Raw genomic sequence first — 144179 nt, 5'->3', positions numbered from 1 at the left:
GAATCTGAAATTACCTCCGAGCTGTGATACTGCTCAGTTCTTTGCTTCAACTCACAAATAGTCCCATGCTGGAGTTAAATGTCTTACAAATGCATGACACCTTCGGTAGGAATTCTTTCAACCAGCACTACGTATGATATATTTTGAATGGCAAATTCTAGGAGATTCTATGAAATATAAGACTAGGTGTAGTAACAAATAGTAACATTTCCTTTTATACCCACAGTCAAGGTCTTCTCTTACTCCTTGCAAACCTTGTTCTAGAGCATTTCTTCCAGTAAATTTTGATCACAACCTACTGAAATCGGTGAGATTTTTTTTTCATTGACACACAAAGGGTGTAGTACAGTTGTCTTTGGAGGGAGTACTCTGGTTTTATGTCTCCTCATTGTTGTGCTTAACCTTCTCAGTGTCACCTCTGAAGGCTTAGCCAGAGTTTTCTGCTGGCAATAAAAGTACTGTTTTCTGCTAGGCTTCCCAGGGATGAATTTGGCCCATAACCTCAGAGTGCTCTCTGAAGCATGTGACTTCTTTCTGAAGTCACTTTGATTGTCATAAAAATCTCATACAAATATCTAAAAGCCTACTTGCCAGACTCTTAAAAGGCAAGAAGTAACATAGATGACCAGAGTTCATCCACTGGTTGCTGCCAGAGTTCAACACTCAAATATCCTGATTAACTGTGCCTAATTGATGTTTGTAGATAGAACTAGTGAACTTTTATAGTGCCTGTACATAAAAAAATCACACTGCATCTTTTTCTCTTCCTCACAAGTACAAATAGCTTAGAATTGTAAACCATATTTTAAAAGTCATTAAGGATACAGAGAATTAACCAACCTAGTTTTTAATTTAAAAAATAATGTTCTTTTAAAAAAGTCCTCTTTGCAAATCTGTTGGACCAAATCCATTAGTCTCATGCTTCTGCACTGCAACATTTCACCTTAGTGTCTTATCACTTTCCACATCAATTGCAACCACCAAGTGTGTAATCCTTAATGGTTATGAGGATTTTCTCCCCTTCTGAGTCCGAACTTTACTTGCGAGGAGCTGGAATGAAATTCTCATCCACTAAGTGTTCTGTCTTTTAAAATAACTAAGTTTTCATTTAGCCTAAGATTAACTTCTCAAGCGTATCACCTTCAGGACAGATAAGGTTTTGATGTCAAAGCAGTAAGTCATGAATCTGTCTTGCAAAGACAGTGTGCATTTCCAGAACTCTGGGTTTTCCTTAATTTCTATCAATTAATGTGTGCATTCTACATTTAATGTGTTCTCTTTCTTTCTCTTCCCTAAAACTTTGTACAGCTTTTGTCTGCTGATGGTAATTTCTTTGTCTTTTCTTCACTTTTTGCTTCCTTGAGGAAATCAGTTCTCAAGTTTTTAATTAATTCTTCTAGCACTGTCATTATAATTGTCATGACCTTTGAGATTTTACAGTTTTGGCTGATCTAATTGGCCAAGTGACACCCTCCTCATGTTTACTGAATTCCTCTTCTGACTGTAAAACCCCATTTGTTTTGTCTCTGTGACAGAATTCTCCCAGCTGCAATCCTTGAAATGGTTTCAGAAGAACTTTTTCTTTCTTATCACTCTCTTCTTTCTTTCAAATTGAATTGTATTAATTAGTTTTTAAATCAGAAGTTTAAGGGTCTCTGTATAGTCTCATTCTTATCTCTCAGTTCTTTACACTGAGTCTGTCCTCAATTAGGTTGTGATGGTTATTTATATCACTCCTGAATGTTCATCTCCAACTATAAAACTGTACAAAAGGCCAAGTCTGAATTTACATGGAACATACTTCAGCAGTTCTCATAATGTAAATGACTGAAATATGATTAAAGAAACTAAGAGAGACTTGTGAAGGCAATTTAAGGTTCTGTTGAAGTTATTTAAGTTACTGAAGCTCTGTTAAAGTGATGAAATCAGAATTTGATGCCAGAATGGGGATTTTACATTAAATTTGAAATCTTAGCTGTCAGGTTGTGGATTTCTTTTCTAGAATATGGAAAAAAAAAAAAAAAAGAACAGATCTCTTAACATCATTGCACCTAGTTTACAAAAATGTTTTTCTTCATATGTGCATACGTGTAAACATAAACTTTAAGATTTGGATTGGGAATGGATTTTCTCCAGCTACCTAAGCTGAAAAAAACCCCCACTTGTCTCTTTTCTCCCAGTTGAGTACCCATTAACCTCAGGTGACCTTCATATGGTTAGTGCTTTTGTCATAAAGCATTTATTTTCAATTGAAAAGCTTGTTTTTAAATACAGTATAAATGAATGGCATGATATATTTAATGTAGTAATCCTCTAGATAAAGGTAGATGCAATCAATAGATTGAACACTGATCCTTGGATTTCATTCTTGTTTTGTATAAAGTATAGGTATCTATTATTTGGATCCTATAGTAACACTCATTTACATGTTGGTATTACTCCCCAAAAAGGCTCTACACAGCAGTATTTTCTCTCTTCCATAAACAATCTGAAGATTGTCCATAGGTGTTCAAACCTTATCATTCAACTATATGATTAACCCATAACTGCTTTTTGCTTGCTGCTTTAATGGTATGGAATATATATGTATTCTTCAGTCAGATTCTGTTGTGGAGGCTGATTTTAGGATTTCTATAGCAATCTAGAAATACCTACTGCACTGAGGTCTGCAGTAGTAAATACTTCTTTAGACAGAAAATTGCTTATTTCTGGACCCTGATTTTGCTTGGGCACTGTCTAGAGCTGTTTTGCTCAGCTATGTCAAGACTGGGAGAACAGTGAAATATCTACGGACAAAATGTGCCTTCAGCATTAGTACCTAACTGCAAATTCAGGGCTCTAATTTTGGGTGTAGGCATCTAAATGACACCTCACTCTTCACTCAACTTTATCTGATTTTTTTTCCACTTTGAGATCCGGGTCTGTGTGCTTCCTTGATTAGGTTGAGGGTGAGGAAATTAGTCTGACTGAAGTTGTAGTAACTGGATAGCCCCAACCAATGGTTGCATTCTCATGCGTAATGTCACTGGGATTACACCAGTGATTAATTCAATGCAGGTTTAACAAACATAGCCCAACTATAAAAATGTCTTGTACAAAGCTGAAAATCCCTTCACCCAGTTCATTAAACAACCTCCATATTGAACAGTAGTTCAGTCACACTATTTTTGCATTTGTAAACATTTGCTTCTTGCTTTAAAAATTCCCATTTATAATGTATCCAATTGTAGATCTAATCTACAGTCTAGGGTGCAGCATACAATAACACCACTTAAACACTGCAGTGTCTTCCCTCTAAGCACTACTGCTCTGGATTGGTTTTCTTGCGTGAGCTTCTGCAAGGGCTGGACTGTTTTCTCTGATACTTTTCACTAGGTCACAGAATCTCTCTCCTGCTTTCCTGCTAAACAGGACCATTCCTGGGGTAGCATTGGTACCGAAGAGAATTGTTGCCTGCTAATGAGGTGCCACAAATTCTCATTTTACTTTCTGGGGAGTTACAGTTATGATTTATATATTATATATATATTTGTATCAGGATAGCTTTATAGTTATCCTGAAAGGAAGGACTTCATGTGTACAATATTGTCCTATGAATGACAGAAAAAAACAGCAGCTGCACTAATAGCCCTCTCTTTCTTATACTCCAAGTCAATGTGTCTCAGATCAGTGTGTTGTGATCACTGGTGAACAAAGAGGAGGAGTCTGGGATCTTTACAATTGAGTCTAACATCCACCTTGGTGTGACTGATGTCCTGCCAGCAGTTAAAAGTAGCTTTTCTCCTGGCTTGTGTAAACACTTAGAAAGGAAGGCAGCACAAAGGAGATGTATCTGCAGAAGGTTTAAGGAATACTGCTTTAGAGTTTGTATAGAAAATTACACTCAGTTTCCTGAAAACTGGTGAAGAGTTCACAGTCTAAACTTGAAGTTTCAGTATATCCACATACAGATGAAGAATCTGATGTTAACTGTGAATTTATTGATGGAGGCTAAAAAATAAAGAGTCTGGATCTATCTGAAATATCCTGATTGTAAATGTCTATTTTGAAGGCACTACGTCTATATTCTCCCTTTCTCTGTGAGATCTGTGCTTGTTTTGATTTAGTACAGTTGACTAGACCAACACACTGAGTTCTCTTGCAAGCTTTTCATGACTTTTCACCCTTTCCTGAGTTTACAAATTAAGCAGAAAACTTTCATTAATAGTTGCCAGCTTTTTCCTTCTGATTCCCACATCCAAACTAATCAATCCTCTTTATCAGTCTACCCTCCACCCTTTGTTTTCCTGCTGTCAGATAGCACAACAGAGCTGAGGGAAAGAAATTCAGTGCAGGTGATTATTATGTCTGTCTTTCCATTATCCTTGTTTCTGTCCTTAGCATGAAAAAGAAAAAGGATTGTGAGACTGAGAGGAACTGAGAAAAAAATCTGTCCCTTTTTGCTTGGTGAAGGAAAGAGAAGCAGGTGGGAAGCAATGTGCATCTAGCCCACTGTTAGCAGTTCCCATTTAGCAGCACCCTTTAGCTTGGAAGCTGCTGTTTTCATTTTGTAACACCTGCAATTGATGCACAACTCCTATAGAGCACTGTCTTGAGAAAATAAATCCTTTTCTATTCATCTAATGGGGCATTCAATTTCCTTTCCTTTATTAGGGCTCAGTGTATTTAAAGATTTCTGAGCACTGAATCTCTAGTATGTGAATAACCTCAGGCAGTCCAATCTATTGGGAAGAACACCTCCAGTTATTTATTGTGCTTCTAAAATGGCATATATGCAAAAGCAGGCTGTGAAAAATATCACTGCATAATAACATTATATAATTGTGTTTATCATAAAGAGGGCAATGTGCTATCTACTCTTAGTTGCGACTTCCACTTTAGTATCTTGGGGCACAGATCTCTTTCTTTCAGCAATACTACTTCTTTGTTAAAACAGTAACTCCCAGCCAGATAAATGGTGCTGTCACCATTATTACAACCTCATAGTCATTTTGTATGTGCAGTATTGGGGAAGGATTTCAAACTACTTCATTTAGTCACGTGTCTTTCCCTTGTTGTGAATAGCTGTGTTTCTGGGAATGGCTAATACATAGCGATCAGCTGTATTTTGTTGGTAGTTGTTTTTTTGCATTAACCTCTCCTCGGTTTTGTGGGAGTCTGCCTATAGGTGACTCACTGCAAAGCAAAAGGTCAGACTTTGCAAAGTACATTGCAGATAAAAGCTGTGTGTAGGTGTTAAGTATTACTTATTCTGTGTTTTCTGTAGTATCTGCATAGTGTGATCACTCCTCTGGCTCTAGTCATCTGTCTGGATGTCTGGAGCAGGCAAAAAAAAAGGAATTCCAAGGAAAAGTAAGCTGAGAGCAAACCATGCCACGTGGGAGGCCATTCAAACCATTTTACTTTAAAAACAAACACAGCAAAATTCCTCTCTTTGAATTTGCCTGTAACAGGAGGTGAGCCTGCAGAGTGCTGAGCTTCCTGCTCTTTCACATCCAACTTGTTATTGGCAAATGTAGTCTAAGTGCTTGGTGCAGTGAGCTAAGCTCTATCAATGCCTCTTAATAAAGCCAAGTTGCACTATCCCAAAGGATTCAACCACATCTAGAGCTTCAGGGAGTTCCAGGGAGTGCTGATCCTGCGTTGTCTTCCCTCCATAGGCATTGTCTTTGCAGGGAAGTTTGGCTCTCTCTACATACATAATTCCTTTGGCGCATCTAGTGCAATGCATTGGGAGGCCCAAACAAGACCCCAGAAACAAAACATTTTGTTAGTTGATCTCCCTACGTCTGTTGAGGAGGTAAAGATGCTTTGAGTGAAGTTTTCCTATATGAGACTAGTCAGAAGCAGACAGATGTTCCCACCAAATTAGTGGGGGCTGCCCCTGCTGTGTCCTTGTGCACAAGAGTGGTGATGTCCTTCCTCTCTCAGTTGTCCCCATGGCTAAGACCAGCAAAAACCTCAGGAATCCCTCAAAACTCCTCTAAATGGAATACAAGTCAGACAAAACTAAGATGTAACTGTTCAGGGCTACAGCTGCCCATTCTGCAGATCCTATCTGCATTGCTTTCTTTGGGATGTATTGGTTGAGATAGTACCATGGGGTAGGTAGATCCTGCAGAGTGTCCTGGAGTCTGAACTCGGGACTTTATGGGACATGCTGTGACTCGCCCCTGCAAGGGACTTGGGTTTCCTCTGATAAGAAGGACTCCTTCAGCCTCATTCTTGGACCAGATCCTGCTCATGCTCGGAAAGGGATGACTGAAGACAAGTGGCCTTTATAAGTGAAGACCTTCCTAATGGCTTTGAATCTATAGCTGAATCAACAAGGACCATTGTTCTCTGTTATAACTTAATAAATTAAGCTATTAAACCTTAAGGTTTGTTTAATGAGTGATCAAAAATGTGGCTACATGACTGCTGCTGCAGCCATTGTGCTTATTCAGTTGACTCTCTCTCCTACAACTTCCTTGAGATTTATTCTCTTGTTGGCACCATTGAATGGGAAAGCATGAGATTGTTGTTTTTTTAACTTGATAATAGGTAGAAAAGGAATATTTTAACACTTGGACATTTAAACCCATTTCTTAAATTTCTAACTTTCAAGAAAGAAAAAAAAAATCCATTACATCCACTCTTAGTGTCATAAAATCATAGAATAGTTTGGGTTGGAAGGGACCTTTAAAGGCCATCAGGTCCAACCCCCGTGTAATGAGCAGAGACATCTTCCACTAGATCAGGTTGCTCAGAGCACCATCCAACCTGGCCTTGAATGTTTCCAGTGATTGGGCACCTATCACCTCTCTGAACAACCTGTTTCAGTGTTTCATCACCCTCATCATAAAAAATTTCTTCCTTATATCTAGTCTGAATCTACCATCTTTTAGTTTAAAATCATTACCCCTTGTCCTATTGCAACAGGCCCTGCTAAAAAGTTTGTCCCCATCTTTCTCATGAACCCACTTTAAGTACTGGCAGGACAGTACTTCTCCAGGCTGAACAACCCCAACTCTCTCAGCCTTTCTTCACCTGCAGTGCTCCATCCCCCTGATCATTTTTGTGGCCCTGCTCTGGACCAGCTCCAACAAGTTCATGTCTTTCCTATGCTGAGGAAAGATTAAAAAAAAGATATAAAGCTGGACAAAGCACTGCAGGTGGTGTCTTATGAGAGCAGAGTAGAGGGGAAGAATCCCCTCCCTTGACCTGCTGGCCATGCTTCTTTTGATGCAGCCCAGGATATGGTTAGCTTTCTGGGCTGTGAGTGCACATTGCTGACTCACGTCCTTCTCAGCAGGGCTGCTCTCAACCCCTTCATGCCCCAGCCTGTATTGGTACCAGGGGTTGCCCCGACCCAGGTGCAGGGTGTTGCACTTGGCCTTGTTGAACCGCATGAGGTTCACACAGGCCCACTTCTCGAGCTTGTCCAGGTCCCTCTGTATGGCATCCGGTACCTCAGGCATATCAACTGCACCCTCAGTGTGGTGTCATGAATCTTAATTTAATCTCTTGAATCTTAATTTATTCAGGTGGGACTAGATCTTATTAAAGTACCCCAAAGATATCGACTGTGCTTTTATACATATAGAACAGTTCCCTTTCTCTTAAAATATGGTAGTATAGTGCATATTTGCAAAAGGAAATTAAGCTGCATTCTAAACTATTCTTTTGGACAGAGAGATTTCTGCAAATGGAAATAAAACTGTACCTGAAAATATAGTTAAGTGCAAGAACACAAGCTCAGTTAGAAAACTATTGTTTTTTACAACTAGCAGGAATTAAACTTTAATTAAATAAAACAGAGAAAGAATTGCTAAGTATAATACAAAATGTTAAATTAGCAACACATCTGACAAGGATACATAACATTCTGGACTATCTTTGCAATTTACAACTATCCAAATTGTCGTTTCATTATTAAGAGGGCTCAGCAAGGTAAAGAGAAGTGGCATAGGAGCAGAAAGCTGAAGGAAAAAAGAATAAAGGTGAAAGGAGAGAGGAAAGTGAGCTAGGCAGCAGCAAAATGAGGGAAGGAGGCCTCCACCAATTCTATACAGCAGCTTGAAAAAAATATGTTCAAGCTGTGAAAGGCAGCCTGCTATTGGCATCATCAGTGGCCTTTAAAGACACAAGGGAGAAAGCAGAAAAGCTGTCGTGCATCATCGCTTGCTGTACCGATTCATACCTGCTGCTGGGGACAGCCCAGCTGGCAGTGGCAGCTGCCTCAGTGGCAAAGAGGTGTTGCTGTGTCTCCTGCCTCTGCCCCTCGAGGCTGGCAAAAGGAGCTGTGCAACAGTGACTGTGCAACCCTGGGTGTGCCGGACTGAGGGACTTCCCTTTCATTGAGTGCAAAGTTACTTTCTCCTAAGTTTCACCAGGCTCATGCAGGTGGTGATTGTTTTTAGGGTTTGTTGCTTTTTTTTTTTGAAGCTTACAGTGAAAATAGGTCATTGCAGGAAACAACTATTATGTCAACTCCTGAGACATTGTTTTTGGATACCAAAACTGTCAGAGTTTTCAAAAAGCAGCTGGAAGAAGAGCTGCTGCTGCAGTATGTGATCAACTTTGTCATCATCAGAGCTTTCTTCTTATCAACGTCTTTGATAACCTTATTTACAAAGTAGTAGCAAAAGTTAATGTTCAGCGTATGGTTTGAATTTCAGCACTGTCAAAACATTACTTTTTTTAGCAGACTTGCAGCTACTTTTCAAGTGTTAGCATCAAAGATTCAAGACAAGTGCCAGAAAGCAGATAATCAAAACACACATCAGGGTCTTTTGTGGGCTCTGCAAAAGCAGGCATAGCAGTGTCAGACACTGGTGGATACAGAGGTGACTAGAGCAGCTCTTGCTGCCCAGCTCTGGGGCCTTCCTCGAGCAGGTCAGCTCCTCCTCCCACCCACCCTGTTCTGCCTGCTTTGGGGCAGTGGCTGTTCCTTATCATGTGCTTCTGGTGTCCTGCACCATGGGACTGTCAGAGACGTAACTGTGCTAGGTCTGGAGTTTTGGAGGCAGTCAGGACAGGTATGCAAACTTCAGCTACAGCACTTTCATTTAGGTGCTTTATCACCTCTTATCTCTAAGCCACACTAAATCTAAGGGCCTCTCTGCCTTATCTGCTGCCAAATAAAAAGGGAGTCCAGATATTCTGGCAAGGTTTATAGGCAGGCTGTAGGATAAAATCTAAAGAAATACAGGCAAAAAAGGCTAGAGACAGCATATTACTAGCCCCTCTTTGATTAAGTTGCTTTACTGGAGAAAATGGTTTATTATACGTCATTCCATCTTTCTCTCTTGGACAGCAGAGTTGCAGGCAGACAGTTGCAGGCGTGGTAGTTGTAAATGCCATCCTCCTCCTTCCACTGAATTAGCAGAAAGGCAGCATGTCTGTCAGGTGAGTACAATAGAAGAAATTGCTAAGATGGTTTTGAGACATTCAGCGAGATTGCAGAACCTGGAATGTCAATGCTTCCACAAGTCCCTTGGTGCTACTTTCCTGCTTCACTCAAATAAATTTTGTACATTTTAGTCTGCTCCTGCATATTGCGCCCGGTGACTGTACCAGAAAGTCTTTGCTACCTGTCTACATCCATTTTTAGCAGCTGAGCAGTATCTTTCTGTTTTGAGTTGGGTTTTCAAGTGGCAATCTCATGAGAAGCTTCAGCAATCTGAAAGAGCAGTAAATTAGTTAGTAGTCATGAGATGCTGCTGTGAAGAAATGTAATCCCCACAGTTTAAATATTCAAAACACGGCCCTGCAGTTTTGATCAGAAAACAATCTTTCAATTTAGATTGTGCTTCCGTCCAAACAGTGGCACAATTTTGGTCACAAGGGAGAGCCATGGTTTTGTGTTAGCAGAGATGCAAGCAAGGCAGAAAGAAACAAAGCCAAATATCCAAATATTTTACCACATTATTTCCCATTGCTTTTTTAATAAGTCTCCATAGATCTGATATAGTACGGGTGCTGGAATCACCCATGCATTTAGCCAGTCCTATAAACCTGTGCAAGGAAACAGTAGACCAGATGTAACTCTTCATAACTTTTGCACTTAGTTGTCTGATAGTAAATAGAATTTGCCATCTATTGTTATCTGATTATATAAAACAAGCTTGGTAGTACTGCTAGGCACTGATTTAAAGCTGAGATATTCAAGGTCACAAATCCACCATTTACTTATGTGATCTGTCAAGTGTTGAGGCATATTTATGGGAAAGTGTGGGAGGAAGTTTGTGCATTTCCAGTGACTGTCTCAGACTGTGGGTCAAGGAGCTTGGAACATAACATTAATTTGATTTTATATTTAATTCCAGTCATTTCTGCCACTGCAGAAGTGTTTGTTTCTCAGATAAGCTTTTGGAACAAGCAGTTGTACAGAGGGGAAGACATGAGAGGTTTGCATTTGTTTGAGGCCACTGACCTCCCAGGCTCCCTGTCATTCACACCGATAGAAGTGTGCGAGGAGTTAACCCTGGTTCAAATTTTCATCATACTTTGCAGGCTTTTTTTTCCAGGAAACCTGGAAGTTGCTTAGCCACAAATATCTTTATGCCCTGGAAAAAGCAAATGCACCTTCTTACTGATTGTGGATAAAATGTTAAGATAAGCATCTCTGGAGGGCTTTTTTTAAGAAGAATAAGATTGATAGTCAACTTTTAAGTGGAAAGAGCTTGCTGAGTCAGACCAGCTTTGATGCCAAGTTCTGTAATGGAAGTAGGAGATACTATAATTTCCAAAGTATTACTACTTCATTCCTTAATTGACAGTACCATGCACATGGGCAAAATCCACCTTCCCACTGGGACTATACAATAACAGTCAGGACGTGGTTTTGTCAGGACAGTGGAGCAGGAGTTATGGCAGCAAAAGGGCTCTTTGCATACTTGAAGCAAGATGTAAATATCGAACTCACCTAAAGCAAAGAAGGTACTTGCTCATAGTGTGGAGCATGTTCACTCTGGGAAAAGAAAGTGCCATTGATTTAATTTCAACTAAAAATATTTAACTAACCAATAGTTAATAGTTAATTACATTCCACTTAAAACACTGTAGGAGACACTGGAATGAAACAGCATTTAGCTCTATCTAGTATACAGTGATCTAATATAATATCCTTCACCTATATACAGTATCCAATTGTATATTGGAATTTTTTTAATTTCAGAGTGCAATTTTGGAGGAGAAATGTGGACATCAATTCCAGCAATGTAATTTCCCTCTCATTACTTGCTCTTTTAATATATTTTTTTCTCTAGTTAGTACCTATTCTGTCTTAAACACTCAAGCAAATATTGGGATCAGCTCAAAAATGCCTATCTGTAATTAGCAGCAACATCGAGTTCCAGCCACCACTTATTTGAGTTCACCCAAGGCTAATCAGTACTAGCACTCTCAGGGACAGCTATGGGCACTGTCCTGCAAGAGCAGCTAATTCAGTTCCAGCCCCAGTTATGATTGTCAACTTCAGCTGTCTACTTTAACTGTGAAAAAAACATTTTTGAGTACAAATTGGAGCAGAATATCTACCCTGGGATATTCACTTTACATTTTTCTCTGAAAATGGGAATGGAGCTGGGCCAACAACAGCAAAAATCAGCTTTTTGTTTACGAAGTTGCTGTAAATGGAGGTGTAAAATGCTGGGCATATAGATTTCTAAATAGCTAATGAATTGTGCTTGCAAGATGCTATCTCAAGAGCAGGTAAGAAGCGGTCTCCCTTGGCACGCTGCTCTTGGCATGACACAGACAGGGATCCATGACAGCTTCCTTGCTCCACTAGAATGTTAGGACAAGTCCTTGGTAGATCCAAACTGTTATTCTCCCTGTGTCTAGATGGCTCCAAAGACAAATTCAGTTTGCTGTTACATTCAGGCTTCTGCCCAGAACACAGTCTTCTCTCCCTACCCACGAGATGGAGTGCTGTCAGCATTATGTTGTATAACTGGCACCACATTTTTCCCATACAGTTAATGCCAAGGCAAAATTGCTACTTATCCATAGACTAAAACTGTAACTGGTCTTCATGCCCCTTAGACTGCTTAAACTGCTTGCTGAAAATGAAATACATAATCTGTATGGACACATGCATTTATGACTGACTGGTTATGCCAGGTCTTCAGAGAGGAACATTACGCAAGCAGATGGTAGCTGCTTTTTCCGTTGCCTTTAACCAGGAGATGAAGGGACCAGCTGGAGTCTTACTAGTGCTCAAAAAGCAAAGGCAACCACTCATTGACATTTCTCTGAGCCACCCAGTTTCCAGCAAAATGATTTTTAATATCTGTTCTGGAGTGTAGAGTTCCAGCTAGGCACTACAGCCCAGTGTGCAGAAAGGCAAGAAGAGGTTTTATTGGCAGGGACTGACACTGATGTAGTCACTGGCCATGAGCAGAGAATTTGATTGTCATATAGTCATATGAGAGAGAGCCATCTAATTCAGGAATTAATTCTTAATCACTGACAACTCTAAAGTGCTGATGGGGCTTCTACACTGAAATGTGCAGTAGCTCAAACATAGCCAGCACGAACCTCATGCAATCCAAATTCCTCTACTGTAGGGTGGCTTGCTGTTTTTTTCAGACTGAAAACTGAATGGCAGCCTAATTTTTTTTCTATGTTACTCAGGAGTCTCAAAATTTCTCCGATAGCTCAGCGTTGTTTGCAAATTGTTATGCTGCTTATGAATAGCTGATTGCAATAGGGAAAAAATCGCATGAAAAGTGGGATTACTTGAATTCAAGTACACAGGTTATTTCAGTTATACTCTTTAAAAAAATTAGGTTTTCTCCTTTTAATTTGGACAGCCCCCTCTTTTCACTAAGCATCATGTGTGTCACGGCCAGCCTAGGAGCAAATCCCAGTCCCTTCCCTTTCTGCTCACAGTCCTAATGACTGAAGGCAGTATTTTGGCCTCCGTTGAAGTCAGATTTTTAAAGTAATAGAATGGATAATTTTGGAAAATGCCTGGCAGAAGTTCACATGTATGCACGCAAGGGCAATGAGCAGATATTGTCAGTTCAGAAATACTACCAGCATCCACTTGACTGCTGTCTGGAGCATAGACTTTTGCTTCACTCTTTTGAAATCTGTGAAGCAGGGGCTGGAGGAGCTCTGCTGCAGTGCTGTGCTCTTCAGTAAAGCCTCTCTGTATTGTGTGCACATCATCAATTGCATAACCAGTGCCCAGTTGACCACCAGATGGCCTTCGCAGAAGCAAGCAGATAAGGTCAAGATTTTTATTTCCGATTCATGGGTAGACACTGTTTCCAGTCCTGCATAATCAGATTCTCTGTACACCAGCTGATTTCCTAAGGCATAATGTAATTGATGAGTAGAAAATTGCTTACGCTATTATCCTGAAAGCTCTACAAAGGTAAGCAACAATCCTCAGCATCCTTCTTGCATAGAGGCAGGATAGAGACATGAATTGTTAATCACAGAGGTTCTCCATTCACTCCCAACAGGCACTGCAGGGTAGTGGCATCTCCAGCTGGCTCAGGAGGGCTTAGTTTGTCACAGAGCAGATAACATCTGTGTGTTGTACCCACAACATCATGGAGTGCAGAATGTGCTGCAAAATGGGTTGGAGAAGCTGAATGAGTATCAGAGTGGTTACTTTAACACTGAGTTTTATGCTGCAGTGGTAAAACTGCTGTAGCAGTAGCTAACCTAAATTGTTTCTAACTTCGGTATGTCTGCATTATTTTGTCGTTGCTGCAGTGGTGCCTGCCCAAGTGGCAGGGACAGAAATAAAACCCAGCTCATCTAAATCACTGTCAGGAAGCTAATAACTGCACTGTGCAACTTTCAGCATTGGTAATGAAAATGATGCTACTCCTCAACCTTTACCTCTGCTGTATGTGGAAAATAGGAGTGTACACAGGACTGCACTGGAAGGAGCTGTGTCTGGTTTCAGGGAACAGGAAGCTGAAAAGCGTTTTCAGGTAGTTCCAGCCCTGGCTAGAAGTTGCCCTTCCTGTGCCAGACTGGCACAAGGCTCCCACTCTTCCTCCCACTGGTCCCCTCAGGTCTAGAGAATACCAAATCCTTCTCTGCTCCCATCTCACTTTTTCCTCTGCTGCATCTCAAGGTCATCAGTGTCTGTGTGCATGTGTGTATGTGAGCATGTAATACTGCCTCCCACAGCAGCTCCAGGTACCCTGGATGAATAGGTGTGCTATTTCATTATTCAGTTTGCTCAAGGGCTATTTCTTTCTTCCTCATTCCAGGTGAGGAAGGCTGCTTGTGACCCTCTGTTGTGTTGCATGGTGTGCTGCTGGGAGAGAGACACGGCATTTCCAGTTGTGTTCATTCAGCACATGCTTGGGGTACCTCGAAATGTCTTTGTCTTTTTCCTTAATGTCGATGGGTTAGCAGTTACCTTAAAGCCTTCAGAGATTCACAGCAAAGGGCAGACTTGAAAATTCAAATCTAACAAATTCAATCCAATTGTTGGCTTCAAATTAGATGACAGGAATAGTCTTTGGCTCCTCTTCCAGGTTCAAGGAAAAGTCAGACCAAAATACTGATGGATTTTGCCTTTCACCATCAATAGAGACTTGTGAAATGCTCTTGTATGTCCCATAGCTGTCAGTCATATCTTTCACTGAAGTAATTCACCACCCATTTCTTGCCTCTGCCAGAAATATACCACTTTACAGAAAGTGCAAATGAGTAGCACTGCTTCTGAACGTATACATACACACATATTCGCATCAATGCATGTTGCTTTCTGTATTGTTATACACTTCTGTGCCTTTTCAGTCCTCCATTTCCAATCTCTATAGACTATAATAATGCTGTTTTCTATATTAAACACTGCTTTACTCATTTCCTTAATACATTTTAGAAAAAGAATAACAAAAGGAGTAAATGGTTTGTTCAGAGTTAGTTGGCATTTGTGATAGCTGTGGAAACTATTCAAGATTCAGAAAAATCAAAGTATCAAGCTGTAGGGACCAAGCTGAAGCACAGCTGTTTCCCAAAACATCCTGGCTGGGGGAGTTTTGCCATTCCATGGGATGGAGGAGTTTCGATTTTGCAGGTGCAGGAATAAGTTAAAGCATTATACCTTTGTCACAGAAATTCAGAGCTGTAGATCCACTGAGCAGTGGAGTTTACATGCATGCAGAAAGCTACAGGTCAGGCTCTAGCAAGGCAGTCATGGGTGATGGTCTCATTGAATATACCCCCAAAGAAAGTGGGGGCAGAGAGCTATGGAGGAGCTGCCAGTGGTCTCCTACAGAACCAGAAAGAGAGTAAGAAATCTGTGCATCCTGCTCCCAGAATACCAGCATCATAGCAAAGGAGAGGGTTGTGGTATATTTCATGAGAAAAGGTGTTTTTACAGTATTCCTTACCACACAGGTTGAGATGACAAACCCAAATCATGACTATTAAATGAATAAAAGAGGGAGTCCTGAGCAGGAGCTATTGCAGTGGCTGGATTCACAGGTCAAATCTGATTAATTCTGTGCCATCAGTAATTCTTGCCTCATAGGTTGCAACTAAGCTTTTGGTGAATAAAGCCAAGAACAGCATCTTCACTGGTATAAACCAATCATGTGCTTTTTGCTAGGTGACAGATCAAAACCATGGTAGGTTTTGTTTTTTTTTTTTCCAGCTCAACTTAGAGTCCTGTTTTGGCACAAAATCAGAACATACCTCATGCAGACCTTTGGCCAGCCAGGAAATTTCACCTTTGGTTTCTGACCCAGCCACAGTTCTCATAATTTATTTTCCTTCCCCAAGCCAAGTTTCAGTTAGTGCATCATAGGCAGAGACTTGGGCCCCACATGACAGCATTTAACTCGGTGTGGAAACCATGGGGGATTGCTGGGTGACCAGGACTGCTAAATAGTCCTTGGGAACTAGTGCAGAAAGAAGAATTGAGGAGCAAACAAGGAGTTTGTGGCTCACGTTCATACACAAGCCTGTTCTCAGTTGCAGTAGCTGCAGTTGTTCTTGCTAACAAGTCTCAGTTGAAACCATCTGGTTTTACACTTGACAAAGGCTGTTTGTACTATGTCAAATAGTTGAAACGTAACATGTGTGGGTAATTTTTTTCCTCATTTTTAGTGTACTATATGTTTTGTGAAAGCAATCCCTTATAAATCTCCATTATGTGAGGCTGTTTTAAAACACTCTTAAGCTCCATGAAAACAATCTCTTTTAATTACATGATCAATTTCTTCCTTTAGTGTGCCTTTTTTTTGCATGCTACAGACCTTTCTTTCTACTACATTATCTTCATGGGAGAGTAAAGAATAGCACTATTTACGGTTCTAAGATTACAGTTCCATAAATAAAACATATAGTGAGAATTACCACATCTAATAGGATTAGCATTACTTTTCTACTTATTTTTTAGATGGATAATTTTTATATAACTTATTGTCACCCACCCTTTCTGTAGCAGCAAAACAGCTTTAAGCTCCTCACCCTCTTCTCCCCTTCCCCTGCCTGCTGAACATTTTCTTAACACAGAAGTCACTGAATAAAGGCAGAGGCCAGGTCATGTATGAAACAGGATCTTAACCTTTTATATTTTTTTATCTGGAGCCATAAACTTAAAAGTCTATATCTCTCCTGCATCCTTTGCTTGTGCTTCCCACCAGGAAACATGCACTAAATGGGGCAGTTCAGGTGGGGAAATGTGCCCTCCCCGAGGCTGAATTCTCAGGAGGGGATTTATGGACTGTGCCTGGAGCATGTTGATGGCAGAGCTGTGTGCATCCTTGGCCACACTGAGAGCTGGGCTGTAAACTGCAGGAAGGGGGTCCTTGCTAGGTCTTGGCTCCAGCTGTGGGGACGGATGCTTTAGGGAGCGCAGCTTCAAGTCTTCACCTCATTTTAATTCCAGGCTGGTGGGAATCCATCTGGGACACTCCAAGCAGGAACATTGCCCAGAGATAAGGACCACAACTAGCTCCTGTCTCATCAAATCAAACCGAAAAGCCCCGAGGAGTGGGTGCCTTTGCCTTTCACACCACAGGTCACCTCCCTGGAAAGGGCATTTGGGAGGCTGAGACCCCCCACTGAGCTTTGTGCAAAGCCCAGACTAAGGGGCCTATTGGGAGATGCCTGCGTGCTCGTTCAGAGGACACCTGCAAGAGCTCGTTTTGCAAGTATGATATATGAGCAAAAGTACCAGTCTGATTGTTCAGAGGAGATTAGTCCCAGGAAGAGAAATACATATGGAGTGGGGATACTACTGCTTCCAGGGGTAGGTGGCACCAAGAGAAATCTTGAGGGCACCTACCCGAAACATGGAGCCAACACTGATAGTTTTGTTAGTCTCACTGTGTTCCCAGACAAGTCTGAGACATCTTAGACAAAAACTTGGTTAAAAATGTCCATTAAAATGAAACAAAGAAACCATTTTGCTTTCTCAATACCCAGAGGTTTTAAATGAGCTGGTTGAGGGCCTTGGTATTTCTAGGATGAATTTTAAATAACTCTTTAGACAAAGAGGAATCTTTAGTGCTATGCTAATGTTTACAATCAGAAGATGGTATGACCCAGATGCTTTCAGCTGCTATTTGTCATTCTGACATTCATTCTGGGTAAAATATTTCAAATGGGATACAATAAGAAAATAGAGGGGAGAATTAATGGGTGTGTAATTATTACTTATTACTATTTATTAAAGAACTTAAATGGATACTTTCATATTTGAAATAGCTTGCTAGATAAAGGTAGAATAAATGTGGATAGCATTTGGAATATTTGGAATACTTAGACATCTGGTAAGAATTTGACTAGATCTTACATAATATCTTGAATAATAAATAAAATGCCACAAAATTACCATAGCACATCTTAAAATTAAGAGGGATGAAAGGTCTTCAGTCATGGCTCATGTCAGGTAACCATGAGCAAGCATATGTGCTTCTAGAATGGTCAGCTAGTAACTGCTTCTTGACCTTTGACTAACTGCCAGTAACCAATCAGATTTACAACGACAGCAATGTTGGGCTTAAAAGCCATACAGAACAACATGGTTCTCTGGATAAACTGAGAATAAGCTAAACAATGTAGGTCTTAACCTGAAGTTTATTACACAAATACATGATCTGGCTGCAATGTAGGATAAAAATGAGGAGAGAAAAGCTTCCTGCGTCCCGGAAAGCAGCATCTCTGTAAAGGACTGAAAGGGTAATTTGAGCTGCTTGGGTAATAAGCTTCTTCTTGACAGGGTAGTGTCTAATGCAGTCCTTGGATGTATAAACAGAGGTAGCTCAAATAGCAGTGGAGTGACGATATTTGTGTTTGGCACTGGAGAGAGCACTAATGGAATATTCTGTACAGTTCTGTCATCCCCAATTCAAGAAGGATATTGGCAAACTGAAATAAGTTCAGAGAAGAGTTATGAGAACAATTACGAAGCTGGAAAATATTTATTATGGACAGAAAATCCTTGATCTAGGAACTAGCATCTATTTTAGCAAAAAAGAAAGTTAAAGGGTGACTTATTTGCAGTTCGTAAGAGTTTACAAGTAAGGAAAGCTTTGGCGATTGCTCTCTGCAGTCCCGAAGCCAGAAAAATGGGACTAGAAATAAGACACAGGTTTTAACAGTGAGACTCCCATTAAAATTTATGGTAGTAATTTGTAAAATTTTGTTTTGTTTTGTTTTCTTACAGCTACACTTAAATGAGAGTTAACATGGGGGAGTGCTGCTCAAGAGTCATCCCTGTTGGCTTTGGGAGCTCTAAATCTGAGAAAGCTACTGAGAGCATCTCAAACAATACGTGAGTTAAAATTGCATGATCATTCACATACTCATAAATACAAGCATGGGGTCAGGGTCTTAACTAAAATCAATTCTTTACACTGCTTTGAATGTTGAGAAAACTGTTCTAGACTGCTCACCTGTACATAGAAAACAGGCACCTTGAAGCACACCGGCTGTCATGAGATATATAAGAAGGTTCCAGTGTTTGAGGCTAAAACGAAAAAGGAATCCAGTATTGGAAGCAAAAAGGGTTAGTTAGGCAAATAACACAGGTAAGGCATGGAGCAATGAGAGTAGCAGAGAAGCCAAGTAACTTCCTGCTATGCAAGGAGGTCTGAGAAGAGTGGCATTTCACACAAACACATGAGGGTGAAATGAATCCTAAAAGGAAAATGGATGAGGTAGGGATTTGTGTTGGGCTCGCTTTTTATGCAGGTGTCCTCATTAGTGTGAGACTAAAGGAAACTGCAGGTGATGTGAAAGTATAAGTAACTGCCCTGGAGGAAATAGAAAAGAAGACAAAACAAGATGTAGAGGATAACACCACAGGCATAGAATAACAGTGTGAGATTTGGGGTGAAAATATGTAAATTAACTCATTGAGGCAGAGGGAAAAATGGAAATAATCCAAAGGAAGGAAAAATTGTACAGAGCAGCTATGCTGAAAGATAAGAAATTTGCGAAGATGGGAGCCAGTGAAATGAGTCTGCAGTGTGATATGGTGGCATAAAAGATTGAATTAGTTCTGGATTTCAGATGTAAAAACACAAGCTAGGAGTCTAGGCTCTACCTGTAGCAAGATCTGCTGTCAGTTCCTAGGAACAGCATTAGGTCAAGTTGCCCTGTTAATGTTCTGCTTTCCTGAGAACAGAAATTCCCCTCGGTGAGTTGAAATATCAATAATATAAGGCAGTTTTGGAGTCATTGAAATGAGTTTGAGCAGGACCCAGGTGTGTGTTGAAGTACATTTGGGTCAGGATTTAGCTGGGGTATTTTGATATTTGACTAGCTTTAGCCAAACTCCCCTTTGCACATTGAAAATGTGCAGATTGGATTAAGGTATGTTACTGGAAGTTATGGGCTGAAACTGGGGGAAAATGAGGCAGAAACTGATCTGGAAATCTGTGTCTTCCTTGATTGTCAGACAGGGGATTTCCCTAGAAAACTTCCAATGACAGTTTTGACAGCTTAGGTACAGCACTAGCAAAACCATGCAGTAAAGAAAAACGTTTCAGAGGCAGGGAGCTGGATTAGATGACCCACTATGCTTTTTCCATCTTTAACTTGCGATGACTTTATGAAAGCACTTTGTCAGCTCTTCACTAACTACTGTGTACTTAGCTTTGATCAGTCCTGTCAGACTCTGGTTTGGGAAGTTAGATTTAGCTATAAATTCCTGTCTGAGTCTCTCTGAAATCTAAAAATAGAATAGTTGAGAATGTATGGGCTGAATTATGGATCAAATGTGTTACTGCAGGAACCAAGGACAAAATGTGTGACATTAAACTGATGTCAAAGAAAAATTCTCTACTTGACTATTTCTCTACTCACAGAGTTCATTTTTCATGCACAGAACTCTGTCAAGACATTAACTAATTAATCCTCACAGGACGTCAGTGGATCATTACTCACACCTCCATTTTTCAGACAGAAAAGAAAGTTTAGAGAATCTTTCCATGTTACAACTGGAATCAGGAATACGATTATCTTGCCCATTGCCCCATGCTGAAGCCTCCAGTTCATACTGCCACCTAATGCCTGTCTTAGTATATGTGAGAAAATGCAGCAGATGCTTTGAAAAACAAATGAAGTAGATATTTTCAAACTATCCACAATGTTTAATAGTTAAAAAAAAATATGATACATAAATTGATTTCAGGGAGGTGAAAGTGGGAGAACGTGTGATATGAGGTTGATGGTAATTGCACGGAGAAGCATTGTTTCCTCCTATAAGAGGCTGCAGACAGCCTTCCTGTCCTGGTTTGGTATGAATGTGACCCCTAGCAGCTGAGTGCAGAGTCCAGGCTGTTGCTTACCTTTATGAACGTTGCTAATGTATCACCCTGATGCCTCCTGGTTGGGGCGAGCAGTGATTGGGAGGAGTTTCCTCATCACTTAGGGGCTGCAGGATTGATATTCCTCACCATTGCTGAGGGAAGCATTGGTATATGAGCTCCTCCTTTCTGGTAGAGGGAGAAACTAGGCCAGCCTGTGAATTGTAAGTCTTCTCGGAGACCTCAGGAGCCCAGGAACCCCAAGCCACCATTTGCGATTACAGCAGCTGCTTTGCCCTACATACTGATGAGGCCACAAACTTGTCATGGGACCACAATGCCAAATTGCTGCTCCCTCCATAGCAGTAACTTCTACCGCATCATCAGTCACAATTTCATCAGTTTTCAGATCTGCCACAAGCAGTTATTCACAGATTCAGCCATAGCATGATAATATTCATAGCTACACAGGCCTCTGTGCTGCCCCTAGATTGTATGCAGCTGCTGAAGCAGACGGATGCATCTGCACTGGTGCTGGACGGGAAGCAGGCAGTTTACACAGCCCTCAACTGAACACCTGCAAGATGCAAGTGTCCTTGAAATAAAAATATGTGGCATACCTGCTGCACTAACATTACCGTTCACTCTCATTATATACCTACCCTCTAGACTAGCTAAGGAAGCATGTTTAAAACTACAGCGTGCAATTAGCAGTTGCCCAGAGGCAGTATAAAGCAATTGTACCTCTTTTTTCTCAAATTCTGTAGCAGCTAGAATATTCCATTAACAGTAATACTTACATGGTCTTGCTACTCATTCAGCAGTTTTCCTGTAACTATTAGGTTTTGTTAGCATTAGTTTAATAAATCCTGGTATTTTTGGTCCAGGCAGTGCTTACAGCTTTGCCACTGGAAGAAAATAACAAGGGGAAATAGAATGGCTTTGTCCTCTTGTTGCCGTTGTTATGGAGGTGAAATTCTGTTTTGCTGTGGTTGATTAACCTTTAAATGAGGAAAAAAATCAGGTCTATACAAGCACTCTATGTTTTTTAATACAATGTGCTGAATATAGGGGTTTGCTGACAAGTAGGGGAGCCTGTCACAGTGAAAGCCAAGCTTTTACCATTAAAGAATATTTCTAATTGTCTTTCTGACCATCATTCAGAAATCTCTTATTAACGTAATTAACCACTTGTCCAAAACTAGAAATCTATGCAGAGAAATGTAATTCTATGCCTTTGAGAGTTTGGAGATTTCAGAGTTTGCTTTTGTCCTAATTCGAGTGGAAAACCAAAACATTTTGAGTCCCCCATGTCAGTGCTGAAAGCATCCTTACCCATTACTAACATTGTCTGCACAGCAGACTCTGCTAAAGCCTTCAGTCCTGGAAGTCCCCAAAATTTTTGCCTGCCAGGGATCTGTATGCCAGGCAGACTAGGTTCCCTGGCATCTTTTCCCCAGGGAAGAGAGCTGCCAAGTGACTGGGAAGTGGGACAGGCAAGAAACCTGCTGAAGAGATCTTGCTTCCTTTCTTTCTAAATTTCACTCGCATGGGCACACATTTGCAAGCTTTTCAGGTTCAGTTAATTCAGCAACTTGTAGTGAAAAGAGTTTTCTCTGTTCTGCCCTCCCCCCAGCGGTTCTAATCTTACCAGAAGATGGCTAAAATTACTGATTATGAACTTTCATTAGAAAATGTCAAAGAGAAAAATTCATAGCCTAATTTTTAAAAGTTAATGACTGCAAACTTTCCCACTGGAATGCTCATACCCCAAGAAATTAGGTTATTTTCCTGTTTCAGTATCTTCCAAAATAGGCCAGATTCAGCTCTGGAGGAAATAACTGTATTAATGGCAGGAGAACTCAGGTTCATGGGAGTTCGGTGTTTTTTTCCAAGATAGCCTTGTGTCATTATTATTATTATTATTATTATTATTATTATTATTTCTGTGGGGCAGTCTCACTATGCTAGGTAATATAAGAGCATCTAAGAAAAAATACCTCCTATCTCAAAGAAGGTAGATCCCAAGCAGACAAGAGCAGAGGAAGGAGGGGAAGGGAAAGGAGAGGAAGGGAAATTTAAGTTCTTGCATAGGATCAAGTGTATAGGCCTTATTGATTCTTATTGGTTGTCTTCCAACTTTCCCCACTGCCACTCAAGTTTAAAAAGCAAATGTTTTGATGGTATCCACCTGTGCCCCAGTGCACCACAGTGAAGGAGATGGCATGTCAGTGCTGCCGGGTTTCCAAGTGCATTCTGAAGCAGCCAATTAAAGCAGACAAGGAAAAAATAAATAATCGTCAGCCTCCACCTCATTACAGAATCCAAGCGCCTGTCTCCTGTCAGAATCACTGAAAGGTTTTTGCAAATGCATAAGTGCATAAATTGTGTCTGCGCGATTACAGCTACCATTGCTCCTGGGGAAGCACCATGTGTCTTGCTAGCTTGCTTTTTGTGTGTAATAATTAAAAGCGTAAGTGCTGCCGTCCTCCACGTTTCTTGGTGGATATCTTTCTTGGCCAATCATTTCCGTTCAACTGTTTACTAGACCTGAGACAGACTGAATTCAGGAAGAAGCAAAATCCTGGTTTTGCCTAAGAGCACAGGCCCAATTTCTTGCTCGCAGTCAGGTAGATGCAGTAGTCACTAAAATGTTGAGACTTAGGTATGTTAAAAAATGCAACATTCTCCCTCAGAAGGATAATATCCTATACCTATGAGGCAGCAGACTTCAACTTAGATTATTTATCAGGGATCAGCTCTAGTTAACATAAGCGGTACATGCCAGGCTTGATCATTTTATTGCTGAAGTTACGTGTGTACTGTATTTGTATAACAGGAATACTATGCTTTTTGTTTTGTTGCCATTGCTAATACCAGTACGTAATAGTGTGATTTGTACTGAAATAGTAACTGTGTTGTGTAGACCTCCCTTCTCCTCATTGGGCAGAAGGTGGAACAGAGGACATTTTGGACAGCGATTTCCACCAAGGCCTTTAATTGCTACTATTTTGTGCTTAGGGGTAAGTTAGAAAGAATACGTATTTCCGAGCCTGATAAAAGAACTTAGATCAAATGGTTGATCTTTTTCTTCTTAGTGACATTGCTGTAACTAACTATATTACCTGGGAATGCAAAGATACAGTAAATGGATTGCAAATGTTCCCAGAATACCTTAATGAAATTACAAACAAAATAAGCATTTCAGCAACACACTGATTGTCCCTTACAAAGTCACACACATCAGTTAGTGTACAGCGCAAAGTATAGGAGGAGGGAGGGCTTACGACAGTGACCAGCTTCCATTAAGGAATAAAAAACTAACGGCTAAGGGTGTTTGCCTCAACTTCACCATTGATGAGCCTGGATAACATCAGTGAAGTTTCTCATGAAACTTCAGGTCTCTCAGATCATTTTAGGGGACAGCAGAAGGGAAAATCTTTCCATTATAGGTTGTTGGTTTAAATATAATCCCAGTCACTAGTGACCAGAACGCATCATTGTTTGACAACTGCCTGTTGGCACACACGGTCAATGCCAGCAGCCCAGCTCTGACGAGATGAACGTCCAGATCCCGGAGGTCACCATGACTGGCTTTACTTGCTCTTTCAAGGAAGGGTTGTAGCTGGAAACTGGTCTGCCTTTCCACTTCTGGAGGCCACTATGATCATGCATGCTGCTTTTGACATTTATCTTCTGGAGACAGATGATTGGCCTTTGGTCCTGAAGTATGAGTCTCTCAAGGGCACCTTTCTGCCTTTCTGAAGGGGAATTGCTGGTGCAATAGGAGGGAGAGGAAGGAGTACAAGCAAGAAATCTGGCTATAAAAAATAATATCCGCAGACCTTTGCAGAATGAGTGAAAACGCACTTTGTGTGTCAGAATTCAAGTGCCAGCTAGCATTTTGTCTTAAATGTTGAAATTCAGGAAATACTGACCATTTCCAACAGGGTCCAACCATTATTAAATTAAATGAAAAGAAAAATGTGTTTGCTTCGCTCAGCACTTAAGAGGAATTTAGGTGCCATTAAAGGTATTGTTTGATTCAGCTCCTACATTCAGTGGAGAAAAACATGGGTTTTCCCCCCTGACCTTTTAACTCTGTATCTTCTTATAACCATAACCCTCACAGACTGCGTACCCCGTAATAATGCAGTAGGAATATAACAATACCTCAACTCTGCCAGTTCCCAAGTGCTTTCATGTAGCTCTTAAAAGCCTGGCACCTTTGGCAGCAAAACCTTGCTTTGTAAAATCTGGGTTGCTGTTTTTCCGGCAGAGCTGAGAAAATTGTTGGCGGCTGAGCTGCACAGGAGAGCACCTTATTGTTCTGCTTGTCAAATACGATGCCAGGATCATTGCCTGCACACTTCAGTGCACACCTCACAAATTATAACTGTACCTGCACACGGGTTTAATTAGGTACATTCGCGTACAGGGGAGCTGAAACATTTCAGTGCTGGCTCTGGCAGTACCTATTCCCAGCACTCTGACGTGGAAAGAAAGAGTAAAAGGACTCCTTTTCACAAGAGAGATCAGAAGAGCCAGAAAGAAAACCTATGGCTAAAGCTGGTCGGTGCTTCTCATTATAATATCTACAATGCAGGCTGGAAGATCCAGGGTAGTAGCAGGGGCCTGAGATATGCACAGGTGATGGGGAAGGCAGGAGCGGAGTTCCAGTGGCACCACAGGGAACACAGGGCAGGCGTTCAGGGCCAGAGAGAGGTTGGGAACAGAAGCAATGAGCTTGAAGCTGGTCTATAATGGTCGTTTTCTTTTTTATTTTTCTTTTTTTTTTTTTTCCAAATAAAAGAATGGAACCGCAAATTAGAATTTATCTGGTTTTCTGGTAACTGAAGCCTTTATTTTTACTCTTGAGATGAAAAGCAAAAAATAAAAAACTTTTAAGAATAAAAATTTGAACTTTTATGTTTCAAAGGTGTTGAGATTAAATTTTGGATTATCCTAAAATATGTTATTGGGGGCAGAGGGGAGCACAGGATCCAACCTGAATTCACGTGTGATCACCTGAAACTGAATTCTCTATTGCATTTAGCTGTGTTTGCTAACAAAATTTCATACAGCCTTGCTCTTTTCTTTTTTTAATAATTAAAGTTTATGGTACAACTGTGCTCATGCTGCAGTTTAGATAGATCCTACATGTCTATGCCTGACTCTGATGTTACTTCTCATAAATTTGCACTCCTTTTTATTTTTTATTTCTTTCTATTTAAATGAAAATTATTTCTGATCTGAAAAAGTTTTAGATGTTGAAGAAAAGGGTGAAGAAAAGATAAAAATTACATATTGCATGTTTAAAGATTTGATTTTGGTAAAGACAGATGGGTTTAAAAAGTGTTAGCAGTTGCTTTGCTCAAATTAGACAAATCTTAACAGAAGATCCATGAAATATTTCTACCTAGGGTGTGAGGGATGCTTTTAATCTATAGAACAGGGTTTGCCCTTGAAGTGTCTTCTGCAGTTAGGGTCCTTATGCCACTTCTATTTATGAATTATTTGGATAAATGAGATATCAACCAACAGGTGATGGCTTCAGTTCCTTAACAACTGACTGAGGTTACCATTTGTCAGCCAGACTCTGAAAATATGAAGACAGTGAAGAAATAGATGCTGGAGCAAGGTGGAGATTGTTATAGGCAGCAGGAGGACAGGGGCTACAGATACACTACAAAAGTCCAAAAGCTGCATTTCCGTCATCATACTGCCCTTTGACCCAGTCTTTCCTGCAGCTTGAGCTACCACACAGCTTTTTGTAGAGAGGGTTTGTTCTGTTAGAAAAAGAGGGTGGTGACCTTCCAGGCTGAAATTGCAGATGAATGCTTTTCGAAAGGTAGTAGGAAAACTGTCCTTAGTTTCAGCTGTCAAATATAAAAGGTGTCTATATCAGTCATGATATATGTAGGTATGTACAGCACTGAATCAATCTCTGGTTCTACTTCATTTCAGTGTTACAAACAGGTTACAATATACAAAATACTAGTTTATTGCATGGTACATTGTATTTTACAAAATACCTAGGAGATATTTTACATTAAAGGTAAATGTTTACCTTTAATAAGATGTATAGTAAAGCAAGGTGCATGGTTGTTTAAAACACAGGCATAGAAAAGAAAATTATTTTTTCATTAAGTATTTCTATATACAAAATCAGTGGTGACAAAGTTGAATGAATATAGTTGTTTAACAGTCTCCCAACAATAAGTGCCCTTTTCCTTTGGTTTCCTTTCTCCATGGATCCTCAGTAGTTTTTGCCTCTGCTCTTTGTCTTCTAGTTCAGAGCATAGGCTCCCCTGTGGAGAAAACATGGATGAGAAGAGTTTTGCCATTTATTTCAAAAGGGTCTTGATTTGACTACAGATCGTCTTCCTGGCCATCACAACACAAGAGTAACGGCCAAAAGACAATGTCTAGGAGCTTTTACAGAAATTCAGGGCTTTATTCTAAATGCACTCAGGTACAGTGTTTCACAGGAAGTTTCCAAGAGTCCCGCCAGGAGATAAAAATTAAAAGTACAGTCTCACAGCTAGTATGACCACTTTGCCTGAGACTGAAAATGATGAGGATTTCCTTAAAGCGCTGCGGATCCCAACAAGTTCATCAGGCCCTTGAGGTTAAATGTAGCCCTTGTGAAAGGCAGTCATTAATGTCACTGGAGCTATAGCAAGGATGTATTTAGACCAATGTGCTTAGAAAAATTTGTGGTGTAGAAATACAAAATGCCAAGCTTGGTTGAAAGGTTCTGGGGCATGTGTGTGCAGATGGGTAGAAAGATGTGATTTCTTTCTGCTCTGTTTGGTATTTGGGTTTTTTAAATTTTATTTTATTAACTTTTTAGAGTGATAATTTATTCTATACAGTGTGTAGTACTGTTTTTAATCTTCATTCCCTCAACTATTCCAAAATCAAGGCATACTAGTTTTGGGTGAATTGAGAGGTGACAAGTTTCAGGTCATGAAATCAGGAAATGAAATGAAACTGGAAAGTCTGTAGAAGAAAACCACCAGGAAAAAAATCCTAAAAGACTGCTATTATCAGAGGACTGAAGAACAAACATGGAAAAAATATGTCTATGCTTCCTATTTATCTGAGTGAAACAGTGACTGTGACCTACACGAGCTGTGGGCCTGATACACTACAAAGTCTGTTTATTTAGGCACCCACCACAGCATGGACACATATAGCACTGGCTTCAGGGCTCCTGAGGGGACACTTTAGACTGTCCACGGCAAGTCAGTCTGGAAGCTTTCCTTTATAGATACAGAATATTATTAATATGGGAGGATTTTCCAGTATCGCTCTGCAATTGGATCGAAATCTCTCCCATCACTATGCATAGACCATAGTAATTGTGTGTGTGCATTAATATTAGCTTTCACAGAGCACAGTTTCCCTACTGAGGAGTCTTCCCTTGAAAATGTTTAACTATTCTAAGGTAAATTCAAGGTGATCCCACACCCCTTCTTGTATGTGAGAGCAGAAACTATCCCCAAAATGCAGATCGTGTGCATCAATAAAAGCTTCTCAGAGAAAATAAGTCAGTAACATATTTTATTATTCATTTCAGTCTCTTGGAGGTCTTTGCAAAACCATTTAACAAAAACATGATTTGGGGTGTTTGCACTGGATGTGAAGGTGAAATAGAGTCCTTCCCTATATTGCTGTCAGCAGAGGAAAAAACTGTGATGGAATTCACAGCAGGCTTGGACCAGCTGATGTAAACTGCCCTACCTCCACTGACTTCCACACAGCTAAAGTGGCTGACCCTCAGTAAAAATCTGCCACAGTAATTCTGGCCCTTCCCCAAATCTGTCTCTTATTAGCAGATGAGTTTCATGAAGTACCTTCATCCATTTTGTGCCCCTCTTCCTACCTAACCATATTCCAGAGCAGGACATCCTTCAGGAGAATACATTTCACCAGGTTCATTCCCCTAAGGTTTATAAATAATAAGTGGCATAGGCAGAGCATCATATTTGCTGTTATCTGCTTCGTTTAACTCTGTATGAGCTGTATTTCCCTGCACAGAAGGAAATAGCTTGCGAGTACCTTACAATGCTCAGGACAGTACAAAAGACGGTACTGAGTAACGAACTCAGCACAGCTCAAACATCCAGTGAAGCCTTGACAAAAGCCTCCCACAGTCTGCATCTCACAGAGCCAAACACCAAATTACCTCTTGGTGCAACAGTCTTGATTCTCCCTGCCAAAACGAGGAGGAAGCAACGCTGTGAGCTAGCTCGGCAGCAGGACCCACTTATCGGGGTTTCCCATTCCTAAGAGTGGCACTTGTCTTCCCTCTATTCAGCGCAGGAGAGCGATGGAGTGGGCACCAGGCAAAAAGCGTGCTAGCAGGCTGGAAGTTGCTATACAGACTGCAGGAATTAATTACATGCCCACTGGAGCAGAGAGGGACCAACGGGGAGTGTTTCTCCACTCCGTGCCTAAAACTCACCAGGGAGCAGGTCGCTGGAGCTCGGGGTGCCTGCCCCTAGAGCTGCTGGGGGCGTTTATCCAGTGACTGTCCCACATCCAACAGTGACACCACTGCAACCAACAGGGACTTAAAACCCAGGTGGCAGAGCTGCTACCGGCCCCACCCCCGAAGCAGCAGCCTGGGGAAGCACAGCCCACCCGGCCCTCTGGGGCAGGTGCTTTGGGGAGGAGGTGGGAGGGCTGTGGGTGGCTTACTTGGCTTTTAGCACTGTCTGGCACCTATGCCCAAGCGTGGTTTGGGTCTGGTCCTTACCCAGCAGTGTCCGAAACACAGGCTCCACCAGAGGGCACAGCCACTCAGGAGAAGCGGGGAGCTGGGGCAGCGGCAGAGGCAGCAGCAGCAGCAGGAGGATGCTCCTGAGAGCAGAGATCCCCCAGCAGGTAGCAGGGCTGGCTCCTGCCGACTCCAGCTGCATCCTAAAAGGAGCTAGCGTTCTCCTTTAAAAACACACCGGTCCCTGCCACTTTCAAAAGGGGCGCAGCATCTGCTTTTGGCGCAGGAGCACATGATCACTTGGTCTGGGCAGGAAGCTATCACAGCCAGAACGTTGCTTTTTTTGCAGTGTTACATTTGATTTTATTTTGGATATGTGCATCAGGCAGCCTTCCTGAGGTAGCAACTGAGGGTTACCATTTCTACCGACTGATAAGGTACTAGATCCAGGGGTAACTGATACAAGGTCAGGATTTATGATTGGGATAAGAACTTGACCCTCATTCTTTATTTGCAAAAATCTTCCACTAATTTGGGGTTTACATGGTGACCAGTGTGCTTCAATTATTAATTTTCTTGCATTGCAAGAAACAGAAAAAACACCAGCTCTAACTTGTAAAATGATAATTTTTTTGTAGCTGTTGTGCCTAGTCCACTCTTGAGCTGTGGGGCTGAGAGGGGGGGCATGGAGACCTTTCCTTTCTGAGCTGGGATGGCTCTGCCCCCTTTCCCCTCCATTAGCCTGTGCAGCATTTCAAAGGGGCAAAAGCAGAGGAAGGGTATTGCTCCTTTTGAGCCAGCATGTGCAGAGAAACTGATACACACCCTTCAGGGAGGTACAAATCAGGGGATGCGTCCTCCTTGTGTGAGGTTTGTGCATGTCTGCTTCTGGTACCTGACTGAAGTCCAATATTCTGTTGATTCCCGTAATTAAGAATAGGCACTTTGACCTTTGGAGCCCAAGCCATGAGTTTCTGGTGACACAAGTTATACACATATGAAGCAAGTGATGAAATTTCCTGTCTTCTGAGTGTTGGTTTGAACACATGAGGTGCTCAGATAAGAAATGCATTGATTCACTGTCCTTCCTAAGGAAGCTAGTGAAGAGCCCTGGATGGAAATGCAAAGAATCTTCCTTTGGTCAGGTCCTCATGGTGATCAGTGGTCATATATGGCCTCTGTGTATTCAAACTGTCATTTGATAATCATATGAGCATGGCAGAATACTCATCTCTTCTTTGGATTGGCCTGGAAAAGGGAGAGGGAAATGACTGGGAAAAGGAGTATGAGATCAAAGACAGTGGTATATTTCTGTACCTTCCTATGGAGAGGCAATTCTTATCCCTGGAAAGATCTTTCCCAATATCTGCACTTTTAAAAATGCTGAAAGAAATCATAGTTCCAGATTTTATCACCCTTTTTTTTAATATTCAGTAATACTTAAACAGATATATACACATCCTATCTTATGTCCATGTGACAACTTACGGCTTAACCCCTAGTGCCAGAACTCTGAAACCCCTAATTTCCAAACTGGGATAACTTCAAACAGAGCTCTCTCCCCCATTGAGCGCAAGTCAACCAAGCCTGATTTTGCCTCTTTCCAGTCAGAATAGCTGGCCTAGGGCTAATCTGTTTCAAGCACTCTGCTCCTATTAGTGAGAAGTTGTTTCTGCTGTAAACTTGCACTGCTGCAGGCTTATCCTTGAGCAACACCTGGCTGAAGTAGTACCCATTTCCCAATTTACAGATTGGTAGATAGCTGACCACTGAAGCAGTAAAACAAGATAAAAACAAGCAGATAGCTGAAACTGAGAAACAACCTGTCTGCTCAGGAATATATAAAACCTGAAGAGAATTAACACTTAACATTTGAGCACCCCTGCCATACTTAGCAGGTGCTCTTTCTTCCCCTGCCCACCCTGCAGCCCCTGGGCCAAGCACACTGTTCCAAGAGTTGGCCACTGCAACCCCCTGTCTCATTTGGCCCCTTTGAGAGAGAGAGAGCAAGGAGCATCCCAACTCCAGCGAAACCACCAGCCACACTACTCACCCCCTCCATGAGCCAAACCTGACCCTTCAGGGAGCCAATGCAATTCACTACACAAGTTACTAACTTTTTTTTTTTAAGGTGACTTACCCACCCACTGTAGTGAGCTGAATCAGCTGACGGAGGGGTCAGGGGAGTGCCAGGGGTGGGGAAGCAGGGGGAGCATATGACCAACAGGAGAGCAGGGAGCAGAAACTCCCCTTCTGTGGCAACCAGGCTGGCTCAAACCTTCCACCCAGGCAGCCTCTGCCTGCTAGTGTGGCAATCGGTTGGAGCGCAGAGTGCAGGATGACCTGTTATTTTGGAACACTCCCCAAATAGCATTCATCCTCAGCAATCTCCAGAAGACTCATTCCTGTGACTCCTCTCTTGGAACGCAAACAGCTTGTGTCACACAGGCATGGTCATGTATTCAACTGCAGGTGCCTGCTTCTATAGGTAGGTGGGTAGGGTATCCAGCACATCCCTGTGCCAGCAGATGGAATATGGGATTTAGGGGAACAGCTGCTGGAGGGCAGGAAAAATACTGGAGGACATCTCAAATGGCAGTACCAGACACCCGTCTCTCTGAAAATGAGTTGAGACTGAAGTGACTAATGCTAGAGTTCACAGCAATGACACAACATAACTCCAGCTACACTGATAAAACTGCCTGGGAGGCAGGGTACTCCTGGGCTTGAGTAGCAGTGGCAGAGCCTGCCCACAGACTTCCCCATACCTCTGAAATAATAACAGCAGATTGAATATACAGCTGGGTACAAGAGCTTCCCCCTGGCTCTACTGACTTCCTACAAAAATCCTGGCAGTTTTGTTATCATCTTAATTTGTTCTTATTTCTTCATGTATTCAATCTAATGCTAACATAGACCACTTTTTATGCCAACAAAAAGCACTTCTGAGGCCAAAAAATACCTGTGCAGTCCAGAAGATATTCAAAGATGTGTTTAAAAATCAAAGGCAGCCCTTTAAAAACAGATTCTCTGTGCAACTACTTTTCTGTATGACTTTTCTTTCTTGTAGTCTGAAGTGCATGCAACTCTAAACTGCAAAGTAAAGTTCTTTTATAGACTATTTTTGCACAGATTCCAGATGGCACAGAGCAAGTGACTTTGCTATGTAAAGCTAAAGATTTTAGAGGAGGTGACTATAAAGATTTACTCAGCTTTTGTATCCCCTTCATCACTGACTGCAGGATTAGTCCAACTGCTGAAGTGAAAGAACAAGAGAAAAGCTCAGCAATCATTTCCCATTTTCAGTTTCAAAGAATCAGCCTAAGCATCGTTTTGGGTTTTTTTTTTGTAAATCCCTAAAATAGAATACAATCAATATTTGTACAATTAAATGTCACATTGTTACATGGAAGAGCGAGACATTCTTTTTTCCCTTTCTCATCAGCGAGCCTTTGTGCTTACCTGTGTGATCTCGTCAGTAGCAGGGAGATTATGAAGCATAACTGATGACTGAGTCCTGTCCTTCATTTTAATAACCTCTGCATGGGATTTGTGTAGCACATTCACATTTGATTTAACAACAGTGGTAAGTAATAATAATCTTAACTGTAATAGTTAAGCAATAATTAACAGGAATTAATCCTGTTATTGACTTCCAGCTGAAGAAGCCCAAGTGATGGCTTTCATCTTCGAATGGGCAGCAAGTAGACTGAACACTATTTCCAAATCCCCATCACTGACTCCATTGCCTCAGACAGCAAGCGTGTCACCATATCTCATCCCTGCTGAGGTCAGCAGGACTTCTGAGGACCACTGCAAGACACAGCACAAAACCCTGTAGCAGAATCACGATCTGTATGGACTGCAAGCTGTGACAGTTGGGATAGAGCCTATGAGCCACTTGGCAATACCACTGTTGCATTATCAGTTTTTTTTAAGGAAGGGAGTGAACTGATTTGTTCAGGAGAAGTAGCAATATCAGTTCTGTTGGCTCTGGAAGCAGCTAAACCTGCACCGAGCAGAAGCAGGTGAAGAGTCCAGGCCTGCTTGATGACACTTTCCTAATTGCAGTTGGCAGGCAAGCTCCATGTTAGAGGCTGAAACCGTGAGGAGAAAAACCTAACCACAAGATTTTCAGGGTGCCCAGTATTTTGCTCTGTGGCCACTTCGTCGAATTGCCTGTCAGCTTTTTGCTCACTTTCCAAGAATGTGAAATATTCAGAAACAGGCTTTCTAGAAATTCAATGTATAAAAAAGTACAGAAAGTTAAGGTTGAAGTACACACACTTCTTCTTTTTCTATCTCTCCACTCATCACCCAAAATATACACATACCCACCCATAAATAGACACTTGTAATAACAGCACTAATCACCTGAAGCAGTGCTTTCTGCTTCTGTGGCTCTTTTGTACTGCAATGTAAAATTAAATTAGTCTTTAGAACGTGATTGCACAGAGCCCATTATTTCAACTGCCTTTTCCATTTTTAACCTAACTCAATTAAAAAGTAATATGTAGGAATGCCAAGCAAATATATGGATTGACATCAAACGCCATAAAGTCAGTTCCTATTCCAACCTCTACCATGACCTCAGCATGCCAACTTAGTTGGTTCAGTTTAGGTATCCAGCTCCCAACTGACGTGCCCATGTTTGAACTTTTTGCCTTTCGCTTCTCCATCTCGCCGCCTTCCCTTAAGAAACAGATTAATTTTGTTGACCTATTAGCAATGAAAATCAATTTATTTTATCTCAGATTTACTGGTATCGTCCAACCCAAGGGTGTAGAGAAGGAAGTAAGCTCTTGGTGTTGTGCTCTCCCTGTCTTGTAGGGATGAAGCACTCCACAGGTCTGCAGATGTACTGGCAGATAATGTAGAAAAAACCTCGTGTCTTTTGCCTATGAATGAATACCATCTGGGATATGCTTAGAATTGCTACTAGTGTACGCAAAGATGGGAATTTCAAATTCTGTGATTTTTATGGAAATGCCTATAATGAGGGAGGTCTTCCTGTTGGTTTGCACAAGACTTCATGTGCTTTGAAACCACAGAGATTTTCCACTTCTTGCCACAAACCATGGCCTAGAGCTTCAGCACGAACTGAAAAATGACTCTGCTTCTTTTGGCTGTGAAGATGATACTGAGAGGGGCTGAGGAGGTGAACTGTGTGAAGGCAAAGATATAATTACCCCACTTACAACCACAGTGAGCTTTTACCGAGCCAACTTAAGTCATAGACCCAACAATAAGGAGAGGCATGTTTCTGTCCAAGCTACCCATGAGGGCTGCACCCTGGAGCTGCTGCCTGGCCCCTGTGGTGCACTCTGCAGCTTGCTCCTGCCCATCATCTTTTCTGTTGTAACTGGAATGATCTGCATTAAAAATATCGCAGAAGAGCTTAGATCTGGGTGGTTTCAGAGCCCGTGGGTGATTTTTAAGCCCGTCATCAAGCTGAAGTCCCTGGGTACTGTAGCACGATGAAACAAGAGTGCATTGAGACGTGTTATTTTATAGACCTGAAAGGTGACACAATAATTCTGCTTTAAATTCCTTTATAACATTTTAATTCTGATTAGTGCTTGCTATTGATTTACCGTGAGCTGACAGTTCCCAAGTACAGCAATTCATAGGGTTCATAAGGTTTGCTTAGGCTTACCACGACATTCATCCAAGCATCTTCCCAGCTGTCTGTGGTTGAGTCCAGGCGTAATGCAGTGGCACAGACTAACCCGATTTGCAGGCCTGAGTTGCCAAGTAGATGGGCTGCCCATAAACATCCCTTGGCCATATTTTGTTTATTCCCTGGCACTTGATGAAACCTTTCTTTTGTTAGGACCAGTCAGGGGCAGCTAGCAGTCCTAGGGAGGTCCCTTATTAATTCTTCATACCAACTCCCATTATCTTATCCAAGGGCACAACCTAATTGTTTCTAGGTTATGGGGTATACAGAAGAACCTGTTTTTCCATAGCTTCCATTATTTTTATGTTGCTTTACTTTCAAGTATGGCAAAATCATGGTCATAGAGATTAAATCCTTTAATTCATTAATTGATAAAGCTGGGAAAAAAGCTTTCAAATACACAGGCATCCTTCAAGTTTTTGTTTGTTTTAGTAATTGTTGTTATATTTAAATCACAATGTTAACTCTCATTGCCAGTTACTATATCTTATGTTGACTTGTCAGCAACGTAGCATCTCATTTCCCAGCAGCTGCTAAGAGTTTAGTTGAGACTTAGCTATACATCAGTAGGACAAACTATCAAATATTGCTCCTTACAGCAATAGAAGCCTAATGGTTTTTGCAATGAATTAACACTGTGACAGGGAGGAAAAAGTATTTGCTTAGTAACAGGAATGATAATGGTAAAGTGTCCAACCTGATTAGACAGTTCTTTGTAAATCCTGAATGAACCTGCTTGTATTATTCAACCAAAGGGTCTTGGGTAAAATGGAAATGGCATTATCATCTATCTGGTATAAAATGCAGCATTTACCTCCTATGCCTTCTGTACAGCCTTAGGAGACATGCTAAATAAGGGGAATAAAAAGTAATTCTCAATAACTACCCATTTACATAGGGATCCCGTAGAAAACAAAAAAGGTATGCATATATCACAGAATCGTCAAGGTTGGAAAAGACCTTGAAGATCATCCAGTCCAACCATTAACCTAACAATGACCGTTCCCAACTACATCATATCCCTCAGTGCTCTGTCAATCCGACTCTTAAACACCTCCAGGGATGGGGACTCCACCACCTCCCTGGGCAGCCCATTCCAATGCCTAACAACCCCTTCTGTAAAGAAATGCTTCCTAATATCTAGTGTAAACCCGCCCTGGCGCAACTTGAGGCCATTCCCTCTTGTCCTATCACTTGTTACTTGGTTAAAGAGACTCATCCCCAGCTCCCTGCAACCTCCTTTCAGGTAGTTGTAGAGGGCGATGAGGTCTCCCCTCAGCCTCCTCTTCTCCAGACTAAACAACCCCAGTTCCCTCAGCCGCTCCTCGTACGACATGTGCTCCAGACCCTTCACCAGCTTCGCTGCCCTTCTCTGGACACGCTCAAGTAATTCAATGTCCTTTTTGTAGTGAGGGGCCCAAAACTGAACACAGGAATCGAGGTGCGGCCTCACCAGTGCCGAGTACAGGGGTAAGATCACTTCCCTGTCCCTGCTGGCCACGCTATTTCTGATACAGGCCAGGACGCCATTGGCCTTCTTGGCCACCTGGGCACACTGCTGGCTCATGTCCAGCCAGCTGTCAATCAACACCCCCAGGTCCCTCTCTGACTGGCAGCTCTCCAGCCACTCGTCCCCAAGCCTGTAGTGCTGCTGGGGGTTGTTGTGGCTGAAGTGCAGCACCTGGCATTTGGCTTTATTGAAACTCTTACAGTTGGCCTTATCCCATCGCTCCAGCCTGTCCAGCTCTCTCTATTTGAGTGTGTGCAGAGGGACTAAGGGTGTATTCCCTGTCTCCTGAAGACTTGGTTTTGAAGCCTTATTATTCTCCCCACATCCTTTCCCCTGAAAGGTATTTACAACTTTCACTTCAAGTTCCTGCTTTTATGTGAGAATTAATTAAATTATTTCTGAAATGGTTACATAAAAGTTATTTCCCCCTAAAATAGACTATATATTTTTGTTTACTGTTCTTTGAATGCAATTGGTTTAAGCAACTAGAAGCAGGGTTTACAAACTGCTCAAGGCCAAGAAGATTTTATACATTCTTCCATTGTCCACGCAGATTTTGTAAGGGACCCTGAGCTCTGGTATTTCAGGTAGCCCCCATGGGACCAGAACAGGAAGGGAAGAAAGATTCATTGCAGATTGTTCACGCCATGTAGAAGTCCTGTGAGCTATAGAAAACCTGGAGAAATCCCTGGTGTGCTTTTGAGACTCATACAAATCCCAGTAGGGTTTAGTGTTTCAAGGCTGTTATTGTATTTCCTGAAGCTGTTATGGCTGATTTTCAAGCATTACTGGGACTTGAACTTCTACGTGATGCCTTGCACAGTCAGCAGTCCTGGGGGCAATAGCCAACCTCATCCAAAGCCCCATGGCCGCCCTAACCCTAGAGGAGACCTTGCCATAGCATTTTATAACCTTCAGCTTCATCCTGTGTACCTTGCCAGCTCTGGCACAGACTTTAGAAAGCCATCAGTGTAAGGGAGCAGGTCTCAGACCTCCTGGCTAGTCTGCCACTTCTGGGTTTCTTAGTCCATCCATGCACTCTGGAAACTTTTGCATCTGGGGCATACCTGTTATGAACAACTGTTTTCTGGGGGAAAGGAACCCCCAGACCATAAACTTCAACGCACCAGGTACTCATGAAATAATCAGATGGGATAAGCCATTAAGCCACCCAAGTTTCTAATCCAAAATAATTTCTAGTTGAGAAAAAGGGATATTGATTTTTTTTTTCACCCAAAATTAAAATTTCTGGTAACTTTCTCGCTGTAACAACTGCACTTTTAAGACAGAAAAAACATTTTGCCACTCATGGGAATAAAGGTACCAGACACCCAAATATTCTCTCAAAATTGGGGTCCAGATTTCCTTGTTTATTTCCTAGTCATTTTTGACCACAGCATTGACATACACCAGCATTTGTTGTATCACACATTAATTTCTCCACATCTCTGTAGTAAAGATATTGTTCAAATGGATGAGCGATATCACCTGAAGCCTTTAGTGAGCAAGTGTGGACTCACACTGCTGTGAGAGCACCACCAGGAGATACTTCAGCTGGAGGTGGCACATCTGTCCACTGGCAGTGGAGATTTGGAAGACTAACACACACCTTTGGGGACACATCTTTTGGAGCAGGAGTGCAAATGAAGTCAGCCTTGCCCAAACACCACTCCACCAGCCAGTTTAGTGACCTTGGAAAGCTGATGCAAAACAGTTTTGCAAATCCCTGCAGCTCTCCAAGCTTCTCCACCTGGAAGGCAAGACTAGGACTGTTTCTCTTCCCCTTCATCTTGTTGATACAGACAGTAGTCTCTCTGAGGACTATGGGACCCCAATCTGTTGAGGGCCTCTGGGTACAATAGTAATAAATAGTAGTTTAGCACCATCTTGCAGTTTCAGTGCGAGCCGCGTGATGTTTGGTGTTTTGCTTAAAACCCTCAGTCAGATGACAATGTGAGAAACTCAGCCCTCATTCGGAAAAACGGAAAGTTCTATCTGTCAGGGAAAAAGAAGAGAAGAGCTGAAAGACGTGACTCTAAGGAGCATGACAGTCAAAATGCAAGCAGGAGCATCAGACTGTTTAGCTGTTCATGTCCCACAACTTGAGAGCTGCCTTTTTTTTCCTCAGTGCTTGGGTTTAATGACATCAAACACTTCCATGTCAACGAGGACTGAAGTCCATGAGAGTCAAGAGCATGCTGACCTGTGCCGGATCTGCTTGCTTACGGCTGGCTTTCTTGACACGAAAGCTGTTCTCCTCTTGCCTTCAGACTGCAAGATCAGTGGGGGCTGGGACTGCTATTTTAGCCCAGCCTGTACTGTAAAGCACGTCCAAGGGTGCTGCCGGAGCCGGAGAACTCAGCTGGAGACATCAGCATGTGGCAGATGAGACGGGAAGGCAAAATTAAGGATACATAAACACCGTGTGCCCTAGCTGTGAGAGGAGCTGAGCATAGTCACGCTCGGGGTCTCTGCCCCATCCGTACCATAACATCCAAAACTGTGTCTGTGGGGGGCACAGGGGGAAGCCTGGGGCTGCCTGTCTGCAGGAGGGTCCCCCCCGCCTGAGGACACCCAGCTGCAGCAGGAGGGTCCCCCCCCGCCTGGGGACGCCCGGCTGCAGGAGGGTGCCCCCGGCATGAACCGGCCCCGGCGGTGGGGGCGGCGGGTCCACCCCCGCGGGGTGGCGGCAGTCACAGCAGGTGATATTGAATTTAAGTGCAAAAAGGACTGGGGGGAGGGGGGGCGTAGGGTTTTTTTCGGGGAGTGTCTGCTTTTGCTTTTCTGGCTAAACCTGCGCTTGTGCTTCCTAATTTCCCGGGTGGCCGGGGAGGGCGCGCAGGGCGCTGCGGTCGGGATTCAACCCAGGGGTGGGGGCTTCCTATTTTTGCAGTTATTTTTGTCGGCCTTCGGCGGGGGGGGGGGGGCGGGTGTGGGTGAGTGTCCTCCGTGCCAGGCCGGTGCACAGCCCCGGTGCGGAGCGGCGCCGTCCGCCGGGCAGCGGCGGGTGTTACGCGAGGCGCGGCGGCGGGGGGCGGGTGTCCCGGGCGGCGGCGGCGGCGGCGGCGGGCGGGCGGGCACTAAGACCGCGCCGCCCCCGGGCGCTGCGCGGCGGCCGCAGAAGAGGAGGAGACCGGCGGGCCCGGGAGGAGAGGCGCGGAGGGGAGCGGAGCTATGCTAAACCCGGGGTACCGCTGAGGCGGGGCGGGCCAGGCCAGAGGCGGGGGCTCTCCGGCGGCGGGCACGCAGGGGCCCGGCTCCCGAGGCGGCGGCAGGCAGGCAGGCAGCATTTCGGCGCGGGGAGCGGCTCCGCAGCCACCGGGCCAATGAACATGTCAGTGTTGACTTTGCAGGAATACGAATTCGAGAAACAGTTCAACGAGCATGCGGCCATCCAGTGGATGCAGGAGAACTGGTGAGTGCCGCCCCCGGGCCCCCCCGCGCGTCCTCCCGGAGCGGCGGGGAGGCGCTGAGCCCATCCGGGTGCGCGCAGTGCGCGGTGCGGTGCGGTGCGGTACGGCGCGGTACGGCGCGGTGCGGCTCTGCGCTGCCGCCCGCGCTACCTGCGCGCCCGGGCCGGGGCCGCCCCGCCGGGCTACGCAAGGCCGGGGCATCCCGCCTGCGGCGCGGTGCGGGGCCTGAGCCCCGCCGCCGCCCCCTCCCGCCGTGTCCCGGCCGGCCCGGCGGCGCAGAGCCGCACACGTGCCCCGGCTCAGCCCTCGGCCTCCCCTGCCTCCTCCCCTGCCTCCATCCCTGCCCGTCCCTCCTGTCCGTCCCTCCCGCTCCCCGCGCAGCACGCCCGTTAAAACAAGTTGCGCGTGTGCCTGCGCTCCCCGCGGAGCCCCTTCGCCTCCCCCCTCCCCTCCCCCAGCTCCTAATAAAACTTCATTTCCAGCCATGCGGCTATTAACTTTCCCGGCGTGTGCGTGCGGCCGGGGAGCCGGGGCCAGCCGAGCCGCGGCGGGACCCGCCGTGCCGGGGGGCTGCGCAGAGACCCGCCGGGGCTTCCCGGGCCGCGGCAAGACGGAGCCTCCCGGGCACGCACACGGCCTGGCCCGCCGAGAGGGAGTACTGTGCCGGGGGCCTGCTCGCTGCCCCGCACTGCCCCGGGGGCAGCCCCCGTCCCGGGCGCGGTTTATGCCGCTCCCCGGGGCTCGGCCGGCAGCGTGGAGGCAGGGGTGGAGGGAGCGCCCGAGCTGCTCCTGCCCCCTCCCGCGGGGTCCCCCGGGCTGCCCTCGGGGCTGGGATCCCCCTCTCCATCACGCCTGCTCACACCTTCCTCCCGGTCCTCCTCCAGCCTTCGTCCACCTGCACCAGCCTTGTGTTCACACCTTGCCCGTGCTCATCCATGCCTCGCTGCTGCACCGTCCCGGCTACCCTCGCCTGGTGCCCAGGCTTGCCCCTTCTGCTGTCCCTGCAGTCTTTCTCCCCAGCTTGTTCCCCAGTCTTCCCATTGCCCGCGTGCCCTCCCTCGGCGGTGCCACCTGCCCTCTCCGGCTCCCTTGGCCCCATATCTCCCGAGTGGGGACCTTCCCCCTGCCACCCTCATGTGACGATGGCAGGATAGGACTGTCTCTGGGTCCAGGCTTTGGTGCCTACATTTGCAAGGCAAAGTGGTCCCAGATCCTAGGTGGATCTCAGCCAAGGACTTGCTAGTATCCTCCAGTGCCTCATCTGGGGACTTGTAAGGGCAGTAGAATTAAATTGACCATTTAAGTGTGTGTATGTCTCCACTGACCATTTAAGTGTGTGTGTCTCCCTCCATTCTCCTGCAGGTGAGCTCATTAGCTCTTGAGGGGTGCCTAGTGTCACTCATGTTTCAGGAGAAGGGAGACCACGTAGATGTTTTTGGGCTGGGAGTGTTGGATGCTTCCTATTTTGTCCATGTTCCAAAAGAAAACTGGCATCAGAATAGGACAAACTGGTAAAAGAGGGTGGAGGGGGTGGTACCTGAGTGTATATAATAGCCAAATAACCCAGGAGAGATGCAGTTTAGATTAAAGAACATGACTAGGAAACAGGACTCCTGCATCTTCTTCTTGGCTCTCCTGTGCTTCATGACATGACCTTGGGAACATTACATAACCTCTCCTAGGCCTCAGTTTCCCCTGCAGGGAAAGGCCAGGGGGGTGGGGGGTAATAGTGCTGAAATACCCTCACGAGGCGCTTTGATGACTTAGGTAATGTTTGCTGAGTGCCTCGAAGATGTCAGGTACTATATAAATGCTAAGCAGTGTTATTAAAATCGCCCTGGCAGTCTCATGTGCTGCAGAGGTCGCCAGCTGGAAGTCCCGTAACGCCAGGCTCCCACTTCCCAGGTTCAAAGGAGGAGACTCAGTTTTACGCTGCTGCGGTACAGCTAAAGAGACACGATGATCTGTGCACACGTGCTTTTTGGTCTAGTTTCACCTTCTCTAACGGTACTGATGAATTAATACCTTTGATTCACATGAAAGTGGAGGAGGAGAGCGATCTGCTGTGGCCAGGGAACGTTTCTGAAAATGAAACGGAACTGTGCCCACTGAGGTCTCCGTCATGGCAGGCTTTTCCTGAAAAGGCTGCAGAAGACTCTTCTGAGTTTCAGGTTATGTTGTATGTTTTTTTATCTTCAGGAAATTCAGTCTCTTAATGAAACAGGTCCTGCTCCAGCACCTGAATTTTGTGGGGAAGCTTAACTGGTAAATTACTGCAGCTAGGGACCATACAGGAAGGCTTTTCTACTTCATATGAGGATGACATGATAAGTTTGCTTACGCAGACATCAATGGCAGTACGTGGCTTCCCAACTTTGTAGGCATACCCTTAGCGTACACATCGTTAACGTAACAGCGTCCTAAGATGAGGCTGTTAAGTAGTAGTTCGTAAGGGTAAACATGGCTGTGCTGTTCATTCTCTAGGCAGGAAGATGGACTGTGTGGACTTGCTTCAGGAAAGACTGTGGCAGGATTTTATACTGTAATCGCCATTTAAATTAGGATGTAATACTATTACAATGCCTAACGTGGAGGTAAACAAATTCTATAGGTGTGGCATTTGTTATTTTACTTCCGTCTCAGAAATATGTCTTGGTATCTTACAAGGCCAAAACCAAAAAAGGCTGTAAGGTGTTAGAGGTGATGAAGTGGCTCTAAGGAGTTGACCCCATCTTTTGGATTTTGGGAAGTGTCTTTGGAGTCTGACTAGGTCACATATGAAGACGTAGCCCAGTTTGAGGCAGGACATGAATCCTTTTATATACCCTCTGGGTTCTGAGCTGGTTAAAGCACTGACAAGCCCTTTTAATTACAAGTGCGTAAGCCTAAAGCTGGAAAAGCTTGAATGCAAAGCCTAGGGGTAGCGACATGCCCCTAGGTGCTGGTATGGTTGGTCAGGATGGATCACGGTTCAAGGAATGAAGTGGCTGGTTCTGTTCAGCTGGGGCTCACCCCTCCTTTGCCTCTGTCCTCCGAGCCTTCTCCAAGATCCATTGCTCCCTGGGGCAAGAGCTTGTTCTTTGCACTCACTGATCACTGACACCCAGGCTCTTCTTCAGCATACCCCCATCCTAGGGTCTGTTTCCTCACTGCCATCTGCCCCTGGAAATCATCCCTCTGAGGCTGGCGTGAATGGAGCCTGTCTGGTGACAAATTGGTCTCACAGCAGTGAATGAAGTTCTCCTTGCTTCGTTCCAGATGTTCCTGCTTCGCTTTAGGGAGGCCCTCATCCTGCAGTGTGCATTGTGCTGGGACCTCTTTAGAGCCTGGGCCTAGATTAGCAGTGCTGTAAAGAGGCTACTGTTTTGACACAGAGGAAAAATGAATAGTCTGTTCCCAGATACTTACAAGCTGATGGGTTTCGTGCCTCCCTGAATGCTTGGCTTTATGCGTGTGCACGCCTTTACGGTATAGCCCCCAGACTGCCTGGCTGTCCTGCAGGGAGGCACAAACGGCCGAGCAAGGTTGCAGGCTGCAAAGGCAGACCTGCAGCCTGCTGGTCTCTGAGGGTGAGAGCCACCAATTAGTTGTCTACCCTAAACAGGCCATGACAGGTTTTGAGAAGGTTAAAGAACTAACAGGTCCATTTACTCCCATGAAACTCCTTACGCTTTATGTTGTGGGAAAGCTGTTGTTGATGTACATTTACGTATAGTGCCATGAGGTAGGTAGCTTTTGACATAAGATACGGTATCGCTTTGATCTTGTCGTGCTCGGACCATGGGAGAGTTGATTTCAGTAAGATCAGGATTAAGTCAAATGTTTATTAAAACAATTGCTTAAAATGATTTCTCAAATCAAACTCTCCCAGAACCTCCTCCCAACTTCTTCAGAGGGGGAAGAGGGATGAAGTAAATAATCTGCAGAGGATATTTTTTTGTCCTTAAACTGCTGCATGAGAATTAATGCAGCTGTAGTCCTTTATTTCATGTGAATAAATACATTACTATTTTTGCAGAAAATTTGCAGTTCAGTCAGACATACAGCAAAAACAATTGCAGTGCTGAGATCCCTGTTCCCAGCTGCAGCCAGTGAGGTAGCAAAAACCATCCGGTGCTTAGGAAAGCAAAAGTGACAGAAATGCGTGGACGGAGCGGTGACCGCCGGGGTCCTTCTCCATCGTGCTGCAGAGCGGCAGGTTCGGGCATCAGCACGAAGTGACAGTTGTTCCTGTTATAATTGTCTGGCCAATAATAATTATCTTCAGATGTCTGCTGACGAGGGGCTCGCCAATGGGGAGGCAGGAGGCCTGTGCTGACTGCGCTGAGATTATCTGGGCGAGATGACGTCACGCGAGGGCTTGCCTAAAATCACAGAAACTTTTCCTCTGCTGCTCCGCCGACTGCTGCAGAGCTTGGGCAGGCTCCCCTTGCTCCCCTCTATTTTGGCTCTCCTGGCTTTTTGCTTTCCTGTTTTTCTCCCTGAAAAGCCAAGGTTTAACCCTCGGCAGCCGTCAGCGTGCTTGCAGGTAGTAGAGGGAGCCGAGTTGGAGTGGAGTAGGACAGACAAGCAGGGTGAAAGTGGAGCTGGTTATTCCCCAAAGATGCTCTGGGGCTCTGCTGCAGAAAGTGGCCGTTTTCATTAATGAGCTTCCAGGAAAGAGAGAAGCACTGCCTAGGGGCAGCTGGGCATTTTTTGGCTTTAAAGGGCACTGGCAACTCAAACTGGACTCTGAAATTAACTTTGTAAACCTCAGATGAGTATAAATTTTTGTGTATTTGAAAAAAAAGTCCTGGTGCAGGAAGTTATTTTTAACCTTTTGTTACCTGAAACTTTTTTGTGGCAAGAGGCAGAAAGTGCAGCCAGTGCTGAGATAAATTTATCCTTTGGTGTGATTCTCTTTCTGGTCAAAACTGGAGATAGATGTGAAAGAGCAGAGCGTCAGCTAATAAGTACCATCGTCTTAGGTTTGTTTCCTAAATGCAGAACAAGCTTCCCTCATCCACTTAAGCTACTCTTACCTCATGCAGAAATCAAGAGTGAGAGGTTGTGCGTGTATCTCTTCAGGCTTACGTGGGTGGCAGCCAAAACCTGATGTAAATTACTTCTTTCCTTTTTTTTTTTTTCCGATCTCTTGCTAAATGCCAGTGAAGGATGTGAAGGGGACACTGCAGTCACCCTGTCCTCTCTGTGCCATGGCAAGGACTCAAAGGGAAGATGTACAAGTTGCACTTTACCATAGAGGGACTGTTTTACTTGAGCAAAATTCATTCAGCCCAAGAATTTACCCTACCTCCATATTTCATCCCCCAGAGAGGCTTTTTGCTGCTCTCTTGTGCAAACTGGCCATAATGCTGACAGGGCCCCCAGTGCGTGGCAGCTTTGGTGCTCCAGAGATCAGAGGGTACTTTCCTGCAGGCCTTTCTGAGCAAAAGGCTGATGGATTGGGGTACGATGGAGCTTTGGCTCCTTGAAAGTACAAGGATGGAGTCTAGGGGAAGTAACAGAATGTGTCCTTTCAGAGTTCAAGTTTTCTGTCTGTGCGTGTGCTTGGGGAAAAAAAAAAGAAGATGGTGGCACAAAAATGTCATTGGTGTCTTCTGGATTCAGCCTACCACTAAAACACAGGCATTGGTCTCTTGCTCACCCTATCCCTAGAGCATGAACACATCTCTCATCGTGTTGCTTCAATAATTTTTAAGCCTCTTGAGTGTGAAGGCATCTCTTCTGCTTTCTGAAACACCGTGTGCTTGTGGGAATGATAAACTTTTAAGAATGGGACAAGAAGTAATTTAGGAGCTTGCCATCATTTTCCAAAGTGCCTTTTGGTTTGGGATGAGATGTAGGATGCTGAATTATTTTGGCACTTTTGAAAAAGTAGCTCATGTGCTCAACTAGGCATAAATCTTGAAAGCAGAGGGGTGTTTGTGCAGGCACAGGCTAAGTAGCAAGTGGTGGTATGAACCCCTGGAGTCAGAGTGGGTTTTGTGGGTGGGCACAGGAGTAATGGGAAGAAACCGATTTGCCCTGGGATTGGGGTGCAGAGTGCCCAGCTATCTCCTTTCACCTCTAAACTCCCTGGCCTTGTTGAATGGCAGAGCATTCCCCTGGAAGACAGTATTTTCACCTCTGTGGCTCTTTCTGCTAGTTTGTGGATGCAGGCACCCATGCAGAGACTAACAGTCAGACCTTTGTCCTTCGCTGGTTAAATCCACATGGAGTCAGTGGGAGGAGGTGCCCTGCACACTGTTCCAACTTTCCAGTCTGCCAAGCTGTAGCTTCACAAGGCTGTGGTGTTAGGGCTGTTGGGGCAGCACGAGGCAGATAGCCTTTCTTTTACTGTGGTAGCGTCTCTGCTTGATCAGTCCCAGCAAAAGTGCAACCTGAAATCAACTTCCACAAGCTCTTCTGCACCCTGGGCGAAGGCAGTCTGAGCGCAAAGCACATCTTTGGTCAAGGTCATTGCCCCATGTCGAGAAGACAGCAATTTGTACAATGGCAGGTGAGTTGCTGCTGGCTGTTTTGCTGTCAGGTTGCACATGCTTCTCAGCTCTTCCTAGGCACCACAGTGGCATTCTTTTCCTGACTGCCAATTTTTAATCATACCTTGATGATGAGTCACTGCTGTTTAGGTTGGTGTGTTTTTTCCTCCTGTTAGTTTTTCTGAGGCAGAGACTATGTGTGTGTGTGTCCCTTGCAACCCAGAAATCTTTAGAAAATGTCTTCTTTAAAAGCAGTAAAGAAAATTTATGTGGAGACAGCTTCCATATTCTCCTCCTCCCTCAAACGGGTGCAGTCTGTCCATAATCTGGTGAGAGAAGCACTGTAGACAGCCTACAGTAATTTGTTGTATCCTGGTCTTTTAATGAGCTCTGTGCTGGTAGATGGTGCCTTTTAATGGGGCTCAGGGTAGGCAGGAGATCGCTGTGTGTAACTCATGGCGTGATTAGGGGTCTCAATTACTCTATTTTCTGCAACGCCTAACATAACTGGCCTTTTCCCTGACCCCCCTGCTGAAAATGCAGTGAGCGTTCATGTCCAGTACATCTACTGCTCCTTAAAAAGTCAAATGTGGTTACGTTCCCATTGGTCTCAGCAGAGAAAGGTCTGGCTGAGTATTTAACTCTCAAATTTATGCGCCGCGTTTGCCGTTGGTCTCTTCTCCACAGCCATCTATAGTGGTACTGGGAATAAAAGGATGTTTTGTACTTTTTTTCTTCCTTTATGTCATTGCACAGTCTCTGCCTCTGGCTCAAGAGTCTATCCCAAGCCCGTTTCAGCTGACTTTGATCTGCTGACTCTTAGCAATAAAAATAGAGATAAAATGTGGAAAAATTTGTAAAGGAAAGGCTGTAGTATTTCTGTCTTCATGACTGTGTTAGCACTGGTAGGCTGGTACCCCCGGTGCTTTGGGGGTCCAGACTGATGGGAAATGCAGAGACCCTTCTCTGCAAGGGTGTTTTCAGTACAGAGCTGGAGACATTGGAGGGTATAGCACTGGGGTTTCTTTTTTTGCTTCGAGGGTAAACTTTTATTAGTGTTTATGGAGCTTTCCATAGCTTTGAAAATGATTTTGTAGTACAGGGTCCACTGGGACTACACAAGGCAAGATGATGTAAAACACTTTTTGGAAAGCTTAATCGAGAGAGTTTAGATGCTTTTTCATTTAATGGAAATGAGCAGAGGTTAAAACATATTATTATTTTTAAATGTAAATTCACATTGACTAAAATGTAAAATAAACTTTTCACTGACTCAGACTATATCAACATGTGAGGTATTTGTGTAACCACGTTACTCACGTACTGCTGCTACCCAATACTTTTCTTCTTGCCAACCGTTTTGCCAGCCCACTTGAGCCTTGTCCCAGGTTGGAGTAGAAGGGTTGCATTTACTCTGTGTCTACACAGCGCCTAGCACAGTGGTACCCCATCACTGACTGAAGCGTCCCAGACTGCTGCTACTACAAGCCACACTGTTCCTGTTCGTGTCACGGCATCACATCTCCTGGCGTTGGGTTTGCTGGGGGAGGCCGGTGCAGCCTGGTGGGGTGCTCTGCAGGGACATGCAGGTTAGTGTTACACAAGCCAGCAGCAGAGTGGGAAACAGCGGGACTGTGATTGCACCCAAGCTAATTCAAGGAGAAAATTGTATCACTTCATGTGCAGGGTTTGCCAATGTGGTTATTATTGCTTTCAGATCCAAAGTAGCAATGGTAACTGATACTGATACCTTTCACGGTGTGCCTTGTACTATATACTCCATTGCAAACCTTCAGTTGCAAGTCTTGTTGACTTTTGTGAGGACATCTTAGCCTTTGATTTCTGCAAGACTTACTTATGGACTGGGAGCAAGGTGGAAGGACTCCAAAAAATAACATGACCTCAGTTTGGGTAGAGAAGGGACCCAGATCCTGCAGAGCAGACATGCCATGAAATAATGACATGATGGGCAGATCTTGCATCTGTTGAGCAGTTCTTGACCTCCTGTGTGAAGAACTGGTATTCCGAGTGGGGAAGAAGAACGGGTGATGGAAGTCAATGTTTACCTCATGCCAGGGGACCTGGGGCTTTGCAGAGTACATGTAGTGGTTTATGTACTACATGGCATGCAGGGGAATTATGATCACAGAATCACAGAATTGTCTAGGTTGGAAAAGACCTTGAAGATCATCCAGTCCAATCAACCCAACATCAATACATCTCTTGAGGATGCAGGGAGCCTGGCGTCAAACTGAATGCAGCCATAGCCACCTTGTACAAGTCAGGCATCAGTCAGTCAGGAGCAATTCTTTGGAAAGTGCCTGAGTCCCACGATTCCAATGGATATCAGGGACCTGTGTCATCTCTGAAAATTGCTCTTTGTGCCTCAGTTCCTCAACTGTAAATGGGGAACAATTCTTTTCTGGATATATTCAGAGTTGGTTTTTACCATGTCACAAAGGTGACTCTGAGGTGGTAAGACCCGTATGAGTAACTTCATTAAAACAGTACAGAAAACAGAATGGTTTTACAGTATTACTATGCAGCTTTACACTTGTGTTAGCACTGAAGAATACTTTATTGTTGCCAAGGATGTGAGGCAAAGTTTGTCTCCTTGACTGTGGTAACCGAGGAGTAAGAAGAGCTGCTGTAATATCGGAGGCAAGGCAGTTTATTGTTGGTATCATGGGATTAAACTGCAAAAGTCCAGACCGTTCTTAATTGCAAATTTATGAAAGGAACTGTCCTTCAAATAGTCCAATAAAACTTCAGACTGTTCAACATCTTCTGATGATAACTTAAATAGAATTTTAAAAATTTGTTGGTAATTAGTTTCAGCGTATGAAGCCTGCAAACTGAGTGAAAAATGAATTGGACATCATCCATGATTATGGGCTCCTCAAATTGAATGTGTTAGTTTTGATATCTGATGGCCTCAGTTACCCCTGGACATTTAGTTTAAGATTGGCCAAGAGCATTATTAAGGAAAAATATCTGCTCTGTATGTCTTGAGCCATCAGTAGTATAAATACACCTGGAAAGAGCAATCCCAGGGAGTGCCAATTAACGTTTTAAGCGGAAGAAACAATGGGCCAAGTTCTTCTCAGTAAAAACACCAGAATTATATTATTGAAGAGTGTGATCTTCTGGCTAATAAAATTGTCTGGTTTTCTTTTTCTTTTCTTTTTTTCTTTTCTTTTTTGTTTAGAACCATTAAGAGGTACTTAAGATGATAGTAAAATCCCCTAAGTATAAACAAAAGCAGGATGCCAAAGTTGTTGCACTGTCCCATTCAGATAGTGGGTTTATTAACAAATGTTTACAAAGTCTGGCTTTTTCCTTATGTAATTTTCCTTTTAGCTTTAATTGGGAATTTTCTCTCTAGGTTTCCTGTTGTGCATCTGCTGAATGCAGGTCCTCTGTAAACATTAAGGGAATTTTGTGCTTTCCAACACAGAAATCTCCAGGCAGCTGAAAGTCCTGGGTTTTCTTCCTTTTTGTTCTCCCTGGAGGGCCTGGCTGTCCAGCTCCTCTTCCACATCTTTGCAGGTCACAACCAAAAGAGACGTTGGTTATTAGCAGGAAATTCTGTGGACACCTTACATTTCAATCCCTTACTTCTTGTTTCTTCATCCTCCTTGGCTTGACAGCCAAGCAGAAAACTCCGAGCTGTTTTGTACACCGTGATAATGTTTAGATCCTCTTGTCTTCATTAGCTACCTTCACTTTTGTGAAGACTTTTGCTCCATTGACATGGTACCTCTGGGGCTGACAGCTGCCCCAGCCCATGTTAGACATCAAGGTTTCATCATCAAGTGGACTTGCTGGGTCCCCTCTCCCAGATGTGGGCGGGGATCCAGCCCTTGTGAGCGGGCATCTCCATGCTCATGGGCAACTGACCCAGACCCAGCAAAACTTGCGGTGATTTTGCTGCGTTTCCTAGGTAAAAACTGAAGCTGTGAGGATGTGCTAAGTGAAACTGCTGATGAGAGTGCACAGCACTGATTGCAGACCCCTGATGAAACAGGTTGCTTAAGAGGTAGAAGTATTTTGAGATGTATAATGCTGTCTACATTATTTTGTGAGAGCATTTCCCTGTTACATTTTTTCATAAGATATTGCTGTTGGCCACTGTCTGAAACAAGATACTGACCTAATTCAGCCTTTGATGTGACCTGATTGCTCCTGTGTGCTTACATACCCTTTTCTGATCACATGCCTCATAAAGAAAATACTATTTTTGGTACCAGTCATGCCAGAACTGTCTGGAAGCGACATTCCCTCTTGCAATGGCTCTGTGAGCACAGACTATCAGTATATTTTGTTAAATCATTATTTGTTGTTTCAGAACTCTGTAAATACTGTGGAGTTAAATCTATTCTTTCTAAGTCTTACTTTGATTGGCAGTTCATGCTGAAAATGCCCAGCAGTCCTACAAACTGTGGCATTTCTGGGTGTCTGATGCTAGTCGAGATTCCCCCTGTGCAAGGCATTGCTTGTGGATGCTACGAAAAACCCTGTCTTGCCCCTAACAGCTTGTGGATTGAGTTTAAGACTAGTAGTACCCCAGGCAGACAAAACTCATTCTTATTTTTGAAAAGGTTTACATAAATTATTGTTTGGACTGTGAGAGCCAGATCTATGCAGCTACATTGCCACTGTCTCTGTGAACCAGTGGGGAGTTTTGCATCTGTCCCAGTGGAGGGAGGACAGCTCCAGACAGCCAAACCCCAGGGGTAAAAATAGTGTTATAGCACTGAAAGGAACCCTCAGTTAATGTGTTCTTGTTCACTGACCTCTAATATCACCTCTGAAATGTATTTTTTTCATTTTTAACAATTTCCCATAAGCTTTCCAGCATTTTCCAAGAGCTACATCAAGCTCCAGTAAGCTCATCCTACATCAGTGCTTACATCATGGACAAATTTCCAAATTTAGTTTGAAAGATGGGATCAACATCAGGTGTTCCTATTGCAACACTTAGAACCAGACTGTCAGGAGGCTGTTGTACCCAGGATGCTCACGCTTGTTAGGAAATGAAAGAAAACGTCTTACTCAAAGAAACATTTTGAAAACCTGACCCTAGATGTTCATGAGGTGGTCCTTGTGTAATGGTACCCGTGTATAAAGATGATAGTTACAGTGCGTGCCTTTCCCAGATTTCTCCACATATGTCTTTTGATCCTGCTCGGGAGTTTTGCGTGTCCAGTATTTGGTGGTTACAGACAGTTTATATTACTGTTCACTCATTCAGTCCTTTGAGCACCCTGCAGGCACTGGTGATGGGATTTGTCTGACCACACATAGATGCCTGCTACGTAAGGAGTTGAGTCATCTCATCCTGAAATAGGGAGCTGAGAGAGATCAGTTGCATCAGAAAATCACTCTTCTCTGCACCGAATGTAGAGAGACTCCAGGGAGCTAATTGGACCATAGTTATTTCCAACCATCCTTCTTCCTTTCTCCCCCACCATGAATTTTCTTCTTTTTCCAGATATGTATTTGATTTCTCCTTTTTATCACCCTTTCCCCCTCCCTCTTTCATTTTCAGTATATCTTTTTCCCATTTAGGAATAGTCAAGCTGGCAGTGTGGGGGGCTGGGGAAGCCCTGTGTGCTTGTGTAAAACAGCCTGTGGAGTGGGAAACAGCTGGTGTATGTGTTGGTGCTGGGCTGATGGAGCTGGGCAGCGCAGACCTGGCCCTGAGCTGTCTCCGGATGAACAGAAAAAGTACGGCGTTGGGGTAGTCCCACTGTCACCTTCTAATGAAGTCTCTTGGTCCTTGATTTCTGGAATAGGGCAATAACAAAAAAAGAAGAGTCCTTGCTTGTAGCTTTCCTCAGCTCCCATCATATCCAATCCTAAATAAAGTCTACAGTAAAACTTCTGTTGGCTTCAATGTAAGAGATTTAGTTCCTAAACTTGTATGTGCTAGCTAAATGTAATGTAGCATCTGGTATGTAAAATGATTATGACAATTCACATATTTTGAAATGGTCATTACTGTAAATTGAATAATTGGAAAAGATGCTGGAAGAATATGAAGAGAAAAGAGATTGTGTCTACATTTAGGAAAAAATACAGACCAGGCTGATAATATAGGCAATCCAGAGATTAGAGAGAAATAGTAATTATAAAAGCTACCACAGCTTTTTACTGTGTGGTGAACAAGTAGAGCTCCTCCCTGTGCTTTCTGTAGTAGCATGCCCTTGATCAAGAAAAAAAATGGACTAGGATAACAAAAAAGGATCTGTTAGCATCTATCGTGTATCAGCATTAAAGCTGGGAATGCAGATTTTGACCTCAGGTTTCCAACTGCTCTTCTTGCCTTAGCAGTCCCCATGACTTCAGCTGTTGTGGTGTCATGGAGCATCTTCCCTAATGAAATGCTGGTGGCTTCAGGGTAGGCATGCAAAGTATGTAAGATACTCAGGATGGTCCTTTGGTTTATCTTGATGAACTCTTGCGAGTACAGTGAGCAGTTTTGAATTGCATCAATTAAAATGGCTTATACAATTGAGTGAGACTTTTGACAGACCACAAGTATCTTGCCTACACTTTTCTTTTACGATTGTGTTCCAGCATTTTGTTTTCACAGGCTGTGTCTGATGACCTTAGTTACGATCCATATTTATTGCTGGCAGGGAGTTAGGCCCCTTTCCATTAAACTAGATCGTGTTGTATCTGTTTACAGGGGACCTGAATTTGTCTTCAGACAACTTTAACCCATTTGCCTCGTTTAAATTTTCAAGAATGAGCCTTGACCCAGTGGAATTACAAGGAGCTCTTGTGTTAAAATAGCTGTGTATCTTGAAAGAGGGACACTTGTGTTCAGTGTATTACCATGGAGAGTTATGGTATTTTAGTATGGTTTTGCCCTTTGTTCATGTCTAGAGTGAATCCTACAGTCATGTTTTTTGTGAGTTAGATGCTTTAATTACAGAAAGGTCTATAATGTAACATTTCTAACAACAAGAGGGATGCCTTGGAAGTGGTGAATCTGCACCGCTACCAGGGCTGCTCTGAGAGCTGCCTGAAGCCATTGCAACTGGAAGTCTTGCCAGATTAGAATGACCAGTTCTGCTGACTTTCAGCTGAGGTCTCTCTTCTTAGCTCCCAAGTCTTATATGACCTTAAAAAGCAAGACTTTGGTTCCTCACACTTTTGAGAGCCTCCCATTGCACATACAGTAAACCAGAGCACATCAGAGAGAAACTTCGTACCATTATGTATTTTCCCTGGCTGCTGGATGAAATTCTGCCCTTTGAATGTCAGCCGGCCTGGCAGGCAAGAGGGACAGCCTCCCTGTCACCCAGGTTGCATAAGGGGCTGATGTCAGGGTGGGTTGCCATGGGTTTGCTGGTACTGGAGTAGCTTCCCAGGGCTGAACTTTTGCCCCATGCCACTCAGATGCAACCACTGATACAGTTGGGTGAACTGGCTGCCTGTGCCAGGGCTGCCTGTCATGATTTCTCCCAGGGCCGTGACCTCCCGTGGTGGAGTGGAAGGGACCAACAGAGGCAGTAAATCTTCAAACTGCTCCAGGTGCTTTGCCCAGAGGCTGCCTGCATGGCCTTCCTGCAAGCAGTCCCAAGAGGCAGCGTGGCATGGAGATCGTGTGTCTTTTGGTATTTAGTACCCATGAGAGCATGTATGCTGAGGTACTCGTTGCTCGTATGCCCAAAATATTGCACCCATGCAGTCTGAGTGGTTTCCTTCTAGCTGCATGAGCGGGGACAAACAGTTGTGAATTAGACAAACATCCCTCTCTAACTGGATCTCACAGTCTGCTATGGTAATGCCCTGCGGTCTGGTCCCTAGACTGTCCTGCTCAACCTGTGTCATTCAAAGAGTGGGTAAGGCACCCATCTGGAGAACTATAGACTTTCAAGGACCTTCGCTATTAAAATTGGCGTCTGGGATTCATCCAAGTCAGTGGGAGACATGCCTGTGACTTGAATAGGAAGCGGATGTAAATTTTTGTGCATGAGTACATGAGATGGCTCTAGCGTTAGCCGTAGCTTTGATTCAGAGATATGAGTGCTGCCGTAGTTGGAATAAGCTGCCATCCCGTGGGTTTCCTGCAGGAATACTGATGAAGAGGATGTAAATGCAGGATGGGGCTGTGGAGTAGATGGTAATATGTGGGGGATCACTAGAAAGCATGAAGACTAAACTGAAAAGGGCTTGTTTCCCAGAGATTGGCAAGTGCAAGTGCTCCTGTGCAAGCACTTCTCTTCCAGAATGAAACTACCCATCTCCAGTGTTGAACCAGTTAATGAGAGCAGGGGCTTAGGCTGCCTTCTGCCATGCTCTGGGGTAGTGGCTGTACGCGGGAGAAAGCCTTCCAGAACAGAAAGGGGAAAGAAATGCCAGTTTGCGTCAGGGTGTGTTGACTCATAGGAGACATTTTGAAGGTTATGGATATACGTTAAGCAGGTATTAAATAGCTCTTGCTTTATAAATATCATTTACAAAAGCAAGTATCCTTTTCAGGGCATCAGAGTGTATAAGAATATGAGTTAATTAGAGTCTGCATTTTCAAAGTGGCAGAAAACCAGTATTTAAATCAAAAGAACTGCAAAGAAGTTTGCTGGTGACTTGAAATCCCGTGACTTTTGTAAAACTTTCTGGCCTTGTACCTTGCTTTTTCTTCCCACTCACAGCTTTCTGCAGCTGTGACCATTGAACTCAGTGTAGTTGTTTGTGATTTGTGTGACCTGAGAGAGGAGAGGTTCAGACCTGCATCTGATGGCTATTTGCAGAGTGTCAGGTCTGCCTGCTCGTGGGGGCATGTTGTGGTGGTACTCCGAAGCACTAAGTCACTTGTTTTGCAGAAAAATGCAGGCTGGCAAGAGGATGAGCCAGACCACAGGCTAATTTGTAAACAGGTTCAGTGGAGCGTTTCATGGCCTGCAAAGTGACCGGGCTAATCCTGGAAACCTGCAGCCTTTATCACGACACCTGACACAGCAGCGTAGCCAGCCTCCTCTGCTTTACCAGATTTCCACGCTCGTGTCGCCCATTTTTCTAAACATGGCACAGATTTTTTTCCTTTCCCAGACTTAAGGGGGGGAGTGATGGAAGAAATATGCATTAAAGCCTTCCCCAAAACAGTATGAAAATGCAGAGGCCCCCTTGCAAAAGGGAGGGGTCCCCCACACTAGGGTGGTGTGTCATCCAGGTTGTCGGTCACACTGGGGTGGGGTGTTGTCCAGGTTATTGGGGATATGACTTTGTCTGCAGTGTGAACGACCTCGCAGTGCATTCAGAAATGCTCGCCTGACTAACATACTGCTTACATTTGCTGACTCACTCTTGCACTGCCTTTTTCTTTCTTGTTCCCTGGATGTGTTGATTTTTATCTCTGTTACTAGGGCTGTGCCCCAGACACTGTGTAATCAGCATGTTTGTGTTTGGCTCCTGTGGTGGTGGGAGGTATCTACATTTGGATACAAACGTTAATATAATTCACCCGCAAGTGAATAATAGCAACAAAATACAGGGACCTGAAACCCTCCGGTGTGGGAGGGAGGGCTGTGAAACTCTGCTTTTGGGGCAGGGCCACCCTCAGCATCACTGCCTGGGACTCTGCACCACCAGCTGTGTTCAGTCTTACTGTCACTTCAGATCGTGCCCCCCTATGCTATTTTGACTGATTAATTTAAATTCAGCCTTGTGCTTTCACCTGTAGAAGACACCAACACAGGCAGCCTGTATCTCAAAGCCCTTCCAGGGTGGGAGCCATGCACGGGCATGGCTGAGAACCGCAGCGGAGCTGCTGGGTCCCTGCTGTCCTGCTTTTCCAGGAGGCATGTGGGTCATCAGAGGCCCTGCTTACCACCCACCCTGGTCGTAGGGTGCTCCTGGAAGAACTGCATCGGGCTCCTCCTCTCCCGGTGAGCTGCAGCAGCCCTGTGCCTTCACAGCCCTGCTTACTTTCCCACTTTGATCTTGCACCCGGAGCCATTAAGCGTCCCTTTCTCTTGCCACTTCAAAGGATGTCTATTCTTGATGTGCAGTGATCGGGTACTTCTGTAGGTGTGGCTCGTTTCCTGCACATCTTCTCAAATACCAGTGATCTTAAGCAGCACCTGTAAAATGTCTGAGGGTCCAGGTTAGTATGCAAGGACAATTATGTCTTCAGGTTTTTTCCCTTTACAGCCCAGGCTCCTAAATTTTGTCTAGGAGTATCCCAGATGGTTGCGACTATTCTGTCTTCTCAATCTCTCCTGAACAGGACACCATTTATGCTTGTCCAGCTTGGTTAGGGCTAATTTGAAGTCCATCTCATTAAGTTGCCACCACATAATGCTTTTTTCTCTTCTTTTAATCAGATGGTGTCCAGTGTTTTCCCAGGAATCCTCATGCAAGGAATGACATTGCATGGCCAATTACCAGGGAAGTAATTAGCAGACAACTTCTTCCCTTATGGTTCAGAGAGCATTATGTACACATTCCCAGGAGATCGTACAACACAGCATCACCCTACAGCAGCATTGCTGCGAATGAAATGTGCTTTTTCCCTCTGTGCCTTTTCGTGCTCATCAATTTTGTGTCAGTCTGGGAGCAGACAGTCGGCGCTCCCCAATGTCACCAAGCAGAATCCAGCACTGATGGTGCCTTTGAAACCCTCCCCGCGTTGAAACGATGGGATGGCCTCTGCGCGCTGGTTCTGCATGGTGGCAGCTGAACAGAGGCACCCTGCTGACTGCCTGGGCAGGATAGCTTTGCTTTAACGAACTTCAACCTGGAAAGGGATGCCTTTTTGGTTCTTTTTAGGCACGATTGCTTTTCTCAAGCTGAACAGTATTTGTGGCATTTCTTACTGCAGGTTCAGTGAGATCAGCGGTATTTAGCGTTTGCAAACAGAAATTGTAGGTTTGAAAATCTTGGCATTTTTGATAGTGACTTTTGTAAGTGCTGGAGGGCATTAAGCATGCAGCTTTTCTGAGGTCTTCTCCTGGTAGCTGTTTCTTCGTAGAGGAAATGCCTGTCAGCTTCTTGAACCAGCTCTGAAAGCCCTCCAGGCTTTTCAGTGGCAATGCTAAGGACTTGTGACCAGCTTTACTCACTTCTGGATTTACATTTTTGTCATTGATTCTGAATGCATATTGGACCAAATATAGATGCAAACAGTATCAGGAGGGTGTGTGCTTGTACTCTCCCCTCTTACTTTTACTGATTCTCAAAAGCAGTGCCTGGCACCTTGGACCCATGCAGTGAGGACAATGATGAGCAGAGCTGTTGTTTTACATCACATTATTCTGTCTTCTCTGTCCCAGCTTCCTCTGCATTTGTGTTATATTTACTGGCAAAGAGCATCTGGCATCACCTCTTTGTAAGTCATAAATTCAGATTTATTTTACCCAAGTAAACAGAAAGAAGTCCCAGAACATACAATAATATGAGAGCTTTAAAAAAGATGCCTTATCTTTATCAGTAAGTGGTAGTGTGTAGTCTGTTAAGATCTTCTCAACTAAAATATTTCTTCATTTCTGTTGCCTAAGGTGAGCAATAAGCTTTTTCTTCAGCATAGCACTCTGTCACAGGATGGGGCGAGCAGTAGTGCTGGAGCAGATGAACTCTCCTCCACTTCCAGACTGCAGCACCTGATCCCGGTAACATTTTTATGTCCCCTAGTGCAGCTGCATGATGAATTTCTGGGATGAATAGCTGCTTCAGTGCCGAGTTTAAAAATGGAAATTAGAACTTTGCCACCCAACTTGCAAATCATCTGTTAGAGAGTTGAGGAGGAGGCTTTGTTGCCTTACCAGAGTACCCTTGCAGGCTAGAAACCCTAAGGCTGCTCCCACCCTCGTTGGCCCCGACCTTCTGGCCCTACAACTTTGTGCCATATCCCCTCCCTGGCCCAAAGCTGACCACTTGACTTTTTGTTTAAGATAAGTGAAGAGATACCTCAAAGATGCTTTGGGCTGCAGGCAAAGTCAAGGAAATATCCATATATTAGTTATATGGATAGTTAGGCCAGATTTTCCAGCTGTTTTATTTTACAAGCATGTTGAGACAACTTAATGCAGTTAGAGGTTATTAAGTCTAAGCTGTTAATTTTAATGACTTTAATAGACCTTTAGCATTCATGTTTAATCCAGTACTACTTATTGGCCTACACAGTATGTTGATACTTTTTAAAGCTTCAGACTTGGCAGCTCTCTGAAAGAGTACTTGTATTTCCCAGATACTTGGATACTTCTTGCTGCTGTCGTTAACCAACGTAGACTGCAGTTCTGCATTTGGACTAAAATTTAAAACCATCTGCAGAAGGGAGCCTGATGCTGTAGTTGTAAGCAACATCACTGGCTGACTTTGAAAAGGGTGCCTCTGTGTCTGCCAGGTGAAGGCACTGAGTGGAAGGGTGATGGAGAGAGAGAAACAATGAGTCATAGAACATTGTACCAGCCGAGGAAGTCTGAGAAGCTGCCCAACAGACCATGCGACCTTGTTCACTGAAATGAAGCCTAGCTCAGGATGCTTCCAGCCCTCTTCAGATTCCTGGGGAGAAACATCCTGCTGGTTACAGCACAATAAGAATAAGTATCGGCCACCACTTTTTTCTGTGTTGTTTGAACATCTTTTCTTTTGGCATAAGAGTGCTCCTCCAGCAATTCATTTTAAGTTTCGAAGTTTCTGGACTATGTTAATGTTCAATCTGCCCTCTACTAGGTGGCAATTTCTATCCTGATCTGCAGTGATTAAAAATGAATCTAACTAGGTTTTAGAGGTACGCCACAATTCAGGCATTCTGATCTTCTAAGTCAGGTTTAAACTAAATGCACATTACATGTACATCTGCTTTATTTAAAAAATAGAATCAGTGTTTCATCTTTAAAGTAAAGATTATTCATGATTTCCTGGTTTATTCAGAATTGCAGATGTATCACTGCAGCTAAACAAGCAGAGAACATCTTCCAATTGACTGTTCATCTCTGTTCAGGAATACTTTTAGTGATTGGTATCAGAAACAGGTACAAAAGGAGCTTTTAAGTGTCTACCTGTGGCTGCTATGTTTTTGCTATTGTGTTTCAGGAAGCAAACCCAGCCCTGCCATGCTTTGCTGAGGCATAGCTTCCACTAATGCCATAGGACAAGTTTTCTTCTTTACTACGAGCAGCCGTAGAAGTATGCTAACATAAAAAGATAAGAGATTCAAAGGCATATGAAGACTTGATTCTCTTACAGAGATAATCTTTGTGCGATTTTCCTAAATATTTTGTCAAGTTTTTCTGTCTCTTTTTTTCTTAAGTGTATATTGGCAATAAATGCCTGCTGACCTTCCTTGGATCAGCTTTTATCCTCTAATAACTTGAGGTAATGTGTACAAATCCCGAGATTTACATATTTGACTGATTTATGAGTAAATACCTCTCAGTCTCTGTTTAAATCTGCTCGAGTCTAAAGAGGTGCTGATGTGGATACAGATGTATTGCAGGTACTTGCACATGACAGATTTTGTTCATTAACTCTTCCCCAACTATGACAAAATACTTTTGCACCAAGTGGAAGCACCGGTTCAGGTGTTTTCCATCAGATCTGTGCAGGTTTTGCGGAAGTTGTACTAAACCTGTTCTTCTGCAAATATTAACACAATTTTGTTTTTTTACAACTATACCATAATTAGTATGCCTCTAAATTCTTCCTGACAGTTTATTAGTTCATGAAGGGCTACAGCATTTTCACTGGTTGAATTCAGTTGTTAAGGCATAGATGATTAAACCCATCTAACCAAAGCTGGAGTCTTCAGTTCCTGGTGTTGATGCTCCCTCTGTATGACTTTCTTGGCTTGCTCCTCACCTTTTTTCAGGTTATGATCCATTTAGCTTAAAACATCTTTCGATCTTTGGCTTGTAAACAAAAGCAATAAACACTTCTGTAAAGTGTCCAGGGCTTGGTGGAGAGAGGTGTTCAGTTGTGCCATTAGGTAACTGTTTTGTGAAATAGCTTATCCCAGTAGACATTGAAATGTATTTAAATGGTAATCCTATTTCTAACCCAAATTAGGTAAATAACCGTGTTTGTGTTTAGACTTCTCACCAGAGGTTAGTGTGTTATCCAGTAGGCTGCAGTCAAACAAATGACAAGCATTGTTTTATCACTCTTGAGTAGAGAATAGTACCATCCTTGCATAGCACCATGCAATGTCTCAATTTTATGGCACTGCTCAAAACCGAATATAATGAGCATTGCTTTGTAGAGGCTTATGGCACCCACAGTCGCTGACACATGGGGATAAACCCTCCTTTCCACTTAACTGTGCATTGTGTGTACTCTGTTTTACAGCATCACATTTTATTCAATACCAGCCTGGACTGTGGTCCTGTGTGAGGTGGTATCCTTTCTCTGACTTCTGGGAGCTGCTTCCAGTTCACCTCAGGATGAAGATCCAGCAAATCTGCATGCACAAAGTGAAAGATTCAGGCCCAGGTTTCAACTGTATTAGAGTTTTTGAATATTGAAAATCTTTGATTTTGATTTTTATTCATCTCTTACAGTGAATGTTAACTAGATCTAAAATCCCAACATGCTGTACATTTTGAAGTTCAGATGAGTTCATTTCACTGAATTCAGAGAAGATTTCAAACCTTTCAGGTTTCCAAGTAAAATGTAGAACAACCACTGTTACTGTTATTTTCTGTGTAATTTTATTCTGTAACTTCTCCAGCAATACATTAGGACAGTACATTTTTGGTGTCACTTGGGTAACCATCCTAAGTCCAATAAGAGGTTAATTTGGGAGACCTAGAACAGTTCTTAAATTTGTGCCATTGTAACAATGCGGGCTGGAATATAGTAGCAAAGTTTTCAGCATTTCACTTTAATGCTTTTCTGCAGGTAGATTCATAAATCAAGATCAAGTTTTGAGTCAAATAAGTAGGAAGTGAAGCATAAAGTACAGACTTCCAGAAGCAAAAAGCACAAAACCATTTCAGGTTTTAATGAGATGTGAAATGTTCTCACCTTGCAGAAAAAGATCTCCAAAGAAAGATCACCGTTGTCTTTAGGTTATTCTGCGGGTAGAGTCGTACTTTCTCTACTAACAGCTAATCTTTAATACAATTACTGTTCAGTTATAATAATTTTACTTGAGACACCAAGGCTTTCTTCTTTAGTACTAATTACTTTCATGTTTAGTACTAATTCTTTTTGCTTTCCATGGATGGAACCATAATAGCTGTCCTAACCATACAGTAGATATATCAGATCAATTATAGGTCCAGCAGTCTTTTCCCAAAGCAAAGGTCTTCCTACAGATCAAATAAGGTAAAATCAGATAGCCAAGTCCCTGAGAGCACTGAAAATTCTACACATGATGTGTGGGAATCTGGATGCTCTGCATGGGACTTCACATGAGAGTTAAGTGTGGAGGCAGACTTAGCTCTGTATTTTAAACAGTAACGTTTTAGAAGGTGATAAAAATCATATCTTAGCTTTTACATAAGCTATTCCTCAGTAACAACAGGCAATGCAGTAATCTGCACAGGTTGATGTGACCAAACTGGAGTACCCAATACAGAACTACAATAATGCAGTTCTTTACTAGCTATAAGTAGAATGATGGACAACCCCAACTGCAAATTCATGTAGACACTGGGTGCTCTTTCCCCAGTCCCATGCTTGCAGAACTGCATAGAGATCCATCTGTTCTTCTCCGCACCTCAGTGTCTGTGTGGGGAGAGAAAAATCACAGGTTTGTGATGTTTTTAGGGTCAATCACAGTTTTCACAAAAGGCAAATTTTGAAGTAATTTTAGGAGATCATAATGAATTGGCTGGCTCTGTACTTTTTGTTATTAGGATGATAATTCTATATTAGATTTCGTTCAATTCAGTATAGTTTTGGCAGTTAAAATAGCTGGGAAATAAGAAGGAAGAGTGGAGAATCTGTCCGGAAAAAAAATACCGCCAAAACCTCCTGGTCAACATCTGAAAGGCTTGGAAAACTAGCTTCTTTGCAAGGGGGTTTAAGCTGCCATTTCCTGCAAGGCCAGGAGGAATTCACTGTATTCTGTCTAATCTTTCTGGATCACTCCTTATGGCTCCCAAGTGTAAAGATGACTAAACCTAAATGTGCTTAATGGTCAGTATGTTGAAACCTCTTCCTCTGAGTCCAGGACAGAGAGAATTTGAACAAGAAGAGGACAGTCTTTGAGGCATAGTCTGGATCTTTCTTTGCAGACCTGATTAACATGGGCAGCTCTTAGCAATTATGGTGTTTACCTCTATAGGGTCCCTTCAATGCTGGGTTTCATGTAAACAGGAAACAATTAGAGAAGAAATGTGGTGCTCTATTTCCATTGCATTTCCTGTGCAAAACTGTGGGCTGAGCCGCTTGGGAATTTTTCCCTTAATTGCACCCTTGGTTGTATGGGGTGTGTTGATTGACTTTGTGTGATGCCCCCCCAGACACCTGCTTGGGGCTGATTCAGGCAACCTGCCTAGTGTGATGAAAGGTATTTTAGCTCAGTTTGCTATCTAAAAATACTGAGGGCTGGATTCAGTCCTCAGTTAAGCAAGAGGAGTTGCAGAGAGATTGTGCCCATCTTGCCAGCTGCGGGAGGGAGGCGGGACGGAACGGGCTCAGCACTGTCCTCCTTGCAGGCATTCCCAGAGAAGGATCGGCATGATTACAGCTTGTGCTGGCTACAGGTAGTCACACTGCATGGTTGGAGAACCCAAGCTGCCCACCCCAGCCCTTTGATCGCACAGGATGTTGTGTGTGTTGCACAAATAAATATTATCATGTGTAATCCTCTGAGCTCTGTGAGATGAGCTGCTCTACTTGCCTCGGGGCTCCCCGTTTGTTGCCGTGTCACACTAGTAATGATGTAGCTCCAAATCAGAAGAAGAAAAGACCACCTGAGGCAGCCAAGTCCTTTGAAAGTTTGGTAAGTGCCAGTGAAATGAAACTAGGACATCAAGATATCAATAAATCCTTGAAAGTTGGGGGAATTTGTGCATAATTAATAGCAGTAACCAAAGCAGAGCATCAGATGAACATGAATCTCAGCTTTCTTTTGGCAACTGCTTGGTAAGTTTTATGACTGGTGAAGATCTTGGAATTGTATCATACTTTCATTTGGCCTCAGAGATGCATTAGCTCTGAGATACCTGATAGAGGAGTTTGACTGTGTATACATGAGCCAGAAAGCTTTGGAATTGCCCAAGAGGACTAAGATCTTTCCAGAACTGTGTAGTGCTAGTTCAGAGCAAGACACAGGCAATGGTTTTCTGAGTCCCCCTGTAAGTCTGCAATTAAAACCTATATTTTTTTTTAATACTTGCTGGATTATTCATCTGGATTATTCATCATATGTAGCTGTGACTGGATGGAAGGATGTATGCATACATGTAAACTTCTAGAAGGCATTTTTTATGGAGAAACAATGAAATAACACGTTAGGGGGATTATGGCCAAAAAATGCTTTGTAAGCCACAGAAAAGGAAAGAACAAATAAATACCATGTTCTAACTCAAAATCAGTTTTTCTTTTTGTTTGACTGGCACTCTGGCAGGCTGATTCTTCTCAGTATTACTGAGTTAACGTGTGTGAAGATATCGTGGTTGGCCTTAGAAGTTTCTCTCTGAAGTGCCACTTTGCTTCTGCCCCATAAATTTTCATTAAAAAGCATTTTATGATCATCCAACATGAAATATGAGATTGGATGATAATATATCCACAGCTACAGAAAAGGATGTCTTTCGGATCTATGTGCGCAGTGCAAAATTCATCTTTTTACATAGTTGTATTGGAGGGATGGTATTTAAATTGCAGCCTAGAATAATTACAGGAAAGTAATTACATTTATGCATCTAATGTTTTGGAAGTTTGTTTCCTACATATATTTGTTGAATAAATGTCACCTTGATGGAACTTGCGCAGCCAGGTGATGTGTTTGCTTGCACAATGAAGAGCACTTCAAACATGCAAGAGGACAAAGATAAAATTGGTTTTGTAATGATAAAGCCAAAGGCCTTTATTTTTATGCAATTAAAATTTCACCCCAAAATTGCATAGTGAGTTGTTTGCACAGCCCTTCCTTTGATTCTTCAGCCATTTTACCTGGAGAAGGATGTGTAGAAGATGTGTTAAGCTGAGCTGCAATTTGTTTGGAGCTGTTCTGGGCCTTGGTGCTTACTTCTGATGAGGCAGTGGTTAAAGTCTTAGGCTGTGCTTTTAGTTGTAACCATCCTAAGTTTTTCTTCTTTGATATTTCTTACCAAAGGCTGAGAATGACCTCCTGTCAAACGTTTGTGGGTAGCTTAACCATTTTTCAGTTTGTCTTGTGCTGCTCAGCTGGTGAGTGCTTTGGTATTTGTTTTTTATAGCCAAGAAGGAAGAAATCCCAGCTTTTCTTGATGTTTCTAATCTTTGGTAAAGTGCCTTGTAGAGAAAACAAGCACACACAGCTAGTGTTTGTGGGTTTTAAAGGTACATACAGGAGTGCTTGGAGGTCCCTTGATTTCAAACAGCTTTTTTGGTGGATATGCCTGTGCTTCAGCTGTTAAAATTTTAGACAAGTCAGGCTTTTCCTTCCACAGAACATGCTTGAGTCAATGTCCAAGGAGGCAAACATGGAAGAAAGATGAAAGATTGTTTTGGATATTGAAAAAAATATTACGCATAATTCCAGCATTGACAGTGTTATTGGGAAGGTGGGAGAATTTGTGAAAGAGCTTGCAGATGATTCAAGGTCCACTAAAGATGCCCTCTGAGGAAAAAATTAAGCATTTATCTGGTGATTTCATCCAAAATTGGCATGTTAGCACGAGAAAGGAAAGAAAATACTGAGCACTAAAGAGCTCAGAAAAGGGAGGCTGAACAAGGGTCTGTGACTGAGACTTCCAAGTCCTATGCACAGCAATTGTGACTAGTAATAAGTCTGATTATGCATTGAGGCAAATTAGTAAGGGAATTGCTGCATCTATATCACTGGGTTTCTTCCTCTCAAGAGCAGATGTCCTCCTGGAAGGTATGCCTTAGCCAAACCCAGCTTCTTGAATTCACTGTAGAAGTTCCTAAATTAAAGGTGAGGACTTGAGATATTCAGAAGGTTGTGTTAGATGATGGTCCTTTCTGGCTTTTAAGCTGTGAATAAATGACTGATTTTGAACTCGAAGTGTTGTCTTGATCACTCTAATCAGCACCAATCAGTAAACACGTGGAAAGCTACATAGTGAGCGCACTGTGAAATGTTATGGCACCTTGGAAGATTTTGCCCTTTTCAGAAGTGTTTCCTGTCAGTTCTTCTTGAGATGGTCACATCTTTAGAAGAAGCATGTATTCTTATAACTCCCTACCTAGAAGCCTTTAATGTTGAGTTTCTGGAATTTCTTGAGTGAAATAAGATTAAAAAATGTATTTATCTAACTGCCGTATACAGTTTTCATTCTCAGCATTTCATGTGTTATCAGCATTGATGGTGGTATCTCTGGGAGATCAGGCTCATTGCCACATAAACAGCTGCTGGAGACAAGCTGCATCCTTTTCTTTGCTCTTGCTCACTGTTGTTCACGGGATCAGCTTAAGTGTATGTTTAATCTGTTACCTACATAGTTTTATTGCATGCTATGGATGTAGCAATACTTATGGGTACCATTGCCTTGCATTTCTCACTGGAAAAACTCATGTTCATTTACTTATACCTTCGCCCAAATCAGTCAGCCAGAAGGTGAAGCTCTGAAAATGAAGAATCAAAAAATACTGTGGCCATTGATCTTTGGTTATGGATAGCAAACTGGTTTTTTTTCTGAAAGCAAAAGATGTTGGCAGTGGGTAGAGCCAAAGGATGACATGTTTTTGATCAAATACTGCTCCTTAGAGCTGCCACTTGGGCTTCAGAAACCAAATTTTCAGATAAGATTGAACTAAATCCTTGAAAAGAAAATGATTAAACCCTTGTGAAGTAAGTTTGCATCAACATGCAATTTTCTGCCTGATAGCTTGAACTGAATTGAGTGCTGCCTAGTTTTTTTTCCATAAGGCACCAGTTCTGAAGTTTAATGATAGCAATTTAAAGGCATCTTTGCTGATTCCTTTGTGGGCAAACACAAAAGAAGTAGGCTGGAGGCTTCATGTCTGAATGCTGTCTGCCATCACAGGAGTGATGAGCTGTGTCTGAGAAACCAGTTCAGATTTTTTTTTCCAATTAAATGCCCTCTCTTCCCAGTACTTCCCAATATCAGTATACATACAGTGTGTATATACAGTACATAGTGCAAGAGACATAGATTGTCCAGATAGTAAATTCTGCAAGCCCATCTTCCCTAAATATGTCTGTTAATGAAAAGCCCATTATTGGCCTCTTCTGTAGCAAAGGCAGGGAAGTTTATGGCAGGCTGAGTAGGGGAGCCTGCCTCTTATGTAGAAGACGTGTCCACAGTCGGGCTCAGCTCCGGGCCGTCCCTGCTGCTGCTCTGATCTAGCAGCAAGTGACCTCATGCTCTCTGCAGGGACGCAGTGACTCAGTAGCAGACAGATCCCATATAAACACCGTAGTGCTGATTGGCGAGCAGTCAAACACAGCAGCCAGCAGGGATTTGAACACAGTGTCTGCACTTGAGAAAATGAATCAGAGGCAAAGAAAAAAAACCACCCTAAATTGCTGGAAATTAAGAAAAGAACCCCACACAACAACCTTAGCACAGCACTGATTTGCATAGTGAGATGATAGCTGTGCTCTCTGTCTCTCTTTCTAGTAATCTCGTCCACTGTTGTTTGATATGTCTGATTTTTGAAAGACTAGAATTTTTTTTTGAGAAGAAACTGACAAAATCACTATGTTAATTAGTCAATTGTTGTGGAAGCAGGCTGCTTATTTTAGTTTATTGTAGGAGTAAAATACGCCGTTAGGTCAGCAGAGACTAGCTAAGCCTTGTAAAGCTGCTTACGTTGTATTAGAGAACCTGTAAAGTAAGGGGAGGCTCATTATTTCTTCTTCAAAGTTATTTCAGGAACGTCACTGTGAAGTGCAGAAGATCCCGTTTTACAAGAATCCCAAATTCTGAAAAAAAAAGATCCAATGGAGATTATCACTGCAAACAGTAAAAAGATCTGTCAGTAGGAAAACAGTGCCATAGCTTGTTGTTTGAAGAAAAATATAAATACAAAATAAAATGCCCTCTTTCAAGAGAATCAAAGCATAGTATTCAAGCAGTGCTGTTGAAAGTGCACCTTTTTCCTGTTGAGTCTCTGAATTCAGACAGGTTGAGTTTTGCTACATCAAGGTAATCCTTTTGTCACCTTTGTCTTGCAATATCAGTATGTTTCAAAAGCTGCCGTCCAGTCTGTTTGAGCCTTTTTTAGTGTCCAGGGTTCTACCAAGAGAGGCTGTCCCAGACTGGGGGCAATCAGGGGTTTACTCAAGGACTGCAGGAGTGACTCCATAGCCCAACTGGAAGGAGTTGTTACTGAAGGGTGCACACACAACCACATTTGTTTATGTTGATGTGGGGTTTGAAGGGTTCTTAACTACTTAATGAATTGTTTGTTTGGATCTTATGTGTGACATTCATTACTCTGCTGCACATACTTGTGTGAAAGCTGAAAATAGAGGAAAAAGACTGCTCCTGAGTGGGCCAATAACTATGGAGTTAAGGCTACAGGATGTAACGTGAAAGCTTCCCTTTGAATCATACATGAAGCGAGATGCTAAACCTCGCCTATCTACTGCTGTCTCAAGGTTTCCAAAGTGACTAATGGTTATAATACCTCCTCAGTAGGTTTGTAGTCACGAGAGTCTGGTTTGCAAAACGTACCAAGCAGCTCCGCTCTAAAAACCAGACTCTTGGCATCAGAAGACTGCAGGTATGTATAGTCACTGTCCCCTGTGAAATCTAAGACAACACTACTTAATAAATTCTTCTCGACTGTTTCATGTGTTGTCAACTGCTGATGCTCGGTTATATCACAGAATCACAGAATCATCTAGGTTGGAAAAGACCTTGAATATATATACACACACACACATATTTATATATACACATACATATACATATACATATGTATGTATACATACATATATGACAGCTGCCCAGTTAGATGGGTGACGTTTTTTAAAAAGCAAAGAACAAGCTAGAATTACTGTCTTATATGATGTGACATTCAAAAAAATGAGCGCAAAACTGAAACCTAAGTCTTGATCATTATTTTAAGAATTTCATGGAATACCAGCCCCCTACAAGCATTTCATTTATCCTACATCTGCATACATGGACATTTGAAGATAGTAGCCCATAACTACATTTGGAAGAGTGCTCCCATCATCGTGTCAAATCCACACAGGCCTGGGTACCACTGAGCAGTTTTAATTTCATTTTCCATGTCCGAGAAGAATGGTGAGGGTTTGTGAGATCTCTCACTAGTGATCTCTTGCAGAAGATAATCTAGTCCAGATAAAACTATGTTCTTAGGAGACGAAAGAAGGGGAAAGCTAAAGTAAGGGAATTGCATTTATTGCATATATTGCTTATATTTATTGCCTACTTGTTTCAAAATCAGTGCTTCAGGAGTGGGCTTGTTCAGGATTCGTTACATGGCCATGTTGTGACTCAGTGTAAAGGCAGGAGTTAGATGGCAATGTGAAGGAATATGGTGCTGGAGGTATCATCCTGTTAGTGAGACATGTAACCTCGGTCAAGCCCATGTGCAGTCATAAGAGAAGAGTTGCCAGCTTGAGTGCAGTGTTTGAATTTCTGTTTGAGTAATTATGTTGTGCCTACCCTTTCTGAAGTTCCCCATGAAAACTTAATTGGTCCTAGTTCTGCTAAGTCCTTGAGCAAATAATTTTGTTGCGTGTCACATTTTACTGTCTGTGAAGAAGTAGCAATAATTTTTAGGGCTTGCACTGGTGTGCTGTCAGGGTAAATGTATTAATTTGGGGATGTGCTTATGTATGGGCTGAATTATATCACCACCCAGAAAGAAGAGCATCATTTTTTAAAAGACTGGATGCAGTATGTGTTGACCACTGTTGAAGGTCATGTGTAACCTTTTGGTTTGCTGGAGTGGCAATAGGGAACAATATACCAGGAATAACATGGTTCACCTCTGAAATGCTTTTCTGAAACTAATGAGTGACTGGCTAAAACTTAGAAACACCAAGTATGATCTTTTATGGGTTTAGTATTTATTTATTTTTTCAGTTCTCTTTAGAAGTGTGCTAAAAGCAAACAATCTGCAGCAGTGAGTCAGAGAGGCTAATTGTATCTCACACAAAAAATCCACAAGCTTTTTCAGCTCAAATTATTCCTCTTCTACCTTCATTGAATTCATTGTTGGTGAAAGGTGCTGGATGAACAGTCATAACAACTGAGATTTTCAGACCGAAGCTGTGTAAAAGTATCACACTGTAGTGACCTTTCTCTGCTTTGCTTTTCTGCTGAGAACAAAATTGTAAAGCTGTTTCTTGCAAAGCACAGGCTTAATGCTACCAACTCATCTCACACAGATTATCAAATAGTCTTCAGGTAGTAATGACCTTTGGTCATGGTGGACATGGGCCAGATCTGAACTAACAAACTGTAAAAGTATCTATATCTCATTACCAAACTACTATCCGGTCTTACTCATTAACATTTTAGTGGCAAAAGTTCAAATGAGTTATTTCATTAATAGTCATGAAACTAATTACATTGAAGTGCATCTGTCAGTAGTAAAGGCAACTGACTTCTGTGCTTCTGAATTAATTCAGTCTGCATTAGGAAATGTTATTCTGCCTCTAAATGAGAGAAATACATTGCAAATCATGAAGAGGTATTAAAAAGGAGAATGCAGATGTGTCCTAAATGTGATGTGCTTGATGCGGCAGTTCCCTAATGCAATCAATTAATGAAATGAATAATCAGAAGTGTGTTTGAGTAGAAGAAGGGTCTTGGGCAATATTTTGTGCCTTATTTCCTCCCTCAGACACTGAAAAGTCTGCAAGATAAGAAAGGCTGAGGAGCAAGAAGGTTGTCATTGACTTCGATAAAAAACTCAACCCAGTATCAAGATTAGTTTGGATATGTAGAAATGAGACCTGGGTATACTGAGGAGATATGACCAGAGCTCAGGTATCAGTTATATCACAGATAGGTATCTATTCAAGTGATTTTCCTGGGAATTTGGCATCTGATTGTGACTAAGGACATGGTCAAATTTTCTTTGCTCAAGATCGCAGGGAAATTTGTGATGAAGCCACTCTAGTTTCCTGAGCACTAATCTACCAGTCCAACACTGCAATGACTCCAGTTTGCTGAGATTGTGTAAATTTGTCCACCACATCATTCCTGTACCCAGTGTAGCATGTCAGGTCAGGTCTGGTCCCTCTGCTGCCGTGAGGACTGCTATTTGCCATTGCTGTCATCGCTCCTTTCCTGTGTCTTTCTGAACCTGCATGTGCTCCACAGACACGATGGAGACACACACTTGGAGGTACATGCTGCCTTTAAGAATGAAAAACAAAGTCACCTTCATCGTGTGGTCATATGGTCCAAGAGGTGTTCAGTGGGGCCAGCGAAACAGGCTGTTCTCCATGTGTGTGCAGGAAGATGGGTGAGCAGTTCTATGAGAGACCCATGAATATGTGTAGGCTAAAAGTGGTTTGTAGACAAGTCTCAAGGGTTTCCAAACCATTAAGCTCTTCCCCTACGGTCACAGATTGAGAGTTGCCTGGATTGTTCAAAGAGAGAGTTCTTTCCTAAGGATCATCCAAGAGCACCGTATTTATAATTCTAGACCCTATGAGGAATTCATTGCTCTACAGTCTAAGATACACTTATCTCTCCTAGGGAGAGCGAGTGGAGTAGGAGAGAGAAAGGGGAAGAAGCCACAAATCTGTTTTTGCTAATTCTTGCCATTGGACAGCATTCCTCCCCAGAAGGGACTCAAGAGCAAAAGATAGGAATATGGCCAGCTCTATTTTTGTAACACAGTCTCCTGTCTGTAAAATGGGACTGTCTTTTTCTGGGGAGAAGTAAAAACATTAAAGAGTGTGAGCAATAGCAAGGTTACATGGGTATTTAAGGTAGATGAACCAGTTTGTGTAGTAATTAAGACGTGAAGTCAGCTGTATTTACAAACAGACCACTGTTAGGAAAAGTACTGTATATGAGTATACAGTAAAAGTAACTGCTAGTTATGACTGTGAATCTATCCCCATTAACATGTCTTTATGTGTCTCATAATGCTGTGGCATTCAGCACAGGTATGAGAAGTTAAGGAAAAATAGTTTTCCCTCTTGGCTTTATTATCTATTATTTTTGTGTTGTTAACAGGCTCTAGCAAACACAGCTGTGTTTCAGACACATTGCAGGAGATGGTGTCTCCAAAGTTTAAGAAGACAATGCAGACATTGAAAATACCGTTATATATTTGTTTTACATCTGGGCAACTAAACTGAGATACTTCAAGTAACCTACAATGAAGTTGATGAGGTGGTACCTATATATGTAACATACACACTGTATGCAATGAGCTGTTGTAAACCAAAGATGAAGCTCAGTTACTTTTGTTCCTAGTAAGTTCTGGTTTTATTTCTGTTCTTCAGACATACTTAAGACAAACGTGCACTGGAGTAACTATAATGAAGGAGTTCCTCAATGCAGGCAACCTGGCACCAGTGCAAATACAGTCTTGTAGTACTGCCACAAATGCCATTGAAATGAACTGTAATGGGCTCAGCTGTGTTGGACAGGCCAAAAATTAATAGAAAGAGACAAATGGGAGTTTTTCTTTAGTAGAGAACACCTTGCTCTTATTTTATGTGGAAAGTTCCTCAGCAGCCTGGGGTCTTCTCAGCTTGTCTTGAGAAGAAGCTAAGCCATAGGGGGACCAGGGGTGACACCACCTGCGTGCAGTGAGTGAAAGTCACCTAAGCCTGGTCTCCAGGAAACAGGAAGACAAGCCTGCAGTGATACCTATCCCCTTTTTACTCCCAGATAACAACTGTCGTAAGAGTCCAGAGGTTGTAAACGGCTTGAATTGACTCCTGCGATTCACCAAAGCAGGAACATAGTCAGATGTGTAGTTCCCCTCTTCAGTTACCTTTGTTTAACTCACTCTTAGAAGCTGGGCCATGTGAATTTTTTAGATGAGAAATAGCTTTTTCAAATGTTTCTTTTTCACTTAGAAAGCAATATAGATAAGGTTAACACACCTATGTAGGGAGTGGCAGTCTTGCCCACTAAGTCAGCAAAGAACAGTTTTGAACACTTCAGAGGTACCACAGGAAAGCCCAGGAAAGTGGAACAGATGTTCAAGGCACCTCTGCCCATGAAGAGGTCACACAGAAGGAGAGATCACTGAAAGCTGATCTGTCCTGTAAGAAAGGTTGCTTAATCAAAAAAAACCACCTGGATGAGGCACTTGGGGGAGTAAGAAATAAAGTAAGATTATTAAAGCTGTTGAGTTTTGCTGTCTGAGTTAGGGATGGCAAATGTCAAAAACAATATCCACCAACTAGTATGCAGCTTTTCCAAAGTGCTCTGAAATGGTAGGGAGTTTTCTATTAATGCCCCTGAGCTCTGGGCCAGACCTAAGCACTTCTCTGGCAGTAAGAGAGAGGTGCAAGCTCTCCTAGCTTCGGTGCAGTTTCACCACATATTTTGGCAGTGTTTGGCCTCCTCACTCAGTTATTTCCCACTGGGCCTGTGCAGATAAAGAGGACAGGATCCAAATATGTTTGTTATTTGATGGGCAGTAGAGCAGCTTTGCCTGCAGCATTTATGTTTGACTTGGAGTTGCTGAGCTGTTCTTCCCAGCTGTAGAAATAGATGCTTTCTGCCCAGCTTATGCCCTAAGCCAAGGTTGTTCCCTCCCTTCCCTGCCCAATAAGTTGCAGTAATCTATGCTACCACTATTTTTTCTTGATACATGTATGTTCACAGCTAGAGAATTATGTGGAAAAGCACAGTGTTGTTCTTCTATGTATGAATTTACAACTGGGAGCAAACAGCAGCTTGGCATCACTGTTGTCTTCCCTTATGGGTCGATCAGTGCAGGTTTCTCTGCACCTCCTCAGCTGTGACCTGGGCTGACCTGACCTGGAGTGAGAGAGTGACTCAGTTAATTCCCCTTCAGCCCTGCCACCATCAGTGCAGTGCTGTCCTTTAGGAGGTCTGTTGAGACTACCAAAGACTTGTCAGCATCAGCTGGTAAAAACTTTTAGTTACCAAGACTTCCAGCTCAGAGTAATACTGTTATCTCTAAGAGCCAGGCTCCCTTTCTCTCTCCTTTCTGCACACACAGTGTAGGACGAAACCCTGAAGTCTTTACCCTTTTCTTATTCTGTGGCGATGCGTAACAAAAGGCACCAATCCAAACCAAGTCAAACAAAAATGTGCTCTTATTGCAAGTGACATATTTACTAGATATGAGCTACCAAATAGTTTACTGTTTAGTTCTCAGAAATATACTGTTGTCAGCCAAATCCGTGCACTGATGCAGCAAAGCATTTCAGTGAAATAAAAGAAAGAAGAGGAATCCGTGCATGGGCACAGCTCAGTGAGGTTTTCCGAGTGAGGTGTTTAAACATTTTGCTCTGAGTTGCCTTCTGAACCGGCGCCCTTTAAGCTGTTCATGTAGCTACAGGGATGCAGAGTGCTGAGCAGAGCCAGGCTTGGCGTGGGGCCGTGCAGGACCCTGGTCTCGGGTAAACTGCAGTGCTTCGTCCTTCTGCCGGGGAGGGAGATGAGCACATGGGGGAAGGGAAGCGCAGGCCAGTAAAAAGGCTACACTTCTGCTATGAGTCAGCCCCAAAGGAATGTTAATTTTAATTTATTTGTTTTGGGTTGAGCTACCAGGGTTTATCGGTGCAGCCAAAGCCCCTGGGTTTGTAGGAGTGCTGTGCCAGAGGCAGGCTTGGGACCTTGCCAGGGACCGCTTTGGGATCCCCACTGCCTCTGCTGCCAGAGCAGCTGCAGCAGCTCCAGCCCATCTCAGGCTCCAGAGTAATGATATATGTCCCAGGCTTCCTCTCAGCTCCAGTTGTTTAGACAGCCCAGGACTTCAGGAGCCCCTGGGGACAGATCAGCCTTTGCTGCTGGGGCTACAGGGCTGCACAAGGGATGCAGAAGAGGATATAGCGACTGGGCTGGGTTGACAGTCACTATATATGGCTGTACAAGGGCAGACTTAATCTCTCTATCCCTTAATGCTTGCAAACTTACTTTTCCTTTCCTTCTTTCCTTCTCTGAGTTTCTCTTCTTTGCTGATAACTCTGCAGCTCTCCTCAGGATGCAGTTTGTAGGAAGGTGCCTATGCAGAGAACGGCTGTTATGCTGCACAGTCGGAGTTTCACTGGGTACATGTTGCTCAACAAGTCCCAGCCTTGCAGCCTGAGGGGGTTTGCGTTGGCACTGCAAGTGCCAGAAAGCAAGGGAGAAGCTTTTGCAAATTAAAGGTGCCAGGTTTGCACGCTTTCTCTACTCTGTGGAATGGTAGAGATGAGACTTCCCTGCCACCTCTGTGCATCACACCCAGCCATACCAAGCACCATCGAGCCTTTCTTCTCCTGGGTCTGTGTTCCCAATGACCACTTTCAGTACAGTCATCCTAGAAGTGATGGGGTGCAGACAGGAGTGCCCAAGCCCAGTTTTATTTTATAAGGGACCTGCAGGGTCATGCAGCCCCTCACCTGGTCTTCAATTTTTTTTCCCCCAAACTTGTCAAGCCCCATCTTTGAAGCAGGCAAATCTTTTTGCACTTGGAAAGCAGAGTATCCCAGAGTTTGGATGTCCTGATGGTTGGGAGTTGTCTTCCTGCCTACACATAGTGGTAGTTGGCATCTGCAGGTTTCTTCTGGTACCAATAAAAGTGGAGAGATTATATACCTTCCTCACCTTCCCCTTCCATGAGAGCAAACTCAACCTGCCAGGTTTTTTTAATAGATGTGTAGCAGGGAAGAGTTGTAAGAGCCTATATAAGGCATTGAGATATTTTATTTTTAAAATTCAATAGTAATTATTAAATTTAATTAATTAATTTAAATTATTAATATTATTTATTACATTTAATAATAAATATGTGTAAAATAGTCTTTCAGACCTTGTGAGATCAGCAACCCACTGTGTTTGTTGTGATAGATTTGCCCCAGCCTGCATGCTAGAGACTGTTTCTCACATTTTGTTAGTGTTTATCATTTAATATGAATGCAGAAATTCTCAATTACCTAAGACACTCACTTGTTCCTGCCCTCCCTCCCAAATTAAACAAGGCTGAAAAGTAAGACTGTATTTAAGCAGAGACAGCAAAGCCTTTTCCCAGTCTTAAAAATGGAAATGGCTTGCATAAGACAGCTGCAGTATTTTTTTTTTAAATGCAGAGAAACGTGTTTCCTTTTCATTTGTTAATTATGAAAGAAAATTCACCAAGGAGAGTCTTGTTAAACAACTCTGGCATCGAAGAAGACAGAGAAAGAAAAGAAAAGGACCAGCCTTCACTCTGTAGCTGGTTGACCCAACTTACAGTCATGACCTGAATTTCAGATTTTTGTTTCCACGTTTTTCCTACATTTTTTCAATCCAGTCCTGACAGCTTTAGGAAGGACAGCAGAGCCCTGTATTTTGCCCCCAGGCACACCATGAAAAGGACAGTTTAGAAACTTAAGCGTCAGGTATAGACTTACTTTACGCAATAGACACTTGCGGCCCAGGGAGCCCTGGGAGCAGTGGTGGGTGCCTGTTGCTGGCAGGACTTTTGCTTCCCAACCTTCTTGCTGCCTGTCTGCCATCCTCTTCTTCAGACCCATTCAGAGTCAAATATTTAGAGGCAGCAGAGATTTTTTTTCCAGACACACTAAGAGGCAATGGGGGTTGGAGCATTCGAGCAGTACTGGCTGAGCTGCCCTTGCAGGAGGCTGACATGAAGTTGCTGAAATGTCTTATGCAGAGCTTTGACTTGCGTGAGGAAAAAACTACAGCTCTTGGTCTAAAATTGTGCCCCCAGAGAGGCCGTTCGGAGAGCTCATGGGTTTTGCTGGGCAACCAACTAAGCAGTGAAGGAGCCCTCCATGTGTGAAGGAGCCCTGGTCTGTTGGGTTCGGGGAGCCCCAGATGTGGAGAGTTTTCCAGGACCGTTCACGCTATCCAAAATGGACTAGCATACAAGAATAAGCCATGCCAGTATCTCTCAGGACATCAAGCCTGTATTCTGTCACTTTCCCGTTATATTAGCTGCAGGATGATTAAGTTTCATACCAGGACTTTCACATTTTCATTTTGGCTGCAGGACGTATGCCAGAAGGCTGCTTAATATGCCACCCGTATGATTTAAACCACTCCATGGTTTGAAATGCTTCAGTATACCATGGTGAGAAAGAGAAGCAGCTGCTTGAGAACATTTCTCCATTGCTCTATTGGAAAACTGCAGCCACTAAATTCAGATAGGCAGCTTTTTCATTAGCAGCTTTTTCTTGGTCCCAAGGAGCTCCCAAACTCTCGCTTATTAACACCTCCTGTCATCCGTAGGTTTTAGGCTCATTTTCTTGAGCCTGCTCAGGAAGGTGTCAGCCTAGCACAGGCTGTGAGCACCAAATTTAGCCAAATCATTTGAATATAGTTTTACTTGAAGCTTACAGTCTTTCTGTGAATGCAAATGTAGCAGTGCTGTTGGGTTAAGTTTCAATTACATGGGGCCACATTCTCTCATACTTACCTATTTTGTGAGTAAACCCATTTTCTTTAATTATTATTTAACAGGATCATTTAGTGTGTTACTGATGGTAGTATTATCAGTATTATTTGTTTTTTATCGACAGTATTGGTATTATTTAACAGGAGTGAGTTGGAAGTAGAAGTGGGATTTATTCTTCCTGCCATCCAAGCAAACAAGAGCACATCTGAGACATGAATAAAATGTGTACTACAGGGAGTTTTGTGTAAATCAGCACAATATTTTAATACGCAGACAGAAGAAGAAAGAATCACAAGCTCATTTAAGTAATAAGGATTGGTACTGTTGTGACTGAAGTCTAGTTAGGTCCATCATCTGGTTTGTAGCCATGTAACACCCTTGTTTTATTTAGGGCAAAAGCTGCCAGGGGTGGAGCAGGATGGGTGGAGTGGCAGCTGTAGCATGGATCCAGCGTTTTACAGAAATGTGGATGAGAAGCTCAAAGCTTTATTTATAAGAAATCAGTCTCCAAAAGAACAAACTTTTGCAACTGCAGGTTTGGTACGTCTTTGAACAAGTCACCAGTGTCTTGTGAGAATTGCTAAACGTCTAAGTCAGGGAGATGCTGATTCTTTTTGCTGATACAGTAAGTAGCAAGAGGGACTAAACTGTAGGCTGTAAACAAATAACTTGCAATGAATCACAAAAGTGAATGTGTTTTGCCTGGCCCAGCCTGTCATGCTCGCTAGCCTCTGCTCAGGTGAGGGATGCAGGAGCTGTGCTGGGATTGCTGGTCGGGGTGCTGGAGCAGCACAGTGGGCTCTGCCCACTCAAGAGGGGCTCTGCGCTGGCTGGATGCTGCGCTGCCGATGAGGCTGAAACTGCTGAACCAGAAGGCACTTTGAACATGGACTTCATGCCTTCTCAGTAAAAGACAGAGGACTCTAATATTTTTCCTCAGAGACCTTTCTCTACCGCTTGTCCCCCTGCACATGCGGTCATCTTGGTGATTCAGGCTATCGAGAAGGAGCAAAATGAAGGGCTGTGCTGGAAATTCCCACATGAGCCGGTGCACCCCTGCACTGTGCTGACCATGTGGAGATAGCAGCTTGGAGTGCCCAAGACCATTACCACTGGCTCCCAGCATGGGTACGGGTTGGTCCCAGCACGGCAGTACTGCTGCCAGGATGCAGGTGAACACAGGAGCACGTGTCTGTGTTTGTCAGTCATTATTGGTGCAAGTCAGGGTCTCTAAAATATTTTTGTTTTCAGTGGGCCAGAGTCCCAGTGAGCCAGAGAAATTAAATTAAAGTAGAAAAAACCTTGCAGTATGGCTGGAGGGGAGTCACTAGCATAGGTTCCTAAAACATGAGTAAACTCTTTCCTGTCGGCGTTTTGAATTCCAAGATTGGCTGCCTTTTGGAAAACATGCTGGAGTGAAGTCTTGGTCCAGACACAGAGTAATTGTGAAACTCTCTGATATGCATTTATAGTGTGCTTACACTCATGAATCTCAAAGCAGGCTACAGCTAAAGAAAAAAACCAACAAACTGAAAGCAGTGAACATTAACAAACTGCCATTTGCTCTAGGGTATCATGAAAGTGGAAAAACTTGTTGAATACACAGTGTTACAACTCTTCTCTGGGCACTTAGCTTAGCTGGGTGGCAAATATGCAGTTGTGTTGATCATTACCAACCTCAAAGAGATAGCATTTACCTTTCCCAAGGAGAGAGGCTTGTAAAAGCAAGCTATTGTTAATGTGTACTTAATGCACAGAAACTGGAGGTGCCCAGCCCATGGAGACTGTGGTAGGCGCTTGAGTTGCACTGGTTTAGCAGGAAGGCGTCAAGGTGTCCAGTCTCAGTGTGTGAGTTGTGTGACAGGGCCACTGACTGCAGGGACCGCAAGGGTGACTGGTGGCTGAGCAGGTTTTGGGTTCAGCTGCCAACACGGGCTGTGGTGGGAGCACTGCAAAGTGCTGGAGCACCTCGGGGCATCCTCTGGGAAAGTAGTATATTTAGAAGATCACTTTCTTCCCCCTCTCTGTTGCCCATAAGATCCTGCACACAGGTGCCAAGGGACTCTTGTATTCACTTTGCAAGTGAAAGAAAAAGCAGAGCAACAGAGCATCCTTGAACAAGATACTGATGTAAATGGGTTCATGTGTAGTTAACGACATCTGGTCATAAGAAGACAGAGACAATGGGTAGATGCAAGAGGCAGATTTATTGGTACTCTCAGAAGAGCCACATGAAAGAAAGGTAGTAAGAATAGGTAATGAGAATAGAGAGCATTCTATTCCATCACTCAGCTGTGTGATACAGAAATTAATTTAGGAATAGCTTGGCTTTTTTCTAGAACAGATTCTTTTTTTTTTAGCTCTTTATAGGCCAGCCAGAAGTTAGCAGACCTGCCATGGAGAGAAGTTCGATCAAAATCCACAAGTTACAGAGGTAATCAGTGGTGGACAATCCAACTAAGAAAAAGAATAGCAAAAGGAGTATGCGTGGAGATGTAAACTAAATTTTGGTTATGTGATCTTTAGGAAAAAACAAAGGCCAGATAATGTATTTAATTTCTCTGCCTTCATGGGAGGCTACTTTCTGTTTAAAAAAAAATCTGAAACAGTGTCACTGACATGCTAACAGACTTTCCTGTTCATTTTCAGTAATCTGTTTCTCCCTTTCGCCCCTTAACGACCATGGCCATTAAATTCTGACTGTTGCTGTATTTGAATTGCTTTGCTTTGCTCCATTTGCCTGTCCAGAAGAGCTGAATGTCAATTACTGCTCGCTCCTGGTAATGCTTCTTTTCCTTCTCTTGGTGTCGTGTATGCAGCCACTTCCACCATAGTCCAGATTCATCGCCTTGTTTATGTGTGGTTTCTTTTCTTTTGGCATCTCCAATCTTTTAACAGCTCCCCTGCGACCAAGATTTAGCAGAGGGTAGGACAGGCAACTCTCTATGTATATATAACACTTTCATGTTACACTTGCTAATCCTTTAGTAACCTGGGCTCTTTATACCACCATGGAAAGTGAAATACTGCTAATCAGTTTAGTATCCCATCTAATTAGGTGAGGGGGTGGCTAAGGGCAGGATGCAGTCAGCCGAGCCCTTGCGGCTAGAAGCAATAAGACCCAGACTTTAGTTCGGAAGAGCTGGCAGGTCCTGCCACCTCTCAAGAGAGACGAGGGTGCCCGTGCCAAGTGTGAAGCTGTAGGCAGAGGTGGAAAGCCAGAACAAGCTGTCACAAACATATTGCTGACAGGATAGAGATAAGCTACATTAATGCCATGTACTTTGTACTGCCTTGTGCCACTCCTGCTGGTTTATTCTGATTGTTTCAGGCTGGTTCAGGACTGCAAGCGGGATGTCTGCAGGAAATGCCCGAAAAACAGCCAGGCTGTGATATTTAGTTGAGGAATGGGTGCTGGTGATTGTACAGTGTTTGCTATGTTCCTCTGCCCCATTCATTTCCACTACAGGTTTAGGAATGTCATCCTGCCTCTTAAATCTTGTCCTCATAGGATCCTGAAAACTCTGACAGTAATTAGAAAATTACTTCTACTGGTTTATCACTCAGAGTATTTCTCATGGTGTTTTACATTCTCTCCTCAAATAATTTTAGTTGGATTCAGGCCAGTTTGTCTCTATCTTTGAAAGGGTTTGCTTTAAAGGTACTGCCTTGACTGATTTCAGGTAGAGTGATTCTGGATTTAACAAAGAAGCTATAGGTCATGGTTAATGACATGAGAATTGTGACGGATTGAAAGTACTGGGAAATTTATTAGCAGATTAGCCTCTGCTGGGAATGAAAAGCATAAATTTCTTACGTAAGTAATGGTGAGGTTTAGTTCATGAAAATGCCATTTGTTAATGATGACGTAGCCAGCTAATGCACAGGGCTACCTTGTGTTGGGCAAGCTGCAAAGCATTGTGTTGTAAGGAGGTAGCAGCATGTAAACCTGCCTCTTTACTGCTGCGAACTGCTCCCTGTTGCAAGTTTCAAGCACTGCTGAAACACCTTTGTATTTGTCCTGACCTGCTTCCCGGTCAACTAAGAAGGAAAATGGCTGTTTGGCAGGGCTCTTTATTTTAGAGAGGTGGCTGAAAAGATTATGGCAAGATTGCTGCATTTTTTTTTCTGGATTTTGCTAGTTTCCTATCAGTCAAGTGTTAGGTCCAGGTTTGCTGCAGCGTTTCCATTAGCATCCTTTGTCACTTGTTCTCTCAACACTAGACAAATATCAGATGTCCTTGAAGATTTTATTAGATACATCAAGCAGTCCTTGACATTGTGTATCAAAAAGTACTGCAGGAGCAGTCAGAGCAGGCAGTTGTTCTCCAGATGACCAGATTTTTATTCAGTAAGGGATGCTGGAAAGTATTCTTTCATTTGTTTCTCTACCAAAATGTCTATGAGCTCCATTGACTCCCTTCTCTTCCACAGGGCATGTGAACATTTACAGGGTTTGAAAGCAAGACATTTTATTCTGCAGTTCCATTACCGCAATGTCACCGGTACCAGTATCCCCTTTTCATCAGACCTAGGCCACAGAATGGCATTGCTGGCTTGCTCCCATCTGTCTATATGGTTTTTGGTCTTTAGGTGGGGAGGAGAAGAGTAGTAAGTGTATGTTCTAATTTATCATGCTTTTCAGGCATCCCCTCAGTTTGATTTCCTTCAGAATAATGTTTTCTGGCACTGAAAGAGTTATGAAGTGATGCTTTTCATAAGGTGGTCACCAAGCCCTAGCTTATTTTTTGGCTGCTGTGTTTCCAAGGTTGCACTCTGCTCCACGGGAGAATCTTGCATGTCTTTTTTGACTGGGAACACTCGGGAAAATCAGAATGGTTTTTGTTTGTTTGTGTTTTGCAATCCACTGGCATCATTTTCTGAGGTTGTATTGCAGAAGGCTGGAAGGGAGCAACATCTGCTGGAATGTCTTTTAGGGCAGTTAGATAGAAAAACAACACACTGCTTGCTTGCAATCCCTGCATTTTCTAGGTTTCATTTTGAATGACTGTTTTTTTCCTATTTAAATATTTTTTGAGCTCCAACAGACATTATTTCCAAGGCTGTTTACAAGGTGCATTTGCAATGGTAGAGAGACCTGACCATGCCACCATGGTGCATAGGCTTTCCTGCAGATGCAAAGGCAAACGTATCTTTCGTAAAGTATTCTTACTGATTTGTTACTTGTAGTGTTGTGTTGTGTCCTGTTAAATAAATAAAAACATATCCCCAAAGAAGTAAAAAAAGCAGGACTTGTCTATATAAATAACATTGGTGAGTTGCTTCAGGGATCTTCCTGGATCTGAAGGCCTTATGTTGATGTACTCCTTTAAGTGTAAACTTACTAAATGTCATAACCATTGATTGATTTGATAAGATAAAGCAGATCAAATGAGTAAAGGCAGTATGGAGATCTAGTTATCTTCATGCAATGTCTATATGATATACTTCCACTAGCATCTTCATTAACTGCTCTCAGGTGAGATGCGGGTACAAACAGAATGACTTCAGCTGGGAGAGATGTAGGTTAGTAGTCCCCAAGTTCAGTTGCAGTTGTGTTTACTAGCTCCAGGTCTTTACTGTGGAGGCCAGAGGTTTAAATTTACATTGATGAAATTGAAAGTGAAAGTACTGTAGTTTTTCATCAGAACTGCAGTGCCTATGACCTACATTAGCTTCCCTTCTCTCTGTCACCTCTCCACAGGCTGCCTGAAAGCCCCAGCAAAGGCTGGAGAAACCCATGATGGGTCCAAGGGGACAATGGGACACCCTACTTTGTCACCTGTTATAACCCCAAGTCTTTGTATTAAGAACTAGGTATGTTGTCAGAGTGATACAGATGGATTTAGCAGAGGCTCTCAGTAGAGAAGGAGTTTGATTACACTGACCTGCTATGAAGGCTATTAACAGGGACAGGGATGGTCATCGTTTTGCCGGTAGGCTTCTATGACTCTTCTGGGGCTAGATTCAATTCTTAGCTCTGGTGATGTAAATCTTGGAGGGTTTGTGCAAAAATGCACTTATGATCAGTAACAGTGAGGTCAGATGCTGGCCCATCCCTGAGGAGGAGTGGGGACATTGAAGATGGGGTGATGCAGGCTTCGGCGCAGGCTGAACAGTGTCATCTGGGACGCCAGCTGGGTAGGAGGGTACGATGGGACTGACCCTGGCAATGCAGCCCACTGGGCTGCAACTTCCACTGCTCTCCGTGTGAGGTGGAAACTCAGGGATGGCAATTGTCACTGCGAGCACACTGTCACTTGCCATGTCCACTGGATTGACCCCCATTCAATGCATGATTTAAAAGTGGAGGAAATCTGGGGCAGAGTCAGAGGTGAAGCTGATTTGCCTTCAGTGATAAAATTTTGGCAAGCTGGTTTTAAAACCCAAAGTTTTGGAGGTTGTTTTGTTTTTTTCTGAAGTGCTTTCCATATGAGGGGTTTTCTCTTGTGACGTTGCTTATATTTGGGATTGTAGCTTATGGGTTTTTAACATTTATGGTTTGTTCCATTAAGCCTAAATGAGGCCTATAAAGAACAAGGGACTTCATATACTTCTGAGCTGAGTTTGCCTCTTTTATCTGGAAAAAAAAATGTCCCTGAATTTTAACTTACTTTTCCCACCTCAAAGAGAAAGCAAGAAAAATTTGCTGCTGCTGTTTTTGTCTCTAGCTGCACACATTTTAGTTTATGGCTAATACTCTGTAACATGTATATTCTACAAGCATGAGTGTGACAAACTATTGGCAAACACGTTTCAACAAAACAAATTCAACCATCAGGGAGGTGCAGGACATGAGCCACCTTCCCCCATGCCTCCACATTTCCATGCCCTTGTTTCTCCTTTCTGTAATTTTAGGGCTGTTGCCTGTCTTGCCAACGGCATGACCTGGGAGTGCTTTCCTGCTCCTGGGTTTGATGGAATGTGATGCAGGGGGAGGCTTGGGTGGGCACAGCTGCTTGCTCCCCAGGGAGGATGCCCATGCAGGTTGGCTGGTGGGGGGCTGGGGTTATCTCCAGCCAGGCCTCTGGCTGGACCACAGTGGGCTGTGACCTGATGATACACCATAAAAAAATAGTTGCTCTACTCTTCAGAGGTAGCTGGCACTGCAGCTCTCACCCTTCCTGCTCCAACATGGGCGATGGGGGACCTGGGCTTCAGGCTATGCCTTGGCTCAGCTGTTAGCACCCGTGGAGCAAGGAGTGCACATGCAAGTCCTTCTCCTCCTCCATCCTTTTCGGCCGAGTTGAGCTTGGGGCAGTTCCTGCAGCAGTCCCTCTGACTGCTCCCAGTGCCGTATTTCCTTCCTTTTCATGGGTTAAGGTGTTGGGCCAATGATACAGGTACTGTCTGTCAGTAATGACATGAATTGGGTGTGGGAACAGGACCCCAGATAAAAGGTAGATGTGGAGTAATAGCAGTACCTGGCCAGGATGTGTTCCTGGGGCCCTGACTCCTCTTCCCTTGCTCCCAGCAGGGAGAGCAGAGCCTGGGAAACTGCCCAGGCCTTGGGGGGAGCACAGGCCTGTGTATCCAACAGTACCTGTCATGAGGAGGCTGAAATGGTCTTTTGAGAGGCAGGCCTTAGAAATCAAGGGATCAGATGATTGGTGTGAGGTATGTTCCCATTTACTCTCTGATAGCCTGTTACGTCAAAGACCATCATCAGTGAGTCACCTACCCGTGTGTGTGACTGTTATCGTTGCTGCTCTAAATATAAATGTCAAAGGATATTGAGCTGTAGAAATAAATCAGACTGTGTTGGCATGTGTGTATCAGACAGGTCTTCCTCTTCTGCACATCCTTCTCTCTATTATTAAGGCTGGTATGGTCAACGGGAAACAGCTGCAGAAACTCAAATCGAAGCCAGGAGTACAGGGTATATTTTCATATGCAGATCTGGCATATCCACACATTGGATCTCTTCTTGCTGGTTCTGTCAAAATTATATCTGGGAAGAGAGAGAGAAAGCTTTGCTTTGACAGTATTTCTGAGGTAGAAACACTGAGAGACTGAGAAGCGTTTTCACACCCTTTTTATACATACAGAATGTGTGATTTTTAAATAAGCACCAAAGAGAAGGTAACTTTGCCAAGGCTACCAGCCACTGCTTGTGAGCCATGGACACAGGTATGCTGTGTGGTTTACACTGGTTCAGGTTAAAGCACTTTAATTAGACTCTCAAGTTAGGAGTTTCAATTATAAACACAAGTGGTTGTTGTTGTTTTCTGTTGAAAGCTGGAAGAAACCAATAAGTCCCTTATCTTTCATCTGAGAGAGCATCCTTTTTTTTCTTTTTCTTTTCTTCAGTAAAATCTATTTTTTTTAAGTCAATAAAATGGGCAATGAAGAAGGCTGAAAGAAAAACATCGAGAGCCTGAAATTGCCTCTTTACTTGCAAGAAGCACTCTGCTCTGGCAACTGGAGTGGTTGGTTTTTTTACCTGTTGTGCTCCCTTTATAGCATATGAAGAAGTGGTAATGAACTTAAGAATGAGCTCTGCCTGTGAAAAGTAAATACATCTTGATAAAAAAAAAAGTTTTAAAAACCCTATATAGTGTAAGTAGAGAGGGGTAACACTGCTTCACTTTACTACTCCCCAACTGAATGCTGTTATAAGGATAATCCTGTATTACATGATAGAGGATAGTTAAAAGATCTCTGATAAGGTTGTCCTTTGTGCATTTCTATAAGGATTTTCCTTAATGATTAAAGAAAATCCTATGGAAATATTAAATTTTTTAGCACATATCTATATCTCTTTCATTTTACTCATTAACATCAGAGCACTCTACAATAATGACTCAGGCTGCTATTTTCAGGAGAAAAAATGACAACAGTGTATCTGGGCTGCAACCACCTCCTTCAGCAGTACTGCAATATTCGGGGATATTTCACTTTGCATCAGAGACACCCAGATGTCTTACGTTGCTGTACAAGAGGCTCACCCTCAGGCTTTGGCCCCTTATTTTAGAATACTGTGGTAATTCTTATCCTTTCAGTGTTTTATAAGATACTTCTGGGGGACTCAAGATTTCTTACTCCTTAGCTGTCTGTTTACCTTTGCTTCCTCTTTGGATTATTTGCTGCCCCTTTCTGTGTTGAGTTTTCCTGCCTGAGGCTGGATGTCTGATCTCTCCCTGTCATTCCTTGGTGCCTGGGTGGGCTTTCCTGGGTGGGACTTCCTGGCTGTGAACGAGGAGAAGCTTTGTTCCTGGTGGGGTGGATTTCCTCTGTCTTCCTTTATCAGTCCCAGTTTCTGCCTCCCTCTTCCCAGTTGTACTCCTTTTCCTTTTCTTCTTGCCTGTCTCCACTCCTCTGCCATAAGGCAGACTTAATAAAGGATTTGAGCTTCTAAAAAGCACATCAGTGCCCAAACCTTCATCCATCCTTGAGAAAACACATCACCTGCCTGTGGTTTACACAGTGAAAAGGGACAAGCAGAACCCATGGGCTGTGGTCCAGGGGATGATGATACCACCTGTCCCTGTTGTAGAATTTTTGCAGGAGAGTAACCAAAGCTCTGTGTTCAGTGTGGGTAGCCTGAGCCTGTTGGTGTGCCCATGGGTTCAGGAAGCATCCCTCCAGGGGCTTCTGCAGAGAAAGGACTTCAAATCTCCTTCCCTTCCATGCTGTCCCAGCTTCATGTTCACCTCTTGGCTGCCAGCTCCCCTCATTTGCTGCCATGCTTACCATTGATCCTTCCTTTTCTGTTTCTCCCATCATGTCAGCAGCTTCTGCCTGTTCCCTTGCCTTGTAATATGGCCACCTCTCTGCTACCGTCCTGGAAGATCTGCCTCACATCTTCCACCTGTAGCCCCGAACTCTTGCCTCCCTTTCTTGTAGTAATCCCCAGCCTGAGCACAGCATTTTGTAGGTTCTCCAGAAAATTCCCCTGCCTCCCTTTTGGGGGAAAGAGCTGGCAACTTTCAACAGGGAAACATGGAGTTGTATTCAGTAGAGATAGTACTTAGTCCCTGAAGTCTGAAAATGTAGGAAGGTGGGAGACAACTGTGAGAAACAGAAATGCCAGAAAAATGTGGAGGATTTGGCAGCCCTGTCTTTATGTCTACTGTGTTACCCTGCAGAACAGAATTGAAGACAAACATATGAATGTGCTAACGTTAAAGTTGCTGGATGCGAGTCTGCTACTGAATTACTTTGGGGATTTTTTATTTTTTTAGTTTCAAGGTTAATTTTTTTGTTGTCATTCTGCTCTGTTTAGTTTCTCTTCAGATAATAGTAATGAGAAGTTACAGTGCTCCAGAACAACTCCAAAACTCTGTCTTTAAAAATGCTTATTTGATTAGCCTCCTTTGGCTAAAACTGTATCAGATATAATTGAATGCTGTCAGATTGCCATTGCTTTGTGTCACCAGCCCAGGAACTAGACTGTAGTCATGAACCTCTCAGGAAAAGCCATCATAAAAACACTGATAGGAAGCTGGTTAATACCAGTCTAATGCAGTTAAACAGATTATCTTTAGAGTACATACCTCTGCAACCCCTTTATAACTATATCACCTGGACTACCCAGTCCTTTTAACCATTATTATGCTGCAAAGAGGGGAAAACTCAAAGTAATTTGGATGCAAAAATTGTGAAAAGCTGTCAGCAGGTGTCAAACCAGCGAGATGATATCAAAATCAGGCTGATCATTATTCAGTGTTGTGCTTACCTCTGATAGGAGATAATACTACTGCATCCCTCATCTGAAACTGCTTACAGCTGCTCTCTGCAGTTCTCATCATGCGTGCAGTCAAATCTTCTCATGTCTGCCACCACCAATACCAAGCTGTATACTGTGGGAATACCATTTACCGTCGTTGCAAATAATGCTGAACTCATTACAAAGCTGTTAAAGATGACCTAAAATTTATCTGTTCTAATTAGTATAATGTACCTATTAACCTCAATAGACTGACTGAACTCACAAAAAGTAGTTTCAGTAATAAGCAAACCAAAATATTAGTTGGCGTAAATATATAGAGTATATTGTCCAGGAAGAAGGGAGACAAACAGCATGGACCTGAGCTGCTAACTCATTCAGACTGGTCTTTTATTCTTTAATTGGAACTGAAGTCGAACCATTATTTTGAAGTCTTGGCTGTATTTGATCCAGAACTGAACTGCTTCCTGCCTGCCTGCCTTCCTGCAAAGTATCTCCAGCTACTGCTCTTAAGTCCTGACCTCTCCCCATGTCAGCCCACATAGCCCATGTCCTGTTGGTAGCTCCATGGCAGCACTGTGTTGCAGTCTTTTCCCCTGCACTGAGGTGTCGCCATCCTGCACTGCTCTCGGTTGCTTTGGAGCTCCATGTATGAACCAGTGCAACACAAACCTTTCGTGTCTCTGGTGTGAGGGACTCCCACTGCAGTGCTGTGAAGTGGGGGATTTGCACCTCCCTTGTAGCGTGAGTCTGCAGGATCCCTCCCGCGGGACCCCTGCAGATGACTGACTGACTCTAGTAGCAGCACATGTGTATGTGTATCTCCATAGCTCTTTGTGTGCATTGCTGTCTGTCTGGCTCAGTGCTGTAAACCCAGACTTTTGTGGGATTGAGGGGGCAGAAGCATGCAGAGCGGATATCTCTCCTAGTGCCCTGGGGCAGCCAGGACAGCACTGCAGACTGTGGTACAGCCCATCACATACCCTCTGCCTTCCCTCGCCCATGCCTATGTTAGCAATGGGCAGCTCTGCACACTGCTGCTGAAGAGGCCGCAGAGGGATGGAGATGGGAATGCAGTCCAACCTCACACTGAGAGTCTGTTCCTGTCCCGTAACGCATAAATCTTGTCTTAACAGTTAGGCGGTTCAGTTTGAGCAAGTTTGAGGTGGTTCATCACTACCCAAACTGGTTAACAAATATTTACTGACCTCCAGCCAAGCTAAACTGCAACCATGCTATCAAATGTGGTAATTCTACCCTTTCCCTGACTGTGAAATTCAAGACCATAGAAGTGAAAATGAATGCTTTTTTCTTTATTATGAGATGAATAAGGGCTGAGGCTTTGTGGTTTTCTGAACCAGTTTAATAAACATTGCCATCTCAATGCAGAAGGTGAAAGGGCGCTGACTCTGAGGTCATCCTGGTCTTCTTGGGGCTTGTCGCCAGCACGGATGCAAAAGCTCACCCAGGGGACCGCAGGTGCCAGATTCTCCCTTCTCAGTGCAGAGCACCAGTTGGATTTTCATGAGGTTACCTGTGTTTTGCAACACACAGCTATAAACATGTCAATAGAAACAGAGGAGTTTCTAAGTGGGCAGAAAATGGCGTGCTGCTGTACGCATACTGATATGCCTCTGTCTCTTTGGACTTCACTTTTACTTAGCTTTCAAATTCATATAAAACTCATTTCTCTCCAGAGAAGGCTGCCTGTGCTTTCTTTGTACTTCCAACCAGATGTGCTGCTACAGCTTTTCTTAGTTTTTGTGGACCTCCCGAGAAGACCCTTTTACATGGAGGGGCTTGTGATCTGTGTACCGGTTGCCTTCAGCAGGCGCAGGCACATGCTGTGCTGTGCCATACTGTGCTGCATGTATTGTTTGGCCTTCAGGACTGTGGTGTGCTGCCCATATCTCTTGCCATGGGGTACCCTCAGCCAGCTATTCATAATGGAAGAGCCTGGAGGTGTCACCTACTTGGCACCACAAGCATGTCCTTGTCTTTATCTTGAGGTGAAGCAACATACTTTCATATAACATCCAATTGAAAATCCTATAAAAACTCTAAAGACCACAATGCGAGTGAAACTTGTCCCCAATGGGAAGGCTGGGCAGCGTGCTGCACCCTGATCACAGGTTGGTCTGATACTGCATCGTCTTGGGCTTCCAGTGTCAGAAGGAACATAAGATCTTGTAGCTTGCTGATGCCTTTTCTGGGATATTCATGAAGTAGTTACCTTTCTTGAGAGTGTTTGTCTTTCTTTCTGGGGGTCCAAAAAGAACCATTACCTCTTCATGCAAAGCCATAGTCCACTGGTATTTTTGAATATAATTATGGATTTTGTAGAGAAAAATCTGTTCCTAAATAGACGCCTATCCAGTTGGGCCACCATTAATGCTGTACATCATTAAGTCTTAGTGTAATATTGTCCTGTGTGGGAAGGAATCCCAGACTGGATCTATTTCTGACCTCTAATGGTTGATTTATGATGAGTTATAGTAGCAGAGTTCAAATGTTTGCTCATTATTGCTGGCTGGACTACTATCAGGCAGTTTTAAAAATAAAACTTGCAATTCTAAGAGTATCATTGAAGTTCTTTAACAGAGCCCTGCTTGACCTTTCAGGAAATTCACTGGATTTCCAGAACTGGCACTCACAAGCAGGACTTGTGCAGCAGGGCGATGTCACCCAGCATGGTCGCTGCTTAATGGGGCTATTGACCTCTCCTTGCTGGTTCTCCACTTTTCATGAGGCTCTTCATGTTGTGTTGCAGTGCTCATGATCTTTGAGTGTCTTCTTGGAGGAAACAATAGATAACTAAATTTCTAGGAAGCAAGGAGCCTGCAGGAAACAAAAATTTGTATGAAAAAGATAAGTCACAAAAGGTGATCAGCTGGTTCAAGTATCAACCATGTTGTGCTTGCAGAAGTGTGTCTGAGCTCTGCAATATCTATTCTGTTCCTCACAGAAGTTCAGTCTTCAGAAACTGGGGAAGAATGGAAGCCAAATCTGACTGTCCTTTTTCAGAACTGCCCCGGGGTCAGTTTTGCCTGCACCTGGACCTGACCCTATGTGCAGGCATGTAAGTTCATACACTACCGATAATTTCAGCTGGGCTGCAGGAGTGTCTTCAAAAGAGTTTCCTTTCAAGGAAATGCACAAGCCCAAGCCCTTGGCAGTTATGTCCAGATGTGACTCTGCTGTGTATCTAATACTAATTAAATACTTGACAGGTGTTTTTTGGTTTTGTTTTGCAGGAAGAAATCATTCCTATTTTCAGCTCTGTATGCTGCCTTTATATTTGGTGGTCGGCACCTAATGAACAAACGAGCAAAATTTGAACTGAGGAAACCACTAGTGCTCTGGTCCCTGAGCCTTGCCGTCTTCAGGTAGGCATTTCTTCACACCAGCTGCCTTTGACAGTAGTCCATGAAGAGGGTTTGGGGTTCTTCACATACAACAGCACTGCTAATGCGACAAGAAGCTTACCCAGAAATGGCATTTCTTTAGTTCTGCTATTCAGGGTTATGTCCTGATCCACTCCTCACCATTGAAATGATCCCCTTTGACTTGCCAGATCATATGGTGTTTGAAGAGGAGACGAATCGATAACCCTCTTGAAGAACAAAGGTGAAAATAAAGTGAGGACACAAGAAAAAGCACTTATCATTGCAGTAAATTTACTATGCAAGCTACAAATGGAAATAAACACATTAAGGTGTTAGTCTTGTTCTCACTTTCTGGTTAGTATTACAGTTGTATTGGTTCATATATGGAATATTTTGTCAAGACTCTGCTCTCCATTACAGTGAGGTAAACCTAAAGTCACTGCTTTGATGACAGGGAAATTAAGCCACTGAAATCAGAATCTGTCTTCTGGTTATTGCATCGCAAAGAACTTGTGAATGTAGGAAAGGGGTGGCTCCACAGGGAAAGGCTATTTTTTAGTGATGCCCATGTCTCTAGCTGTGTGTTGACTCTATCGAGTATGAGGAAAGTCAGGTTCAGGTTCTTGATAGTTGCTGAAGTCAGGAGTAAAACTGACCAACTTGAATTCCACTTTATCTGCTTAATATGCTAATTTTTGATGAGGCTGAAGATAAATGAACAAATGAACTTATAAAAATAGCCCTTACAAACACGCAAACTTTTGGTACAATTTACTAATAACAGTACACAGGAGACCTGAGGATTATCCTTCATTTCAGTGCCTATTGGGAGTGTAAGTTATAGTATCAAACACTGATACCTGTATCTTTTTCTAATATCAATATAATAATTACTGATTATATTAGTTCACAAGTACATAAACCAGGTTTGCTTACTGAGCAGCTGTGGATGGTGCATGATTTTTCAGAAGATGGGGATAGTTTGAGCTGAGAGTTTCTACCGAGTAAAATAAAGCAGGAATGGAAAAGTTTGCTTTCTTTTGTGGCTTTTCCTTTTTTCCTCCAAAATTGTTCTATCACACTGACACTTTCTAAAACTCTGGCAGGGGAAAATAAATTGTATTTCTAAGTTGTCTCATCCAGCTAGGACATGCTAACAGAAGAACTTTATGTTGGCTTGATTTTAATAGTTTGTTGATACCTTTAAAAAGTATCAAAGACAAAACTTTGAGCAGTCTGGATAACTCTGAGAGCAAGTTCTAACACTGTGAAAATTTATAATTTTCATCTGGTTGCATTTGGTGTGTAATTCTGGCTGTGGATCTGACATAGTTTTGCTGTTAGGGTCCTGTCAGCAGTTGTCGTCATTTGTTCCAGAAATGGCTGAATTTCAGCAGCTGTTGAATTGGTTCCTAGATGGCATGTCAGTTGTGGATCAGTTTGTAATGTGATTTGTAGCCAGCAGGATCCCAAAATGCATATTCCAATTACACTTTCTTATTGAATGTAGACACTAGAAACTAGTTGACTTAATGCAAAGCATTTGTAGTTTAATTCCCAGACTGAGAAGGGGAAGCATGATTTCAGAAACGTCCTTTGCAGAAGGTATCTAGGATGAATTTTAATATCACATTATTTTGAGAGGGTCTGTGGCTGACATTCACAGTGTGGGGCTTTTAAGCAATTTCACTAATTAATTTCCTCCCAGAATCATTAACGATGTACCGTTCAACAAATAGCAAGAATATATACTACAGTGTGAAAGTGCTGTCTACACGGACTTTGAAATCAACACGTTCATTGCTTGCTAATTGGAGTTTCCTATCATAATCATATGAAATAGCTAACGCATGGCCAGCATGAGCTGCTGCGTGGTGCTGGGTGAAATCTAAAATGTGGACTTCGTGTTTTTGAAGCTAGAAGTTGCCAGATTGAACCTGCCACAAAGACCACCTCTTGCTGTGCCCCACAGTGCAGGTGCTTAAGGTGAGTTCTGCTTGTGCAGATGAGAAGCAGCGGCCAGAAAGGCACAGTTGGGGAGGGATTCACCACGGCAGGGTTTGCTTCCTCCATTAGCTCAAATAGCACCATTCAGGGACAAGCGTTTCCCAAGTACTGCAGAACTCATCCTTTCCTCTGCATGTCGGGAAGTCAGACAGCAGGGTGGAGAGGGGAGGGATGAACAAGAGTGTGAGATGTTTAGACTACACAGAAGCACTGAGCATTTAAGCTGCTGGTTTGCTAGTGGGGACAAGTTGATTATGAAAATTATATGGCTATACTTACAAAACTTTGCTGTTCGGAGGCACTGAGTAGTATGCAGAAGAGTGAAACAGGGAAGGGGAAAAACGACCCAAAGTGTTTGCAGTAGGACAGAGAATGAAACCTCTGTAGCTTCCACAGTAATGTGCAATCCCATACAAAACCAAGCCAAACACAAAACTCCTTGACTTCTTGCCTGGAAAACAGAGGAAATGCAGAATATTCATTAAAACCTGAGATGAAGACTTCTTATTAAAAGTGTTAATTGGAACATCCGTTTCCTGGTGTTTCACCATCACTGTCCTTTCTAGGGCCATCAGTCACTCACAGCCTTTTTGACTCTCTTAGCAAGCTGCACTAGACTTTGAATGCTGTAAACTTTCCAAGTAACTTAGATCTTTTTTCCTGGCTCCTCACATAACTAGGTGTTTCATGCGGCCTGAAAGACATTTCTGCTTCCTCTGACAGTCAATTCAGATAGGTTTAGATGCCAGTGTTCTGCCTGTAGACTTACTATGGATCCAGGAAAATGCTCCTTAACTTTAAAAAGACTTCCTCTTTGGCTTTCTGGGATGCTAAAATGCTATGACTTCTACGATACCTTGCAGAAATTCTAAGTAACGTATTTGTCTGCCGTGAGTGGTTATACGGAGGAAGAAAACCCTGCCTGGAGAGCCCTCAGTATTCTGCTTCAAGGTCAGTGTGAGGCTTTTTTCCAGAGTCCTTGTTTATCTCCCTTCTAGCACTCCTACCATTTTACCTGCTTCAAATATCCTCAGAAATAGTAACGCTTAGCAGAGGCTGGAAAGATATGTTTTGGGCTTTAAAAAAAGAGGAAATTGCCTGCCAGGCACTGACATAGTCCTTCTTCAGAATGTATCCCATACACCTTGCTCTTGCCAAGATCATTTAAATGTGGTAGCAGCTACAGTAGGAAACTTGCCACGCTTATAAATAAACAAAACAACTACACCACCCTACTGAGCTTGCTGAGCATTCAGGAGCTTGGTCAAGAGTGAGTTTTGTGTCAACACTGTCAGCCAGCAGGGTTTCTGAAACAGAAAAGCAGCTTTATTTCCCTTTGGAAGCATTGACTAGTTTGAACATTTTGTCTCTGGAATAAGGTTACCACTTCTCAGTGAAAACTTCTGTAGGAGCAATGACAGTAAATCTTGCTTTTCACTTGGAAACCACTGTGAAGACATGGTCTTCTGACACCTTTTGCTGAGAAATTAGTTCGGGATACTTTTCTTGGGTTGTTGGGTTAGGTTTCTTCTTCTCCGTAGCATGTTTGTTGACTTGTTTCAAGCATTGAAGGTTTATTGTTGTCTGAAATGTTTTCAGTCTTTTGTTTTGTTTTTTTTTTCTACACTTCAGTTAAGTGTTTTCACCCAGCTTGATTTGGTACTGAGGTCCTTGGGGAGCAGCTCTATGTTGCTTCATGTCAACAGGAACCCGCTGTTAGGAAGCTGACACAAAATTCATTTTTCAGTCTCATAAGACCCCAAGGAAACTGTTGCTGATTCACCTACACATCAAAGTGACAATCAGCCCTGTATTTCTGAATATTTCCTGGGGTTAAAAATCTTCAAAAACATGTTGAATCTGAGTTGTCAGTTTTATATTCATGCCACTTTGAACATAAAGTTAGGGTCATTTATTGAATTTTTTACTTGGAGTTTACCAAAAGTGTCATGCTGGCATCTCTAGGAATCAGCAAAGCTGACACCACAGAAGGACACGAAGTCATTAATTTGTGTTTTCCTTACATCTCAGCTGGATTTTTGTAATTCCTTTTATAGGCCATAGACTCTGTGTATGGGTAGCATTGCTATCAAGGAGCTTAAACGTGTATTTGATCGTCTAGTCTTCACACAAGACAGCAGCATGGCACTGCTTTCACTTGCTTTCCATCCTTAAGGGGCTGCCAACAGAAGCCTCAGGGTCAAGGCACTATCTAATAGTAGCAAAAGGTTGTCTTCCCTAGGGAATACTGTCACGTCAGTACAGGAGACAGAGAAGCTAAAACATCCAATGGGATGCAGTCATTTGTAGGCAGAGGCTAAGCCTGACCCTGACTGGTGCAGTGAGAGGAGGGACTTCCCTCTGTCTAGCCAAACCACACAACCATAACACTATTATCATCACCTGAGATCACTTAGATTCTAATCCAAATTCAGCTGTGCTTTGTAGCAGTGGTAGAAATCAATTGATGTCAATACAGCGTTTCTGAATGTCTTTCTTCGTGGGAAACACTTTCTCTCAAAGTAGTAGAAAATAGTAGAAATGGTACCAAACGTAGCTGCTTGCTACAGAGCTAACCAGAGCCTCAAAAGCGAAGTATCCTTAACAGCAACAGGTCTTGTATTTGAAAGACAAATCTGAAAAGGCTCACTGGAGGAAGGTGACTCACTTGCTTTTATCAGACTGCTGTAATTGATTCGTAAGTGCAAGCACAGCAGCATTTTGTAGAAGGGTTTGCACTTGTTCCTCAGAGAGCTCCTGACAAGGCAGTCCAAAACATATCTTTATGTGAGGAACTCAGTCCTGAGCTGAACTGAATCGAAAAGACTAAACATGAGTTTAAAGATAGGATTTCAATTGCTTGGATTTGTGACTCTGAAGTACATTCTAGTTATCATGCTTATAAGTAGGAAAATTGATGAAAAATGATTCAAATTTACGTCCTATCTCAAGAGCTGCCAATCACAGATACTTGCCATGGAGATTAAAACACAACTTAATTTCATATGTTGCTGAGCAACCCATCAAAATCTTAAAATACTCCGAAATTTTATAAAGGTCCTGACAGTACATTCGAAGAGAAAATGAATTACTGAAAAGAGCAATATTTGCCAAATAACATTAAAATTAATAAGCAGCATTTAAGGTGAATTAATGATCTTCTCTCTTATAAATTTAAAAGCAAATGAATTCCATTTGAAACATTCTCTATATTTGTAAAGCATTAAGGCATATTCTCAGTAGGACATTTCTCAGAACCCAGATTAGTAAAATGCTTAATATATACCTACTTAACAATTTATTTCTATAGGACCATGTTTATCTTTATGTACTTCCCTGATTTTCTTATGTAACAGATATTGGAAACATCTTTTTAATTACCATTTTCGAGCAAAAGTTGAAAGTTGGGTGAACATCAGGAATTCAAAATGATTGGAGAGAAGACAAAAATCCCTTGGATGAGATTTAACAGTTTAAGAAGAAAAATTTCTTTTCTGTAAGCTGAACAGAAACCCCAATAGGGAAATGCAAACAGTGCTATGTAGGGTGAATTCATACATGGCAAAACAAATGCTGGCTGCCATTAAAAAAACAGTGTAGAGGTGATAAAAATATATAGACTAAAAGCAATAAAGTACTGTGAAGAAGATGTAACTCCAATATGTACCTTATTTATTCTAAGTAAGAAGAGAATCCCATGACAAGTATCTTTATTGCCAGGATTGTAATTGATGCCATGTAACAAAATGCTGTGCCCATTCTCTTCTGAGATCTCACCTCTTCATTCACTCTGCTGCTACTGCTGCAGCCTCTTTTGTGTCCATCAAAGAAATTTTGAATTTAAACTGGTTTTACTGTTTTTACCTAATCGGGCCTAATTAAAAGTAAACCAAGGATTCACTGTGAGACTGGCTAATGCTACTTTACAGGAGATGTGGATAGGACTTGCTAAAAATTCCTATGAAAATCTTTTTTTTCAGTGCTAAGTTGGGCCTCCTTTCTTTAAAAACTTTTTTTTCTCCAACTGCTTGCTTGCTTGTTTGTCTTTATTGCTGGAAAACCAAACATCTTATCAAAGTGAATTCAATACATTATTTGGAAAGCGGTTGTTGCGCTCATGTTGCCTCTCTTCCCTCCTCCCTCTCACAGTCAGTGAGAGTGTTGACACCCAGTTTGTCACCTTGAATTATATCTTTCTCATGAGATCACCCTGTCCCAGCCCATGGGAGCCCTCACAGGCCATGAATGTTGTACTCAAAGCAGAGCCCTCTGGGAGTGAGACTTCTCCTCTCCATTTTAAATGGGGAGCAGACTGAAAAGTGTATTTGAGGAATAAAGAACATCTGTCTGGTGGCTTAAGAAGGGAACTGCACTAGGGAGAAAGTAGATAATTCATTCAAAAGAAATCAAACCTCCCATCTGTCCCCCTGGGGCAGCACTTCTGCATTTTACTCAGCCTCGGTACTTGGTTTGTGTTCCTGGTAAAAGGCCCATGCAGAAATCCCTGGGGAACAGAAACCTCCATGTATTTTCTTCTGAGTAAGTCCCCAACAGCTTGTGCTTGTTGGAGACAGTGGGAATAAAACACTAAGAGGTGTTAACTTGCATGACCTATCAAATCTAACATTGCATCTGCAGACAAGCGTGTTAATAAACACTGCCAAACCGAGCAGTGCTCACACACAGGGTTGCATACGGGTGTTGAGCTGTGGTTTAGCGCAGTCACTGTTTTGCGATGAGTTTAACTTCTTCTAAACAAATGTGCATCCTTGTGCCTGTGCCATTCAGCATCTTGCTTAGGTTGCTGAATAAATAAAATACATTTATTACTTACCAATTGTAGGCAAATCCCTGAGATCTGAACTTCCCTAGATGCTGGCAGGAGTACTGCCTTGGGAAGGACAGAGTGAAAAAGGAAGATCAATGGCTCCAGGCCTGTAATTGCCATTAAATTTATAGATCTGAGCAGCTCATTACAGCTGTATTATAACTTTTAGCTTCTTTAAGCCTTCTTTATTCTGTCAAATGCTAGTCTTTGCCTGTAACTTAGATTTTGCTTACTTTGTTATCTGCCTTTAGCTAGCTTTAGTGACAGCTAGCTTCATTGGTTGGCTTGATTCTCTGATAAATCTTTTACTTTATTACTTTTTGGCTTTATTTGCCTAGGATAATTTCAAACTCCTAAATACATACATTTCAATGCTATACATGACAGTTACTCTACCAACCTGATACATTTGATCCTGTAAGTATCTTTAATTTATCCTGCAGAAATAGATAGGCCACTTTTTTTGGATTATCATTTAAATCACTGCAATATTAGAGTTATTCTAAAATTTTCTTGAGATAAAGTTGAATGCTGAGAATGATTTCAGTAATGACACAGTACCAAGTGCAAATGCCCCTGAAGCATTCATTAAGGATTGCTTAAGAGGTACACTGTGCTTATGAATCCTCATGGGCTACTTTAGGAATCCTGAGATGGATTCCTTAATTCTTATGAGATTTCGCACCAAACACAGGGCTTAAGTTGAAAATTGATTTTTTTTTTTTTTTTAAAGTAATTTAGCCACAGTCCAAACTTGCTGAAATAATTATCTTAGAACTAGGAAATGTTTCTTGACCGAAAACCATCTCAGAGAGTATACAGCCTTCACAGGGTGCGAGGCATTTCAACTGCAACAAAAGTCCAATTGTTATTTAGTGATGGAAGAGTGAGTTATTGCTCAAGAAATAACAGCTTTCATCAAGAAATATTGTTCCTGCAAGTTCCTACCCTACACGTGCCAGATAATCAGGGAGCAGCATCAGGTAACAGCACATTGAGGAGGGCAAGACCGGATGATAGGTAATTACTATTGATTAGCTTGTAACTGACTCTTTAGAAGTCAGATGAGATGCAGGGATGCGTGGGTAGAGCTGAAAAATTATTTTTCATTCGTTGAAAGAAAACAGTTACATGTTTCTCAGCAGTGTATGGTTACATGGGTGTCCCTGTAAGCAACTTAAGCTATTCTCTCATGTTCCTAGGGTAATGATTGAGTTCAACTGCCCTTCAGCCTGACCATTGCTCCTTGTTTATCTCTACCAAAACCCAGTGGGCCTTGTGTAGCCACTAAGAGCTCTGTGTAAGACTGTCCATGCAAGTATAACCCTTTTTACCTCCACCAATTATCTTCTCCTCTGTTGCAAAGACTACTTGTAGGAATCTAGCCCTGGCATTTGTTTTTCTGCTATGCTTTATAAGCAGTGCGGGTTCTTCCACCAGCTCAGAGAGCTTCACTTTATTGATTATTTTTATACTCTGCTCCTCAGGATTGTCTGAATAAAGCTAATCCCTATCATAAACAAGGCAGGTCTGGGGGATCAAACTGTATTTTCTTGAGAGGGAATTCAGGCTCTGTGAGGAGGGACTGGAAGGTGGTAGCTGTGGTAGATTGATTTTTATCCACACATATAAATAAGCCTTCTGAGTAGTAGTTGCAGCAATTGGCGAAAGTGTTGAGCTTGCCACTTTAGCAAAGGAGAATCAGATGGATTTTACTCTGCTGTGGTATTAATGTGATTAAAATCTCCAGATGACAGTGTCCATTGATCTGGAGCCCTGCAGAGATGTCACTGTTTGGGTATGCTTAATGAGATCCCTGGAGAGGGAGAGAAATAAGTTAAGCCTGGTCTTCTTTCCAGTTTTGTCAATAAAAAAGACAAAGAAATAGTTTTGGAAGCCAGGTGAGTTGTGATTAGGAAATCTGCTGACAAGAAGGAAGGGCTGAAGGGAGTGGCCCCACATCGAGGGATTTATTGCAAAGGAGAAAAAAAAGACTGTTGCAAGGAGCACAGTATCTGCCCTCACTGGAAAACCACAGAGCGAGCTGTCACCTTAATGTACCTCATTTCCCTCCCCAAAATTTATCACATGGGAAACTAGTAACCACCCAGGCATGTATGCATATGCTTACGGGTATATAAACTTGCACAAATGATATGTTATTTCTTAAAGCCATATAAAATATTTGCACAATTTTTAAATCACTCTGAGCTGGCCTGGCTTCAGGTTTTGGTCATGATTTGCATTGAAAAGCTTACTAGGGAGACATCTGGATCAGATACAGTAGAAAGGTCTGAAAAGCAGGGCTTGTGTGTTTGGTGCAGTGATGGGGGTCTTTTCTAGAGATGGAAGGGGAATTCTCAAATTTTGTTTTGGGATTTTGATAGGACTAAACCCAAACCTCAAAGTATGTGTGAACTTATGCAAAGAAAAGTCTTCTGCCAAAAGAGTGATAAAAACTGCAAAGATCAGCACAACATTTGCTCACACAGCTGGTATTGAGAGCTAGAGCAACCCATTATAAAACACTACTAGTACTGCTGACCACCAGGTTTTTGGGTGAGCGCCACACTGAAAAAAACATGTTATTCCTCATCTCCCCCTTTTCTTACCTTTTTTTTAAACAATACTGTGGCTTAGACTCCGCCCTGAATGAGACTCCATCACCTTCAAGGATGATAAGGGAGGACTCTGTGGGTGAGCCACAAAACCCATCTGTTCTGCTTCCTGGTCAGGAGATGGGGGGGAAGGAGGCTGAGGAGCAGCTGGGCAGCAAGATGTTAGAATGAAGGTTTTGTGGTTGGGCCTTGTTAAATTCTTGGTGTTCTCCTGCCCTTGCAGATATGCTAACTCTTTGTGTAAGTATGTTTTGGAGGCACCTTACTCTGTTATTCAGAGCAATGGGTTATGTAGAAAGAATATGTAACTATCATATATAACGGCAATGGTACTTAATACAACATTGGTATGGTTCCTGCTGTATTCCCAACCATAGCCTAAGTGACTTTTGAGTCAGTCTTGAGATTTTCTGTCACCCTCTAAAAGAACCATATTTGAAACAAGATCCAGCAGAGATGCAAAGCAGTTTAAATGCCTTTTCAGTGTCTTCCCAGAGCAGAGTAGCTGCTCAGACCACAGTGCCACTGGACTCTCTAGTGCCAAGGCTGGCTGGAAATACCACCTTCTGTGGTCTTCGGTTTCCTCACTGTGACGGAGAGCAATGAAATCATGTCATTAAAAAAAAAGTGGCAGAGAGACTATTTTAGCTGCATGATTCACCTGTCCAGTTAAACAGCACAGCCCTGCAGTCAGCCAAATTGGCACAAGTGAGCAGGTAGCGGGCAGGTGGAGGCAGCAGCCTGCCTGCCTGCGGAGTGAGGGGTGGAGTAGCTCCAGTGCGGGAGGACCTGCGGAGCTCACTGTGAGATGCGCAGGTACAGGACCTCAAAGTAGAGAAGAACCACAGAGACTGCCCAGTGCTAGTTACCACATACACCTCCTCGAAGAAAATGAACGTTTTCAAATAATGCATTCCCTCAGCTGGAGAGGTAAAATTGCAAGTGGGAACAAAATCATTAGTCATTTCAAGCTTTCAGAGAGTTTGGGAAGCTAAAAACGTTTCTTAGTCTAAAACGTTTGTGAAAATTGTGCTCTTAATTACAATAGTTTAGTCATTATGAAGAATATAAATACCTTATGACCTTTCAGACACATGGGCTGAAGAGGATGAGTTCTGTGTTCTTTTTAAAGAATGAGATTGACATAAGTGCTCTTAAATAACTGTTTTGTTAATTTTTGAAAACGTGCTTTTAAAGGTGTTCCATTACCATAGGAAAAAGGTATATTGTGGGACCAAGGTGCTTTTTCCATAATTTTTTTTTGTTCCTGCCCATTGTAAGAGAGTAAATAATGGTCCCAGATAATTTTATCAATAGGCAAGGCCTTGGAGGACACAGGTACAAGGGAGTTACTGTACTTTCAGTTATCTGCTATCAACTGAATTGTGGTACCTAGCATGTGATTGTCTAAACACAGTTACAAAGGGGTAAAATATGGTAGCACAAACCTCCTTCTCTGGTTTTACAGTTTTACACTAAAATTTAGATTTACACTAAAATTTAGTTTTACACTAAAATTGCCATAGACAGAATGAGCATGTAAATAGTTAGCATAGTTCATCAGCACCAGAGAAGACTCAGTAACATGTTCTCATGTCTGTGCCCAAATTTAGTTTTGTTAAAGGAAAATATGGGAAAGATAGCCAGTAATTTTTTTCCAGTCAAATGCAAATAGTATAGAGCAGAAGGGAGTTCAGCTTAGGCGCACAGTAACAGCGTGATAGTCCTAAATCCTGAACATAAAAACCCAATCATTTTAGTCCTCTGCAAGACTGACTTTGAAATAATGAGATTTTTTCATTTTAAAATGAGAATTTAGGGTTCTGTTTTTGTCTGTGGTTGACGCACTGGTTATGTCTTCAGGCTTTTCCTTCATAGACTTTGGTAGATAGAAGACTTTTCAAATGAGCTTCGCACAGAATCAGTTGCTGCTGATTAAAACCTGCATTTTTGTAGTTTATCAACTGAGGGCATTAGTAAAGGAAAACAGGTATTTTTAAGAACATTAGCATTGAGTTTTCCACCTCACTAGTGTGAGTTTTGTACCTGCCCATGTTGCAAGGAGTTAGGCACCCCCACCATGGATTCTGATCCATACTTGATTTTCTTCTGGAGTTGCTGGTGCGAGTAAGGGGATCAGCAGGGAGCATTAACACAAAACAACTACAATAGTTAGAACAACTGCAAAAATTCCGTGAGGGAGAAGAATCCAAATATTTTCTCCTATGAGAAGGTCAGCTGTTGAGGTCTGGTCCTATGCAAATTCAAGGGGTGGGACAGTGTGGGGGGACATAGAAGCAATGATGCTCTTAAACTCACTCCGTAGGTTCACATTCTCTATGGCTTCTGTCCAGCTGTGTCAAGCCAAATCCACCCTGGTATTTGCCTAATACGTGAAGGGAAACAGAATGAAAGCAAGAGTCTAACTTGAGTCTGTGGAAGGCACGTCTTGCTCTTATCTGGTCTTCTGGCTAGGTCAGGAAGTTTCCAGCTGTTTGTGTTTCTAGGACAGCACAGCTTGTAAACTTGCACCATAACTCTGTGCATCACTGTATTTTTAGGTCTTGAAAGCATGCTGCCAAAATATCAGATGTGCAGACAATAAAAATGTGATAAGAGGTGTAACAACAGCTTTTATGTCTATAAACTATTTATCTTTACAGATATAGGTGTACCTTGGGTAGTTAAGATGGAGGGTTTGGGACTTGAAGGTTTAGAGAGTAACTTTAAAAAGTGAAAAGAAAATCTATAGCAGGTCAAAGGACTCTCTGGAGAAAATTCCTCCTACTGGAGTGTGTTTACTGTTAATTCAATAATACTGTTTTCACTGATACAGAGTGAGGTCACACCTCTTTCTACTTACATCAAACAGACCTCATGGGTAGGGCACTGAACCACAACTTGTGATGTTGCACATCATTTCTCATCCTGACTCAGACACAGGTTTTTGACAGGACACTTAAATTTCAGTTTGCCTCACCTGTCTTTGAAATGGGTCTTAGGCTTAGCCACTTTACGAGGCTGTCACAGAGTAAAGGCCACTGAGGACTGTGAAATATTTACAAATACAATGCTAAAGGCGTTGGAGATGCCAACATGGACAGAAGAAGTCTGGAGAAAGTTAAGTCTGAACCTGAAGACACCCCAGCTTACAAACAGCGTTGTACTTAGCAGTTGCTTCACACAGGCTGACCTAAAACAGTTGCTGGCCTGAATATTGTTGAGGCATTTGTAATTCTGGGACAGCCCAAGCTGGAGGTGGTAGGTCACTTGGCTGTGGGAAAACAGACAAGACCAAAATTTTGATACGGCAACAGGAAGGTCTGCTCTGTGGAGAGAAAGGAGATGTCTGCATCACAGGTGGCTTTGATGAGGAGACAAGGTCTTCTGGGGAGGTACCTGGATCAGTTCTGGGAGGTAAAACAGGGAAGTGCTTTATAAGTGTTTAACAACAGTGATTCTGCAGGATCGGGTCTCCCTCTCTCCATCACTAATCTTGGTGCTGCTTGAAAGCACTTCAGAAATGTTGAAGGATGATGAAACAACAGCCTAATTATATTAATTTTCTTGCCATTTCTTATAAAAATAACAGTTGGGCTAAGTTCATCAGCTGTAATTTGAACAAGTGTGTCTCTAGGATTTCAAGGTAACTCACTATTAGGAAGTCCTCTTTTTTAAATGCTTGTAAAATGCTCCGTAAATGTTACATTTAGAGTTAAGAGAGACCAAATCTGTAGTCGGTACTATTATTTTTCAAACTTTATCACTTAGATGAGTACCAACCATATCGCTGTGTATCCTTCACTGATCAAGAGACTGATTCATTTAATTTGAAAAATGTAACCCTTAGTTCCACAAACCTAGCAAAATATTTTTAATAACCAGGTGCAGACTTACAAAGCTGGTTCTTCGAGCAAGTTATTAATATATATGAATGTTTCATATAGGCTGTCCTTGTGTCACATTGACCATTTAGGATGTTGGCTGCCAGATCCTTTTCCAGGCTGCTTTTCTGTGAGATTAGAAGACATGTCATATTGCACTGACTTAGCCACAGCTCTCATTAACTTCTTGAGATCAACATAAGAGCCATTAATTCCATGTAGGTCACTGAACAACAGCCAATAATATCTTTCGGTCATTGCCCACATTTCATTTGTACTTAATGATAGGTTTCTTAGTGTATGGTTTCTCACTGTACAGTAAAAATATCATGTTTTTGCAATCAAAGATAAGCCTAAAGCAATCTTATAGTTTCTACACCTGTTTAAATACAAGATCCAGGATTTTATGGAACAACGTTTGAATACAGTCAAGGCAAACTAAGACAGGAGTCACATCTGAGATAACATTTAGGTAGCCTGACAACCTTTTAGTGAAACTATATATTAGAATTGTCATAGGCTTAATTAATTCCTCCTCTCTTCTGGAGGATTTATTCTATCTGGAAAATCCAACTTTTTTTTTAGTATTGCACCATCGCGTATTGCACATTGCTCAATGAAGGTAGTACTGCTCCTCCCTTTCCCCTGCAAAGGTGGCCAGATGTGGATGAATGTGCACATCAGTGGAAAAAGAAACACAAAAAGTTAAGAGGTGATTCATTTAAAAAAAAAAAAGGAGGGGGGGAGGAACAGCTGCGATGAAATCTAGCCAGTTGACAAACACCCGAGAGCAGCTTGGGTGTCAGAAAACAGAGCAAAGCAATTGTGAATTCTGGTGGGTTGTGCTGCTCCTTTGCTACATTCCATCACACATCCACCGCCCAGAAAGGGGGGTCCTCAGGACCTGCATTTGCTCTCTGTGATACCCTGTGAACATGTGCCCATGCACTCTTAAGTTTAGGGAAACTTAGTTAGCCAGGAAACATATTTCTCACTCACCCTTTTGCTTCTGTATGCTAGAAGGTTGGTGTGTGATGGCATGTCTTGCCAGTCCCCTCCCCATGTTGGAATGAATGCTGTCTCTGTCGGGCAGGCTCTTGGGGAGGCTACTCTCATGGTTTTAATTCTCCCAGCATCAAAACAGTCTGACAAATCTACCCACAAAATGATTTTTGAACAATAGGTTTTAAATAAGCTCCCAGGCACCAGTAAGCTGTTAGTCCGTAATTTTGGTCAGCACAAATCAGACCCTAATATCCTTTCTTCATTTGACACCACCCAGATAACCACTTAAACAAACCTGGACATTCCCTTTCATTTTGGCTCAACTTTAGAAAGAAACTACCCACTACAGTCATATCCTGGGAGAACTGGAAAAAAAAGCAGTTTTATATTTTTTTACAGATTATGGGATTTCTTTACAGATTGTGGGATTGAGTGCACCTCATCATGTTTGCCAGTGACATCAAGCTGTGTGGTGTGGTCAACATGCTGGAGGGAAGGGACGCCATCCAAAGGGACCTGGACAGGCTTGAGAGGTGGGCCTGTGCGAACACCATGTTCAACAAGGCCAAGTGCAAGGTCCTGCACATGGGTCACATCAATCCTGTGCACAGATACAGGCTGGGCGATGAGTGGATTGAGAGCAGCTCTGTGGAGAAGGACTTGGGGGTATTAGTGGATGGAAAACTGAATATGAGCCAGCAATGTGCACTCACAGCCCAGAAAGCCAACAGTATCCTGGGCTGCATCAAGAGAAGTGTGGCCAGCAGGTCGAGGGAGGGGATTCTCCCCCTCTACTCCACTCTTGTCAGACCCTACCTGGAATACTGTGTCCAGCTCTGGACCTGCTTCAGCAGGTCCAGAGAAGAGCCACAAAGATGCTCAGGGGGCTGGAGCACCTCCCTTATGAGAACAGGCTGATAGAGTTGGGGTTGTTCAGTCTGGAGAAGGTTCCAGGGAGACCTTATAGTGGCCTTCCAGTACTTAAAGGTGGCCTACAGGAAAGATGGGGAGGGACTCTATATCAGGGAGTGTAGTGATAGGATGAGGGGTAATGAAAGAGGGTAAATTCAGATTAGATATAAGGAAGAAATTCTTTATTGTGAGGGTGATGAGGCACTGGAACAGGTTGCCCAGAGAAGTTGTGGCTGCCCCCTCCCTGGAAGTGTTCAAGGCCAGGTTGGACGGGGCTTTGAGCAACCTGGTCTAGTGGAAGGTGTCCCTGCCCATGGCAGGGGGGTTGGAACTAGATAGCCTTTAAGGTCCCTTCCAACCCAAACCATTCTATGATTCTATGATTATGAGGGTAGATTCCCATAAACCTCCTGATTTAAATACTAAAATTTTGTTTGATGGTCTTCTCTTTTTGACACAAAGCTTAGCAGTTTCCCAGAGTACTCTGCTCCTGTGGGACCTGAAGCCACTGCAAAATGTAAGCACAGATTTTAGGTTGGGAGCAGGCCAATGATTCATTAAATCTTCCATCCTTCCCACTGGTTTGATAGTATAATCACCGCAGCAGTAACAAAGCAGCAAGCACACTGTGATCTGGTTACCTCACCTGTCTACACAGGTAATAGTTTAGGTATATCGTCTTACAGTACAGCTGTATGTGTAGTGTGTGGTCACCATACAAATGCATGTTCCCAGAACTCCTGCCCTGTTTGCTAGGTAGGACCTATCCTTGTGTGCTTCCTCCCTGGAAAGGGCCATTTCCCAACACTGGTCTGCCAACCTTATCTGAAGTCACCTAGGCAAAAATAATTCTGTGACAAGCTTGGAAAAAACCCTTCCATCTGCTGGTTGGCAAGGCAAGTGGCCCCTTCAACGTATGCATCCTACAAAGGTGACACTGTGTCTTTTGATTCAGCAAAACTACTGTTCCTTCTCACGTGGCCAAAGCGGGGTTTTGTGAGAGACAGATAGAAATCTCGTACAAACAGTTTCATTTCTAGCAACAAAATCTTATCAGTTTCTTAAGAAAGCTGTGACCTAGCTCTGTCCCTGCTGTGTCATCCACTTGGTGCATATCACTGATGGACTGGTACTCTGGGACCACATTTCACAGGACTGCAGAAGGTAAGAGTGATTTGAAAGAAGCCTGCCCTTACTAGGTGGAGAAGAAAAGCGCCATAAATATTCAAAAGAATTACAAAACAAACTTACTGGTCATGTTGCAAAATTGCTTTGTTACAAACTTATTTTTAGGAATTAATCAAAGAGCACAGCGAGCAAATGGCTAAAAGATGAGAGATGTTCCTTCACATGGAGATGCACCCACCTTGGTCCATGTTACTTGATAATATCAGGCATTTCTGAGTTTCTGTGCTGATTTGGGGGTAGCTACCCTGCTGGGGAGTTCAGAGCTCTCTGATTAAGGTGGCTTCAGCTGCATTTCTTTTCAAGAAACTTAGTTCATGGAGTTGTTTCTCTTATAGATGCTTCCTCTGTGCATTTTCCCAGCATCAGTTTGTATTTTACGTGTTTTCTGTTGCTTGGCTAAGCACAGAAATATTCTGTTGCCCTTTTACAGTAACTGCTTTCACCAGGTGTGCTTTTTGACTACCCTGCCACTCTGATGTGTCAGACCGAGGGGTCCCTGTGCATTCTGTGCTCCTGTGCCACAGCATTAGCAGCACAACTTGTTCCTCTTTTCTGAGAACCATGGGTTTTAAATCAGAAGGGCACAGAAAGGCCATTTTATTGTTTTAAGAGACCAGCTCTTCAGCAGCAGGAGGGAAACTTGATATGACCACTGAAATATTCCTGCTGAACAGAACAGAAAGGTGAATGCGGTTTGATTTGTCATGAAGGAAGGTGTAGGAAGCTCCGTATTCTTCACCTGCTGACCTTTAAACATTTATTTCGAATTCAGAGTTCTTCCTCTGTAAATATTTTGCATGCAAAAATGAAAAAAAACCCAAAACCACAAAGAAGCAACAAAGAACCTGCTTGCCTTTTTTTTAGCCGTTATGGTACAAGCAGGCTGCAGTCTGAGGGCTGTGACTCTGCATGTAAGGTGATCTCGGCTGCTCTCACAGGACCACCGTCTGTTCAATGTGGCTTTCATGGAGGAGGACCACGTGCTCTATGTCACCTCCCTGTGCTCCCATGAGTTGCCATGTAAGTGGGTCGGGGCAGAATTAAGATTTCTTCTCTCCTCCAGCCAGGCCCCAGCCAGGGACCTGGAGCCGGACCCATGGGAACTCCGGCTGAGTGCCTGGCCAGCTCGCTGCCAGACTAACCCAGCACACCCACGACAGAGGGTAGTCCCACACCTTGGAGACTGGTTAAACCAGCTGGGCACCTGTGGTTTGGGCCGTGTTGAACAGCCTGTGAGCCTGGGTAAGGCTGTGCTTGAAGTCTCTACCAGCCTGTAATTTTGCCCAGCACAGCTGGGTCTTGCTGGCTGCGGTCTCCCTGCTGCTCTCTGCTGGTGCTGTGTTTGCAGGATGGCATGCTTTCAAAAATATACTCCACTTCTGATGTGTAGCTTGTAGCTAACATATTCTACATTCACCTTAGCCACAGTCAAGACTTTTACCCCCTTCAATACCATCTTTACCTAGTTCTGCAGATACAGTTTGCATGGTGTGTTTGGTTAGTTTAAGGTTTTTTTTTAAGATGCAAACGGGAGCAGAGAATTCCCTGTCCGAAATTATCACAGCACTAAAATCCTTTAGGAAGTGTTAATATATTCTGCGCTGAACTTTTAATCTATTTATTTTTTTTATGTGGAAGAAACATTCCCTGCTCAATTCTGCAGTGTTAAATTCTGGACCAGGATGTCCAAGAGGTGTCAGGACCCAAGTGCAGTGACGGGTCTACATAGAAAGCAGCCCTAGCAAAAATAGGCAGTCTCCTCCTCACTGCAAGGAGGAGCTGAGTCTGCTAGAGTGCCAGCTGGGGTTGAACTAGAGTCTTGAGATACCTGCTGCCCTCTCAGGCTTTTGAGAAACAAGTACTTCAGTCCCTCCTGGTAAGTAGGATGGAGGGAACAGAAAGCAGTAATAGGCTTCGGCCACTAACACCTGCTTTGTCTTCCAATCAGCTAGCTCCCCAGCCCTCGATTTCTCTCCTTAATGCCACACCTAACCCATGCACTGGCTGTGTTCTGAGGCCCTCATTTGAAAACAAGTTTGTGAGGGAAAAGTATTAGTATTTATTTTACTCATGGGTATGTTTTGATTGTATTATGGACAGTAAAATCTCAATTGGGCATTTGTTCATCTACCAGAGAAGTCACTGCTTGAAGAGAGGAGAACGTAGGACATTTTGAGTCTGAATAGATGAGAAAGCTGCATTAGCTGGTGCAGTTTGTTTCTGATCAGTCTCTCTAGTTGCAAAAGGCTGTAATTGTACAGTAATTCACTGCTACCTTATTTCTAAAATCCCTGTGGATGATTCCCACCAGACAGACTGCTTTGGTAAGCAGTTTGTTTCAATACCTCATAAAAGCTACAGCAGAGAGCAGGGCGAGGACAAAATGAAGCAGAAGTGATTTATTGAGCAAGCAATGTCATCACTCTGCTGCACATCATGTTTTTGCAAGATAGAAATTTGTTGGTTGATCTTACCTTACAGAACAAACAAGATTAAGTGACAGAGGCACAAAAAGCAGTCCTGTCTCTCTGGGTCCAAGGCACGTTTGCAGACATGGATTAGATCTTTTTCTGTCTCCGGTGGCGTGTGCTTGGTGGCAGGGTAGTGTTTTGGCATGCAGCACATCTTATAAACAGCTACCTGCTCATGGCATCTGTTTAGGTAATTGAATCAGTTACTTCCAGTTTGCCATCCTCCTTATTTATAAAGTCTTCCCTTGTGAATTATGTGAAAATGTAACTTGGTTTTTACTGATAAAAAATTCAGATTAGTCTGACTCACACCATGTAGAGCAGTAGCTGGAGTCACAGAACTAGAGGAGGCCACTGTGCTACGAAATTATAGAAAAGCGTGTGGTGAGAGTGTGTGTGTGCGTGTGCGCTGCAGTATTGCTAAATGGAAAGACAGGAAGAATTATATTGTTATAATCTCAAGGACAGCAAAGTGAAACTCTGTAATCCCCACAGGGCAAATACTCTTTGGCTCTGTTATCAGTCCACGTTAAGTCCCTGGGTGTTGATACTCAGTCACTTAAAGCTAAGTCAACGTTTGCCTGTTGCTCGAACAAGCGCTCTTCTCAGCTGAGTTTGTGTTCATGGCACAGAATTCTCTTTAGTTTTAAAACTTTAATAATAAATGATGCCTTAGAAAAGCAATACAGCTTCTGTACAAGGAAGGGTGTATTGCTTGCAGCTATTTGATTTCATAATTTAAAATTTCCTTTTTTGCCCCCTTTTTAATGTCAGCACTGAGGTATTTGCTAATGGGAGAACCAACGTATCATTAGATATTCTGCCTGATCTTCCTCCACCCAGTTTTGCCACCACCCAAAACATAAGAGCAAGCAGCAGCCTGCCCTGGCTAGCTTGAGGAGTTTACTGCCTCAGGAAGTGATCAGATCACATCTCTGTCAGGATCTCCTGTCTTCTTGTGAATGAGAAATGCAATTCCTGAGAAAAAAAAGAGGGCATGCATTAAACTCCAGAGAGAAGACACAGAACAAGTTGCACCTCATTTCCAAACTCCTCCTGCAGGCTTTGGCACTCTCTGCTGAGTTAAAAGGACCAATCCCTGAAAGACATGAGAAAAGCATGCTGAGAGAGCATTTCTGGGAGGGAACAACCCTACACAGAGAGGATGCACTAGGGTCTGCCTAGGTGTCAAGAATACTGCACTATCCCTCCTGCATGCAGGAGTGGATGAACACGAGAGACTGCAACAGCTGTCTTGCCTAAGCCTGAGAATATGTGCATTACTTTGGGCAGTGTTCGTGGGAAACCCAGACTCAGCTAAGCTCCTTCAGTACACCTGTACCACAGCAGGATGGTTTTTTATTTGCACATAGCAGAAGAGGACTCACCTGGCAGTAGAGCCCATGAGCAAATGCCACCGTACAAAGAACGGATAATCACAGTAGCTTCTTAAGTGCTTGCAGTTGTCTGAATTTCCTGATGGCACAGTGAAACCTCAGGCATCGAAGTGTAATGGTGCAGGAGCCAGAACATAAGACATCTCCCCAGGTATGACCTGGCCATAGAGCCCCATCTGTGATGCCACTGACAGAGCCTCAAGAGCACCAGGCAGGATGGTACTCCACTTGGTTGTGGAGTGCATGCAGCAGACAGGGGAGAGCAAGGTGCATTGCTCCTTAGGAGCAGGCACATTTGACTGAATATATCAATGCTGCAGATTTGGAAATCTAAATACTTTGTGCAAAAATTATAAAAACTTAGGTCAACAGTTTTTTATGCTTGGCAGGCTTTCTTGAACCATCTAGTCTGACCAAGTACCATAAGAACTACCATAGAGCTGAACTTTTGAGGCTGCCTTGATGATTTTAAAACACATTTTTTAAATAATAACGACTTCACAAGACAAGGACAAGTAACAGAATCGATAACTTCAAATGAACTGTTCCTTATTTCACAGACTTTTGCATAAATGGTAGCTTGCATTGCCCACATCAATTTTAGGTGGTTTGGTTTGCTTACTGGTGTGCAATAGTCACAAAAGACACTAAGGCAGTGCAGGAACCAGAGGATTCATGAGTAGGACAAGGTCACAAAGAAGTTAAAGGCTAGAGGCACAGGGTCATATGATGTAGACATAAAGTAAGATATACTCAGCCCCAAAGGACATTGGATCTTTCTTTTCTCCAGTTTTCTGAAAGCTGCTTGTTTCACTCAGTATTCGTCACAGCTTTTGAAGGGCCAACGAGCTACAATGGTAGACAATGGGCAAGCATGTTCTTGCCTAAAAACAGTGAGGCAATTCCTTCTGCAGAGCTCCTCACTGCTGAGACAGAAGCCTTTGTTCCTTACATCAGCTGGATATCTTTTGTTACCTAATCCTATCCCCTCTGTAATTGTACCAATTAATACCATTGCAAATCTCATTTCTCATTTACAGAAGACTGTTACTTTGCATCTCACTTTGATGAGGTGAGGGTGAATCTGCTGTTTTCGGCTCTATTCAACTAGTAGATTCCTCTGTTAGCAATGACCTGTTAAGAGATGAAGTGTGAAGACAGCATATGCACCAAAACACATGGCCTGACTGAGACCCTCCATCAAAGTCTGTGCGCCCTACCTGGGTTTGTCTGTGCTCAGAGGTCCTGTGGGTGCAACAAACACAGGGAGAGACAAGAGAGAACTGAGAAAAATCAAAAGAGGCAATTAGTCCTGCTTATGTTGATGACAGCTCTTTATCAACTCATTTCTTGTAGTCTCCCAGCCATCAGCATCAAACTCTGCACATTCTTTTCAGCTGAAGTAGATGTCTCTCACTGCTTCTGAAATATGAAGGATCATTCCTGTAGAAATGAAATAAACATTGACATTACTATTCCAGACTTTCACCAGGTGATACAGCTGGAGTCCAGTTTAAAAATCTGAGTTCAGAATAACTTCCTAGAAACCAGCAGAGTTGCTCCAGCTTTAAGGCTGTCTCAAATGTATTATTTCAGCACATTTATGGCCTTTTTCTCTTAACGATTTGAAGTGATCGCATGTAAATTGCAAGTGTCCACTCAATTTTCTTCATTTTCTCTTTTTATTTTAAAGTATATTTGGTGCTGTTCGAACTGGTGCTTATATGCTGTACATTTTGATGACCAAAGGCCTGAAGCAGTCAGTGTGTGACCAGAGTTTTTACATTGGACCTGTCAGCAAATTCTGGGCATATGCATTTGTGCTAAGCAAAGCACCCGAACTAGGTGAGTACCCTCCTTCCCTTTCTCTCACTACACATATTTAGAGCGGAAATGTCTGTGCAGGAAGCACAAGAAGGGTCTCAGTGCTGTTGAGGTCTTGTTTAGTCTTAGAAAAACTGAGTAAACAAAACCAACCCCAAACTCTGCATGTTTTAGTCTCTAGAGATTAAGACCAGCTTGACTGAAGTTAGAGCAATGTGCAGTTGAATAAGACTATTCCCAGCCCAGGATTAAATTGCAGTGATTATATACAGCAGGGCAGTCAAGGTAAGAGCAATCTGGTCCATACCTCTTCCTTAACTACTTGTAAGTAAATACAAGTAGCGTAATTGGCAGTCTCTCACCCCATGGGTACAGAAGCGAAGGGTGGGCTACAGCAGCTGTGTCAGGAAGAAGCTTTGAGTTAGGTTCTACCTCCATTCTGCAACATTCATCCTTAAATACACATGTAGGCGTACAATTATGAACAGTAATGTGCTACCTCCCTAAACACTGAAAGCTGCGGCTGTCTGCTTCCTCCAAATAGAAACGAATTTCCTATAATATCTCTAGCTTTTCCCGATTCTTATAAACTCCTGTCCCTCCAGCATTTTTTTTGCTAATGATACTTATGATATACATACCAAAGCCAACTTAATAGCCAGTCTGCATGTGTTCTCATCCCGTGGCTTCTTAATGCAAGAAAGGCTTGTCTTAATGGGAAATAGGAGGCAGCAATTTAGCTGCCCTCCAGCTTTCATTTCAGAGGATGCCCTTACTAAACCTCAGAGGGCTGCAGCACTCACTGTGTTCAGGTGTACAACAAAAAATAAGTCTTTACCTTTCAGCAGAGAATTTGATTCAGCAAATTACAGAAAAGCAATTCATCAGCGTAAAAACTGGAAAGAGACAGACACCAGTTGCCTTGCTGCGTCAGAATCCCTTGGTTTCCTGCTGCTTAAATTATTGCAAAGCCACAGAAACTTAGTTCTTAAAAACTGCACAGCAACAACAAATTGAACATATGATTAATTACAAAAATGTGAGTCAACATCTTGCAGCTAATGAAGTAAACAGTAGCATTATGGCTTATTACAGACCTTGTGCAGACAGTGCAGTTTTGGTTCCACCCATCACTAACTTTCATGATTTGGATTTCCTGGGATACATATATGTAGAAATAAGTACCTGGATTCAAATCTCAGGTATCTTTTTGGAAACACTGTGTCTATAACAACAGAAAACAAGTAGCATACATATATACATCTAATTGAGATGCTGTCCTGGATTCGAGCCCAGAGGGAAAACAAGCACCACGCTGTTAACTCACTCCTTCCCCCCCAGCGCTGGGAAGGAGAGAAATGAATCAAAAGGCTCAGGAATCAAGATAAGGACAGGGAACAGTTGATCACCCATTTAACAGTCACAGGCAAAAGACAGACTCCTTAGGGGAAGAAAACAAGAACATCACTTTTATTCAAACACTAACAAAACCAGCACTTAACAGACAGAATGGAACAGTGAGAAGTGTTACCGTATCTTAAAACATCTCGCCCCACCCCTACCTTCTGCCCAGGCCCAGCTTTGTTCCAGCAGCACAGGGGCAGGGGATGGGGGGGTGCAGTCAGTCTGCTGCTTCTTCCTCCAGGGTTGGGGGGAGCACTCTTCGCCCTGCTCCATGTGATGTCCTTCTCACAGGAAACAGTCTACCACAAACTCCCCATGGGATGCTCTGGCCTGGGTCACCCCCTGTGTTGCAGTCTGCCCAGTGCCAAACTACAACACTGGGGGCTGCTTCTTCCCACAGAGTCCCAGCCTAGCACAGCCACCTGCTCTGGTGTCGGGTCCTCCACAGGCAGATCTCTGCTCCTCCAGTGACCTTCATGGGTAGCATGGAGGGTGGCCCTGCCATTTCACCACAGGATACAGAAGGGCTCCCTCCTCTGGCTTGGCTTGGCTTCCCTCCCTTCCCTCTACTGACCTCAATGTTCACACAGGTGTCCTTCTTATAACACCTCTTCAAAGTCTCCTCCCCCTTTCAGGTTCCCCTTCTTAAATACATTATCACAGAGGCGTGGCCACTGTTGCTAATTGGCCCAGGCTTGGCCAGAGGCGGGTCTGACTTGAAGCTGGGAGAGCTTCAAGAAGCTTCTCGCAGGGGGACACTGCTGTAACTGTCTCCCCTACTGCTAAAAACCTCGCCACTCAAACCCAGCACGGATGCTTAGTGCAATCACGAGAAGCAGAAGGAAGAAAAAAGCAGGAAAGAGGAATAAAATTTACTTTTTTACAATAGCAACATGAATTTGCAGAAAAGGATGCAAATTTCTTTCTAGAAGCGTTTTTTTCTGACAATTACATACCTTTCAGTATTGTAGGTTGCATGCACAAGAGCTTTTTGCATAGTACCTCAAAAGGCTCTACTGAGTTTAACTAGGCTCAATTTGCAGGTAGGCATTTGAATTGGAGGACACTGTGCTGCTTTCTCTTCAGGTTTTCTGCTCTCTGTCAAGCTGCATTTCTCTTCTAGTCACAGTGTATCATGGACAGTCTCACAGTCAGATGAAACATACATCCACCTACTTCAGCTCAGGCTTTCATGGATTATGTTTGCAGCAGAGGGCTACCAAGTAAACCTATGGAGTTTTTAAACAGGGGTTAGCCACACAGGAAAGTGTGGATACATTGGTTTTCCAAAGATTGCATAGAGATTAGGAGCCAAGCTGATTCTCAGATCAGACAGGCTCTCAGATCTAGAGCTGAAGTGTTTTTTCATGCTCCAAAATAGTGTATACTCCAGCAACATCAACGGGAAGAGAGCACTGCAGTAATTATGGAATTGTTCAATATGTTTCTCATTTCCTCCCCTCCTTTTTTTTTTCTTTTTGTTTTGTTACAGGTGATACAATATTCATTATTCTTAGGAAACAGAAGCTCATCTTCTTACACTGGTACCATCACATTACTGTGTTACTTTATTCTTGGTACTCCTACAAGGACATGGTGGCTGGCGGTGGCTGGTTCATGACTATGAACTATGGAGTACACGCCGTTATGTACTCTTACTATGCCTTGCGGGCTGCTGGCTTCAGAGTCTCACGCAAATTTGCCATGTTCATCACCTTGTCGCAGATCACTCAGATGTTGATTGGTTGTGTGATCAATTACTTGGTCTTCTCCTGGATGCAGCAGGGCCAGTGCCATTCCCACGTGCAGAACATCATCTGGTCCTCTCTCATGTACCTCAGCTACTTTGTGCTCTTCTGCCATTTTTTCTTTGAGGCCTATATCGGCAAAACCAGAAAAGAAAGGAAGGTTGACTAGTGGTAGAAATGAGAATCCATAGCTCAGGGTCATCCAGAAAAACAAACTTATAAGAAAAGAAAATGGCACAAGGAAACACATATATGTATGGTGCAGCTAAAACTTGGCAGCTTAGGGAAAGTTAGCTTGGTTTAACCCAGTAAGTTTATGATCCTATCATGGTGAGGACTCACTGAATTCTACTCTATCTCAAAGGACTGCTGATGAAAGACAACTTCCTTCTTGTACCTGTCTGCTCTAGAAAAGAAAGAAGATAAGAGAAAAAAGGAAAGGAAAAAGAGAAGAAGAGAGAAGGAAAGCGAAGAAAAGAGAAAAGGCATAATGTTGAGGGGGGGAAAAAGTACATTAAATAAGCAGTGTGTTTCCCCAGGGAGGAGCAGACTTTTATTTTTAAAAAAAAAGAAGTTTCTAAATCCTTTCTAATAATTTTGCAGCATTAAACTTGAACAAAACAAAGCAGAGAGGTGACAAAAAAAAATCTGTCTATGATAACAGTAAGATTGCAAAATTAAAATCTTTTCCATAGAAGGTAAATACCTTTAGCCAAAATGAAACCCTGGAGAATGTTTCCTGCATGGAAAGTGGCTGAACTCCACACTGTGGTCATGAATGGAAAAGAGAAGAGATTGATTTCTCCGCTATGTACTCTGCTGGGGGGACCAGGTCTGGGATGCGGAGTCGCCTTCCTCAGAAGGCGGAATGGAGCAGTACTTTTACAAGAGTTTAATGTGAAAAGATGCACTGTTGCAATACATATCTCAGAGAGTGCATTTTCCAAGTGCATTTTTCAGTTAAAGGCAAGGAATTTCTGCAGCAGGATAAGTCATAGAGGGTTAAATCAATCAATATTTGCTAAATTACCAGGGGCTAATAGCAGAGGGTTGTTCAGGAAGGAGAGGGAGACAACTCCCCTCACGTGATTTTTAGGAATTATCTGTTAATCTCAGTTTCACCTGCAGCAACACTGAATTAAATGGGGGAAATCAGAAGAAATCCTAGTTAGCAAGAAGGGAGTGATATATCTGGCCACTGTTTTCAGAACAGAGCCCTGTGGTACAATACGGATTCTGTATTTTTGTGGACACATGGACACCTGCCTGGGTGGGAAGAGGTGGCAGGACTGTGTGACATTGGGTAACACTGTGCTTCTGCATCTGCCTCCTGGGCAGTGCAAAGATGTTCAAAGTGCCCTCCTCTGGTCATGTGGAGATACTACTACAAAACATACTTGGAATAGGTTTTTTGAGATTTGTATAGAAAAAATTAGCCTAAATGGAGTAATTTTGCTGCAGCAGCTTAACTCTAAAGTCCAGAGAGAATTATCCTTCATTAAATCTCTCTCGCTCTCTGCAGAATCTGTACTGTAACATCAGACTGACCACTTAAGAAGACACTCTTTCTTCTCTGAAGTCAGCTACAGATATAAGGAGAAATGTATTTCACTCTGAACCTTAGAGAGTTAGTTGAGAACAGCCATATTCTTTCAAAGACAAGTAGATTGCTTTATCTGTGATATTCCAGTCCTTACAAAGCCAAATAAAATGTGTAAAAGTTCCTAGTATTTCAAAGACGCAAGTATGTAAACTTGATGTTAAATGTGTTAATGTAGTATTCTAAATTGTATCAGTTAGGTAGTTTAACTAAACAATTAGAAGAACTAGATCAACAAAATAGGGACTGCTGTTCTGCATAGGATATACACACACCTATAACTACACCCATATACACATTCTGTGAATTGTCAACAAGAAAAAAAAAAGCCCAGTGGCAGAGAATCACGTTTCCTAGCTAATGCAAAGATTGTCATTATCTTTCTTGCTTTAATTTGAGATTGTACAGTACAAAGGGTTTTTTTTTTTTTAATTATGATTTTTAGCTTTAATTGTGCTGTCATTCATGAAGCAGCTGCTTTAGTATCCTGTTAAGAGATGACAAGGGCTTTCGGTGTCTCATATACAAAAGAAAAACAAATAAAGTTACATTCCATGTTATGTGAATGGTCTTACAAATCAAAAAGCCTTTGCAGGCTAAAATCATAATTATAACAACCAGAAAATGAGTTTACATTTGTGTTATTTAAGTTATTGATGTGCTGACGTTATTTTATGGTACACAACAAATAGCAAAATGTGATATGCAGTAATGAAGCTATGATATTCATTAATAGGACTACTGTATATGTGGAAATACTAGACAAAACCAATTAAATGTGTAAACTATTTTGTTATACAGCTTGGGAGTAGATAATTATAATGCTGAATAAGACTTTTTCCTCATGCTTAATTTTGCCCTGGCTAAGAAGCAGGTTAAGAAGACCAGTTAAGAGTGGAAAAGGCAAAGTTAAAGTTGGCTGCAATTAGATGAGAAGCGTTGGGAGAAGCCCACCATCGTGCCATTTAGACCCTCAGTCCTGTGTGTCTTAGGTCTCTCAAATAAAGCAAGAGGGGTTGGAAGTGGTCTGGTGTCTGGAGCTGAAGCTGAAGCAGAAACCTTGGACCCTGTGAAGTCAGTGGAGGCTTTGCTCTGCTTTGAACAGACCTGGTGAGTCCGACTGCTGTTTATTTGAGCAGTGGGGAAGGAACCTCACACATCTCCTGCTAATTGGAGGCTTATGGGTAATGACTTAAAAGTCCCATAAACTTTATCAATAAGAAGTGAAACCACAGCAAGGCAAGGACTTGCAGCCTAAGTTTAACACTGGCAGAAAACAGGGTGGGTTGCTAACAACTTACTGTGTTTCATACACTGTTTTCCTTAATTGCATAAGAGAAAAAAAACCCCACACCTGTGCATGCTGGATGGCAATGCTGGCAATGCCGACACTGACTTCAGTGGAGCAAGAGTTTCACCCACTCTGACCCCATCCTCTCAAGGCTCTTGCGGGTACCTCGGCACCATTCCCAGCACCTGCTCCCTGACGTGCCCACTGCCCCACCAGCCAGGGCTGGGCAGGTGAGGGCCACCTTCCTCACTCCATGGGAAGAAGCTCCAGTGCAGAAACCAGCCTGAGTGACCTCCCCAAAACGCAGGGTGGGTGCACCCCTGGCATGCAGGGGGGCTCAACGCTGAATTCAGTGGGAGTCCTGGCAGGTGACTAGGCTGCAGGTGAGCATGTGTGTAGGGAAGGGGCAGCGGGATCAGGCACGTAAGGGACAGTGGTAAATCAGGGTACATTTATTGTCACGCTGGAAATTGGCTGGAAATGGCAGTGTGACACTGCCATTTGCTTCAGGACATGATGTATCACATACATTTACACAGGTCCTATGGCCCTGCTATACCATTGGGCTTTTCCTCTGAGGTTTTCCAGCGGAGTCAAATGTGGTAACTGACATTAAAGAAATTGAGGATAAGACCAAACTAGCTTAAACTGTTTTGCTTTTTTTTTTCTTCCTGAAACACCCATGATATTTAAGCATCACATTTAACCCACTCCCATGTACTTAAACACTGAGCCAGTCAATCCTAATGTAATGACACCTCAACAATACTCCAGCTGTTCCAACCTACGAGCTGTAAGATATAAACACAGTTAATTGGGTCCTATTTATTTCCCTTGGTTTGAGTCTTGGGGTCACACTTTCAAGTTTTTCTGTCTACTACCAGAACTCTTTTTTTTCCTAATTATTTTAAATAAAGCTGTAATTCTGTTGCATTCACACACACCACGGGCAACTGGAACTTTGTATAAATTACCAAGTATTATGGGACCTGTGACAACCACCACAGATGCTGGAAATGCTGTTATGGGATTCACTGTTAAAGTCAGGGAAGTTACACTGGCGATAAGGTCAGTCTGCCAGGGTCGAAGTCTGTGTTTTATGTTTTGACGCATTAATCCGATGTACTGAAATAAAACCAGAAAGGTTGGTATGGATTTACACTTAGGCAGCTGCAAGCAGAATAGGGTCCTTCCTGAACACTACTTCTGTGTAGTGAATGCTTTAAGGAAAATAGTTTTGGCTAGTTAGTGGAAGAAAAAAAACTTGGGTAATTCTGCAGCCTCTTTAAATTGTGCCTGTAATGAGAGGGAAAACTCATTCTTACAGACCTTCTGTAACTCAGTCACAAATGATTTATGTCTGGGCTCATTGATAACACCCAAGAGTGGCTGGCTCCAAAAGACACCTCTCACCAGAATCTCACAGTAAACTAATACAAGCTTTTACTTACAAGATAAGGGCCAAAGCGTGCAAAAGGAATCACCTGACAGAACCGAATTGAGCACAAATTGCAGGAGAGACAAGAAGGGAGAAGACCTATCCCGTATCCCAGGAGAAAGTATTTCCAGGCTGAACGCTCACTCCTTCCTAAAATGAGGAAAAGAAAAGCAGGAGGAGGGTATACTGCATAGTGCCAGGCACCCTGGGTGGGATGTCTGGTGGAATAAGGCTTGCGTGAAGGGGTCCCTCCTGCAGAAGTTAATTATGCAGTGGCTCCCTGAGTGCAAGTGTGGGTCTGTGGATTTGTTTGGAGGAACATCCATGGTCTAACAACTTATGAACTTTAAGGCCTGGGTGTATTTCATTTTTCTCTCCTGAAAGTAGAAACCTGGGACAATGTTTTACTTGAGAGCAATAGTACCTCAGGGATCAATATTCATGTGGTTTTCAGGCAACAAAGAGCATAAGACACCCAACTGTTGTGACTGTGAAACAGCAGCCTTTGTAAGCAGTGCCAGATACAACATTAGTGCAGTAATATCTCTACTAGTTGCAGTCTATCCTGTACTTCAGAACCAGGAACAGAAGTATAACATGTTTATATAGCAATCATTAATACAGACATACTTCAAGTAATAAAAATGGCTTTGATCAAGGAAGAAATCAAAGCAAATTGCAGACCATACATACCATGTAAGTTCAGGACTTTGCCCAGTGCCTCCTGGGAGTGAGATTGCTGGTGAGATGTCCCATGACTTCAGGGAGCTTTGCTTCAGCCTGTTGCAGCCCAGTTGCAGCAGGCGATGCAAGACCTAAATCCCCCTGTTATTTACTTAGTGGTGACATGAACCCACTCGGGGCATCACTTAGGCCCTGATATGGGTCTTCAGTCACATTTTCCAGCCTAGTGTCAAGGAGCCCTCTAAAAGGGAAGAATTGCAAGTCAGAATTGTCGGTGGGTTTCTACTGGCTTATTTCAATACATTTTCCATTCCATTTATTTTATTAAAAGCAAGCTAAAGGACAAGTCCCTGCTCCTGCTATCATAATCACCCCGTTGCAGTCAGTGCAGCGATGCACAGGCACAGAAACCTTTTGCTTACGGGGTAAAGGCAGGATCAGTGCCTTGTTACAGACTTAATTTCTAGCAGAGCAAATACCACAGGGTAGGATTTGATTTCTTAAATTACACCAACTGTACCAATACAAATAAGATCGGATCTGCACAAGAACTTGACAGCTAAGGGGAACCAGGGCCCTCCCCAGTACATCATAAAGCTCAATAAAATGCTGCATGAAGTGGGGTTAGAGTGTATTTCCCAAAGGGTAAAAAATAATACTCGCCTGAAACAGTGACCTTCCTGAGAAGTCTCACTTCTGTCCAGCCCTGGACAGGTTCAAACAGGCCTGTCGGCTGAAAAAACACAGCTCTAATTGACTTATCTGCGTTCTCAAAAGAGCCACTACATGCTTTAGGCTTTTTGGAGCCTTAAAGTGCAAGCTAGATTTATATTCAGAAAAAAACAACCTTAAATATGTGTACAATAACTAGGAAAGAATATTATGAGAAATATGTTTATTTTACCATTTTCAAATGGCTATTTCACTACATAAAAGGAAGTTTTTATTTTTATTTTTTGGGGGTATATTGATATTCCAAATAAAATTTTAACTTTTGGTTCAAAATAAAACCTGTCTCTGCATTTTATTAATCTATAACGTCCATTTCATTCTCTATACTGCCATCAAGTCCAGCTATTGAAAAAGAGAAGTGATTCTCCAGCTATGAGACTACAGCGTGGCTACTCTGTCTTTCACTTCCCAGCAAATCTCTATCGAGTTCATATTTTTGTGTATCACATAGAAGCATTATATGTTTTTTCCTTTGTGTGTATATGTGCACGTGCATCTGTATGCTATGAGTACCTATCATACAGATAATCAATACTTGAATGTCCTGTTCCTACATGCTTACACTTTAGAAATCCTACTCTCTCCTTCTCTGGTAAGAAACACAATCCCTGTCCATCATGATACCTTCTGAGCAGAGAGACTGTGCAAACACAGCAGCACTCGCTAGCAAGCCCAGCCAGCACTGTTGTACAGCTCCTGATGGCATCGTCTGCTCTGTAACATTCCTGCACCAGCCTTTTTCTGAATGACTGTGTGTCCTTTGTTCCCTGAACATCACTTTTACCCATCCCTCTGCCTGCAGCACAACTCATGCAGGCAAGCACCCATGCTAAATGATGGGCATAGCCATCCTGGTCTGCACAGCAAGAGCATTTCATGGCTTGTTTTGGTCTTAATATTTTGTAGTTAAACCAAAGCAGTCTATAAAGGAAAATAAAAGCTTTGTTGCCCCATATACACAAATCAATAAGGTGACTTGCATCTATTGCAGGACTAACCAAAGACTGAGGCAGGACCCAAAGCATAAATGTTTGGGCTGCAGCATATCCCTGCTGAAACCCCACCACTCTCCCCTGGAAAGGTTTCCAGCCCCACAGCAGATTTCTGAGCAAAGGCAGCATATGCTGGAGGCAGAGGGAGGAGGGTAAAGCAGCGTGGGAAGCCCACAATGGGCACACATGGGGCTGTGAGAGACCCTGGTGACCTTCCTGAGGACTGGTTTGAGAGCCAGCCCAAGGAGCAGCCTGGAAGTGGAGCAGCAAGAAGATGGAATTGGATATACAGATCAGGAAGTGCTGCCTACCATCTTCAATATTATCACAGGGAGAGTGGAAGAGCAAATGTAGCAAAGCAGAGGGCAATTTCCAAGGTAGGTGCAGCTTTGCTGTTGGGAAGAACTCCAACAATAACTGGGGAGAAAAAAAATAGGATGTGGACATTATAGGATTGTTTCAAGCTTATGGCGGAAAATACATTTCCTTGGTTCCACTACCCACCTTTCTATGCTACTGCCAGCTACCTGTGACCCAGGCTGGATTACAGCTGTATTTGAGGTAGGAGCAGAGATGAAGCATGTAAATCCTTCTTTTATTAAGGTTCTATGGAAAGCTGTGCTGGATTTGGCTGGGATAGAGTTATTTTTCACAAGAACTTGGGAGGGGCCACAGCCAGGACAGCTGACCAGAACTAGCCAAGGGATATTTGATACCATATGACATTGTGGTCAGTATATACCTGGGGGAGCTGGCAGGGAGGAGGAGGGATTGTGGCTTAGGAACGGGCTGGGCATCAGGTTCTGGGTGGTAAGCAATTATATCGGGTATCGCTCACTTTATATGCTTGTTTATTAGTATTATTATTATTTCTTCTCTCCTTGTGTTGTCCTATTAAACTGTCCTTATCTTAACCCATGAGGTTTTACCCTTTTCTTCTGATTCTCCTCCCCATCCTACCAGGGTTGGGGGAGGAGTGAATGAGTGGCTGCGTGGTGCTTAAACTGTGACAGAAGCAAAGGGGTATAGCTTTTGTGATGTACTACACACTCTGCCAGTACCTTTGGCAAGGCTATGGTAGGGAGTGTCATCCTTATACCCCAAGCAGAAAAGAGCCTTTCTAGTTTCTTCTGTCAAGCTGCCATGACTTGCAATGACCTTGTGCTGAAAATCCCCAGCAGAATCAGTCATCCTGACATCCCACCAAACGTGAGCTGCTGCTTACACAGAAAGATGATATCAGGACAAAATAAAGTGTGTCATGCTTGTCTTTTAGCACTGCATGGCCAGGTAGGTATCTGTCACCACGTGGTACCAGCAGCGCTCTGTCTGTTACCATCCTGGCAAGGAGAAATGCTTTCTGGCCTGGAACAGATGCCAGGCACGAATGACTGAAGCTGACCCTGTGCAGGAGCCCAGCCACAGCAGAGGGGAGCCACGGGGACGTAGCTGCCACTCCCCTGCCTGCTTGTCCAGGAGCATGGCACAGCCTTACCTTCAGCTACGCTTTGTCCCTCATGCACAATGGTTGCCTCAAAGACAAAGCTGAAGCATTTCACAAAGCTGACGGTAAGTCCATGAAAGACAACACAGATTTCACAGTGATGCTGGGCTTGGCCAAGGAGTTTCTTGAGGCTTTGCCACGTCATTTAATGGGAAAATGCTGAATAAACATTCTTCATCCATTCTCCTCCAAGCAGCTTGGTGCCCTCTCTGCTCCCTCAGAGTGATGTGCCCGCAAAATCCCTTGTGGAAAAACCCACATAAACACCTTCAGCTGCACCTGTTCTGCCACCTTCCAGCCCTTTGGAGGCCTAAGGGCTTGGCAGGGAGCAAACCCTTGCTGCTGCTCTATCACAAGCTCATCAGAGAAGGATTAAAAGGAATTATTTGTAACGTCTTTCACAGCAAAGGAGTAAGCTATGTTGCCTAAATTACTGATCTGGGGAAGACAGGTGAAGCCAGAAGAACTCTGCTGGGGCACAGTGCTCTGTCTTGCCTCTCATCTACACTGCTCTTCAGCTTTCCTCTCTGCTCTACACAATGAGTGTAAAGACAGCCCCAGACCCTGCTGCTTCAAGGGCTTTGACGGTCTGCCTGTTCAGCCCAGGCTGAGCTCCACTGCTTTGCTCAACAGATTTATCCTTGCTCCTGAGCTGCCCTTCCCTTCAGCTTCTCACAGGAGCCACCCCTGTAGACCCTCCCACACCACCGAAACCCTGCTACAAAAACCCAAGTCCCCACCCTGCTACTGCCAGCTGCAGTTCCTTGATTTCCATTTGCAATTCATTGCTCAAATCCTTTCTGCGGTCACTGTAATTCTTCACACCCCAGGAATGCACCACAGCTGCTGCCACCCAGCATCGATGGCAGCTCCGCCAACCCACAGGGCAGATGGTGAAGAAAATGGCACTAAGCTTCTCAATGACCTATTTTTCCACCTTCAATAGAAATTAAATGGCAGAGCATGGTGTCACTTGTTCAGATCATGCTGGCTTAGGGATGTTCATGCAATTGACCATTAATAGAAATACTGTATTTCCATGCAAAATAATTAATGAAGTACCAACACTTTAGTGTATCAGCTGCAGTGTCAAATGATGCAGAAATTTAGTTTTACCTGTTAAAAATGAGCCATGTTTTGTGTATTTTACATCTAACTCATCTAACCATAGAAATGGTCATAGGTGAAGTTATAATAAAGGAAACAGTGATAGAACATACTATTTTGGATTGTGTTGTATAGAATTATTTATTTTTGCTAAAAGAACCTTAAAGGTCATACATAAAGAATTTTTTTGGATCAGTATTTTTTCCTTTTAAATTTTACTAGAAATACTAAGGATCCTAGGTTTGGTCAGTACAATGCTGGCACTTATATCCAAATGGTGGCACTGTAACTGCTGAGGGCGTTTAAATCCTTTTTCCCAAGTATTCATTAGACAGAGAGCTAAATACAGTTAACAAAGACTTTGCTGTTCACCTCTTCTGCTTCCTCACTAAAGCTTTTCTTTCAACATGGCTTTATCTATATAAGATAAACTGAGCACACGTAGGCTGATGACCATTCAGGGTATCTGTCTGTAAGATAGGTAAGGTCACAGCTGTTTCAGGGAGCACTGTTTTCTTGGGAACTTTTTCTCTGTTGTGTAACAGAGGCTAGATCTAGGAAGATAAAAGCAGTTCAGGCCTGTTATCACTTAAGAGGGTTATGCATTTCATGAATGCAACTCTGTGCCATTTTGGAGTTTAATTCACAACTATTGACATCAGTAGAATTTTAGGCTGGAAGGATGTTACATCACTTCAAGCATAGCTCATATAGCTGTTTCTTCAGGTAGAGCTTTTGCAAGCCCCACAGCTGGCAACTGGCATGATGCAAATGTGGGGCCTGGAGTCACACACAAAAGCTAGAGAGAGCGCGTCTGCAGGACATGTGCTGGGCCTAGCCCCCGTTGGTGGGCAGCAATCCCCCTGCAGAGGGGGACACAGGTGCTCCCAGGGAGCCTGGAGAAGACCTAGCCAGTCTTGGCCAGTGAGCTGACCAGTGACCTAGCCAGACTTGGCCAGTGAGGTGCGGTCTGGGGGCTGCTCTTGGTGGGACTTACGCCCCCTCCTCTCACCCCATGAAGCTTGTTTTTCAGGCTGGTAGAAGAGGACCTTGACCCACCCATGCAGAGTGACTGAAGCTATAAGATGCAATTTGACTGTGTGGCTCCTAACACTGGTAGTATGTTGAGGATAGTATAGATGGTCATATTCCTCACAGGACTTATTTAAAGCAGAAAAGGAGGGTACATACAGGCAACTTGGCTTCTTGGAAACATCTGATGGTTTTAGCTGATGGGGCATTCAAGAGAAAACTGGGAAAACTACAAAGACGCAAGCCTAAGGTCTTGGTTCTAGCTGAGTTCCTCCATGACCTCCCACCCTACTTTCCACCACTGCAGCCAGCCTTGTCAGTACAAAACCATCCAGTGTCATACATCTCATGGGGCAGGAGAAAAATTTGTGCGAGTTAAACATTTTTACATGCAGGGAACAAACTTTCAGACTATCTGCTCCTATGCAATATATGTCTCTTCAAGAGGACACTTTTGAGCTGATATTTTCTCTGCTTGATCCTAGACTTGTTTGAATTAAATCAGGTAAACTCTGTTCCTTCAAGCAAAAGAATACAAGAAATGAGTTGTGGCAGTTGGCCAGGATCATTGCACGCGGTGTATATGTTGGTAGCTTGTATGGATTCACATACAGAGGCTGGGAACACCTGGCTTGCTCAGTGTGAACAGATCAGAGAGAAATCCCTGGCAGACAACTACTGAGGAGGACTCACACAGCCTTGGCACTGGGTTGCTTTCTTCCCTGCAGCTGCAAGCAGCTTCAACCTTCCTTTGCTAAGCTGCTCATCCCTGCTGTTGCAGGAGGTGGTGGGCAACATGCGGTAGCACTCTAACCACTCTAACACCCAGGGGCTGCTTGCTTCTTGCGTCACCTTGACAAAATATTACTTGCTGTGCAACCTCAAGATGTGGCCTTTCTCTGTGCATCAGTGAGTGAGGTAAAGGGCTTTGCTCTGAGCAGAAGAAATGATTCATTTGTAGCAGTGGAAGAGGCGGCTGCTGTGTTAAAGCTGTGTACTGTCCCCGAGAGCTGCAGAAGTGCTGGTGGCAGGTCTTGTGCGCTGCCAGTGGGACTGTTAGGGGCTCCAGGCTGTGCACATAAAACGACACGGCTCAGAGAAAGAAACCTTGGCAAGGAAATACTCCACGGGAGCCTGAGAAACAAAGACATCTCTGTCTCCTGGCATCGTACAACACCATAGGGAGGACCTAGTGAAGGAGCCATCAAAAACTGGGCAGGAAAAAGACTCCTATCCCTTCTACCTCCCTCAGCAGAGCAATGCTAATAAGCTTGAGGAAATGGGAAATTACTCTGGAAATGAAAGCACTAAGTTGCAGGAAAAATTAAACAATTTCAGGTGTAAAAGAAAAAAAAGTTGCTGATATATAGGACAAACAAGCTGTTATCATTACCCAGACAGTCTTTTCTAAGCCTGCCTTTTTATAACTGCAGATACAGCAAATCTGATCAAAAGTGTCTGCCACAGCTTGGAAAACCAGCATGTGCTGCGGCATCTCCAGTACTGTCCGTCGGTACAGCCAGAGCCGCCTGCTCACCCGCAGGCCCGGGGGAGGCCGAGCAGCGCCTGTGCCTGGCTCCCCGACTGCCCAGGGCTGCTGCTCGCCAGGGCCTGCCGCCCCGCATCGCTCTGCAACAGGGAGATGCTATTTCTCATCTTTTAAAGGAGGGAACTTCAACTGCACACAGCTTCAGTAAGTCCAAGCTGTATGAGGGTCTCTAGGAGGTGCTCTTAATTGCTCTCAACTGTGTGTGGGTTTTTTAATTTTATTTTTATTTTTTTTTCACTTTCTCATCCTCCTCTGTGTAAGATAGTGACAATATGAGGCACCAGGAGCTAACTTTACTGCTCAAATTCTGTAGAAATCTAGAAAACTCATCAAAAGTATGTGTGCATTTATATATAAAAATACCAATATTTTAACTACAAAGGACATAGGTGAATATTTGATGTATAGAAGTTTTTGGAGTTATTTTCTTAAAAGATAGCAACTGAGTTTGTTCTTTTTTTTAAAGGAACATGCAACTTTCATTTTGAATCACAGCTCACCACTTGAAAGTATCCTATGCAAACTTTGAATTTGCAGTGTTGCAAGCAGAGCTGTGAAATGGCAACCAAAGTATAAAGTAAGTTTACAGAGTGTGGTTTTGTTCCAGGTGCTGCCTTCAAAAAGGGTTTGTGTAACTCTGTATGCAGCATGCACTTGCCGCTTCTCCATGAATTCACTCTCCCAGTGGGAAAGGTCTCAATAGTTAAAAACCCACAGTGCTGGTCAGCTGCCTGCCGAGTGAAATGTGTTCATCAGACATCAACAACTTGGTTATTTTGCAGCTGTCACTTTTTCTTTTTTAAAGTTAAACAATAATGGCAGTTCAAAAGAAAAAGTGCAGGCTATTGCTCCAAGTAAACTGTTCTTCACTCCTACTGATAAGCTTAATGCTACAGTATGGCAGACACTCCAGGTTTAGGATCTGTACTGTATTTATATAGACTTTCCTTTGTAAACTTATCCACTGTAATTCTACACACAGCCTGTTCCTGAGTTCCCTGCTGAAGAGGAGTGAAGCACAGGGGTTACATCTGGTTTTGTGTCTATTACTTTGAGCAAATGCTTCTCCTAGTCTAGTTCCTCTATAACACACTGGCAAGTCTAAAAAGGGGGAAAAGGGGGAAAGGAAATGAGTTGTTTTTCCAACTGATAAAATAGTAAAAAAGGGTCACCTGAACTTGCTTCATGTGTCTGAGGAGAGGCAGGCTTGGAGGCTGCTCACAGTCACTTGGTCACCTCCGAAGGTTCTGAACCAGGGCATCCACACCTTCAAAGCAGGTGCCTGGATTGCCAAAAGCCCGGGCTGGCTAGGCGCTTGTATCCTCTTTGCTGTGAGGAATTAGAAAAAGTGAGTCTGAGGCATGTCCCCAAACAAAACACATAAATGAAAGTACTAAGAATAACAACAAGCAAAGGCTTTGCACATGCTGTAGCCTGCAGAACTGTGATGGTGGCATTGCAGTGTACTGAACCAGTTCATTTACCAAACTCTGGATGTAGGATTATTTATATCCATGGCTTAATGACTGACTGTTTGGTGAGATGCATGTAAGTGCTTGTAGCTGATCGGTTATGAACCTGCTGTTAGCCACAACAACATGTTTGTTAATAGATTATTTTTTCTTTTTTTTTTTCCCTCCTGATAATACTGGGCTCAAGTGCAGTTACTGACGAGCTCTCAACACTGATGACCCCATTTATATCAGTGTACCAAACCCTGTTATCTTTACCCTCACAATCAGTGTTAATTAGACAGGTTAAACTCTTCAGACTTTCTAGTTTTTACTGAAATTACCTAGATAAGACAGACCCATCTGGGTAAGACAGTGGTTGTAATTCTATGGGTCTCCAGAGCTTAAATTATGTATTTAACTTTTCTCTCAACATTCTGCTCAGGTATCTACAAGCTACCTCTTTATTTCATCATTTGTTACCCCTTTTGTTGTCATGCTCCATTTAGATGCCTTTCATTAGTTCCAAAAAGTAAGACAATATTATCCACTGTCTTTTGGAATTCTTTACAAGAGCTGCAAGCATGAAACTTCCAGTCCTGCTTGCTGTTTGGTTGAGCTGTTCCGAGTCACACTTCCCTGTACCTACCAATGTCCATGGCAGTAGGCATAAATTGTGCAAGACTAGTACAAATAGTCCTTCTTGAATTCATAGAGACTGTTTACATTGTTAAGTAACATATACCTCACATGGATTATAAAGAGGGAGGAATAGTTAGAGTAACAAAGTAAACTATAAAACTTTAACTTTAGAAAGTAGCATTCATTAAAGAATGACTCATCAGTTCTTTCTTTAAGCATCTTCCACAGTTGCAGCTTGAGCTGAGTACTGTTATAATTATTATTAACTGGGAAAGCTTCCAAAGCCAACATATAGAAAGACCCAGAAGAAAATATTTTGATATTTTAACTAAAGCTAATCTCTCCATTGGTCATGTAAATGGTAGAATGGGAGCCAATGTTTTCCTTAAAAAAAGATACTTCACCAGCAGGACTTATTTATGAATCCTAAACTTTGGAGTAACTATTGCATCAGCACTTCTTAAACTTGTTTTCAAAGACACAAAACTAAAATCTTGATGTCATAATTAGAGGGTAGTACATAATTACAGGATTTGTGTGACCTACTCTCTAAACATGAACCCTCTTCTAACAAAGTTCTTGCCACTCATTACTTAACTCATGTTTCACTTGCATACAGCTGTCCTCACTTAGCCTGACAGCTCCCCATTTGGAGACCAGCTAGAAGATGTGCACAAGGAATGCCTTGAAGAACCTCTCCTGGTTTATGAGAGACTGTACTGGCATTTCCAGTGTCTGCTCTGCAGTGCAAAATTACCACAGATGTGCAGTCCACGTGCAGGCTTTCTACTGACCTGCCTTTCTCTATTCCTTCCTTTCAAAAATGGGATTTGAGAGGCAAAGGCACTGGATATGTTGCAATTTGCATGTTCATGTGCTGAGCAAAAGGGAGAGCAGGCTCTGCAACGGCCTCTAGTCCTACATCTGGATTACACCTGGCTGAGCAGTGACTGTTGCTCTTCACAAGTTCCTTTTCTCCAGAGACGGTATTTTGGGGAACGAGGGGGTATTTAACTTCCTTCTGTCAGCTGGACCTGGAACCATAACAACATTTTTTTCCCCTTAAAACTTCCTGGGATGTGCCATTTCAGGAAAAATACTTCACAGCTTTCATTGCAAGCTTGAATCCTAAGCTACTAGGTTTTTGGCTTTCTGGACTTGAACTTTAAGGGACACTTAGTTTTATTCTTGCACTAACTCCTCGTTTCACTGGCACCGGGATTTAAAAGAAACTTTGAAAAAATTATCTTTGTTTAAGATCGAAGGGAAAAAAAATCTTCATTCCTGTTTGGGACAAACTTTATTCCCATGGAGGAAGCCATCAGGTAGCTGCTAGGATTTCCTTGTCAAAAGAGAGCATGACTAGGTGAGAAGCTAGCAAGTGGGGTGACAGATCTGTTGACAAAGGTGCTTCAGACACAAAGCGTGTGGAAGAAGTTGCCCTCCAAGACTTTTTCTGAGATGGTTTCCAACCGAGAAATACCATGTCCTTCCCAACGTCAGCTTCCTTTTCACCACAGTGTGAAGGTGAAGCCTTGGTGCCAGCCTTCCATCGCCCTGCCATCAGCACAGGGATGAGTAGGTCCACATGAATATGTGCCTCGGCATTTGAAAAGCCTTGTTTCTCGCTGCCAAGACAAAGTGTGTCTGCAAACGGAGCCCATGTCACTGGGTCCCTGAGCACAGGGGAGCAGTAGCAGCAGCAGCCACGCAGCTCGTAGCAGTGCAAAGCAGCCCTCAGTTTCGGCAGCCAGTACTTTTTCTTCCTAGAAAAACATTTCATTACTAAACTCTTGGCTAAAAGCGGAGGGCGCCAATCCTAAAATCACAGCATGCCTAGTGTTTTGCTGTCACAGCTTGGGAGGGGAGGAAGCAAGTGCTCCAGCCAAACTCCCGAGGTAGTTATTTCAGAGGGGCTGGGAGGCCCTGGGGTTGCTACTACAGGGGGAAATTAATGGCTTGGGCAGGCCAGCTTGCAAGAGGAGACCAAGCAAGCCAATGCACAAGTCTCTGGAGTAGGTATCAAAAGGGCTTTAATTTGCCTGCCCTGATGTCTTTTCATACTCTGTCTCATGATACTGAGTTACAGGACGGAGGAAGCAAAATACTTGCTGGAAAGGGATTGTTGTATGTTTACATTTGTACAAGTTTTCAAGTATGTAAAGGGATATTAATGTGGAAAGTTAGCCCTGGTGGAAGGAAACACGCATATACTCAACAGGGACACAGTAGGGAGGAAGGACTGTTTTCTCTTATATATTCTTTTTCTTCCTTCACACATAAGCCTATTTGAGGTTTTCTGGACAGAATCTGAAGGAAAGAAAAAGAAGCAAGTTTCCATCAGGAGCACTGTGTTATAATGAACCTGTACTGTGGAGGGTGTGGATGAGATGTAATTCTAGGCATGCTTCCTCCATGCAGCATGGCACTCTGCGATCCATGAGCAAAGCCTACAGTTAGGTAAAGTGCAAAAGCTGGGAGAGAAAATGACTGGGAGAGTACCAGACTGCTAAAAGCGGCATAGCTTCCAGGGGAAAAATACCTGTTTGACAACCCTCTCAGGCAGTCTAATAAGGGGAAAACCCTCCAGTTCCCAAAGATTCCTGCTTTCTAGGCAAGAGAGCTGAAATCAGATGGGAGCTAGGAAGTGACTACAAATGAGTGAATAACAAATATATGTGCCAACACATGTATCATCAGAAGAAAGTGAATGTCTCTGTGGCTTTCTTTAATCATCCAGGTATGTAAGCCCTTAAGAGGAGGACAGCAGACAGTTTGAGAGGGAGGGAATCTTTATTTTATTTTGCTGTTGAAATTAAAAATGAAACCCAATGGATGCTGTGTGCTGCAGTTCTGCACTCCAACCGTACATTATCCACCAGGCAGCACAGAGAGGGCAGCCACGGGCTGCGAAACACTGGGAGCAGGCAGTGCTTAAGTATATACCCATGTACTTGTGTGAGTAAAAGTCCATAGGCTTCCTTGCTTTCCTGTTATCCCTTGAAATAAGGGTTAGGCAAGCAGTGATGGCAGGATTTGCACTGGGGACTGGAAGGCTCCACCCTTCAGAAGGAAGGTGGGAGGCATTCATCTAAGCAGCAGGTCTCCATACTGACACAGATGCTCGCAGGCAGTGCAGTCACAGCCCTGCATCACAAACACGACCTGCCATGGAGCCAGCCTGTGTGGCGTGCCCGGCGCCTGCCCAGCCAATTGCTGCACAGGGCTGGGCTGCAGCCCTGCTCTTTCATAGCAACATGGTCGGTCATGCTATGTAATACTGCGGAATGCAAAAGAAATCTCATCAGTAATTTGGAAGCTTCGTGGAACACCAACCTCAGTGCAGAGACCCTGCTAAAAGCCATGTGGGTCTGGAAAGTGACAGCTGCGCTGTTTTTCTGTTGCATGAGTGAAAGCAAGACTCCTGAATTTGCTAATCAGCCTACTTCACTAGCTAGTAAAACATCAGTCCCTTGAATAAAAATTTACAGTCTTAAAATTAAAAAAAAAGTCATGTTTCTCCTCCTCCCTGCAGACTTTTCTCAATGGAGTTCTCAGAAATTCTGCTGGAAAAAAGATTAACTAACCTGATTTTCCTCTCTAAATCCTCACGCAGCAGGACAAGGTGACAGGCACTAAACGTGACAAATCCAGAGAAAGGGAACTGAGTAAGTGCTGGCTCAGTGCCGCTTGCCCCACAGCTTCCCTAAGCACTTTTCAGTTCCATTGATTTACACACATTAAATAGCTGCTTTCTGCTGGACAGTTAAAATTTGTTACTTGAAAGACCAGAGAGAGTTTGCAATGGAGGAGCTCACTCAATGGCCTGGTGGATCTGGTTTTCCTGTGTAAATGACCATAGTTCACATTCCTGCTCCCATAAATATATTTTGTATATAAAAGGGAAGGACTTTGCATGCGGAAGCTGTGAAGAGAACCTGCTCTGCTCACTCTCTCTTCATTTAGTAGCCTGGGGAGTTTGTCTGATTGATGAGTAATGCCTTTTCTTAACAAGTCTGATATGAATCAAGTAGAGTGGGGTCTGGCAACAGCATTTCCCACACGTCTGGGAAAGCCCTGCCCAACAGCTGTGCTGTCTCTCTCCTGCTCTCACCCTGCTTGGTCACACCTAGCAGCCCCACATTGCCTTTGGCAGGCGGAGCAGACAGGCGGGAGTACCCGGAATTTCTCCTGGCTGGTGCCTCTGAGAGACTGGATCACCCAGCAGGGCTCCAGCGGTAGGAGGTGTCCATAGTGCCCCCTGCCAGCATCCTTCCCCACTAAGGAAAAGGGCAGTAGGACATGGACACAAGTGTTGGCTGCTTGCACATAAGGGGATGGACAAAACCATTCTACAGTGACGATCATGGCTCTACGATTTCTTTGACAGTGGTCAGAGGACCAAAGGGAAAACTGCAAGCTAGGGAAACTGGTATCAGCTTAGAGCTGACATCATGGTGGAAATGTTCTCAGCTGACACCAAGTTGGGTGGGATTGTTGATCTGCTCGAGGGTAGGGAGGCTCTGCAGAGGGATCTGGACAGGCTGGAGTGATGGGCTAAGGCCAACTGTATGAGTTTCAATAAGGCCAAATGCCGGGTGCTGCACTTCAGCCACAACAACCCCCAGCAGCGCTACAGGCTTGGGGAGGAGTGGCTGGAGAGCTGCCAGTCAGAGAGGGACCTGGGGGTGTTGATTGACAGCCGGCTGAACATGAGCCAGCAGTGTGCCCAGGTGGCCAAGAAGGCCAATGGCATCCTGGCTTGTATCAGAAATAGCGTGGCCAGCAGGGACAGGGAAGTGATCTTACCCCTGTACTTGGCTCTGGTGAGGCCACACCTTGATTCCTGTGTTCAGTTTTGGGCCCCTCACTACAAAAAGGACATTGAATTACTCGAGCGTGTCCAGAGAAGGGCAACGAAGCTGGTGAAGGGTCTGGAGCTCATGTTGTACAAGGAGCGGCTGAGGGAACTGGGGTTGTTTAGTCTGGAGAAGAGGAGGCTGAGGGGAGACCTCATCGCCCTCTACAACTATCTGAAAGGAGGTTGCAGAGAGCTGGGGATGAGTCTCTTTAACCAAGTAATGAGTGATAAGACAAGAGGGAATGGCCTCAAGTTGTGCCAAGGAAGGTTTACACTAGATATTAGGAAGTATTTCTTTACAGAACGGGTTGTTAGGCGTTGGAATGGGCTGCCCAGGGCAATGGTGGAGTCTCCATCCCTGGAGGTGTTTGAATAGGGTCGACATAATGCTGAGGGATATGGTGTAGTTGGGAACAGTCATTGTTAGGTTAATGGTTGGACTGGATGATCTTCAAGGTCTTTTCCAGCCTAGACGATTCTGTGATTCTGTGATTCTGTGATATGCTGGTGTGTCAGGGTCAGGTCCCTTTATGACTCCTACTACAACTGTGCATTTCAGGTGCACATCCGCACTCCCACCTGTTGTCCCTTCCATCCTAGCTCCCTTCTCACTCCTCCTGTTCATTGTCCCAGATGAGCAGAGCAGGAGGAGATAGCACAGACATGGTAGATGGGTCAACCCAGTGACTCTCTGCTGTCATCTGATACACGAAACAACATTTGAGGTCCCAGACATCACTCGTGCTTTTGAGTTTGTCCTCAACACCTATGAAGTACGAACAAGTATGAGCTAGCCCCAGGGGTTTCTCTACATTAAATGTGGTGTTTGTGCGATACGGGGGAGTGTATAACAGAGTAGGGGGTGCTCACATAAGCTTGTAGTTTAGCAAGTCAGTGCAACCGGCTAATAGCATCAAAGCAATAGACTTGATCCCTATAGCTAGGGCCATCTGCTAAGCCAAAAGAGAGAAGGCAAGACTTACAAATTTTTTCCTCATGATACATAAAAAATATGGCCCAGCCAGCAAGTCAGTGGGGAACTACTCATCCAATGCAAATCAGCAAAGATGACAGCTTCCCCTTGAGAAGATTCGGAAAATTACATTGAGGCAAAAAGGTTCCTAGAACTGTTTCTTCCCATTCACGAGGGATTAAGTGCTCCAGTGTCACTTTTCCTCTTAAAAGGTTTTTTGAGCAAAACTTCTTGATATTTCGTAGATTAATATTACATACTGCTGTTAATAATGTCTTGTGAAACTTTATCCTTGAAGGAGCTACCCAAAAAGCCAGCAACCCAAAGGGACAGACTAGGCCTTAGGAAAATGGCAAAGACAGAAGTGGGGCTAATCCTCTAAGAGTGTAACCCTGCTCACTCAGAGTCAAGAGAGATGCACTGAGTCTGGAGTAAATGTGGAGAAAGGCAGCATGAAGAGCAAACAAAGGCTCTAACTAGAACTTGGCCTTCAAGTGAGCATGAGTTCATCTCACAGCATGGAACCAACTACCACAAGTAACTATCCAGTGCTTCACATCCCTTTCTGTATCACATCTCTCCTGTCTTCTTCTCTTTTTCCTTCTAAAGCAGTGGGAAATGGCTAGAAGGGCTTCCCAGGAGAGGAGGAAGGGATTTTTTTTTTTTTTTTTCAAGACATAGCGGTGGAAAAAATTACCACCACAACAATTGTAAATATGTTTGAGAATTATGAGAATGAGAAGATCTTTGGAGAAATTAGTCTGCAGGGGTGTTAATGGGAACTTGACTCAAATGCTGTAAAATTGTGTTATTTGCCAATCCTTTTGTTCAGAACTTGTTTATTCCATGCTAATAGATTTGCAAGATTTTTCATTCTGCCTAAGACAGAAAGGAAGCAGGTTGCTGTAATACGTGCACTGTCTGCAGATGTTATTTTTTTCTTTTAATTTGAGTTACAGCATAGGAAGACAAACTGATCACAGGACTAGCAGAGTTTGATTCAGGAGTTAAAGTCACTGAAAATAAATTACTATGCTAACATAAATTGTGGTAAGGAAGAACAAGAATTAATATATGGTTGTAAGTGATTAATGAAAGAAAAAAAAAAAAAAAGGAAGGAAGGAAAAGAAGAATTTTATTCCCTCAATTTAGGAAGGGCCCTTACATTGTGCTATTGGCAGAGGCGAGCATTTACGCAATGATGCAAGGAATTTTAGAGGGATTAAGTAATTTTTTTTCTGAATCAAGGGAGTAATCTTTGATACTTCCCTCCCCAGAAAGGACCAGTACAAGCATGGTAAAGTGTCTGCAGAGTAGCATGAACAGCATGCATTTCTATTAGGTAATACATCAGTCAAGAGATCAGCCTCCTGAGAAGTTAAACACTTGGTTTCTGCAGGTCTATGCTTTGCCACTAGAAGAACTGTCATAATCAAATTTCTTTGCTTCAACTCGCAGTGCCAGGAGACCTTTTGGCATTTTCTTTCCTTCTCATTTTCCTTTTTCTCCTTTCTGAGGAGCCTTTGTTTGTATCACACAGCTTGCAAAGTTGTTAAGGACAGAACAAAGTAGAGCAAATCAATCATTTCTCCATCTTTAATGAAGTGATCAAAGAAAGTGAACATACACAGTCAAAGTGAAGAGGATGCTCAGAGGTTTCAACAAGACAGACTCTTGTTTGGGAATAGAAACCACTATTTTTCTTTCTTGTGATGCAGTTATTTATTTTCCGGGAATCTGACATAAAGTATACTGGAGCAAATATATCTTTCTTAATAGCTTGACTACCACATGGAATTTCAGCAGCTATATTAAAAAAAAAAAAAAGCTATATGATTGATCAAAAAAATAGCTTAAAATGACAATGCTAAAAAATGATGAAAGAATCCTTATTCTAAGACATCACTCATTTACTGTTAAGAATGTGAAGATCTAACAAATGGAGCATGATCAAAGAGCATCACTAGAATTAATTTCATAGCATTAACTATGATATCTGTGCATAAAACACAGCAAATTAGATGTGGTTTATTTGCTCATGCCCCAAAACCCTTCCTCAGGAATAAACCAGCATTGCTTACCCTTCTATTTATAATCCAGAGAAAAAGAGTGAGGAAGAGGAGATCTGACTCTTAGGCCTATCTACTAACCTGCTAATACCCCTAGCATATGGGGTACTGCAGCATACTGGTGTAGGAGGTTAGTGGGTAATCTGGGACAGCAGTAACAGGGGCTTCTCCTCACTTTTATTCCAGCCAGGTGATACATCCACAGCAATGCTACACAACAGGACTGCACCAGCTCAGCCAGGCTCTGAGCAAATATTTGGCAATTGAAGTTCTTCCCCAGTTTCTTTGCTAGGCTAGTGGAATTTTAGTCAGCAGGGTCTTTCTGGCCCTAGGCACGCTCTGCCCAAAAAACCCTTGAGGTGCTGAAGATACTTCCTGCATGCCTTTGTAGTAAACCTCTGTGTTGAATTAGCATTTGCAAACCTCACTTAAGTTGCAAGGACCATTGGGCTTTGCCATGAGATGGTCATGTCTTTAGTTGTCCACTGCCCAAAAGTAGGCTATCTGGTTTTATGTTGAATTTTGATGGTAGGCTATTTTAATAGTCATACAGCAGGTACGCTTTGAATGTATTTCCCCTCTTGTCAGTGTACCAAGATGTAACACAGGCTGAGGTCTTCTGTTAATTCACTGTGGTATAATTTTTCCCTTAGAGTATCAAACCACAAAAACAGCTTATAGGAAATCTTGGCAAAGTTACTCCCATTTATCCAAACACAGCAACTATTTAGTGTGGTAAAGAACAAACAAGGATCAGTGGTTTGCTGCTATTCCTAAATTACAGATAGCAGCTTGATCATTAGATATTTATGTATCAGCTGAGATTTTAACTCTTTTCCTAGTGATCTTCCTTTACCTTAATATTTTATAAACACATTCTGGGGACAGGTGGAAGTTTTACAGAGGCAGCAATAGTTTTTAATATATTACAGTGGCTTTCAGTCAAAATGATGGAACATGGTGGGACATTTTTCTCTGTGCTATTAAGTCATTTCAAAACTTTGTGAAATATCACTTGTGGAGCTGCTTCTGAATCATACAAACCACAGAGCAGCTCCTTCTGTGGAGATGAATAGGAAACTAATCCTGTTTTCAAACATACACATGCACATATATGCAAGTTGCTATGTTATTTTTCCTTTCATGGGATGTACAAAGGCTTTTCTTTTGTGGACATTTTTCACTACTCACAGTCACGTTGTCATTTGCTAAAATGAAATCATGTTTCTTGGTCATAGTTCTTATTCATAAAAGAGAAAGCCCTGACAATTTCAGTGACACTGGTTTTGCAAAACTGCCATTTTGAGTAAGGTCATTCAGAAAGTTTTGTTCTGAAACAGGTGGTTTGACATTTTCAGGCTCATCCATTACATTTCAAAGCATCCACGGAATGAGTGAAGGATTTATAGCACACACTGTTTCAGGGTTAGTCATAGGGTAGTGGTAAGAGGAGAGAAGGCTGTGGTGTGGTATTTCCATCACTGGAAGTACTGAAGAAGGTATTAGGGAGATATAATATGATAACAGAATGAAATATTATTATAAAGGTAATTGGCCTTATCCTGAAGCAGAGAGAACCAGGCAAATTATTGGATTGCCTTTCAGCCCTGTGCTTCTCCTATGATTTTTATTGCAACCCTCAATGGGTTTTCCTGACACTTTTTTTCAAGCTAGAGTTATAGAGAGCATTTGCTAAGAAACATAAAACTCATGATTACCAAGTTGCATGCTTGGTAATAAACCTGCAAAAGTTCACTTTCTAAAAATGAACAGATGGGTTTTATTCCAGAGTATCAGATATGACCAAGAAAGTGTACTTAACTTGCAGAAAATGGCCAAAAGAAACCCTCAAGCATCTACTAGGCAAAATGGTATTAAAAGCGTAATCAATCTATATGACATATATGAAATCAATAACAAATTATAGTAGAAAACCAGTAACTCTCTAAAACGCAATTGGTATTTCTCCAATAGTCACTCTGGGCCAGTGATGGTGGCAGAATTTATATGGATTTTCAATAGCAAGTGTTAATGTATAACATATATGCTAGGTATAAGGTTAGGTGTCAATTTTTTTTTTTTTTTTAAACATAATGGGGTATCTGGTGTCTTCCTACTGAGGTTCAGCATGGAGACAAAGGATTAAACCACTACCACCATTTAGATAGTACAAGACTACACTTGAAGAAGAGGTTCCAATATTAAATTACAATGCATGGTCTTTGTGCATCACTGAAAACTTGTTATATTAAAATAACACGTTTAATAAGTAAATTTACTTACTTGCAGAGGAAGTTTTGGAGTTTTGCTACTTGCTATTGGACATGCCTGTGTATGAAGAAAAAAGAAACAGAGAAGCACTGTCAGGTTTGGATTACTTGAACAAACTATTCTGTGTTAACTTGTTATTCTTTTGTGACTGTGCCACAGTTCATACAAATATGGATCCCACTCTGTCACAGGGAGTCAAACACTTGAAAGGGACAAAGGGGTGCCAGAAAATTCAAATTGCTCAAGTGTTTTTCCCAAGCAAGTGCATTCCATCTCAATTTGGACATCATATCATTTCTCCACTGTGGAAGCAGCTCACAAACTTCACCTATTTCACCTGCATTCCCTTGTATATATCCCTCTGCCTTGCAGAATTCTGGGTCCAAAGTCTCAGATAGTTTCCTGGATTTTTCCATCAGTATATGGACTTGCCAATTAAAATTTTTGCCAAAATGATAATAAATACAATACACAGAAATGTTCAGGAAAAAATGATCACTCTGAAGGTGAGTTGCGGGAGGATGTTCTCATTAATACAGATTTCACAGTCCTATCAACTCTTCCATTGCAGCAGCCATGGCCTTCCTACAATGCTCTTGGTAAGGCTGGAAGGATATCCCACAGCTTTCTCCTTCTTTCCCCCCCACTTCATTCCTGAAATACATTTTTCTTCACACTTCTTTGTTAAACCATACTTGCTCCTTTTTGAATGATATTGGACAATACTCTATTTGAGGAGGCAGTGCCAAGAAATGTGCAGGTTGCAAAGCAGTTCAGATGAAAAGGTTGCAGTTACAGCAAGAAAAAAAAATTACAAACCAGCAAGCACAAAAAAATTAACACAATTAAGATGTTAAGATGAGTCTGCCCAGAATGCTTACCATTGTATATGCAGCAGTATATAGAAATCTTAGAAGATTAATGGCTTGCAAGCAGCAGCAGATTAAAATATACTTCGCACAGGGACATACAAAGCCAGTGGCAGTCTCATCTGGATTTCAATAGCCAGGGTCACTCTACAGTAGAGGCCACCTTAGCTGAACTGTCATTTCTCACTCTGCATGTAAAATGATCTATATCAAAACTTCGATCATGCTGGGAATATCTGAAAATATATTAATTCTTTTTGGTCATAACTCAGATCTGCCTCTGCGTGGAATAAAACAGCCGACTTTTTTTTAATTTATCAATGGTTGAGTTTCTAAAGTCCAGTCATGGCCAAGGAAGAGCTTGCCCATGGCTTTGCTCAGAGACTGGCTGACTAGAGAAGGAGCCAGGACCTGCTGTAAAGCATGCGTATGGCTATTTGAAAATCTGGTAGATGATTTTGGGATGTATAAATGAAATCTGAAGGCAATGTACCCACAGTGGGGCTGGTTGCAAGGAGTGGGATTTAGTGGTCGAAAACAAGGTCATAAGCTTCTCTTATCCTTGCTTACACAAATGACCAATTTTCATTTCATGGAGTTTTAATTTTCCATGTGCAGGTAACTAACTTAAAAATCAAACAAGACTTCTCAGAGCAATAAATAAAGCTTATTTGTGTTATAGAGGGTCAATTCTAGATGCTGCATAAATTTAATAATTTATTAAATGTTTAATAAATTTAATAATTTACTTCAGGATCACTGTTGCTACCTTTCAGCATGAGCATATTTTATAGCATTTATTGAAACATTCTATGATTGGGAAGGCAGAGTGACAACAGGGTAACCCTTTGTTATCAGACATAAAAATACTGTATCAGTTGTCTTGAGATTACTTTCCAGGCACAAATAAGAAATGCCAAATGTCTCGTGCATCACAAATTTAATCTAATAAGCCCATGACTGTGTTGACACACTAAGTGGTGTAAGTGAATTCTGGTCAGACTGCTGTTTCCTGCTGCAGGAGCACTTGCACCTGGATGTTAGGAACAGCGCACACAACTGTCTCTCCTCTGTGTGAAAGCCCCCTCTGCTGGACCAGCCTGATATGTAAGCAGTACATAAAACTACCAATAATCCCCCTTCCCCCCAAAAATGGAAAAGTCAGTGAAACAATTCTCCATCAGCTGCCCCTTATGTAAGAAGCCCTTTTCCTGACTGATGCAATACGAGTCACAGAAGTGGCCAGGTTTTCTAAAATGCAGCATGGTTTGAGGAATACATACCTTATCTATCCCATGCATGAGGTCAGCAGAGGGCCTTTTCTCCAAATTTTGAAGGACTCCCAAATGTCAGGCTGTTTCCTAATGTCCTGCTGCATGCCAAGGAGGTTCTGATCTGGCCGGAGAACATGCCATTTCCCAAGATACATCTTGTATTACCAATCCTTTCATCTTTGTGTAGATGATCCTCCAAATACTGAGGAATGTCTAAACTGGGCAAGATATCAGGAAGTTGGAGAAGAAAAACAGTGTGTCCCAGTGAATTGAGCATGCTGCTCTGTCACCTTGAAATCACTCAGCATCAGAGAAGACCAAGAATAGAAGTAAAGATTATGATTTTCCTAAACGTGAGGTTAAAGAATCATTTACTCTGTTCAGAGAGAAATATTGAGAAATAAATCTGTAGCACTCCAGCCTTCTCACTCTGGTTTAGCTCAGTGTTGTGTGTGTCCATTTCACCCAAGGGCCTCTGAAGCCAGAAGACCTCCCCAGTTACATTTGATAAGTCCCCATGGCTATCTGATTTTTTAGACAAGCTCCATCATTAGGGGTTGCCTTCTTGCAGCTGGATCTTGACTCCAAGGAAAGCTTCCCAATTGCCCTTTCTCCTTGCTGGGGACTCTACCCAGTATCTAAGCTGCACCCAGGGATGGCTCCCATCCATGTGCTCAATAATGCATTAGGACATCAGTTAATACAGCTCTTCTCAATGAGCTGCTGTCTACAGCAGGGGTAGCTTTTAACATGCAAGAAGTGGAAGACCTGTGGGTGCTTGCTGGACAAAATTGGATGATGTTACCGCCTGACTTTGTAGTAAACCAAGTTATGCTGTACTGTCAGTGTGAATTTTCCTGTCAGGCACTTCTGCTTAAGCAATTAGTGATGGTACAAATCTATGAGTTCAGCACCTAGCCTGGCCATAACAAAATCATTTATACAACCTATGTGAGGTTCTTCCTGATGGCTGGTGAGAGGAGTTTTGTGTTTCAGAACTAACAAAATGAATTATCTTCACCATGCAATGTTTTATAACACATGCTGAAAACGACACTTAACACAAACCTGTAAGAGAGCGCCAGTGATGCAGTCTCTCACTGTGATGTGATAGAGACTAACATGACAGCAACTCAAATAAACATGGGGACTATTGTTAGTTTGCAATAAATCTCACTTACACATGGCTTGTTGGAGCTGTGTGACAGCATCTCACAAAGACAAAAGAGGAAGCATCCCCAGTGAGCAAAAGGAAGAATTGAAGAGGAAAGATCCACAAACCATTGAAATGGGAGAGTAAAAAACAGCTGAAACATATGGTTGAGGAGAAAGG

At 43.0% G+C, this 144179-nt stretch overlaps 1 protein-coding gene across 3 annotated transcripts; it reads left to right on the top strand.

Moving 5' to 3' along the window:
- The first annotated feature begins 39751 nt into the window (after positions 1–39751).
- ELOVL6 (ELOVL fatty acid elongase 6) lies at positions 39752–118907 on the top strand. 3 transcript variants are annotated; one of them, XM_074866921.1, is made up of 5 exons: positions 39752–39832; positions 39998–40059; positions 91090–91221; positions 113225–113376; positions 116252–118907. In XM_074866921.1, the coding sequence occupies exons 2-5, from the start codon at positions 40046–40048 to the stop codon at positions 116674–116676; spliced, it is 723 nt and encodes a 240-aa protein (XP_074723022.1). In that variant the 5' UTR covers positions 39752–39832; positions 39998–40045; the 3' UTR covers positions 116677–118907. The 3 variants fall into 3 exon arrangements, with proteins under 3 accessions (XP_074723022.1, XP_074723021.1, XP_074723023.1); XM_074866920.1 differs by having other exon boundaries at positions 39815–40059; XM_074866922.1 differs by lacking the exons at positions 39752–39832; positions 39998–40059 and adding an exon at positions 90835–90914.
- The last annotated feature ends 25272 nt before the right edge of the window (positions 118908–144179 follow it).

The sequence above is a fragment of the Strix uralensis genome, chromosome 4 (genome assembly GCF_047716275.1).
Source record: "Strix uralensis isolate ZFMK-TIS-50842 chromosome 4, bStrUra1, whole genome shotgun sequence".
Lineage (NCBI taxonomy): Eukaryota > Metazoa > Chordata > Aves > Strigiformes > Strigidae > Strix > Strix uralensis.
The sequence above is the reverse complement of the archived record's forward strand: the minus strand, read 5'-3'. Positions and strand labels throughout refer to the sequence as shown.

Coding starts and splice junctions, on each gene's coding strand:
- ELOVL6 (XM_074866920.1), top strand. CDS start 39,971: ATGAACATGTCAGTGTTGACTTTGCAGGAATACGAATTCGAGAAACAG. Junction 40,060..91,089: donor CAGTGGATGCAGGAGAACTG/GTGAGTGCCGCC, acceptor TTTGTTTTGCAG/GAAGAAATCATTCCTATTTT. Junction 91,222..113,224: donor CTGAGCCTTGCCGTCTTCAG/GTAGGCATTTCT, acceptor TTTATTTTAAAG/TATATTTGGTGCTGTTCGAA.